This window comes from Sturnira hondurensis, unplaced genomic scaffold (genome assembly GCF_014824575.4).
Source record: "Sturnira hondurensis isolate 20B ecotype Veracruz unplaced genomic scaffold, ASM1482457v3 Scaffold0022910, whole genome shotgun sequence".
In the NCBI taxonomy this organism is placed as follows: Eukaryota; Metazoa; Chordata; class Mammalia; order Chiroptera; family Phyllostomidae; genus Sturnira; species Sturnira hondurensis.
The window spans coordinates 119,092-263,270 of record NW_028095541.1 but is presented as its reverse complement, the minus strand read 5'-3'; the positions used below and the strand labels follow the sequence as shown (position 1 = coordinate 263,270).

The 144,179-nt window shown below is 40.6% G+C and overlaps 2 protein-coding genes across 2 annotated transcripts; one reads left to right on the top strand and one right to left on the bottom strand.

Annotated features, from left to right (window-relative positions):
* Positions 1-39,899: 39,899 nt before the first annotated feature.
* Positions 39,900-50,462, top strand: F3 (coagulation factor III, tissue factor). The gene is made up of 6 exons (XM_037037125.1): positions 39,900-40,163; positions 41,295-41,406; positions 45,259-45,449; positions 47,265-47,443; positions 47,984-48,143; positions 49,478-50,462. Exons 1-6 carry the CDS (start codon positions 40,064-40,066, stop codon positions 49,612-49,614), a joined length of 879 nt encoding a protein of 292 aa, XP_036893020.1. The 5' UTR covers positions 39,900-40,063; the 3' UTR covers positions 49,615-50,462.
* Positions 50,463-67,850: 17,388 nt separating this feature from the next.
* Positions 67,851-132,638, bottom strand: ABCD3 (ATP binding cassette subfamily D member 3). Its single transcript, XM_037037248.1, has 23 exons — positions 132,404-132,638; positions 111,469-111,505; positions 107,911-108,009; positions 104,959-105,047; positions 99,139-99,208; positions 97,772-97,869; positions 97,294-97,417; positions 94,927-94,983; positions 92,837-92,979; positions 90,012-90,081; positions 87,704-87,773; positions 87,519-87,616; positions 86,988-87,079; positions 85,142-85,233; positions 84,989-85,052; positions 84,824-84,887; positions 81,536-81,613; positions 81,367-81,432; positions 81,176-81,265; positions 80,580-80,699; positions 74,254-74,358; positions 71,413-71,469; positions 67,851-69,255 (listed from the first exon to the last, which is right to left on the bottom strand). Exons 1-23 carry the CDS (start codon positions 132,511-132,513, stop codon positions 69,178-69,180), a joined length of 1,971 nt encoding a protein of 656 aa, XP_036893143.1. The 5' UTR covers positions 132,514-132,638; the 3' UTR covers positions 67,851-69,177.
* Between the last annotated feature and the right edge of the window lie 11,541 nt (positions 132,639-144,179).

Genomic DNA, 144,179 nt, shown 5'->3' with positions numbered 1-144,179 from the left:
CTCCTGCCTCCTGACTCTGTCAGGGGTAATGGAGACGGGAACCCCTGCTTCTGACCTGCCTTCAGGGAAGGAACATGGAGGAATGGCTGCTCTTCCCAAGTTCCTCACCTTGATTGCTAACTCGGCCCCAAGGCTACATGACATCCCTCCCCCTGCACCTCTGGGCCTCTGGGCTACACTGTGGCTACCCTATCAGGCAGCCCCTGGAACTTAGGGGGCAGGTGTTAGTAACTCATCTTTTTAACTTATCTGAAACAGGATATGTTTAAAAATTACAAAAGTTAGAATGAAAAGAAGTCAACTAAGAGAAAATATGGAGGGAGCTACAAAATACAAGGCTGTTTTTCTGGAAAAACCAGCCTCTAGCCAGCTGCACATGGCTGGGCTGCTAACACAGCTTCTCATCCGAGCTCCTCATTTTACTGTAATAGCTCCTGTGGGGCCACACCCAAACCCAGTTTTTAGTCCAGAAAGATGGACAGTAGAGTTGCTTGGGAGATAATAGAAATGCGAAGTCTTCTGGGAAGGCAACACTAACCCAAAGACATTGGCTGAGGCATCCCAGGCCCAGGCATCAGTCTCTCAGCTCCTCTCATTTCAGAATAGCATTCATTCATTCTGCAAACACCTCCTGAGCACCTACTGTATGCCAGAGCCTGGGGTAGGCACTGTGGGTTTGGAAACGTTTCAGCGCCTGCTCAGACTCTGAAGGACAAGACAGCCATATACAGAGAAGTTCTAAGGAAGAATGTGGCAGTTGCCACCTGCTCCGGGAAGCAGGCCCTGAGGCAGAGCTGAGCACGCAGGGATCTCTTGGGGTCATCTGTGGAAGGGACGGAAGGAAGCAGGGTGGACAGAAGGAGACAGGGAGCTTCATGACGACGGCCTCAGGGACACATAGGGAGCTCTGGTGCTAGAAATGCCCTTCAGAGTGAGGTGAGATAATGTCGCCTGCTGTGCTGACCAGTCGTGGGGTGAGGGCCATCAGAAGGGGGCATGATTTGAGCAGTGGGGGCCCTTCCTGGGGAGCTGGATGGCACCCCAGCTTGTGGGACAAGTCTTTCAATTAGGGGATCTGGGTGGTGTGCTGCAGTGCCCACACATCACCCAGAGTGCTCTGAGAGCGAGGGGAGAGCAAGGAACTGCCCGGAAGAACCACGAAGGCTTCACTGGAAAGAGTCTGAGAGGATGAGAAGAGATTTCGGACAGCACGTTCCCTTGAGCTACAGCGCCTATGGGTTACTCTTGCCTGGTGGGCTCCGGACAGTGCGCTGCGCGGCTGGCAGAACGTGATTCCCTCCTCACCACCACGAAGGCCGGACTTCATCCCGTGTGTGAAGCCAGGGAGCTCCAGCTCATTCCATAAACATTGTAAGAGCATAAATATGTAGATAAGCAGTAAACTAATGTGGCCAGAAAGAGATCAAATCATGATCAGCTGGTGAGCAATCCAATACAGCCTTTTAATCAGCAAATATTTAGTCTATGAATAAACACCCGCACCTGGCTGCCTCACTTCCTTCCGCACCAGTGAGGCTGCGGTCTGTCAGCTGCAGTGTAGGTAGGGGGACGGCTCGTGTTTTAGACCAGACAGAGCTGAACCCAGCCCCGCCTGAGCTGCTCCTTCTCTGTGTGACCTTAGCCCCGTCACTTCACCTCTCAGAGCTTCAAGTCCACCATCTGGAAGGCAGAGCTAACACCGCCGTCCCAGGACGGTGCGGCCTAGTGAACTAGTGCAGTAAAACCATGCTGTACGTGGTGGGCCCCTGGTATCCCTTTGCTGCCTTGCACAACTCACCGGGGCTGCAGGAAGTGACCCTGCCTGCTCTAAGGCCCTAGCTGATCTCCCTCACTCTTTCATGAAAGACACAGTTACCACTAGAGCAAACCCAAGGTCATTTTTATGTGTTCAGTCTGTTCAGAGAAGGCTGTGACTGGTAATGAACAAGCACTGGGGGATAAGTGGCCTCAGTCTTTTCTCTTCTTGCTAGTCCTGAACTGGGGTGAGAGATGGTTGCTTAGCAATGGTGTTGATTCATCTGGGGAGCCAGGAGGCCCAAGGCCCCCCTTCCCACCCATGAAGGACCACCACCACCACCTCGCTAGTCAGAGCTCTTGTCTTTGAGGATGGTTTGGACGCTTGCCCCTAAAAGAGATTTTAGTCTGAGGTAAACTGGGGACATTCCTCTGATGGGAATTACCACTCAGCTGAAAGAAGAACCTTGAGAGAGGGGGGTTTACAGCAGCAGCAATTTGAGGCTCCTGCCCACTCCTTTCATGGAGTGAATTATTATGGAACAGAGGCAGGATCATGAAAGAGAAGCCTCACAAACAGGCCTCTGTTCCATGCTTGGCAGGAAGAGCCCGGGACTTCTTTTTCTCTTTTCGAGTCTCTCTAAGTCCCAGCCCTTGTGCTGCCCCAGGACAGAGAGCTGGGCTCCTGGGCCTCTCGGAAGTGGGGGTGAGGCGATGAGTCAGAGCTCCTTGAAGAGAGTGACACCTGCAGTGACCTGTGAGTATGGAATTTCTGTTTCTATTGAGCTGGCCTCCCAAACTGTCTGGTCCCCTCCACTCCAAGAAGGGGACACACCATTCATTCCAATTGCTTTTGCAGAGAAGCCTCAACAGTCAGATTTTCCATAAGACCGAAAGGAATAAACTACAACGTTTTCAGAAAGCAGTGTTTTTTCTGGTAAGTAGCTTCAAATGCTTTTCAAGGTGAAAAACAATGAAAGAAGTAGAGCCAGTTGGATCAGCCTGGCCAGTTTTAAATTCATTCACAGTGCAAGTTTACAATTAGATAACTCTTTTTAAGAGCAACTAACAGAAGAAATCAACTTTCGGTGAACTTCTAGGTGCAAAAACAGCATAAAGCATTTGATAGTGTAATAAAGCCCTGCGCTGAAGACAGAGAGATGCAAAGCACCCTGGGAGAGTCGGCCTGGTCCGGCCGCTTTGCTCCCCGGCAGGCACGGGAAGCTGGGTGGTTTACATCCTCCCCACAGAGGACTGTCCCTGACAGACAGACACCAGTCCAATCACTCAGCACCGGGTGAGCTGCAACTGCTGTAAAGGTCACAGTTGCTGCTTGAGCCTTTTTTTCTTTTAATGCCCAGCAGCATGATATACAAAATCAGAGAACAGTCTGTGTCCCAGGGATGATGGGCCTTTTCTAGTTTCCTTCTCCTACAGTACAGAAATCCCAAATGCCTCCTTGTGGAAGTCCCTCCTCCCCTCCTTGGAAAGAAAGCCGTGGGAGCCAAAGACTTCTCCTTTTCTCTCTCTCTCTCTCTCTCTCCCCCTCTCTCTCTCCCTCTCTCAGCCAGGAGAGCCCTGACATCATACTGCTAAGGGAACTAGAAATGAGGAGGGTGAGGTAGAATTATTTAGCCCCCAAATTGAGACACATACCAGTTTGAGGTGTGGAAGGTTTGTAGGGTCACTGTCGAGCTGGCAAACCCTATTAACCCTCAGGATCCATAACAAGAATCATCTGAGATCACCCCTGCACCAGCCCCAATCGCTCAGGGGAGGAAGGGAGGAGTGCGGGCATCTGCTCTGACTCTTCTGGTTTGAGGGTGTAAGAAATGGATATTTACTCAGGTCAGATCAAAAGAATAGAGGTTCAGTATCAAGAGCACAGAAAACCCCAGGAAAAGAAACAGAATATTTAGGAAATATTCCCAGCAACTCTTTTTCGGGTATTCTCCCTCCTATCATGCACTTTTCCTCGGCCCAGTCTTATTTTTGCCCCCATCTAGTGCTTACTTTGGGTTTTATCTCCTGCCACCGTTAATTTTGGATGCCATGACCATGGTCTCTGCATGGTCCCAGCTTCATCTCTTTCTGGATGTGCCCCTTTTGGGTTCAGCTCCTTGTGCTAACTCATCCTCTCAATGTTTTTAGTTGAAAATCCTGGGTGAGCTCATCATTTTGAGCTTGGTCACATCAGACACTGCCAGACTCTACATGACCCTGGGTCAACAGCCCAGCCCAGGCGTTTCCTACGGCAGGATGAGGAAGGAGGGAGAGAAAGCGGATCCTGCCTGGCTAAGGCAGGCCCTTCAGTGGAAGTACCTAAGGGTACGGTGTTTCGTGTAGGTGACCTGTTGGCTTGGGCTGACCGGTCTTTGGCCATCTGGATTGGATAGACAAGCATCCTGATAAATTATTCTATTTTGTATGACACCTGTTTCATGTTCAAGGAGACAGACACGGACAAACTGTGAAGCAATTTCAGTATTCAGTGAATTGCAGGTATTCGTGAGGGACCAAAACTAAGCAATATGCTGGTTTGGGAGATGACACAAAATTAATAGGCTTAGAGAGTTTCAGCTTTTGATACAGGCATCCTGGTCCTATGAGAAAAAAAAATTTCTAGCTTCCCTCTGAATCCAAGGAACTTTGGGTAACTAAGAAGAGCTCTCTCTGGAAAAAGGCACTCTCATATATTGCTGGTAGGAATGTAAACTGGCACAGCCATTGTGGAAAACAATATGGAGGCTTCTCAGAAAATTCAGAATAGGGCTACCACATGGTCCCCCAACCCCTCTTCTGGGTGTCTACCCGAGGAAAGAAAGAGTGAGACTGTTTATTTGTAATGATATAGGTACCCTTATGTTCACTGCAACAGTATTCACAGTGGACAAGACATGGAAACAACCAGTGCCCTTCAATAGATGTTGGATAGAGAAGCTGTGGTACATATATACTATGGAATACTACTCAGCCGTAAGATGAAATACTGCCATTTGCAACAACATGGCTGGATCTTGACAATACCATGCGAAGCGAGATAAGTCCGATGGAAAAAGTCAAGAACCATATGATTTCACTCATATGTGGTATAAAACTGAAAGCAACAAATGAACAAGCAAGACAAACAAGAAAACAAATAAGAATTCATAGACATGGACAACAGCATGGTGCTTGAGGGAGGGAAGGTAGTGGGGAGCTAGAAGAGGGTAAAGGGGGTCAAACATGTGGTGACGGAAGGAGACATGACTTTGGGTGGAGAACGCTCAGTGCAATACACAGATGATGTGTTACAAATGTGCACTGCTGAAACCTATATAATTTTATTAACCGATGTCAGTCCCAACAAATTTAAATTAAAAATAAAGAAAGAAAAGCTGTCTTTTGGCCAGGGTCAAGGGACACAGGTTGTCAAAGCCAGGGCTCCAACACAGACCACTGCTGTGCTGGATGACTGGCAATGGTACCCACCGAGAGGGAACCGGAGGCCCTCTCCACCTTGCCGCTCCTCCCACCCGTGCACGATGCACACCTTCCTCAGGTTACTCCGTCTGATCCTGAAGGAAAGTTTCATTATGACTGTTTGTCCTTTAGAAAAATCACATTTAAGGACTTTCAGTCCCAGTCTCCCTATAAGAATTATACTCACAATTCTCAGCCTGACTCTAGAAAGGATCACTGGGCTTTGTAAAGGAGAAAAACCTTATGCGTTTCTCCTCTCAACCCTCTACTCTCCACTCTTCATTTCCAACACTCAGACACTTCCGTTCTGATGACCAGATGTGTGTGGATTTTTTCCCCCACACAACAAGAAATTCTCAGACACCAGCTGGGTGTCCTACAATTTAACTCAATTCTGATGTGCACTACCTGGAGACAGTGTCAGACCCCACAGGTAGAGCTTCATCTCACATATCAGATGCCAATTTCAAGTCCAGATACCAACCTGAAGACCAATAAACTATAAATCACAAGTTCCCACAATCCCCTTCTCAGGTTCAATCAAGCCACTAGGGTGGCCCACAGGACTCCGGACAATAGTTTACTTAGTTAAGAGTTTACTGGTTTATTATAAAAGGGTATGATGAAGGGTACAGATGGAAGAGATGTGTAAAAGCAAGATGCGTGGGAAGAGACACGCAGCTTCCATAGCCTCTCTGAGCTCACCACTCTCCCGGAACCTCCATGTGTTCAGCAGCCTGGAAGCTCTCCAAACCTCGGACTTTGGGGATTTGCATGAAAGCTTCATCACGTAGGCATGATCGGTCATTAACTGTATTTCCAGCCTGTCTCCCCTCCCTGGAGAAAGCAGGGGTGAGCTAAAGATTCCAAGTTTCCAATCATGGCTGCATCTTTCTAGTGACCAGCACTCATTTAGGAACCTCATTAGAACAAAAAATGCTCCTATCACCCAGGAAATTCCAAAGGACATAGAAACTCTGTGTCAGGAACCAGGGTCAAGGACCAGAAAATAGATTAAAAAAATGCTCCTCGTGCGCTTATCTCTTAGAAGGAAAGTACAAGAGTTTCAGGAACTCTTTTCCAGGAACCCAGGAGAAGAGACCAACATATATTTCTTTCTATTATCTCACGTTGTGCTTCTGACCAACCAGCTGTAAATCAGCAGTTCCCACAGCACTCTCCTTGGGTTCAGTCATTTGCTAGAGCAGCCCGCAGAACTCAGGAAAACCATTTGCTTACTATGTTAACAATTTATTGTAAGAGGATGCATCTCATGAACAGCCAGATGGAAGAAATGCATAGGGCAAAGTATGTGGGATGAGGCAGGGAGCTTCCATGAAGTCTCTAGGTGCATCCCTCCTCCCAGCATCCTCCTGTGCTCACCAACCTGGCAGCTCTCCAAACCCCATCCTTTCGGGGTTTTAGGAGGCTTCATTCCATTGGCATGATGGATACACTCATTAGCCATTGGTGATTAATTCGCCTCCAGGCCCTCCCTAAAATGGGAGGAAAGGGACTGAAAATTCCAACCTTCTAATCACATGATTGGTTCTCTTGACAACCAGCCCCTGCCGTGGTTATCTAGGGGCTTTCCAAAAGTCATCCCACTAACGTAAACGCAGACATAGTCGAAAGGGTTTGTTATGAACCACAAAAGACAACCATTTCCCACTTATCACTCTGAAGCTGCTTCAGAAACTGAGGACAAAACCCAAATATAATGACAAAAAAACACCTTTATTGCTCTAATCAATTAGGAAATTACAAGAGATTTAGGAGCTGTGAGCCAGGAACCGTGGACAAACACCAAAATATATAAATCACAATCACACACACACGTCTTGGCAGAAGAGAGAGATCGACGACCGGAAGGGACTGCCCCTGCACGGGGGCTGAGAGTCCTGACCCCACAGTGGCCACCTGGCTGGGGTGGGGCCGGTGGGTCAGACCCGAGCTGGCCTGGGGGAGGACGGACTGGGCTTCCGCCGGGAGAAGCTGATAACCGGAAGTGCCTCAGGGAGCCAGCTCCTTCTAACTGAAGGGCCTTTCCTTTAGGAGTGGCTCCTATCCATTTTATTATTATTACTGTTTCTATTATTGAAAATAATCACAACAGCACTTAAACCTCCTTTTCAAAACATTCATAACTAAAAGAGCTCGAATGGTACAACCGCCTTATCATCTGGCCTCGGCCAGAGTTACTAACTCTGTCCTGCAGGTTTGGAAACTGAGGCTCAGAGAGCACAAGAGCTAGTCTAAGAGAGGAGGAAGGTTTTATTTGACTCCCTCGGGGTTCCTGGTTGGGCCTGAAAATTAAACTGGCAAAGACAATGAAGGAGAAAAACACGCAACTTTATTCAACGTAAGCTCTAGGTGACATGAAAAATCTGTGAAGAAACGGTTCAACTTCAGTGTCTTGTGCTGGTTTTGGTGAAGAGCAAACCATCGTGGAGCTCCATGACAGCGCAAATAAGTGTAGTAACTGGGGGGAACTTAACAAGGCCTGTTTGTGTGGAATTTTCTTGGTGTCCCTTCATCCTGGAAATGAGGATGCCCCTTTCCTTTTGGGTCAAGTCTCACATGAGGGTTTCACAGCCTGCTTCAGGGGAGGAAAATGGAAGAAAAGTCAGAGAGACTGTCTTTTTATTTCTGCCATTTTCTCAAATTCCTTCAGCTTAGAACAGTCACCATGCCAAGGTACATGGTACCAAAGGCGTTGCGTCGCAGGGCAGTGTGTTCCGAACCCCATCATCTCACACCTAGCTCCCAACAGAATCTCAGAATTTGAATCCTGATTTAAGGTCCAGGGCTATGCGACTATAATCTTCTATCTCCCTTTTATCTGGTTCCTAATAGTTCACTGCAGAAGTTGAAGCTAAAAGCAAAGCTGATAACAGTTTTATTTGAATCTAAAAGGAATACTTCTTTTGACTGTTAACCCATCATTAAATGATGCTATAAAATTTTTTAAAAGTGCATAGAACAGCTCCTTACCTCTTATATATCAAGACATGAGACCTGCTACATGAAGACTGGGTATACTGTGGTATACACAGTCATCTGTTTAAGGAGTTCAGATTAAACTCAAGAAACTTCTTGGCACAAATACAGTGTCTTATTTGAAGGAACTTAAAAAAGATGTTCCTTAAAGTTTTAGTAAGTTTCTTGGACATATAATAGTGCCTCAAATTATATTTTAGTAACTTTCTTTTTAAATTTTTTTATTTACTGATTTTAGAGAGAGATGGGAAAAAACCAGCATTGATTTGTTGCTTCACACATTTATGCACCCATGGGCGGATTCTTGCACGTGCCCTAGCCCGGGATAAAATCCACAACATTGGTGTATCAGGACGATGCTCTGACCAACCGAGCTACCTGGCCAGGGAAGTAACCTTCACTATTACTTATTAAAAACACGTAGATTCAATATTTCCTTAAAAACAATTTTATTCAAGGGAAAGTGCGCAGCTAACTTCATTTGAATATTTTTAAAGACTCAAGCATTTAAAACTGCTTTAATATATTTCTTCGGATGAGCTCAAGATATGTCCAGATTCCCACATCATTACTAGTGTAAAACAACTTTAAAGCCGATTTTGGTTTTTCATTGAATGAATTATCAAAGCAAACCTATTAACATATTTGCTTTCCTTTCTTGTTAAAAGTCATGGAAAATCTTTGATCATTAACCAATCAGTACAAAAATAAAGAAGAAATACAATACTTAAAAACTGCTATGTTTCAGTGTTCAGAAGGGCCTTTGAGGCTCGTGTTTGGCCTCTGAACTATCCCACTCTCTCTCTAAGATCAGAGGACACTGTGGACGCTTAAGAAATCTCATAGTCTCGCATGGCTAAGAAAAATAAACAAAACCCATGCCTGCTGACCATTACCACTGCAACTTGCTGTCAAAGAGCTTGTATATCCCCAAAATTTTTGTCAGCAAAAGAACCGTTTAGCTGACAGCTCACATGACCCCAGCAAGAGGGTGTTTGTAATAATTTGTCTGTCAAAAGTGTCCAGAATCCCTGTTACAGAAAGCCATAAATCATAAGGCTTCCAAAAATCACAAACGCTGACTGTGTTTACCTGGGATGCTATTATGGAAAATTTTGAAAAGTCTTACAGAGCTTTCTCCCTATAACTTATGGCAGTTCCTTCCATAAGTTATAAATGCAGAAAGGGCCAAAACCTAAGTGAGGGAATCAGACTGAAATCAGAGAAGATTTTGGCCAATGGCTTGACTTTCCTGCTTTCCATATATAATGTTTTTAAGTGGGCTATTTTAATGAAATGAAATATACAGAAAGGGTACTTATTATTCTTGGTATACAAGTTAATGAATTTTTACAAAGAATACTGCTGTGTAAGCCACATTTAAAACAAACAAAAACCGAGAATATCACCAGAAGACCCTTTTAAACCCCCTCCTGCAGAGGGAAACTACCGGACTAGTCTGCCTGTTTCTGTGTTTTATTTCTGTGTTTTATTCCATTTAGCTTCCTTCACTCGGCGCGCTTCTGCACGTCACAGTATGGTTTCATTAGCAGTAGGCCATTCCTTCTGTTGCCATGCATCCCCCTGTGGTTAATACAGCTCGGATGATTCGTCCTATTACTGATGGACATTTTGCCTATACATAGTGAACCAAAGGTCATTCCCTGGTTTGGGAAGTTGTTTAAAAAATCACAGATTTGAGAGACACAGAGTATTTTTATGCTAATGTAGATGAAAAGGCAGGGTTATTTCACTCACTTAGATTTCTAACCTTGTTCTGTTCTGCTTCCCCCACCTGCCCCCTAGACTCAGGAAAACATTGTGAGTTATGCTTGTGAGAGTGTAACTGTTACGAGAGTTCCAGAACATGAGGGAGAACCCGGGGTGTGCAGGTGTGGACACCGGAATTTGCACCTGTGTGTAAACTTCAGAAATGCCTCTGGTTATCAGAACATCCTCTGTACATATGTCAGAGCAGCTGGGACACCTCACTGAACCCCAAGTTACTGTGACTTCAGTCTCTAGCAACTCAACAAGTGTGACTCTCCAACCACCTCTCACCCCCACTTCTCAAGAAAACTTATCGGGTCCTAACCAATTTACCTTCCTAATTTCAATAGAGCTGTGATAGAGACCCTCTCTGGCACATAGCCCACCCTTGTTTCCCTTCTCCAAGCACATGGCAACGACCCTGCTAAGATCTCTTTCTCCTACCCTTTGCAACAGCATGAATGAAACTGGAGAGCATTATGCTGAGTGAAATAAGCCAGGCGGTGAAAGACAAATACCATATGATCTCACCTTTAACAGGAACCTAAACAACAAAACAAACAAGCAAGCAAAATATAACCAAAGACACTGAAATAGAGAACAGGCTGACAGTGACCAGAGGGGAGAGGGGAGGGAATTTCAGGGGAAGAGGGGAAGGATTCACAGGAACAAGTATAAAGGACACATAGACAAAAACTAGGGGGGTGGAAATGGGAGGGAGGTGGGGAGCACTGGGGTGGTGAGATGGGAGTAAAAGACAGAAAACTGTACTTGAACAATAATTAAATAAAAAAAATAAATTTAAAAAATATATCTCTTTTTGGAACTCGGAATGTTGACAGCTCACTAAGGTTCCAATAACTCAAGGCAAAGCTGGCTTAGTTCCACACAGTCTCTGTTTATCTGGGTGTAATAGTTTAAAATATTCCTAAGTGCAAAAGGAAACTCTTGAAATGTCACTCTCTGATGACCAGTACATAAATTCAAAGTCCCTTTGGGATCTGAGAAAACAGGAATGCTCACTTGAAGGAGGGAAGCTGGAAAAAGAGAAGAAAATGTAGTGTTTAGACTCATTGATTTGGAAAGACTTTGGAAATATTTCTATCAGTATCAAGAACCAATTTGTGTTTCATTTTTTGGCATGGCTTTGAAGAAATTATATGTATATTCTCAAAGACTTTAGGTATTATTTTATAAAGAATATACTACTGCTAATAAGCACAAATGTACAAGATGATGACTGTAAGCATTTTTTTAAAGAATTGAGGCTTTTAATTATATTTTTTATTTTTTCTGCCTTCACTACAAATATCTTTTTTTCTTACAAAAGCACTCAAATACCACCATACAATAAGAAGGTGGGCCGCTGTCTGTAAGCTAAGGTGGTTTTGTTTCTAAAAGCACATCTGGATAACAAATTAATGACCTGTGTCCAGGTTCAAGAGCATCCTACTCTCCTGATAAATTTCATAAGGAAGCTTAAAGAACAAAAAAATGTAGTAATAACATCTAAAATAATTATAATGTTAAAAATAATTTCAGAAATGTAATAATAATTATAGTGTACTCTATGAATCCTGAAGAAAATGAAAGAAACAGAGAGCTCTCCTTCCTGCCCAAGAGGTTGGTTCTCCAAGCCAACATTTCCAGTTGACTATGTTGCCAGTCACTGCGACTTTAATTAATGCATTTTCAAAATTAATCTTCACAATGGCTCTACGAGGAAGGCAGTAGCATTCTCCCCATTTTACAGATGAGGAAACTGGGCTTAGAGAGGTTAGCACCTTGCCAGAGCTCCAAGGTGGCGAGTGCCAGAGCCAGAACTTGCATCTCGTTGTGGCCTGCAGCCCAGGCCTCGTTCAGGGTGGCTCTTTTCCGCCACCCTCGCCACACAAGCTGCCTATGAAAAGAGAGGCCCACCAAGCCCAGGACAGCCGAAGGGCTAACCTGCTAACTACAAAGGTCAGGACAACTCCCACTGGATTCATTGAAAATAATGTAATCTAGTTCTCCAACAATTCAGTGACAATGTCAGTATTCAAATTTGGATTTGGCTTTGCCTCATTTTTTAAGCGGGTGACGTGAAGATAATTTCACTTACAGAACAGGACTGTTCTGTCCGTGGAAGGTCTACTGCGCGTCTAGGTGCTAGGAAGATAACAAATGTGGTTCCTGCCTCAAAACTCAAAATGACTGCATCTGTGACACAGGGCGGATGGTGGTTTTGCCCCTTGAGTCTGCATTTAAGGTGAACACCTGGTCGATCTCTTTGACTAAAATGCTAAAGTGAGTTCTTTCCTACCACATGTGAGGTGTTCGTGAATAATACCATCAGAGGGCTATGTAAGAATGCATACATTTTTAAAAAAGAATGCAAATATTTGTTTCCTTAAAAGGTTCATTTCCAAGTTTTCGGAGTGAACTGTAGGATTAATTTTTTTCCTAAAACTTCTACCATGTGTATGTACCTCTCTCATCCCATCTTTCCAGCTAGAGCAGTCTGTGCTCTAAAGTCAAGGTTACAAAGATGCTTTGGTACCAGCGCGGGGATTTGAACTCTGGCATCAAGATTAGTCTGGCAGCTCCATGCAGGGCTGCTCTCCCAATGGGCCAGAAGCCACAGAGCCTGTTCTGGGAGGTGCTTACAGAGGGTATATGATGGTACAGGAGCGTAAAGGGCAAGGAGTGGGAATATGCCTATCGTCAATGAAAATGTTTACAAAGAACCTCCTCACTGGGTGTTAGACTCACCAATAGAGCTGGTGTTTCTCTAAGAAGGGGAAGAAGTGACAGGGGCAGGCTTGCATGGAGGAAAAGCCGTGTCAGAACACAACAAGGTGGCCAACTATCTACAAGCCAAGGAGAGAAGCCACAGGAAAAACCAAACCCGCTGGTGTCTTGATCTTGGGCTTCAAACACCAGCACTGTGAGAGAATAAATTTCTTTGATTTAAGCCACCCATTCTGTGGTATTTTGTATGGCAGTCTGAGCTAACAGATATGACAAGGAGGGCCAGCAGTGAGGGGGCTGCTGAAGACCACTTGTACCTCAGTCCCAGCAGCCCCGGGCTTGCCTGGGCTCAGGAAGGACAGTGGGAGCTGACACAGAGTGGAACCTGAACCAGGCATTTTCGCATTAAGCAGGCCCATGCTGAAACAAACGAGCGAAACAAGATAAATAATGAAGAGATAGCCAGTAGATAGCCAGTTTTTTTCTGTGACTTACGTGTTTTAATTGCCGTGTTTCCTTGGTGGTTGGTTTTATATGAACAAACATTTGTCTCAGAAAACTCATTGCTGAAAGCTTATAATCTAAACTATTTGGGGCTTCAGATTGCAATGTTTTGAAAATAATAGCTTATGTCAAGGGAAGGTTAAATTCCACTGAAATGGCAGAGTAAGGACCTCTGAAAACCTTCCCCCTAAAATCAGAACACAGGCAAAACTTGTCAGAGTCAGTTTTTTCAGAATCTGGAGATGGATCAAAGGCTTGTGGCCATCTAAGAAGAGTGTATTCAAGAAAAAAGGCTGAATCCCAGTGAGAGCAGCAAGATGTGTTGTGTCCGTTGGCTCCATCTCCATCTCCCCTCCCCCACTGAGCGGTAGCCTTGGTGACCAATAAGCACAGTGAAATCCCGCAGCCTGGCAGCCACTGGAGGGGGCATGCTGGGGCTGGGGCTTCTTCAAAGCCCTCTTCCCAGGGAACTGTCATTATATGACACATCTGCTGGTTCTTGAACACCCCATTCACAAAGCGATCTTTATTCGAACTGACTTGGTGCTCCCCCACTGCAGAGAACCTTTTCCCAGGACAGGACTCAGAGACACCTGGGCTGTCTGACGAGATGGATCACAGCTGGGTCAACCATCAGGCTAACCAATGAGCCTAAAGGAAAAAGCTGGGAAATGAGGTGTCTATAGGGAGCTTTGAAAACCTTCGACATATTTCTAGGAATCTAGAAAGCTCCATGCCTGCCCAAGGCCATGCAGACGCTCAGGAAAAGCTGCGACCTTGAGGCTCTGCATAAGCAGGAAGGGAAGGGTAAGGCAGCGGGGGAGACCACTGGCCCAGGTGCTGCCCAGGGCCCGCACACGCACACAGAGCTCCGCAGCACGCACTGTGAGGCACGCTGGTACCAAGTTTTAAAGAAATTTCTGTCCATTTACTAGTTGCCCACCAAGCCAAATGAGCAGAGACTTCAGTAGCCACCCATGACAAAGTACGCGTGCTCTACAGAAAATCACTAGATGACAAAGCAACAGCAAATCCTGGGAGTGGAAAGAATCTAACTCTTGGGGTTATCACATTACGTTTTTTAGACATCCAGTTTTCAACAAAAACTTCTGAAACATGCAGGGAAACAAGAAGGTATGGCCCATATTCAGGGGGAGAAAATCAGTCACTAGAAATTGTCCCCGAAGAAGCCCAGATGTGGGACTTACTAGGCAAAAGAAAAATAAATGAGTTATTTTAAATAGGTTTAAAGGACCAGAGAAAATGACATCTAAAACACTAAAGGAAAGTATGAAAAGGCTGTCTTATCAATAAAGAAAAATTACCTTTAAAAAGAACCAAATAGGAATTCTGGAGTTGAAAAGTATAACAACCAAAATGAAAAACGTACCAGAGGAGGAAGTACAGTTCGGGAAGAAAGGAAATCCCTCACTGAGGATGCTGTCTTTGTTAATTCCTTGATGCGCCGCAGCTGGAAGAGCCAGCGAGGCGGCTGTGTTCCCTAGCAGCACGGGCTGCCCTGAGCAGCGCCCAGCAGCTCGCTTCAGACTAATGGATGGCCTGTTGCATGTCAAGCACTGTCTGATGTCACAGAGTAGAGAAACAGAGGTTTGGCTGGATCTGTCTTAATAAAAAGCTGCCCTCGTGGGCCTGTAACTCCCAGCAAGCTCTCTCTTTCAGGCATTTCCATTTCCTAATGACTGAGGTGTCTCTGGACAGTCTCTCCCACTAATCATCTTCACACCTAGCCTGACTTACCTGTTCATTCAGCACCTGTGTGTTGTGCCATGTGTTGGAGACTCAGTGGGGAACACGGTAGAAGCAAGAACGGACATGTAACGTGCAGTGTCACACAGGATAGGTAATGTGATGTCACGGGGCGACTGTCTGAGGAAGAAAAACGAAACCAGCCTAGAGGGCAGGGTGCTCTGAAGAAAGGTATCAGGAAAGAGCTCTGGGAGGGTGTCATGTGAACAGAAACCTAACTAAAATACAAAGGCAGAGAAGGAGAGTTCTGGGAGGAGGGAGCAACTACAAAAGCTGAGGTGGGAATAAGAAGGCCAGTGTGAGTGCAGGCTCTTCTTTCCACATGCACCTTGGATTCACTCTGCCCTTCGATGCCGTCCTCCACATCCCACATCCTTACTTGTAGCCCTCGCATTTATGTTTTTGTAGGAATCTTCTTTGTTCTTCTTGCCCTAAGTCTGTCCCACACGATTCATCCTAAACCCCTAAACCCTAAACCGTTAGAATAATTTGTCCAGAACAGTTTCATCACATCCCCTCACAGCCAGGGAGCTCCGATGGCTCCCTACTGCAGCTGAGTCCTTCGGTTCCTCCTCGAGTGTGTACTGGACTCCTGTTGTGTCTCGGACACTCCCGTGGGCCCTGCGTACACACTAATGTGCAACGAACACCAGGTTCCTGCTCGCACAGAGCCTACATTCTTGAGGAATAAGACAGACACTACACACATGAACAAACCAAGGTCAAGGTAAGTTCACATGATGGCAAGTGCCAAGGAGATAATTTAGAGAACGGGACATAGCCGGGTAAACCTAAGGTGCTCTGAGATGAGAGTGGAAATCTGGACTGGCAGGACCCTCACATGGGGCCCTTCACAGGCTGGCTCCACACAGCCCCTCCTTTGGGAAGTCTCCCCAGCACAGCAGGGAAGCAGGCCACCTCTCCTCTGAGTGACTAAAGCCCAGCGTCCATACTTTTATTTGAGTGCTTGTCAAAGTGTCAAGTTTGTCTTCCTCCGAAAGATTATGAATCCAGACAGTGCAAGAACTGTACAACCTAATTAGGCAGTGCAACCTAATTCACGTTAGGCTCGCTGGAGTGCCGTCAATCAGTGAAAACTCTCTGTGGAACGGAACTGAATGCCTAGTGTCCTGACCTGGCAGGTGGGGTCATCCCCTGCTGCTCAATAACCCAGCCTTCACACGCACTCCTGGATTTGGTTAAGCCGGCGTCACGGCCGCTCCTGCCTGCTTCTGGGTAAAACTGGGCAAAGTGCACAGACTTTCATAAGACAATGTGACATGAATATAAAATCCTGAACACAAATTATTGTTTGCCTAGTTAGAATAACTTTCCTCTCAAGAGTGAACATGTTTTAACTTCTGGATTAAAATTGTCGATAGTTTAAACTTTTGAAGTTGATATTGACATGAAATATCAATATATTGATATTTCATGATACTGACTTGTGAAAAATGCTTCATCTTGATTTAGTAGTAGTATTTAAAGATTGTCCTCAGTATTTTATAAGATTGTCACTGATCTAGCCATTCAATTAATATTATTAATAACTAATATGTTAGACACTTCTGTGTATTAGGTACCATACATATTCCTGGGTATACCAGGGTGAATAAAATATACACATTCGGTTGTCCTCGTGAAGTTTACAGTCTTGTCAGGGATACAGGTAAGAAATAAGAAGACTAATGCATGTATAATTACTGCTTACAATACTTGCTACTGAAGAAACAAACAGCACACAGGAGAACCAATGACAGAGAACTTGGCACAACGTGGTCGGGGAGCACATTTAAACCTTGACTCAGCTGTGCAGAGAAGGAATGGACCTCACAGCCCTTCACACGTTCTAAACAGTTCACTCAATTCCAAAAGGTAGTTTCCAATGTCCTGTGGCCATTCCATTTTTTCTGATAAAAAAGTCTACTATGTCATTGTGGAGTGAGCATGCCATGTTTTCGGACCATAAGGCATACCCCCCTACCCCAACACCAAATTTGGGAGGAATAATGGTTGTTAATGCTGCTGTTAAGTTCTGTTTACATTTACATTGGTGAAATATTATGTTATTTATGTTATTAAATATTTTACCTTATTTTTTGCTTCAAAATTTTTTTCCTATTTTCTTCCTCGAAAACCTAGGTGTGTCTTATGGTCCAAAAAATACAGTACTTCCCAAGGAGATTCTTGCTCATTCATTTAACTGGTTACAAGACAGCATTTGTGGTTGTGTTTACTGATGGCAGTGTTCCCTCCGAGTAGTTCCAAGTGTGCAGCTTTCCGCGGGCTCACTTCGGTCCAGCCCCACAGCCATACATCAGAAGCCCTTCCGTCGGCAGTTCACCCGCTTAGAACACGATGTCTGTGGAATGTCTGGGGGGCGTTCAGGGTAGAGCCTGGGGATGATGTCAGTCCCCCGGCCACAGGCCTCACTCCATCCCCAACCAGAGACTTCACAGATTTGTCCCCTTGCAGTTCCATTGGCCCTGTGGAGGACCATGGGAAAATGTAGATTAATTAAGGCAGATTCTTCACGCCCTCACAGAGGTAGTCACAGGAGTGCTTACGGGTTCAATTAGATGGTTCATTCTGAAACAGCAACCCTAATCCTCTCAGGACCAAGAAAACACATCATCAGCATAAGAAGCACAAAGCAGCTGCTAATGGCTATACCTGTCTGTGCACACCCAGCCCAGCCAGCTGGAGCAGTTGTCGTGAATTCCAGTGACGTACAAACAAATGTGGGGCGTCCCTCCCTGCATTCCTAAAGGATATGTGTAAATAGTAATAAAGAGAATAGCAATCATATAGTCACAGGACAAGAATTTTTTGACACAGATTACTGACCTGGTTTTAAGCAATTTGAGGTACTGAGGCCACTAGCAAAGAAACACATCTAGGATTGTTGGACTACTATTAATTTATGATTTATCAAATAAAATAATGTGTGCCTACTCTGGGCCTGCAACAGGTGAGAAATGATAAGAAAAGCAATGAAGGAGTCAGGCAGGCAGACCCCAAGTGGGGCTGAGTGACTTAGCTGAGTGGCTGTTGAATTTCTGTACAGACAAGTTATTTACCACTGGGGAAAACAATCGCTTGATTCTAAGGTAGAATGCAAACAAGGACCTTAGATATAAATCTACCATTGTCATGAGAGCCTGTAATTCCCATAAGCATTTCGCACCAAGGTTGGATCTTTCCTTTATTCATTCACCAAAATGTGTTGAGCATCTACTATGTGGCAGACACTATTGCTGATGGGTCTCCGGCGCCTCCGAAGGAAACGGAGGAAGTGTCTCATAGACCTCACATTGCATTGGTTGGGGAAGAGGGGTCTGGGGGAGACAGGAAATAAACCAGTAAACAAGCAAGTGCTATGAGAAACACTAAAGCAGGTAATAGGGAGTGAAGGTACAGGGTGATGAGGACGGGGCCTTAAGAGAAACCCTATCTAAGGGCCATTATATACAGTTGTCAAGGAAGGCCACTCTGATAAGTGACCTTAGTGCAGAAAGTGACAGGAGGTGTGGGAGAGAAGGTTATAGGCAGAAGGGGAGAAGTGAGTGCAAAGTCCCTGGGACAAGAGTGTGCTTGTCACTACAAGGAATAGCACCAGGACCACCTGGCTGAGCAAATGCAGAAGAGATTAGAAGGAAATGGGACCAGAGACATAGGCAGAGGCCAGATCCAGGGGGGCCTTGTAGGCTATGAAAGGACTGGGATGGCAGCTGTGAAAAGTCATTGAGCAGAGACGTGATGGTATCTAACTTAGACTTTAAAGAGATTGCTCTGGCTGTGTGTGCAAAACAGAGTGGAAGCTGGAATATCCCAGGGAGGAGACCAGGTGATAGACTAGAAGTATGTTATTAACATGAGCTTCATCAGCCATACCAGGAAGCCCAGACCAAGGCAAGTTAAAAACGAGTTCCTTGCATTACCCTGGCTGGTGTAACTCAGTGGATCGAGTACCAGCCTGCAAACCACAGGGTCGCCAGATTGTTTCCCAGTCAGGACACACACCTGGGTTGCAGGCCAGATCCCCAGTAGGGGATGGGTGAGAGGCAACCACACATTGATGTTTCTCTCCCTCTCTTTCTCACTCCCTTCCCCTCTCTCTAGAAATAAATAAATAAAATCTTTTTTAAAAATATGAGTTTCTTGAGTCAAATTATAAAGCCATAGCATTTCAATTAATCAGAAAGTTTGGGGGTTGACACAATCTTACAACTGCACTGCCCAGTGTATCAGCCACTAGCCACAGGTGTCTCTTGAAAACTTGAAATGAAGCTAATCTGAACTGAGACGTTCTATAAGTACAAATTACATTGAGTTCTGAGGATATAGTACTAAAAGCAAAAACCAGAATGTGAAATATGTCATTAATACTTCTACATGGATTATATATTGAAAGGATAATGTACTGATATATTGGGTTAGGTGAAACAGACTCATTTTCTCTCCTCAGATCTTTTATTACATATAGCATGCATGTGCATTTCATTCAATATTGTATTGTATTCCAGCAAAAGCCTAATTTCAATAAGATGACCAAGGCTTATATTTCTTATCTTATTTCTTTACTGTATCTTTATACACTGCAGGGCCCAGTAGCATGTTAGTCACACTGTGTGTGCTCTGAAAATGCTTGACCTTGTACTGAAAGGAAGATTGTGAATGCTAAGCTGCTGGCAAGCTGCCCGAAGAATTATTAAGAACCAGTTCAGCTTAATACAATCATTCATGGAGAAACTGGTAGACCAGTTGCATTAAAAAGGATAACATGGCTTCTCTTCTCAAAGGAGTTAATTTGGCAACGTAATGATAAAGGAAAGTAATCACACTTTTAAGATAGGACATTTTCCCAATGAAGTCAAAGCCTTTGGTAACAGGCTCTTCCTTTTTCTCCCACTACCTCTGGTCCCCACCACCTGCTGCTCCCGGTCCCTGTGAGAGAGCTCAGTGCTGTCTGTGATGGGGGGCCAGGCTCGCCCTAGGGCTCAGGGGTCCCAGACGTTAGGACTAAGGGGAATCTCCACAACAGGGAGGAGGCAAGTGCTGGTCAGGACCGGAAAAACGTACTTTTGAAATGAATGTCACCTGTTTCTTTTCACCTGTTTTCCTCCATATTTTATATTTTACTAGAACGTGACAGAAGTAGATAGAAAAATTTGTTTACTCTAACTTTTTAAAATGTAGTTGCTAGAAAATTTTAAATCACATATGTAACTCACACTTATGGCTGACACTGTGTTTCTATTGGACAGCACTAGTATCATAAGCTGAATTATACAAAGCAATCCTTTGTTATTTCAAAACTTACTGAAAAGCTTTCTAAAATGTATTGTCCATCTTCAGATTTTAATAAACAGAGTTATGCAAAACATAGTTAGTGTAACTGAATTCAGTTAATACGTGTCAGTGACTGCATCACTAAAGCTTCGTTCTGAACATTTCTCAGTAGCCCCGTGGTCGTGAAGATAGTGAAATGGTTCTTCCATGCTGGTCTTGTCCTTGCAAGGGCCCCTGGCCTGGGGTCCTCAGCTCCACGGGTTCAGATCATGCACTTGGTAAATGTCCTAGCTGGGATCTTAGGGACACTTTCTTCACGACTTGGTATGAGAACAGTGACTTTCCAGAAGAACAGGTTTTTCTGGGTCATTCTGGCTGGTATCTTGCTAATTCATCTTTTCACCTCCCTAACTTGTATATGTCTTGGGTTGGACCCCACACCTGGACAGGCAGGACAGGGAAAGCTCCTGGGTAGACCCACCCCACAGGGTCTGGGAGGCTCAAAAGCCCACAGATCCACACCAGTGAGGCTGTGGTGTGCAAACACGCTGGGAGGCCTCACAGAGACAGCCGCTAATGTGATTATTTCAGGCTGCACCTCTCTGAAGGTGACTTTCCAACATCTCATTTCTCGGGAATAAGCAAACGCTTGGGAAACAAGTTGAATTGTTCAAGTTCACCAGGAATGGCCATACACACTTAAAGGGCAAGTCAGCCTTTTAGGAAGGCTAATTTCTTTCTAATTTATAGGAAGAAACAAATTGTTGGGGATCAGAATGTCTAGGTCACAGAGTCCCTTTGCTCTGCTCCCCATGAGAGAGGCTGCTCTGCTCAATAGAGCAGTCCATCAGAAGTTGGACGTTGCTTGATAGGCAAAGACAGGGACTAAGGGAGATAGAAGGGCATCCCAAACCTCTGTAAAAAGGGAAAAATAGACACCCTCTGAAGAGTTAAACTATCAAGTCAAGTCACCCGTGATCAGAGAGGAGCCATTTGTACAGATAAACTTGGAATGAACACTTAAGATCTATTCATGTTCTGCACGCATATCTAATCTGAGAGTCAGTAACATAGAATGATTCCAGAGTAAGATTTGCTTGAAGTATTGGCACATTTCATGGAGGAATGTGCTAATAACCCAAAGAGGCAGAAAAGAGGTGTCTCTGAAACAAATTTCAGCACATCCCACGACACTAGAGGGTGTCCTGAGTGGAGGTGGTCTGGAAGCCAATGACAGCTTAGAATCCCCAGCGGTGGAAAAGGATGCATCCAGCTGTCAGAGCCTGGGCCACCCGACCCCTGCGCCCTGGAACTGTGTTCCCTGGTTCTGAATCCAGTATCCGTAAGTTGATAATTCAGCCTCCTATGCAACTTTTCATTGGAAAAGACTATGCTAATGAGCTCAGTTTGATTAATTAGTCTGCCAAGTTATATTTTTCCAGCCTGGTAAGTTAATTAGACCTATGGTTGGACATTGTTATCTCTCATGGGATTTTTTAAAGCATGGAATTCATTCACAGAATGAAGCACATAAATGAATTGTGTTTCCAAGGCTATAAGACTTACCCAAATGGCAAATTCACTAAGTCCAGCTAGTATATTCCTTCTGTTGAGAGCCCTCTGTGTTACTAAACTGTACTGCCTTCCAAGGCATTCTTCAACAGTGAGAATCAAGAATCATGTTCTAATCTGGCTAAGATGCCCAACTTGAAATCTGCAAGCCCAATCAGCTAATCACAATCCCACACTTTGGAGAGCTGTGTAGACCACTTGTATGGAGAAGGGAAAAACAGTGAGCTGAAGAAGTTCCACTCAGAAGATCGAGATTGCTGGATGGACAGATTGCAGAACTAAAAAGACTCAGCTGAGTGCTGTCTATTTTATTTCCAGTGTGAGCACAGGTCACAAGAGTAAACAGGTAACCATACATGTTCTACAAGGCTAATCAGTAAAACCTACAGACCAGGGAAGAAAGCTGAAAAGAGCTGCTAAGTATATTGATCACATGTATTCTAAATAAGGGTGATGTTGCTTGGGGCCTCGTGGTATTCTTATTAGGAAGTTCTGTGCCTCTTAATCTCAGAATGTCTCAGTCCTTAAAGCTGCGATAGTTCATTAGAACAGCTGTGCTCCAGATTCTTTCCTGACCGTGCTTTTCAAATCTATGAAACAAGCACTGTCGGGTGGTTTAAGTTCCCCTCCCCACATTCCCTTTTCATGGACCTAGGTTTGCTTTCTAGAAGATCACCTTGGAAATTGACTGGCTTACATTTTTCCTGTTAAGTAGTAAAAGCAATGACTAAAAATATTTAACAGAATGATTCAATAAAACTAAGTTAATGGTATAGTTTTAGTTTGTCCATTCCCCCAAATGGCAGAAATCAGTTCCTTTCATCAGAGCTCATACCACTCTGATGAGAGTTTGTTGAAATGGAGCCCTCCAGCTTAGAGTCCAGTCAGGTGGGAACTTGTCTAGACCCTCAAGGTCAGATATCAGGACCTGTATTCCTGTCAGCACCATCCAATATTTGCCAGGACTGAGCTCAGAGCTATGCAAAGGTAAATATTCCTAACCTCTTCCTTTTCATATCCTACTTTCAAAGACTAAGCCATCAAACATATTTAATAGACAGGCAAGATGAGTCAACAGAAAAGAAGTAAATTAGGGAGGTTGATGCTTTAGCAGAAACATCTGCCCTGACCTGGTGGCTCAGTTGGTTGGAGCATTGTCCCACACAGTGAAAGGATGTGGGTTTGATTTCTGGTCAGGGCACATACCTAGGTTGTGTGTTCCATCCCTGGTCAGGACACATGCGGGATGCAACTGATAGACGCTTCTCTTCTTTTCTCCTCTCTCTCTCTCTTGCATGAGCTCTCTCTCTCATCCCTTCCTTCCCTCACTTTCTCCCCCTTCCTCTCTCTCTCTAAAAGCAATTTAAAAATGTCCCAGGGTGAAGATTTAGAGAAAAAAGAAAACAGAGTTATTGTGTTCCTGCAAATGTCTCATGTTCTGGGTTACTTCTGAACACCCCTGGAACTGGATGGGCATGGGCTTTGAGCTCTTATACACCTCATAGAACAGGAGTCACATTACATGCTAGTGAGCTGAGAGGACAGGAGAAGAGCCAGCTCTCAATAGCCAGATCTTAGATTTGTAAACGCTGGCTGGGGTTTTTCTCTGAGGCAAACCTTTTTCTCTGAGGCAACCATCTCATGTAAAGCCTTATTTTCATTTGATGTCAGAAAAAAATTAAGATTAAAGAAGTGAAATAATTAATTTTCGCAAACTTACACAACTTAGAAGATGCAAAGCTGGGATTCAAATCCAAGGGCCATGCTCTTTCCAACGAGCCTCATAAACCCAAACCTGCAGCCCTGAGTCACCTGCCAGGTGTCTGGGGATACCCATCCTGAACCTGTCTCCGGACACACACGGGCATCCACAGCTGAGGGGGGAAATGGCTTTGGTACAGGTACAAGGGGGCCTGGCATTGAGTGAGTGACAAGTCAGGTACCATAGCTACGTCCAGGCTTAGAAGGCAAGCAAAACCATTGTCGCAGGGGAGATCCAGTCTCTTAAATCAGGACTTCTTAAATAATTGCTCCAAAAGGAGTAGAAATTAAACACTCTTTAGCATGCAAAGAGTATTTGGATGAATGCTAATTAGTGACATAATGCACTTATACCCTACCAGCCATTCCAGGATTTCAGAGATTTTCCACAAAACAACTGATTATGACTTTATCTTATGAGGTAGGTGCTTCATTCCCCAGGGCCATCAGGAGGAAATTGAGGAGCTCACATGAAGTCAGCCGTAGTATTTGCAAGTTGTATCTATTAGAGTCTAGTCAGAAGCCAGAAATCTCTAGGTTTCTCAAACAGAGTGGAATTAATCCAGAGAACTGGTTGTAGAAGGAAGGCAAGAACTGAGAAACCAAAGAGGAACAAAGCAGATATCCACTACTCTTCCCAGGGATGGAGGGGCAACAAGTGATGCTGCCGGGTCCCAGGGTAGGACTGCCTCACTGGGTCCCTGGATGAGGAGAGGCCAGCAGTGGGCATGCTGACCAAAGCGAGGGCTGGAGACTGAGAGAAATACCCTGGCTTCTCCCTTCCTCTTGTCCTCCAGTCTTGTACTATTCCTCTTCCCAATGACTGAACTTAGAAGCTAGAGGGCAAGGGATCCTGGGAAATGCATTTTCCTACCCCATAGGGCTCGACAGAGGAGGGCTAATGTTGAATCTAAGGGCAAATATCCACTATGCACAAATCAACAATGTGGTGAACAGGCTGCAAAGGTGGCGATGGATGGGATGGGTGGAGAAAAGAGAGATGGAAAGTATTTACTGTAGGCCACCGATTAAAGGGGTAGGTAGCATGCAAAGAATTTCTTCTGCTCATCCCCCACAAAAGTGGTTATCAAATACAGTGCTTTTAGGAAAGTGAGGAGGAAGGCCATAATAATGGGCTAAAATCCAGGAAGCATCAACTCCAAGGAAGTATTAAAGAACAACATATGCTTGCTTTGCAAATACTTTACTATAATAAAGCTGGTCTAGAAAGATGCAGATTGAAGGCAGCAGCTGACTCAGGTGGAGCAGTCAGAGCAGGGCAGAGGCAGCCCCAGCTCTAGCAGGTGGGAGGCTGTCCACCGGGACCCCCACACATCTAAGTCCAGGATGGTGGAGGGCACTGCACAGGCTGCCCCTACTCGAGGCCCTCCTGCCCCTGGGATGGGCAGTCATCACTTATTCACTCATTTCCCAGACATTCACTGAACTCCCACCATGCGCCTGTGCAGTGTACCAGGCACTATCCTGAGCACTGCAGACAAAACACAGATAGGAGGAACATCCAACCCCTAGTGTAAAGCAAAGCAGTACAGTCCACCCCGTCTGGAGGAGAGGGAGATAAGGCGGGTGCTGGCAGGGTGTGGGGAGAAGAGAATCCTCCTTCTGTTATTCCTCGTTCTGGGAGGCACATTAATGGCAGTTAGACGTGCAATAGGGACAGACGTATCTGCTGCGTTAATAGAGATATTACTATTAAGAACAATGATATTTCCCCCTAGTTCAACTCAACAAATACTTATTGTGTGACAGTTCAATGCCTAGAACTGGAGCTACAGCAATAAAGATTTTCTTTTAAAAGCACTGGCCCTGCCCTCAGCATCACAGGAATGGCCAATTCATCGAATTTCGAATCTGGAAATTGCTGATAGAGACCCGAGTCCTCCACAGGTTTGTGCAGAGGGTGGAGAGTGGTTCCCCACCAGGGCCCAGGGGTGGGAGTACCGGTCAGGGCCGAGTGAAGGCAACCTGAGGTAGCTGCCACCCTCCAGCGACGAAGAGCCTTTTTGATTTTGCCTGACATAAAGAAGTTTAGCGCTCTCTTCAGCCATATGTACAGTGGAACAGTAGACGGTTAGCATGAAGCATTTTCATATTTTTAAAGGTTTTATTTATTTATTTTTTTAGAGAGGGGAAGGGAGAGAAAAAGAGACAGAGAGAAACATCAGTATGTGATTGCTCTCATATACCCCCTACTGGGGACCTGGACTACAATCTAGGCATCTGCCCTGACTGGGAATCAAACCCCAAATCCTTTGATTCACAGGCCAGCACTCAATCCACTGAGCCACACCAGCCAGGAAATATTTTCATATTTTTGTGAATAGGTGAAGCACAGAGAACTTTTAGGACTCTGTGTGGTACCCTAATAATGGATACACGTCCTTACACATTTGTCCAAACCGACGGAATGTACAACACCCCAAGTGAACCGGAATGTGATGGGGACCAGAGTGCACGTGTGGAATGCAGGAAGCACACAGGAAATCTCTGTACCTTCCACTCAATTTTGCCATAAACCTAAAACTGCTCTTAAAAAAATAAAGTATTAATTTCAAAAGAATGACCAAAAAAAGTACAATGTTTCAGCAAGATAGCAGCGGAGTAAATTCCCTAGCCAGCTGGACAGGATTCAGCCCCACGCCCCCACCCCCAGCGGCTCTGCAGGGGCCTGAGGCCGTTGCACGGGAGGCATCACAGGAGGCATCACAGGAGGCATCACAGTCTCTCTCTCCTCCCACTGAAAGGGGCAGGGACCAGATCCCAGTATCTTTCAGTCTAATTTGCTCCTTTATAATAAAGATTTGCAAAAAACATCTAAGTAATTTAACTAGTCCAGTACTATAATTAACTTTTTGATCTGTTAGTAATTAGAGGGAAAGATACATCTGATCTGAACAAGTTTCTTACATTGTTCATCTTTTTTTTTTAATGTTTCCTCAGGGTTCCTAAAGAAAAATGCATTATTCAAGATACTGTTTCTCTTGCTATTATGCTCAAAACTGAATTCTTGGGAAAGTACTATTGTGTCTTAAAAGTAAGGTAAAATCTGTTTCATAACAGAGACTAAGTCATGACCTTGAGTGTCCTGCCCCTGGGTATCCTTGGAGTAGACAGAATGCCTGCTTCGCAGAATATCTGTTAGCCTTGAAAGTTAAATTTTCAAGCATAATCAGGGCCTTAGTTATCCAAGGGTGGATCTGTTTACTCAGCTACAGAGTATTGGGTATCACGTAACAATTTGAACCCAACTGTCGATCTGTTTTCCAGAAAAGATAAGAGCTGCTCCCACAGGGTTTTCTCCTCCCTCCACAGCCTGCGGCTTGGTGAGACTGCCTAGAATGTGTCTCGTTTATTCTGGCCCATCTTACCCCGTGGCTTCCCCCTGCTTCATTTTAAGTGAGTTTGTCTGCAGAAAAAGTTAACCTACCCTGATCTGCTCTTAATCAGCATTTTGATCATGACATTAACCTAAGGATTTTGGGCACTTCTGTTAAAAAGAAACAACCGGCCTCAAATGGAATTTGAGACTAAGCCCCACGTCAGCAAATAAAGACTTAATACCTAACCTAATCACAGCTTCAGCTTCTCCCAGGAATGTCATTCAAACCGGCCCTGCTGGACTTTCCTGGCTGACGCGAGGCTTCGTGGGGCAACCTGCCCGACAGACCCCTGCTTTCCTCCTAAGCAAGGTGGCCTTGCCTAAAATAATCCTTTGTTTACGACTCACTTGTCCTACCCGCTTTCTGCCTTTAAAACTCTTCTGCAGCATTTTGGAGTCCTCTCTGTTTCCTAGATGGGTTGCTGCCTAGTTCATGAATCACTGAATAAAGCTAATTGAATACTCAAATGTACTCAGTTGAAAATTCAAATTTCAGTTGAATTTTTTTAATGGTTTTAGCACCTAGAGACATCAGTGAGGCTTTAGGGTTTTCCTACAAGATCGAAACAGTGTCATTGTCATTGACCAGGGCAACCAAGTCAGAACATCCCACATAAATCCAGCAATTCTTTGGGGCTGACCTAGAGGGTTGGGTGGATTTGCTTTGTTCGCTTCTTTGGCTTGTTGGTTCAAGCAGCTCGAGCAGTTGAACGGGTATGGGAGGGCAAGCTCAGCTCCGGGACCTTCCCTTCTCAGCGTTAACTTTAAAAGATCTTCTATCAAGGTTCATGCAGAGAGAATTAATAAAGTTAGCTGTCAAAGCAAGCTGGATCCGCCCTTGGAGAGAAGAAGATAATAGACAATACAAGAAAAACCTAAAATGAACGAAGAGCTTCCGAACATTCCTGCCGACCACCTACCATGGAAGACAAATGAGAAAATAGGTTCTGAGAACAGACTGGCGGTTGCCAGAGGGCATCAGGGTCTGGGTGAGCACGGTGAAGGAATGAGCACAAATTGGTAGTTACAGAAGAGACACAGGTAATAGAGTTGATAATACTGTAATGACCGTGTTATGCAATATGTATGGTGCCAGGTGGGTACTTGAAATATGAGGGGAAACACTCCGTAAAGTGTATGATTGTCTAACCACTATGCCACAGGTGGCATCCGGCCCTCCACCTTATGTTTTCAGGCCCGGCACCTTGTTTCTGCCAGCAGCAGCACCAAGCTCCTCACCCCGAGTAGTGGAGCAGTTACATTTACGCAGACCTGAAGTTACACTCGGCCCTTTGAAGGCAACCAGGAGGCTCGTGTGGTCCCGGGTGAGAATGAGTTTGACCCCCCTGCACTATGCTCTACACCTGAAACTAATACAAAATAATACTGAATGTAAATCATGACCAAAAAATAAAATTTTAAAAAATAAAAAGAAAATAGCTCTGGAATTTTATTTAAAGCCATACAACCTTTTTTGTTGTTGTTTCATTTTGTGTTTTGTAAAGACAGTTTTTTTTTTCTAGTTTTCAAAGTCTGGGTTGTCGTTTTAACGTGTTCACAATAATTCAGGTTAGCCAGAGGAGACTTCGAAGATAAAGTAGTTCCCCACCCACAACCAATAACCCCTTTCTCAGGCCTCTGCAGCAGTTTTTGTTTCACTGGAGTCACAGACTTAGCATAGTGTCTCCTGTATTATCACATATTTCTGTCTTTCTTACCTAAAACCCCTTGAGGGCAGTGGGGACATCTTCATCTTTCTGGTGTCCCCACTGTCCCTCACCCTGAGCTGATGCATACCGAGCGCTCAGGGGGAGGTGCGGGCAGTTTGGGTCATGGTCAAGTGCACATGCTCTGGAACCAAATGACCTACTTTGAGCCCCAGCTGTGCCACATCTCAGTGTTTTCTCACAGGGGAAATTATAGTATCTGCTTCCCATGAATGTCATGAGAAGTAAACTAGATAATCTGTGTAGATAGTAAGCACTTAAAATATTTAAGGTGTGCCCTGGTTGGTGTGGCTCAGTGGATTGAGTGCTGGCCTCTGAATCAAAGGGTCACTTGGTTTGATTCCCAGTTGGGGCACTTGTCTGGGTTGCAGGCCAGGTCGCCAGTAGCAGACATGCAATAGGCAAAGACACACTGATGTTTCCCTCCATCTCTTTCTCCCTCCCTTCCCCTTCTCTAAAAATAAATAAATATAGACAGAAATATTTACCAATACTGGGAAAACAGTTTACTGGCCAAGAGAAACCTAGTCATTTAGACTGGCGTGGAGAGGAACTTAGGAAGTGGGAATGTTAGGAAGTGGGTACTGGGGGAGAAACCGCCATTACTTGTCCACCATCGTCAGGAAGGCTTTGAAGAACTGAGGTCTCGGGAGGTCTTAGTTGAAGGGAGAATCCAGTGAATTTACCTGGAAGGGTCTCAGAGGCAAGTAGGAGAATCCCAGAAAATTGCTCTAGGCCTTCCTCTCTGACTTGCCCCCCTCACGTTCTCTCCTTCCCACTGCGCTTGCCAGAACAGCACATCCCTCGTGACCTTGGAAAGGGATAAACACTGAGGAGCAGGTGCAGAGCTCGTCACGCAACCAGCTGCCGCCTAGCCTTCCCCTCCCACATCAACCATCCTGTCCCCTCTGTGAGATGTGCCCTACAGGTGTACCTGCTTCAGTTATTCTGCCCTGAGAGCAGTGCTTTCATTGTGCACCGACTGCACGGCCTGGTCTCGTTAACAAAGGACAGTGACAGGGCCGCAGCAACCACAGTTACTGCCCGTGCTAATGCCGAGCTAAAATAAACACGAGCAAATGACCCTTAACATCCACCCAAATTCCAATGACAAAGAAATGGTAAGTATTCCCTGGCAGGTCTGCTTACTTGGTTAGAGCGTCATCCTGTGCACCAAAACGTTACGAGTTCGATTCCCAGTCAGGCCACAAACCTGGTTGCAGGTTTGGTCCCTGGTCAGGGCATGTACAGGAGGTAACCAATCAATGTTTCTTTCTTACATTGATGTTTCTCTCTCTCTCTCTAAAATCAATAAATACATCCTCAGGTGAGGATTTTTTAAGTATTAAAAAAAAGAAATGGTAGGTCTGAATTTGGTCTTAAACTCCCACAACCAGTTTATATCTAGAAACATGTGATGCTTTGAATTAAGTCAATTTAGACAGTATGTTCACAGAAACTATGAACTGTAATCCTTAGAAGAAGATAACTGCCAATTTAAAAATCTAACAAAAAGTTTGGAAATACTACCTATTCAATACAAGTGTATATCAGCCATGAAAATAAGTGTTGGCCCACACGTTCACGTCTCTCAGACAGCAAAACACAGAAGGTGAGACCTGGACCACGGTTTCCTTGGGACCACCTCACACTGACAGAAACCGAAGACCCGAGAAACCAAATGGCTTACACACGTGGGCACACACACACACACACCACATTCCCACCCCCACTTATAACTGTAAGACTTAGCTGTTCATAAGGCCTCGAAGTCCATTGTACTTTCTGTCTGGGATTAACTGAAGTATTTGAATTAAAGGTTTAACTTCTTAATTTTGTACAGAAATGCTGACTTAGAGGGTAAGCGTCCTGCCCAGCAGGTCACAGGCACAGAAGAAGTAAAGAGTCGCATGCATACTTCCTTAGCAAGAGAAAGTGCTCAGGCCAGAGGTCCAGGGACCAGACCTTCAGAGGGCCGGTGTGAGAGCCGGCACACCCTGGTCAGAGAGCAAAGCAGAGACAGAGGTAAGTGGAGGGTGTCAGGGGAGGCACCAGATGCCCTACGAAAGCGCTCAGTGGCCAGAGCTAAGGCTGCAGTGGAGGAAGCCACTCTCTTGGGTAGTTTAGAATGGGTCGTCTGTGAAAGGGAACCGCGGAGATCACCCCTTGTGCACACCCATTGTTGCTACCATCGCTGTGTGAGGTTGTGGTGAGCATCCCTCCCCCAGCCTAAAAAGCAGCTGGGAATCAGAATCTAAACACTGCAGGTAGAAATGGAGTTACAGTGTGACCTTTTCTGGTCTATGCAGATGGAGGCAAAGTGACTTTCTCACATATGAGCACAAGGTGCTCCCTTCCCTCTCGGGATCTTTGGAGGCAGCCAGTAAGAACTTGTAGTTCGTGTCCATACAGTTAGCTCCAAATTCTTCTCAATTAGAAAAATAAAGTTCTCTCTCCGTCTTCCCCCACAAGTCCCACATCACGCACACTAACTCAACTCCTGCTGCCCCATGGGACTTTCTCTCAGGGCTGCCCTAATGATTACTGGAACTTGATTGCCAACTGATAAAAACGTTTCTGATAGGAAGGTGATTTTCCCTGTGAAAACCTCAGTCAGGAGTTTTCATACACCACCACCATTTCCCAAGCAGCTTTACAGGTGCTGCGGAATGCCCCCGGGCAGGGAGGAACGGCAGCGAGTGTCCAGCACGCTCCGGCTTCTGCCCGGACATTTGCATCGTGACAGCAAACAGTAAGAAAAGGCACGTAGAAGGCTGATGGCTAAGTGGAGGTGATTATGGATTAAACTGACTCATCGGCTTACTTACACCATACACAGAAAGTTGGTCAGAAGGGTCCTTCTAAACCTAAACTCTAGTTTATTCATTGTAATTTGACCCATATTTCTTAGTGAATAACAGGAAGGCTGAGAATTTATTTCATGTTGTGGGGTGGGGACAGGGGGAAGGAGCTACTTTCAGGCAGAATATTTTCCTTTTCTGCTCCAGAGAAGAAAAAAATCTGGGTGTGGAAAAACATTAAACTACATGAGTTGGAAACAAAGCAAAAGCAACAGCCCTTTATTCTCGAATAAGATCAGGTTTGGGCTTAACTTTCTTTTGGAAATTCCCCTTCTTTTGAAGCCAGAAACTTCAGAGAGGACCAGCTTCACAAGGCAAGGAATGTCAGGGAACAGGGGAAAGAGACTGGACTCCGTGTGGAGGCTGCCCCTGGTGGTCAGGGTGGTTCACCTGGAGCTCAGATGTCCACTCTCAAGTTCCCCAGCTTTGCCGCTTCCCAGCCTCGTGACTTCTGGCAAGTCACTTAACCTCTCCAGGCTCTGGGTTGATTCATGCTTATAAAATTCTACTACTTCTCATAGGGGTGTCCTGAGGATTAAATAAGTTACCACTTAGAGTTTGCTAGAATAGTATTTTATGGCCATTTTTTATTGCTACTGAGGGCCGCTGAATATTTCCAAAGGATCATTTGCTTTTTGACTGGCATCATGACATCAGCTGAAAGGAAGTAAAAGAGACTAAATTTTGAGGAGACAAAGTCCCTTTGCAGATTTCCTGGATTCTCTGAAAGTGAAATCACAGCAAGACTGTGTTTCATTTATCATCCATTCATTTGGAAAATATTTGATGGTAAATATTTTCTGGCAGCATCTAAGCATCAGGGGTGCTGGCCTTTGGGGAAGGAACAAGGCAGACACATTCACACCTACGTGGCTGCATGAGACTTAGACCAGAGTAGAGGAGAAGGACATCAAAGCCACCTCAGTAGGGGGCAATGAATGAGGTAAGAGGGTAAGTGTGGGCTTCTGGCTGTTGTTCAAGTGGAAGGCTGCACCCTCAACAGCCCTGTAACCCCCAGGGGCCCAGCACAGATCAGGCACATAGTGGATGTTCGACAAGCATTCATAGAATTAGGGACACAGCATGTGGGCTGTGTTGTATGTTTCATGTTGTTCTTTACCCCATTATCTTTAGAGCAAAAAGACCTCCATTTCTGTGCTCCCCAGCACCTCACATCACGCTTAGCACATAGGGTACAGGGTGGGTAGGGGGTCCATAAATGTTTATCAAAATACCTGAATGACTGATAAAACCTGATGTGTCTCTCCCTATTCAAATGTAGAGACCATTCTTACTTTAACCCAAACAAGTGAGAAACTTACCAAGATCAGTAGCCAAGTTATTTTTAGGAACTGCATGTTTTAGTATCCGTTGAGATTACAGATGTAACTGGTTTTCTAATTAACTGCCAGGACCTCTTCTTTCTCACCAAAATTCTCCTCCTTCAGTGTTAGGGTCCCACCTTCTCTGCCCCCATCTCTCTGGACCTTCCCCTATTTTCCCCCGGGTGGTCTTCCTCATCCAGCAGCCTAACATGGTCACGTCCCAACGGTACCTACTGTTTCTGTCAGACCACTGACTTTATCGACCTGCTTGCTCCAGTAGCTGACCCATCCCCTGGCACCGAAGTGGACACATGACCCAGACCCAGGAGTGGGAAAGTGCCCCAAGCAGGGACAACCAATGTCACTCCCTGACCCCTACGGCTGGACCCTGGTGCCATAAAGCTGAGAGGATGTGGCTCTGGGGCTGGTGGCACCATCCGGCCCTACTACATGGAATTCATTTGCATAAAAAAATGGAAATCAGCAGACATGAGAGGTGGAAGAGAGCAGACAAGAGCGAGAGAGAGAGAGAGAGACCCTGTCTCGGAGGCCCTGCCTTCTGCAGCCCTTCCATTGGGCTATGAGCTTCCCAGCCTCATAAAGCTATACATTCCCCTCTCACGTGAGATAGGCTGAGCAGGTTGCTATACCTTCTAAGGAACTTGTTGTCACTATAGACCCTCCCTTGGAGACACTGTCCACTTTTACATCTTAGACCAAACCTCTAAGCAAATGGCTCCCAACTTCTACCCCCAGCCTCAGTCTCTTCCCAAGCCTGGGTACGCACCCCACTTCCAGCTGCCCATGCTGTGCATTTTCCCTGAAAGTCCACTGCCCTTTGACCTCAACAAGTCCCAGCCTCATCACCATGGAGCTGCCATCCTTCTCTTCCAGGCTCTCTGTTGACCTGTGGGGCCACCTTTCTCTGTCCCAAGACCTAACTCCTCTCTCTCCTTCCTGCCTTCCCCACAATTGGGCACTAAGTCCTACTGGTTCTTCCTTCATACTGTCTCCTACAGCTGTCCTTCCTTTCTGTTCCTTGGCCACCATGTTGGGGAGAGGCCTTGCCCCCTGATGTGTCCCCATGACGCAATTCTTCTGACATACCATGACCAGAAGAGTAAGCTTCTTAAGGTGCCGTCTGAAAAATCAAGTTCAGACTTCTTAGCAGAGCCTACAAACTGGCCACAAGCATCTTTCTAGCTTCCAGCCACATTCTCTCCGGCAAGACCCCCCCTCTCTAAACCCACCATGCATGGTCCCTCGAGGCTCACACCCCAGCCCTTGGCTCGTCCCTCGCCCCCGTGTTCCTCTGGGGTCCCACTCAGACACGACCCCCCTCAGGGGAACCTTCTTTCACGACACCCATGAAGGGTAAACTCCCCCTTCTGAGAGTTTTTAGATCTTTACCTTCCAGATCTTCGAACAGAGCTTTATGGATGGAGAAGACCTGCTGTGTGCTGGGCCCTGAGCCAGACGGTGTCTGCTGGCACAGAGCTCTCACCTGCCAGTGCAGGACACGGCTGCATGTCCTACTTCACTCACACCCCCTTCTCCTCTGGACGCCCCTATATTCGTCTCAGCTTCCTGAGCAGCTTCCAAGGTGCTTTAGAAAAGGGACTGTTCCTGGCAGATTGTCCTACACATAGGAGTCCCTCAGTGAATATTCATTAACCTGTATAAGGCAGGATCTTGGTTAACAAGTCTTATCCATAAAGGACAAGAGCTCTAAAACAAATGTTATTCTTAAAATTAAGGTCCAGGCTTAAGATCAGTCCTTTTGATTTGGTCATTTTAACAGCTGTCCATACAGTTTACGGAATCCTGAAAACCCAGCCACTGTCACAGTGACATACTGTGTCGCAGGGACACGACACACTCTATGGTGCATTTCTTCTCGCTTCCCTTACGATGGGGAGTCTGAGCTATTTCATGGTTTGTTTGTAGCTGACTTAGAACTGTGAGTTGCTATATCATCACTTAGACGGTAATGGTTTTGGATGGCAATTACAACTGGCCAAACATTATTAACATGCCTCTAGCGTGGAAATCACTTTCTTTATCCAGGAATTACTTCCTAGCTTGAAAGTTCTGACAGAAGAATTGGCATAACTGGCTGGAATATTACCCATTAAAGGAAGCAAGTGACTGAACGAGTACCAGGTTAAAATTTTGAAACATCTGTGAATTATGCTACTTTATAAAATATCAACAAATAAACTATCTAAAAAAATAAAGCCTCCTATACAAAGCTTTTACATTGGTTGTTTCACTAATGTTTTAATTCTTTATCCGAGGAGTCCCACGCCTAGTTATCTTTTCTATTAGGCTTGCCTTTTTATAGAGTCTCATTCTATTTGGGGACTTTTTTCCTATGTGTAAAACTTTGAGAGGGCACCAAGGCATTCAGACTGGTGAAGTCCCTGTACTTCAAACTCATAGATTATTTTCTCAGTGAAAGATACCTGCCCGACAGACTGACCATGACCCACCTAAACCTCATTTTTTAATTTGTACGGAACAAAATATATTAGCAGATAACATAGTTATGATTGTATATATCTAATCTACAACACTGACAGAAAATTATTCAAACCATTACCATTGAAACAGAAATTAGAAGTGATGGTGTATTTCATAGGAAACGAGCTCTGCTTATTCTGTATATTTAGAACCCAGCAGAAAACTCAGTCTTGGGTAGATATTCAAACATTAATTGAATGAATAAATTTCTGTTCATCACTTGCTGACAATGCATATATCCGCATGAGGAGTCACAGAAATGGAGAATTAAGAGACACCTACATAAAATGATACTATATAACAGTTTTCAAATCATATGTGTTATATGAAAAAAACATAGGTTAAGTATTTTCATTTTAAATGACTTTCTGTTACTAAAACAATATTCGCAATTACATTTATTTATTTATTTTGTCACTATTGTATGTAAAGAGTAAAATAATACAGACTCTGTTCATCAAAACGAAAGTTGGCAAGTAGTTCGACAAGCCTTAGGTTGACAGATAGTTGTGTGCTGAAAACACCAATCCCTGTCGAAGATCTGAACTGGAAGTTTTTTCTCTAAAACTATACTTTTCAAATTCCTGGTGCTATGTGATCACCTATTTGTCAAAGCTTTCTTTAAATAATTCTAGACAGTTAACTGGATTTTGAATGACTAGGATAACAGATTTCACTGCTTGGGCTTTCAACTCTGTAATCCTGGCTTGAACGTTAGCTGTGGGACTAGCACATAATTACTTTTACAAAATGCACTATCACGACTGCCAAATTCCCATGACTAACCATACCCTGCCGCGTGTGTTTCAGATTCTGCTGAGTCACTTCTTTGCCCTAGAGCTCTGTGTTCCCACCCTTAATTCCCTCTGGTCTTTTTTCATATTTTTTCCTTTCACCTGAATTTTGGGTAAAATGGTCTCATAGCTTTTTTACCATTTCACATACATATCATAGCTTTATATGAACTACTCTCAATTTCACCTGCTATCACAAGCTTAACCTACCTTTTTCCCGGGGAGATACACATTTTGTACAATTCCTTCTGAAAGGTCCATAAGCCTTGCTATTCAAGGACAGCTCTCAATAGCCTCATCACGTGGCTGAAAAGTCTTCTGATTCACCCTAGAATCCAGTCCTTCAGAAAAATGCTCACCGGTTCCTAAACTTCCACATCCGTTTCCTCTTTCAGCTACCTCTCCTCCTGATGAGATTTTCTGGCTGTAGCAGGCAGGGCTGTAGCAAGGATCATAATCACCAGTTAGACAGACAGCGAAGCTGGCTGTCAAGTGATACCTGACAATCCACAGTGGGTTTACATCAATTGGAACATTTCAAAACACACACTGCCCAGCCCTGAGACAGAGAAATTTCATCTCTTGAATACCAATGAAAACATCCGGCTGCATGCATGGTTCCAAAGAGCATTCCTTGATTCAAGTTAATCGTGCAAAAGGGTTGAGAGATGTAAAGGAACAAAACCGTCCTTTTTCCCCCAAGGAGCTAGAGTGGGGAAAACAAACAACAAACTAGTAGTCAAAATCAAGTGAAGCACGCAGTAAAAATCACACCAGTCAGTGAAATTGGTGGGAGTACTAAGAAAGCACAGGGAAGGGCTGCGACATCGTCCCAGTCATGTTCAGGCCCCTCATCGACCACATGTCATCACTGGTCCGCACGGGCAGCACAACCTCTTCTGCATGTCTCCATGCACGCATTTCAGAGCACAACCATCCAGGTATTTCTGCTGGAGAACAGTGAGTTGCCCAAACTGCACGTTTGCTCCATACCAACTGCAGAGCATTGTTAAGCCTACAGATGAATAAATTAATCCAATAAGCCTGGGCTTGGAGATCAATTTTACTTCCATGCATTGGGGGTGGAGGAAAGCATGGCCTCGGAAAGAAACCTCCTGGAGTCAGAAGATCAGATCTGACAGGTGAGGTCAGGCCAGCCGGTTCACTCGGGCCCAGTGGCCGCAGCACTGTCCCCCGTGACATGATGTCTGTGAGGTCGCCCCAGTCCTCTTGACATTCTAATATCTAATCATAAAGGGATTGGGCAGGACAGTCTGATTATCATTATAGTTTAGGAACTTTTCAAACTTCTCAGAGTCTCCAAGATGTATCGTATAGGAGAGAACATAAGTAACTGATGAGCTTGACTTTACGGAAGGGGGTTAAAAAAATTGTGTAAGGTTAGTGAAATTTTTTAACAACCAAATTTGTGTTCCTGTGCAACAAATAGCAACAGTGAAATTTTAGTAATGTACTTTGAACCGTGCTGAGCATCTGGCCACAGTTTGATCAACCGGGAAAAAACTTTGCTGTGAGATATTATTTATCATAGCCAGTTCTCTTCCTCTTCTTCTCGAAAATAGTAATAATTTTTAGTATTAATAAAATCTTGAGCCCTGGCTGGTGTAGCTCAGTGGATTGAGCACAGGCCTGCCAACCACACGATCACAGTTCGATTCCCAGTCAGGGCACATGCCTGGGTTGCAGGCCAGTTCCCAGCAGGGGACTCACGAGAGGCAACCATACATTGATATTTCTCTCCTTCTCTCCTTCCCTTCCCCTCTAAAGATATATAAATAAAATCTTTTTAAAAATCTTGAAGAATGTTGCTCTACTTTTACTCCAAAATCTATGCAAACACCCAAGAAATTCCTCTTTCTGCCTGATCATTTTAGTGACTGTGCACAATACATATTTATGTAATTATCAACCTCTAAGGCAATTTTTGTAATGCAATCTAATGTTAAATACATTTTTATTATCAAATTGCTGGTCTTAACATGACTTAAAGCTCTTCCTGGTTTCAGGAGAGTTGGTGGCTCCAAACGGAATCTGTAGACAGAGCAACAATTCCTTCGGTCTTCTAGCACACCGGACTGAAATGCAACATTTTCTCCTACTTGCCTTCAACTCCACAGTAGAAAAAAATCACACTCCATGTGGGGCCAACAGACTCAGGTCAGAGACTGCAAAAAGGAGGATTGCATGACTAAGTTTTGCAAATATAAACTTTGTGGGTTTTAGAGCTGGAAGAGAGCTCACAGAGGAAATCAGCAAGTTCAGCCCACAGTTTCCAGGACGAAAGGACTACAAGAGCCAAACCTGGATGTACTATTTCAGTTCAGGCAAAGGGAGAAAACAAAACTCTTGCAAAGTTTTCTTTCTTTTAAAAATTAGGGTAATGCTATGCCTCAGCAGGCTATATGGAAATATGTGTACAGTATACATTAAAATGCAAAGCTGATTTCCCTGGGGGTGGGGAGCAGTGGGAAAGAAGGACAGGGAAAAAAAAAGACTACACGCTCCCGCTAAAAACTCCTCCGTATGTTTCATAGGCAACTACAGGGTAATAATGAATGATGGGATGTTAGCCCTGTTCAACACCATTCAGTATAAGAGTAGGCATTCTCTTGCCTGACCATTTTACAGCAAAGTCCTAATTCAGAAAAACCAAACTTAAGATTGGTAGCACGAAAGTCTGATTATGTATTTTAATTTCATTTTTTGTTTCTCTGCTCTTGAGGGGAACTCAGTTGCACGAATGCCTTCTTCAACGTGAGAACAATCCTTTCTGAAACCACAGGCTGCAGACGTCACTCTAGAATTCTCCCAGGGGCAAGATGCCAGGTTTAGGGGCTGCTTTTCCACGGTCACTACCCCGGGTCGCTAAGGACATAACTGACCTTCGGACCTGTCCGCAAACACCTGCATCTCCACCGCCTTTATAGACCTCCGCTAGGGGCCGCGGGGGGGGGGGGGGGGGGNGGGGGGAGGGGGGTAGAAAGGCAGGTATCATTGCCATCAGAGTCGAAGACCAAACCGCAGCTGGCAGAGGGCCCTCCCTGCTCAACGCCCCGCGGTTGCGGCTGCAGACTCCGAGGCTCGGCCCCTTTGTGGGCAAAACGCGGGAGAAACGCCCCCGATGTTCGAGCAGAGGCAGGAGACCAGAGTTGGTACTTGGTGTTAAACTTGGTACATCCTGCCCCTTCCATTGGCTGGGACAACGCTGCACCACCGAGCGGAAGGAGGACTCCCCTGCCCGAGTTCTCCCCGAGAACTCCTTCCAACGCTCCTTCTCTTTCTCCCGCCCACAGACCTGCGGTCCACTCGGGGCGGGGCGGCAGCGGAGTCGCCCGCCTGCGTGGCCTGGGGCCAGCAGGCTGGGGGTCAGGGGACGTGGAGAGGCCGGAGCCCCGGTTCCCCTCCGCACCTGGAGCCTCCAGCGCCCGAGAGGCAACTTGGAGCCCGCCGGCGCGGTTGAATCACGAGTGAATCACACTCTTCGCAGGGTCTCGGAGTTTCCTACCGAGAGGAGGCGGGGCAGCGCTGCGGATTCGCTCGGGCCGCGCCGAGCGCCTGCGGGGACCCGGCGGGGGCGGGAGGGGGGCGGGAGGGGGACGCGGGGCGGGGCTGCGCCCCGGGCTGGAGAGGCGCGGGCGTCCGCGCGGCCCTTTATAGCGCTCCGGGCACCCGCCTCCCCAGACTCAGGGTCCCCGAGCCACTTCCAGCCTTCTACGGCCGCCCAAGGGTGCCTTCGGCCCAACCTCTCCAGCCTCAGGGCGCAAGAGAATCCTTCTGATCTCGCCACTGGCTCACGGACATGGCGACTCCCACCGGATCCTGGTTGCTCGGCACCGAGACCGCTGTCTCTAGAACGCTGCTTCTCGGCTGGGTCCTAGTCCAGGTTGTCGGAGCCTCAGGTGAGTGGCACCCGCCTCTCCGCCGTCCTGGGGCGCTCCACCGGAAGGAGGGTGGACAGTCCTGGCTGACCGCTGACTCTGCTGCCCCAAGGTGCCCCCCCAGCGCCTGCGGAACGCAGCCACGTTCGAGCACCGCCGTTTGAATGAACCTGGGCTGGTGGCGCGCAGGCGGGAGCTGGAGGGAAGGTGGTTCGCGCACGGACAGGGCCTGCGTCTGCTGGAGATGCTTTCGGGGAAGTGCGTTGTTGCCTAAGTGTATTTGTGGCTTCAGCTTTAAAGTTTAGGGAGAGATCTTCCCAGTGACTTTGAAAGTGGTACTTGGGTCCTCACCTGCATGGGTCAGTGGGCAATGGTGTGGATATTATCCGTAAGTGCGAACTTCACTTAATAGAGAGCGGCCCTCAGTATAATCTTGATGGTCTTTGTTTTAGATTGGGTTAGAGACAATCCTGTTGCAAAATGTCGCTTGAACTGAAGCAGTCATTACACTGTGCGTGTCCCAATACGCCTGTTCTATGTGCAAGGCAGACAGAGACTGACCCAGGGACTATTGCAAAGCAAACCATAATAATAAAGCATCGTAACCAGTGTACATCCCCTGGTGCGATAGGCTGCCCATCTGCCTGGGTGTCCGTGGAAGTTTCAGTACAGAGACATCATAGGTAAAAATGAAGAAGGTCAAGATTTGGCTTTATCATTAGATGCAGCCCTAACTCTCACGCATGTGGAATTTGCCCTTTTCCATAACTTGTGGAAGGCCATTTCTAGCCCGCCCTCTGCCCAATCCTAGAGTCCCCCAACTGGGCCACGGACACCCTAGGGCACTGGTGGCTCCCGGGCTGTGCTTCCAGGTCATGTTAACACAGGGAGTCCCCCGTGAATGACTTCAAACAACGGTTTCCAGATCCTTGTCTGTTTCCTTACATTGCAAGAAAGATCTTAGCATAAGGAAATTCTGGGACTGGGAAAAATTTGAAGATTTTTTATTTTGATAATTCATTACTGCGGCTTTTGTGGTTGGGGAAAAATAGTGTTGGGTTTATGGTGATGTTTGGGGCGGAGGTGTTTTATACCCACATGAAATCATGTGCTGAGAAGTTCATGTAATAATAGCTGTTTCTCTGTTTAAAGGCTCTACAGGTGTCGTGGCAGCATATAATTTAACTTGGAAATCAACTAATTTCAAGACAATTTTAGAATGGGAACCCAAACCCATCAATCACATCTACACTGTTCAGATAAGGTAAGCTAAGTGCAAAACAAGAAAAATAAGGTTTTTGATGTTTCCTCTTTCCTGTGCTGAATACAAATACCTGTAAAGCTGATTGATGGATGAGATTACTTAATCGGTGACTTGGTGATTTGCTGACCAGAGCCATACTCGATCAAGCCTACATTTCCAGACTTTGAATTGATAAAACATTGTAATTGTTTTTGGAGATGATGGAAAAATTCCTAAGTGGAGTATGAGCTGGGGGCGGGGGGGGGGGCAGTTAGCCTTCTGGAGCCGGTCATGTTGGCACTGATAGGTGATGTGGTTCTACGTGGACAAGTAATCTTACCGCAGTACACACGTCTGTTTCCAGGATGTCTAGACTGGGAGCCTGCTCTAACATGTTAGGGAAGAGATGAGGGAGAAATCGGATGTATACTTTGCTCTGAAGCAGTGTTTATGCATTCACTTTTGGATTCATGATTCAAAATTCGGTGCTTAGGTGATAGCAGAGGAGGTCAATCTCATGACTCACCACACCGGAAAGACTCCTCTCTGTACCCTCAGCTATCAGGGCTGCTCTGCTTATTTAACTTTGTCTCTGATTGACAGCTCTCCCCCAAGAACCTGTACTTCAGCATATTCAGTCTAAATGTCGACGTGTCTTCCTTCATGGTTTTCAGCATATCTTGCAGGTTTCTGGTTTCTGAAAGGTTCTAGGAGGCTCATTAGAGATCTTATTAACTAGAGGAGAGCAGCTGTGGAGGTTATTTTAAAACTAGTTGTATAAAGGCACAAAAAGTATCACTGGCTAAATTTAAAGCATTTTGCTTTTTGGTTTGGTTTAGCTGGTGTCAAGCCTTTTGTAGCATTGGGAATGCAAGACCTAAGTATCAGGAAGCTCTTTAATGTGGATGTTGTTGTTTTTCAAAACGAACTTAATGACAACTGTTGCCTAACCAGTAGAGAATTTGTGTGTGTGTGCGCGCCTGTACAGATAGAGGGAGAGAAAGGAAATTCATAGCCTGAGATCATAATTATGATTATGGTCAAATTTGTCAATGCAGATTCCATTAGTCCATACAGAGCTGAAGTTTACGTCAGTAGATACTTTTCTTCTGCAGAGTGAAAATAACGTTTTGGGAGGAATGCTTGCCTCCTAAACATATTCAGTCTCACGTTTGGTGGGCATGTGGAAACATAGTTAAGATTTACCTGATTTTTAAACGTGAGCCTTTGTTAGTTCTCAATTCTTGGACTTCCCAAGGCGATTTTAAATGAATGTAGCCTCTAATGTACAAACACCCGTGAAGAGCTGCCGCTTGGGGGCGCTCGCGACACGGGATTCTAGCGAGGCTGGTAGTCCCTCAGCGCTTCTGACTGTGTGCTAGAGAACACGTGAGCAGTCCTTCCTCCCTGCAGGAGACTTCACTCTTCTCCATCCTCCCTGTGGGGTAAACAGGGCTCCCGGGTGAACAGAACCACAGTAATCATTTTATAGAAGAGAGAAACGTTGCCCTGGGGAGGTGAGGGATTTGTTCATGACTACTTTAACGGTGAGCGCCCAGCCAGGTCTGGAACCTTGCAAGGTCTCCCCCGTATTCCTCCGCTGCCTTCTCGGCCGTTCAGTCAGGGTGAAGCCCGCAACTGGCAGGAGGAAGGACGGCTGGTGCCAGAACACGAAGTTTTTCCTTTCTCAGGCTTGTCTGTGAGGCTCCATCTCTTTGGTGGCCACCTTCCCTCTCGGTTTTCCTTCTTCAGAGGAAACATCTTAACCTGCTGGTCCTCTTCACCCACTACTGGCCTCTCCCAGCCGCAGGGCCGCACTGCTGGACCTGAAGTCCCTACTGGGATATCCAGCTGTCGTCTCCCTTTGAGAAAGTTTGTGATCATTGCAAACTGTTGTTGGTTCAAGCACAGAAACATCCATCACCTGTAATGTTGATTCCACGGGAATGTTTGCATTCTGAAACTCCACTTCCAAAGCTTCTAAAAAACATCCCTTTCCTAAATTAGTGATTCTGTTGGGGTTTTTAGTAATTAAGACAGGACTTTTCTTATTTACAAATCGGGAGATTTTGCAATAAATACCTGGTGGACCCTCGAAGGCTGTTAAAGTGTTAATCCTTGTACTAGTGTTCAGAGGAACTGACTACAGAATTGCCCCTTCATTACCTGTTCACACAACTTTACTGATTCTACTAGCTGTGGTGATGTAGGTCCTCGTGCTAAATTTTGCCACTGAGTACTGTGATTTCGACACATAAGTTGGGAGGAGCCAAATACTATCTCTCAGTGGGCATGTGTTTGCAGAGGGTGGCACTCTTTCCCCTGTCCTCTGAATGATCTGTTTGCCACAGTGATGGAGAAGAATCATGTTTTCCTACACTTTTGTAAAATGCATTTTGGTCCCTCGAATTAAGACAGCCTCTCTACTTTTATACAAATAATTAGAGAAATCTAAGAAATCAAAATATTTCTGTATCAATGTTAGTTTGTGAATTTTAGGAGAAAGCATATGTTCACCCATACCCTCACAACCTGATTATTTATTTAGCTCCGATTCTCTAGCACATACATATTTATGGCTCTTATGTGTGTATTCAGACTATTGAATTCAGCTTGTTTTCTCCCTGATTCAACCTGTAAATGCAAATCATCTAGTAGTCAGCAAGGTCTGGCTGTGTATAAGCCCTGCAGATTTGCTACTTAACAGCAAACACAAGGGCACGGGCCCCTGGTACCAAGCTGACCATGTTAAATATGAAGCGCTTTAATGAAGACGCCAGTGCTGGGGAACAGGGAAGGGAGACGTCAGTTCTGGGCAAGGAGATCTGGAAATTCCTGAAGGGAGTGGGGTTGGGACATGGCCTTAAATGATGGCAGGGCCGTGGCAGAGAAGGACGCTGAAGAGAAGGGAAGAGCAGCGTAGCTCTCAGTTTATAGGGGGCAGAAGTACGTGGGTCACATTGCAGCAGCATTGACCTACACGCTGTTTTGGTCCTTTAAAGTAATCTTAAATTTATACAGATTCTTTAAATAATTTCCTCTTCAGGGAGGTCTTACAAAAGGAAGATCTTTAGTCTCTTAGTCCCTCAGACTTTGTCCGAGAGATACTACTCCCTGGACTGTTATTCTGTAATCTTCAATGGGACGTATTTGCCTCTTGTAAAAGCCAGGGGGAAGTGTAGCAGAAGAGGGGAACAGACCCAGTTCTCACCTCCTTAGTTACATGACCTGGTACGAGCTACGTGGCGTTCCTGAACCTCAGTGTCCTTGTGTATAGAAGATCCACTACTACTGTCTTAGAATGATCATATCAAATGAAACGTGTAAAAGGCCTACTACAGCACTACTTGGCATAGAGTAGATTCAGTATATGTTAAATAACCACACCAATAGTTGTTGTGATAGAATGTCATATATAGAATATATTATATAGATTCCATTATTAGTACGTTGACTATATTCTACAGACTATAGAATGTGATAGAATAGAATATGGTACAATATAATAAGTAATAAATAATTGAGTCCTAGTACAAAAAAATTGTCTACATTTTAAGAAAGATATTTAACAAAATGGTTAAAAGCACAGACCCAGTCATCAAACTGCTCTCTGGCTCTCAGTCTAGGTGTGTGACTTGGAGCTGGTCACCTAATCTCACGTTGCCGCACTTACCTCCTCCGTGAAAACGGGTGATTACAGAGCCGTCCCAGGTCACCGTGAGGACTGCAGTGCGCCCGGAGTGCTCAGCGTAGCAAGTGCGTGCTCCCGAGTGGTTGGGGAGGCTATTGTTGTAACAGCGCCGAAGCCAGAAAGCCTTCTGTCTTATTGGGTACGAATCCTAATGTACCATTTCTCTTCCTTCCTTTCTTTAGCCGTAGATTAGGAAATTGGAAAAGCAAATGCTACTTCACAGCAGAGACAGAGTGTGACCTCACTGATGAGATTGTGAAAGACGTGAAGCAGACGTACTCAGCGCGGGTCCTTGTCATGCCGGCGAATGCCACCGGTTACGCTGGGGAGCCAGTGTATACAAAATCCCCAGAGTTCACGCCTTACTTAGACAGTAAGTGTTTGGTTTCCTTCTTGCTAGTATCAGCTTCTGAATCTTTTTGTGACCTTATGACCCTTAGAGGGCCCTAGATAAAAAAGCACTACTCCATGAACACATTTTTTTTCTCAGAAAGTGGGTAGTGCCTCTCGCTCATTCTGATGTGGTCGGGGACTGACAGAGCGTGAACCTGGGAGTCAATAACAGTGTCATTGGGCACCTCTTCCCACTGGGCTGTTCCCAGACTATACCAGTAACAGGCTGAGTGGGGCCAATGGGACTAGGAAACCCACCAGGGCTGGGGTTTCAGCGTTTTTCCACATATATTTCAGGGGTTATATTTACATGTGTATACATTACACAGAAATACCCTAAAAACTCTGTCCCGAATTCTGTCGGACCAGAAGTCCCAGTTGAAGGCTTTTCACGGTCACACATGCACAGGGAAAGTCTCCTTTCCCTCTGCTCTCAACTCGCCGACCTTTTTTAATTAGTTGGCCGTGGTTTGCGCCTGCACTTGCCCAACCAGCTCTCAGCCTGCTCCCTTCATGCTGGTCTTTGCAAGTGCAGAATGCTTTCCTGCCTGGCCTTTGCCCCAGTGTGCTGACCTAGCATCTCCCAGAGGAATGCATGGCATTCCTGCCAAACAGGAGATTGCATTTTCTTGTCATGACTGTGGTTCCGAAGTAGGTGTTTTAAATAAACGTGTAGCACACTGGGAAGAGTGAAAGCTTGTAAGGTCTTTAAATCTTGAAAGGTCTTTGAAGAAGACCTAGAGTGAAAGGTTAAAATGAAAGTGTCATGTGATTGGTGCTTTTATACGTATCCTTCTAATCACCTGGCGAGAGAAAATACTTTCTCAGGCAGAGATGGTGAGAAGGGGCAGAGGGGCCCAGCCTTTCCCCTTGAGTATCTACTTGGAGGGTGGAAATAGAAGGTAGCCTTAGCCCAGGTGAATCTGGCTTCCTTCCCTGAGCCCCTGTTGGCCAGAACCTGTCCTCAGACTCTTGCGGTGTTTTTCCCTTGTGTGCCGGCCACAGCGGGCTCTCGGCCGGCCGGAGCTCACGCACCACGTCCACAGCCCCTCCCGCACCTCGGCCGCCTGGGCTGTCCTGCTCCTTCCCTTGAGGGCATCCTCACCCTTGAGGTTTTTATGAGCCACTTCAAATCCACTTTTGGTGCAAGATAAATATATTATACATATGTATGGCTCATACTTGCATATAATTTGCATTAAATTATTGGGATTGGTTTTACTGTTATTCAGCCAAAGTGCATAAGATGATTAGAGTCCCAGAGGTTAAAACTGGTCCCTTGAGGTACCAAGGACATTTCCAGGTTTCCCCACAGCCCCTAGTTTATTGTACCCACCTAAAAATGGAATCGTATATGGCTGTACTGTTTCATAAAGTAGCCACTAACCACATGTGGCTATTGAGCGCCAGAATTATGCTCTAAGGCTATAAAATACACACTAATTGTGAAAAATATCTCCAAAAGCATTTAGATTGATTATATGTTAAAATGATAGTATTTTTGCCACACTGGGGTAAATAAAATATATTATTGAAGTTCATTTCACCCGTTCCTTTTCACATTGTCTAATGTGACTACAGGGAAAGGCACCATGACCTTGGTGGCTCTGGTTGTATTTCCGACAGGCAGCACGGCCACAGAAGGTCTCGGGGTCGGGCACTGGTACTGCTGAGCTTGCTGTCACTAGGGAGCTGATTCTGTGCAGGTGTTTTATGAGGGGTCACCAGGGTGTCACTAACCATGATAACTAAATGGGATTCTTTGGTTCCAACGAAGTTTATTTTCTATGTTTAGCAAGCCTCGGACAGCCAAGAATTCAGAGTTTTGAACAAGTCGGGACAAAACTGAATGTGGTCGTACAGGACTCACGGACCTTAGTCAAAGCGAACGGCACGTTCCTGAGCCTCCGGGATGTTTTCGGCGAGGACTTGAATTACGTACTTTATTATTGGAAATCTTCAAGTACCGGAAAGGTGAGGATCCTTTCCTTTGATGTTATGCCGTACCTTAAATCGCGAGTCCTTGAGTTTTACAACCCACTCCTCCGACTCAAAGATGGCAGAACTGGGTAGATGAGACTGTGGTGGAGTGGGCGGGGCGCCTGCTGTCCTGTTTGTGCCGGACTTCGAGCGACCTTGTGACTTCGGGCAGGGTCCCCTTGGACACTCGAGTTCTTCGGCCGAGAGGGTGGACCAGATAACCTCTAAGGTTCCTGTCCGGTCTCATATTTCTTTCTCAATTGAAGATCCCAGGAACAAAATTTATTTTTCCGTTCAATAATTAATGTATCCTTTTTTCCTTTACTCCAAGTATCTCCTAAAGGGGCTAAGCTGGCCATTTCTAGGCCTGGGGAAAGTGTCCTCAGCCGCCGTCACCAGGCACTGTCTGGCGCAGTCCCTTTGTCCCTGCACACGCCGGGTGTGCCCACGCAGGCTCTTCCTGCTCAGTGCTAGTGAGGGAGCAAGCGCTCACGTGGAGCCCAGATGAATTATGAACTCTCTCTCTTTTAACAGAAAACAGTCAAGTCAAACACTAATGAGTTTTTGATTGATGTGGATAAAGGAGAAAACTACTGTTTCAATGTTCAAGCAGTGATTCCATCGCGAAAAGTTAACCAGAAGAGTCCAGAAAGTGCCATTGAGTGCACTAGCCAGGAGACAAGTCTGTTCAAAGGTGAGCGGCTCTGTCCAGCAGGCACGGGCACACGGACGGGTGCCTTCCGGAGGACCCCCCTCCCTCAGAACCAGGATGTGCTTTCACTCGGAGAAAAACTGTCTTGATTTTTCTTGTTTCTGTAAGGGTTTGAGGGGGTAACTCATAATGTTAGGCATTGAGAGATGTCTCTGTGTGGTTCCCTTACGGTAGCAGGTCTTCTCTGCTATGGACTAAGCTCTCCGCTGAGCACTGGGCACACAGCCCATGTTGGGAGGTTAGCATCCATCACACATTTCTCTGGACATGTTTTCATACTTAAATTCTAATCTTGGGGGCTTGTGGGGAGCCCCTGAAGCAGCTGTGGGCACCTGCGGTGGGCTGTGGCCACAGAGGATAAACGATCTCACCCACTAAGGGAAGGGATCGAGTCTCTTGCATGTGCCCATGGATGTATGTGTGCCCATGGATGTGTGCCCGTGCCTGCGCACACACTGGGGCCCACATACAGCAGCCGTGGCTCCTGACTGGAGCGGCCGTGGGTGTTCAGACACGTACAAGAGGCCGACAGCCTGGCAGTCTCCCTCCAGGCTTTGTACAGAAAGTGCTCTGAGCTCTTTCAGGGAGTCCGAGTCAAAGGACAGTGATGATGACCGAGCCCCTTGCTGAGAGGAGATGTGGAAATTTAAAAGCACTTTAAAATAGATTCTCCTCCATTTATTGACATTGGTGGAAGGGAAGGGCCCTCCTTCACTCTGGTCCTGCCCCTCCAGCCCATCACACCCACAGCCCTCACGTCCACCCTCCTCAAACCCACTCCGGTTCCGCTGCCTCTGTCTCACGCACACCCCAGTCGCTGCTTTCCAGGCCTCCTCGCTGCTGAAATGTGTCCTTGGGGAACCATTGTAAATGCCACCCCACCAGGAAGCCTTCTTATTGCCCCAACCAGTTACCACCTCCCTGCACCTGAATTCTGGTAGCAGTCTGTGTGTCTGTGCAGATGGCCCATCTTAGACCATCATCATTGCCACCAAACGCAGCATTATTTTTGGCCACTTGTTTCTAACAGCTGCTCTTACTTCAGTCTACGGGTACCTCCTCTAGACTATGAACGTTATTTTTTACCGAATGGCCCATTTAATGCTTTTGGCCATTGTCAATTGCCCTAAGTCATCTAGGGTTTGACAAATTCTTCCCTGACCAAAATGTGTTGTGGCAGAAAGAGTAGAGGAAAGAAATTTCAAATTACGCACAAACAGGGTGATGCGATTTGGGATTAAGCCCTCACTCCCGCACTCTGATAAATGGGATTCGGGCTCTCTTTCCTCGCTGACTTGGTGCCTTTTGTTTTTCAGACAAGTTCTTCATCATCGGAGCAGCGGTGTGTGTGGCCGTTGTCTTCATCACCGCCCTGTCGCTGTGTCTGTGCTACTGCAGGAAGGCCAGAGCAAGACGAAGCAGCAAGAAGAGTGCCCCCTTCTCTGTTGCGTAGAGCACACGACCCTGGAGCTGCCGACGTCGCCAGAGTCTGTGTTGCACTGTGACCAAGAACTTTTAAGAGAACAGAATAGATGGAAACAAAAAGAAGTGTTTTGACGCACAGAGGCACTTGGGCCCAAAGACAGTTCTTTATCTGACTGTTCTCATGACTAACATTCTGGTTTCGACCCCAGCACCTGTCACGCTGGAATGTGGTGAACGGTACGACCAATCCCAAGGCTTTTAAATTTCTTTTTTTTAACACTATGGCACCTTTTGCACATATCATGCTTTAGGCGGAATGTTCTACACTCAGGACAAAACCAGGTCATCTGAGCAAAAACAAATGAACAAATGCCTTAAAAAATCCTGGGTGGACTTTTGGAGAACTTTTCAGAGGCTGACTTTAAACCATGGGGGAAAGTAAAATGGAAATTGGGTGGACTTTTCTAACCTATGTCTGTCTTTTTTTCAATGTGGTGTTTAGGTACTTCTCTTTTTTAAGAGGTGTTTTGGAAGTTCCAAACGACTAGCAAGGTTTTGCATGAATGTATTAAACGCGGAAGACTTCCACTTCGGGCACGTTCCTGACATGCATTACAGTCTGGCACTTTAACTGACATCAGTGCTGTTGACTAAACACTTGACAGCTAACGACAATATATAGACTTTGTATTTTAGAGTTTATGATTTAAGGTACTTAAAGCTTATGTGGGCAATGTCATATATATTTATATAATTTTTGAAAAGGGTTTATATGTGGGGATTTATATTTATAGAGGTGATATTGTTCTGTTTGTATATATTGAGATAATTTATTTAATATACTTTTCTACAAATAAAGGTGACTGGGAATTGTGACCATTGTGTTCTTATATCTTCCATTTATTGTTTGTGATGTTGTCCTTGCTTTAGTTGGCTCAGCTGCGGTGACAAAGGACCCTGAGACCCTCAATGGCCCTGACAACATTATTTTTGTATTATTTTTGCTTCTCATGTACATTAGTTTGCTTGCTGTGGGTTGACTACAGCTGCTTTTAATATCTTCCCATTCTAGGACCCAAACTAAAGTGAAGCCCAAACTCAAGTGAAGCCCATATTCGGGTCAGGGCAGAGGACAGGCGACAAGAAGCTGGTAGAAACAGGCAGCCACGTCTCCAAGCTTTTAAGTTGCCTCTTAAAACTCGTGCTCCATATTGGCCCGCTGTCACTTCAGCTGCTGTGACACTGGCCCAAATGAGACACATGACCAAGCTTGACAATACCCTGCCTCCAGAGAGGCACCAAAAGTCACAGGACAGTGGACAGGACAGTGTCACAGGGAAGGTGGAACTTACACGATCTGCCGCAGGTTAAGAGGGGGAGATTTCTTGCTGTAGACATTATTTTGAGTTGGCAGATGACAGCTGGAGGGGAGAAAGAAAAATTCTTTGGGTTATTGCCTTAAAATTGGATAAAAGGACAATGTAAGACAGAGTAGAGTTGGAGTCTCTAGAACAGGGGTGTCGAACTCACTTCCCCAGGGGCCACATCAGCCTCGCAGCTGCCTTCAAAGGGCTGAAACAATTTTAGGACTGTAGAAATGTAACTACTCCTTAACTGTTAATGAGTTGAAATTACATTTGGCCCTTTGAAGGCAACCGGGAGGCTGATGTGACCCCCAGTGAAAATGAGTTTGACACCCCTGCTGTAGAATTAATTAGAAGCTCTTTGCAGGCGGGACTGAGTCGAGGTCACGTTAACTGCTCTGCCAGGGTGACCGTGCAGATGGGTTCTTATGGTGGAGTCAGGTGCATCACCTCCCACCAGAATGCAAGGACGGTGAGTCCTCCATGCACAGACAAATAAAATACAGCAGAACCGTCCTGTTCTCTCAGCTGTACTGAGAGAAGATTCTAACTCCTGATGAAAGTGAGGTTCCTGGCCCCCACTTGGGCCACAACCCGATCTGCCTCCTGCTGTGGGAGCCTGGGCCCGGACGGTTCGGGAAGAGCATCCAGATGGCACAGCCCCCTGGACGCGGTCCCACAGGGAGACCCCGAGCAAGCGTTGAAACGAGCAAAGACTCAGTTCACCGGTCCAGCCATTCATAACATTGAATCCATTTTGTTCCTTTGCCGAAAATAACTAAGCAGGGGCAACAAAACTCTAAACACGAAATGTTTGATGCAACATTACGTTCTAAGGAAGACTAGACAAAACAAACTTTTTGATGTTCCCTAAAAATGGTAGCCTGAAATGGAAAAAAAAAGGTACACGTTTTGGAGAAATTCAGGAAAACAGACTAGTGGATCGAGCTGGTTTTGTTGGTTGGTTCCCAACAATCAATGTGTTGATACTGAAGAGTGTGTGTGATGTGTTCCTCACACATACCAGTGTGATGAGCCGTACAAGGCGGCAGCGTGTGTTGCGTCAGGAAAAGAGGGGGCGCACGTGCAGCAGAATCAACAGAAGAAAGGTTGGGTGGGACGTGTCCAGAAAGAAGTGTGCTTTGTCCAGTATCTTGATTTCCTGCACACAGGGCCACCCAGGTCAGAGAGCTTAGTTAGCACTGCTCAAGTGTAAAACAAGCCCCTGAAGCCGGTGTCTGGCAGGGCACTTCCATTAGGCTGCCTGTTCCCTGTCAGGAATCATTGCAGCATTATGCAATCCTGTGGCCTCATAATCTAAGGAATTTTAATGGTCCCACTAAAGAAAATACTGGCAAAGTAAAAGCAGGTCTGAGTGGTAAGGAGAGGGTCTGACTGTTCACAGGGAAGGAATCCACTGCAGATTCCAATGAAGCCTCCCTGTGGTGGACAGGAAGCTTCAATGCCACAAATTTTAACCCTGTCTCAGGTTGCCACAGCTCTCCTGATCGCTGAGCCGAAATAGATGCTGCTGCTAACAGCATCCTGAGCACTGGAGCAGAAACCGTACTACCAGTTGTTGGCCGATACCCAGAAGCCATCCCACCCTCCAGTGGGCCAGATTCTACTGCATTACTTACCCTAGCCCTTAGAGAATCCCGTACACCTGTTACTAAACGTAACTTTCATACTTTGAAGAGAGATTTTTTTTTACCATCTTAAGTAATTGACCAAGTTTGACTTACATAGAAGAAGTTTATACTTGTGGAATCCAAAAACAGTTTGCCTTAGAGCCGATGGCCTCCCATCTAAGTACCTGTCTCTTGACTAAATAAACAATCTCTATCCATCAAATAGTAGATAAATGAATTCTCAAACATAATTTTTACCTGTTTTAGCATATGTGTATTTAGCATGTTGTTTTTCTCCCAAGGTTGCCTGAGAAGGTGTATTAGTGTTACAATGGGACCTTCATCGTGATGTATATAGTGACCAGTTCTCTTTTCCCACAGCCCCTGCTTTTCAACTGAGTGTTTGGGTGATTCTGCCTTTGCCATTCAGCATATTCTCATAGCTACAGAAAATTGGTCTAGGAGTCGGCACACGGCCTAACCTAGTCCAGGAAGGGCAAATCTCAGGGTCGTTTGTTTTTTTTTTCTGAAAACACTGGAATACTTCGTTTCTTGATGAACATAGTGGAAAAAACATGTAACCCCAAGATCTACTGGCAATTCTCTTGAGGCCATAAAGGGAGCAGCCTCAGCTGGAGCTGGCACACTGGAGAGCGATGCAGAGTGATGGGAAGAAACTAAGTCACCAAGCTACTGCAGCTACCGGATCCAGCCTTGCCTGAAGTTATCGCCATCTGTGGACTTTTCACAGGATATAAGCCAATTAATTGTTTACGCAAGCTTGATTCTGGTTTTCTTCACTTGATTGACTTGCAGTCAAAAGCACCCTAACTGATGCTGTGTAATTTGACCATGGAATATACACATGAAGGAAGAGGGTGCCTATCATGGGAGCTTATCATACAAAGAGCTTGTCTTGTAAAATAACATTCCATTCTCAACTACTAAACAGCTTTACACTAAAATGATCCCCTCTTCCCGGCAACTTCAGGTTCTTCTTTACTGTTTCATCATTCTTACTGGAACAGAAACATACTGTATTGGGTTTCCTCTTTAAAAAACAATCTTCCTTTGACCTTACAGAAGCCCTCTTCTGAATCTCCTCCTCACTCACTACTGCTTGGAGACCCCCGCCCCCTTCTGACGTCTAAAGATTGGCTTACCGTCCTGCTCCAACCTAGTCTCCATCCCACCAGCACTCTGTGATCATTATCACTCTCTAGGCAACACATCCAAGTGCATGGCTCTGTCATCCGGCCCTGCCGTGCTTCAGGTCCATCGCGTCTGTGTGCTGATGACCCCCAGAGTGCAGCTCAGCCCCCAGCCCCGTCCTTGCACCCAGAGTGGAACTGTGGGTCCAATGATCTACACAGCATTTTACAAGGATGTATAATAGGCATCTCAATTTTGATATGGCCAACCAGAATCTATTTCTCCCAACCGCAAAACCTGTTTCTCCCTTAATCTTTCCCATTTAAGAACTGTTACCATCCTTGGCTCAGGCCAGAGCCCTTGGCATCACCATCGACTTCCTTCTGGGCCACATTCAACCCTTCAGCAGGCCTGTGGGCTCCACCTCTCAAACACACCCCAGTCCCAAAGGTCACCCTCTTCTCCGTCATTCCTCTCCTTCAAGCCCTTCTCATCATCTCCCGGGTTATTGCACTACCGTCCCAGCTGTCCCTGTGTCAACATTTGGTCCCCTGCAGTGTGCTTTCCTCACCACAATCAGAGTAGTCCTTTTAAAATATGTAACTTTGCCCTGACTGGTGTGGCTCAGTGGATTGAGTGCCGGCCTGTGAACCAAAGGGTCGCCAGTTCAATTCCAGTCAGGGCACAGGCCTGGGTTGCTGGCCAGGTCCCCGACAGGGGGTGCTCGAGAGGCAACCACATACTGATGTTTCTCTCCCTCTCTTTCTCCCTCCCTCCCTTCCCCTCTCTCTCAGGGTGAATGAATAAAATATTTTAAAACTGAAATAAAAACAAAATAAAATAGATAAATTGTGCTTTCATGGGTACTGTTCTCGACCCTCCATGAGGATTCTGTGAATGATTTGGTAGTGTGTCAGTTTGGCAAATCTAGAAGAAGCACATTTCCGAGTCTTTCCCTGTACTGTTCTAGATTTGCACTAACCAAATGAGAACCGTGCACAGGATGTGAACAGGGGAAGTGGAGCAGCAGCATTTGTGAAAGGTGCAGGCAGACGCAGAGGCTGAATCCCCAGCCTCCGGCTCAATCCCCAGCCAAGCCCAGGCTGTTCTCACAGCTCGTAATGTAACTGGCTTTTCTTCCTGACTTCCAACCCTGCTGGACCAGATGCAGAAAGAACAATGTTACATAAGGCTTTCTACCAGGTCTTTCTCGGGGAGATCAAGGAGGGAACGACCACATTCTTCTGGGGGGGGGGGGGGGGCAGAAGAGCGGGGTGTGCGCTGACACTGTCTTTTCCTCCCACAGTCTCCCCAGCTTTCAGGGCAGAGCACTCAGTTCTCTGGTGGCCGCCCTGGCCGTGCAAGGACCCAAGGGCTGCTGAGCAGAGGCCAGCTCCGGTGCTGGAGCCTCCCGCCCCACCCCGCACCACCGGGCCCCTCCGCACTCCTGAGCCCTGAGTCCTAGCGCCCTCCAGCACACGAGGCCCCCAGAAAGGTATAAGTATATAGTAATGGGCCTGGGACACAGCAACTGTAACATTCCTCATTTTTCTAACACTTGATTTAGTTTTTTACATGTAGACTCCTGTTCCACTGGAGGGCTGAAACAATTCCAAGCCATTTGCAGAGTACCTCCAACAGCCAGTTTTTCCCTGTAGTTGTGCCAGGTCTACAGCCCCACGCCCACTCTTCCTGCGCTCTAGGCCCCTCCACGCCCCTGCCCTTCCCACCAGCCTCTCCCACCTTTATTATTATTTTATATTTGTTTCGGATGTATAGCATAGTGGTTATACAATCCGTAATTCACGAAGCCATCTCCCTGACAGTTCTAGTTCCCACCTAGCTTCATACATAGTTATTAAAATGTTACTGACTATATTCCCTGTTTTGTACTTTACACCCCGTGAGTGTTTTGTAACTCTAATTTGTACTTCTTTTTTTTAATGAAATGATTGGTGTTTTTTTTAAGATTTTATTTATTTATCTTTATAGGGGAAGGGAAGGAGAGAAGGAGAGAAATATCAATGTATGGTTGTCTCTCCTGCGCCCCCTGCTGGGAACTTGCCTGCAACCCAGGCATGTGCCCTGACTGGGAATTGAACTGTGATTCTTTGGTTCGCAGGCCCACACTCAATCCACTGAGCTACACCAGCCAGGGCCAATTTGTACTTCTTAATTCCTTTGCCTCTTTCACCCAGATCCCCAAACCCCTGCCCTCTGACAACCTTCAGTCTGATCTCTCTATCTATGAGTCTGTTTCCGAGGGGTTTTTTGTTCATTTATTTTGTTCTTTAAATTCCACATATAAATGCAATTATATGGTGTTTGTCTTTCTCTGTCTTACCTCTTTTCCTTAGCATAATGCCCTCTAAGTCCATCTGTGTTGCCGTAAATGGTAAGATCTCATTCTTTTTATGGCCAAGTAATATTCCATTGTGTGTATGTACAAACTTTTCCTCATTCAGTCCTCCACTCCTGGGAACTTTGGCTGCTTCCCTACCTTGGCTGTTGTGAACAATGCTGCAGTGAGCACTCAGGTGTATCTATCTTTTTCCATCAGTGTTTTGGATTTCTCCAGAAATCCAAAAGAGGAATCACTGGGTCATATGGTAGTTCTATTTTTAATTTTTGAGGAATCTCCATGCTGTTTTCCACAGTGACTGTACCAACAGTGCAATCCCACCAACAGTGCTCAAGGCTTTCCTTTTACCCACCCCCTACCAACTCTAGTTTTTTTGTTGATTTATGGAGGATGGCCATTCTGTCAGGTGTGAAGTGTAATCCCATTGTGGTTTTAATTTGTATTTCTCTGATGATTAGTGATGTTGAGCATCTTTTCATATGTTTGTTGCCCATCTGTATGTCCTCTTTGAAAAAATTGTCTACTCAGGTCTTCTGCCAATTTTTTAATTGGATTGTTTGGGGTTTTTTTAGTGTTGAGTAAGTAGTCCGAGTCCTTTATAAATTTTATCAACTGTATCATTGGCAATATGTTCTCCCATTCAGTGGGTTGTCTTTTCCTTTTGTTCATGGTTTCCTTTGTTGTGCAAAAACTTTTTAGTCTGATGTAGGCCCATTTGTTTTTTTTCTTTTGCTTCTCTTGACCAAGGTGGTGTATCAGAAAAAAATATTAGTAAGAATAATGTCAAAGAATTTAGTACCTATTTTTTTCTAGAAGTATTATAGTTTCAAGTCTTACATTTAAGTCTGGTTTCCTTTTCTTCTTTTCTTTTTTTTTCTTTGCATGTACCTGTCCAATTTTCCCAACACTGTCTATTAAATAGACTGTCTTTATCCCATTGTATGTTCTTGCCTCCATGTCATATATTACTTGACCATAGAGGTATGAGTTTAGTTCTGGGCTCTCTATTCTGTACCATTGTCCTGTGTGTCTGTTTTTATACCCAGACCATGCTGTTTTGATTTCTACAGCCTCGGATTATAGTTTGATATCAGGTAGCATGATTCCTCCATCATGCTACCTGGAAAAAGAACTTTGTTCTTTTTCAAGATTGTTGTGGCTATTCAGTCTCTTATGGATCCATATAAATTTTAGAATTATTCGTTCTACTTCTGGGAATAATTTCTTTGATATTCTTTTAGGGATTGCATTGAATCTGTAGATTGCTTTGGGCAATATGGACATTTTAAGGCTGTTAATTCTTCCTATCCATGAACATAGTACCTGCTTCCACTTATTTGTATCTTCAATATTGTTTTTCAATTCATTACAATTTTCCAAGTACAAGCCTTTTACCCCCTTTGTTAAATTTATTTCTAGGAATATTTTTTAATATTTTATTTATTTATTTTTAGAGGGGAAGGGAAGGAGAGAAGGAGAGAAATATCAATGTATGGTTGCTTCTCATGAGTCCCCTGCTGGAAACTGGCCTGCAACCCAAGCATGTGCCCTGACTGGGAATCGAACCGCGATCGTGTGGTTCGCAGGCCTGCGCTCAATCCACTGAGCTACACCAGCCAGGGCTCTAGGATTATTTTTGATGCAGTTGTAAATGGAATTACTTTCTTAATCTTTTTCTGATAGTTCATTACTTGTATATGAAAGTACAGCCTATTTCTGAATATTTATTTTATATCCTGCTACTTTACTGAATTCCTTTAACAGTTCTAATAGTTTCCTGGTGAAATCTTTGGGGTTCTCTCCACATAGTATCATGTCATCTGCAAATGATGACAGTTTTACTTCTTTCTTTCTACTTTGGATGTCTTTTATTTCTTCTTATTTGATCGCCATGGCTAAGATTTTCAATACTATGTTAAATATAAGTAGTGACAGAGGACGACCTTATCTTTTTCCTGATTCTAAGTAAAACTCTTCTAGATTTTGCCTGTTCAGTATAATATTAGCTCTGGGTTTGTCATATATAGACTTTACTATGTTGATATGTTTCCTCTATTCCCACTTTGCTGGGAAGTTTTAATCATAAATGCTAGATTTTATCAAATTCATTTTCTACATCTATTGATATGACCATGATTTTTATCCTTCATTTTGTGTATGCAGTGTATCACTTTAATTGAATTGCAGACATTGAACTGACTAGGCTCCCAAGAAAAAAATTCCACTTGATCTTGGAGTATGATCTACTCATAGACCACACTGTACATAGATCTACTGTACATTCAGAATTGGCTGGTGGGGAGAGTGCCAAACACAGGAGACAATAATCTGCTCTCTGTGTCTATAAGTCTGTTTCCATTTTGTGTGTTCATTAATTTTGTTCTTCAGAAATTCCATGTATAATGAAATTATATGGTATTTGTCTCTCTCCGACTTATTTCCTTTAGGACAATACCCTCTACATCCATGCTGTTGCAAATGGCAAGATTTCATTCTTCTTATGGCTGAGTAATATTCCAACAGTATTCAGGGTTTTCAAATAATTAGAAATGAAACTGTCTTATGTCCCAGCAATTCCACTTCTGGGTATATATTCGAAGAATTCTAAAACACAAATTCAAAAGAACATAAGCACCCTTCTGCTCACTGCAGCATTATTTACAGTAGCCAAGACATGGAAGCTGCCCAAGTTCCCCATGAATAGACAATTGAATAAAAGCATTGCAATACATACATACATATAGATAGATAGATAGATAGATACACACAATGGAATTTTAAAGCCCTATTTTTATGTTTATTAAATTTGGTATATTCAAGATGAATTGTGGATTAAAATTTTTTTAATTCAGAAATTATTTTTCAGTGTTAATTATTGGTGTTCTAAAAATGTATGATTATGTAATTTAGTTTAAAAGGGGTTGAAGAGCTTTGGACCAATAAGCGCACTTGACAAAAGGAAAAAACGGCCTTTTCCATTTTGGCTAAGTCCTCTTGAAGAAGTTCCGGTTGGTTGCCATGGGAATAACCCTAGCAGGCCCTCACTGGACACACCTTTCCCGGGGAGGGTATGTTCTGCAGAGGGGGAATCTTGCCTGTGCTGTGGGCATTGTTAATTTGATGCGACTGCATGGCAGGCTGCGTTCCGACTGTCCAGGGTCTAGGAACGCGACATTTGGGTCTGTAGCTGCTCCCAGCCGCGCTGCGGTAAGTAAGCGATCGAGCCAGTGGCTCTCGGACTTGGTTGTGCGTTAGAATCACTTGAAGGGCTTATCGTTAAACACAGACTGATGACCCCTGTCTTACACCCCTCACAAAAAACTAACTTCACATGGATTAATGACTTAAATGTAAGACTGAAAACCATAAAACTCCTAAAAGAAAACACAGGGAAAAGACCCTTGGCTTGGGTCTTAGTAATGAATTTTTGGAAAGCATACCCAAAGCATGAGTAACAAAATAAAAAGTAAGTGGAACTACATAAAAATGAAAGGCTTCTGTGCAGCAAAGAAACCAACAAAGTGAAAAGACAACATATGCAATGGAAAAAATATTTGCAAACCATATATCAGATAAGGGGTTAATACCCAAAATATATAAAGAACTCATACAACTCAACAGCAACAAAGAAAGAAGAAAACAACAATTAAAAAAAACCCAAACCAAATAATCCAATTTTAAAATGTGCATGTGTAAAGGACCTAAATATATGTTTTTCTAACGAAGATAATACGAATGGCCCAACAGGTACATAAAGAAGTGCTTAACATCACTAGTGATTAGGGAAATGCAAATTAAAATCACATGAGATATCACCTCATGTCTGTTAGAATGGCTGTCATCAAAAGGCAAAAGATATAATATGTTGGCGTGGGTGTGGAGAAAAGGAAATCCTTGTGGTCTGTTGGTGGGACTGTAAATTGGCAAAGCCACTTTAGAAAACAGTGGAGGCTCCTCAGAAAGTTAAAAATAGAACTAGCTTATGATCCAGCAATTCCACTTTTGGGATTATGTCAAAGGAAAATGCAAAAAGTTAACTCAGAGAGATATCTACACACTCATGTTCCTAGCAGCACTATTTACAATAGCCAAGACATGGAAACAATCTAGATGTCCATGGACAGATGAGTGAATAAAGTAGAGGTCATTTTTATATAAATATATATGTTATTGAGGAAATTCTACCATTTTCAAGAACATGGATGGACTTTGAAAGCGCTAAGTGAAATGAGCCAGACACAGAAAGACAAATACTGTATGATCTCACTTATATGTGGGGTATAAAAATGAACAAACAAAAAACCCTGAACTGAGCACACAGAAGACCAAAACATGGTTTCCACTGGCGGGAGGTGGGGAGGCGGGTGCGGTGGAGATTGGAGGAAGATGGTCAAAACGTACAAGCTCCCTGTTTTAAGATAAGTAAGTACCAGGGGTGTGATGTGTGGCATGATGACTACAGATCACACTGCTGCATGATAAACAGGAAAGTGAAGATATAGATAAGAGTGCTCATCAAAGGAGAAATTTTCTTTTCACTGAATCCACCGTGTATGAGATGATGGATGTTAACCAGCCTACTGTAATCATCATTGCACAGCACATGTAAGTCAAACCACCATGCTGCACACTTTAAACTTACACAATGATGTGTGTGAATTATGTCTCAAACAAACAAACAAACAAACAAACAAAGCCACACACAGATTGCTGATTTGGTAACTCTGAGGTTTGCTTTTCTAAGAAGCTCTGAGGTGACGCTAAGGCTGCTGGTCTGGGCACCGCACTTCGAGAACTGTTGGCTTGAGCTAATGATGCAACAAAGTGATGGTTTGGAAGTAACCAGGAAAATGCACAAATTTCTTCAGGGAATCAGATATGTACACAAGATCTAATTGTTGCCACCATACAGACAGCCTCCCTTTAAAAGAAAACAGCACGGCTCAGCTGTTCATAGAGGGAAAATAAGGGGATACGAAAATGTGGACAAGTGGGAACCCAGAAGTGGGGGGAGTCAGGAGGGTGTGGGGATGCCCGACAGCGTGAGGTCAGGGTTAGGAAAGAGGGGGCTCCTTTTCTGGCTTCCCACCAAACCCCCCAATGACTGATGGGTGAAATTCCACAACTGTTTTCTCATTCTTTTTATTTGAAGAGTATGAGTCTTGGTAAAATATTATTATGAGCCATTGAGATCTTGAGGTGAGTGATTTTTAAATCTTTTCTTTGGTTGGAATGGTGGAATGATGTCCTTTGAAATGTCAATCTATACTTTTTTTCCCTGGCATGTTCTTTTATCCCTGACCTTTCTGATTCTGGGTCAGCACAGTTCAGCTACCATTGTCTCAAAAAGAGATGTGTCAGGTGAAAGCTGAGAAAAGTGGAGTCTCTTCTGGTTCAGGACAGGGTTAGAGCACAGATAACAGACTTAAGAGAGAACATGGTGAAAAAATATTTATGGAGGCTCCAGTCCAACTGGTGGGACAGGTGGATGCTGTACTCTCCTCCTTCCGCCAAAATTACAACTAAATTAGAGTACAATCATCCTGGATAACCGTCTGAAGACAAAGTGAACAGAAGTCCTCTAACTAAAGATCTAGAGGAGAAGCCACGTGGAGACTGGTGGGAGGGACGGAGACCTGAAGTGCACTGGCCCTGCACCCACATGCAGAGGTAGAAATTCCAGAGGCACATCTCAGCTGCACAGGTCCCCCCTGAGGAGCGGGGGTCTCAGCCCCATACTGGGCTCCCAGCCTGGAACACCAGTGCCAGGAAGAGGAGCCCACATACACCTGGCTATGGAAACCAGCAGGGACTTCCGGCCAAGATGGAGGCGTAGGTGGAGATACTGTACCTCCTTACACAACCAAATTTAAGAACAACAAAGATTTAGAAACAAAAATACAACCAAAACAGACAGAAAATTGAACTGTACCAAAGTCTGACAACAACGAACTATTCATGCAGACCAGTAAGAGGAACCAATGGTTGCCAGAGGGGAGGGGTCAGGGCGGGGCTGGGTGAAAAGGTGATGGGATTAAGTACAAACTGGTAGTCATGGGGATCAAAGAACAGCATAGGGAATATAGTGAATAATATTGTAATAACTCTGTATGGTGCCAGGTGGGTACTGGAAATATCAGGGTAACACTTTGTAAAGTATACAATTGCCTAACTTCTATGCTGTGCACCTGAACCAATATCAAATAATATTTAATGTAAACTGTAATTGAAAAAATTTTAAGTTCTTTTTAAAAAATAGGATTCTAAAAAAGCTTTAAAAATAGTTTTCTTGACATAACAATCTTATTCTAGCCTAATTTTCAAAAACCACCAAATAACTGTTCCATCTTCAAAGTAATGTGCCTTCTCTAACTAAGCACGTATCTGGCTAGAAAAGAAGAACTGTCCCATTCAGAGGGGCAGGGAAATGCTTTTCCCTGGTGTATTAGCAACCTTAGGAACACTTTGTCTCCCTTATAACTAAGGTTGTGGCGCCATCTTCAGTTCCCAAAGAGGATTGACAACTTGACCGGAATGCTTAGACTGGATTATATAAGTAAAGGAATCAAAACAGCAAAACAACCAACCCCGCCTCTAATTGATTAGGAATGAACATGGAGAAGGAGTGGCCTGAATCACTGAACCAGAGAAACTTCTCCAAGCAGCTGCAGCTCAACCTGGGATGGTGGTCTCTTTAGTCCCCAGCTGGAACTCCCACCCCAGATCCTGCTATTTAACAAGTGTGGTCTGGGAACAGCAGTGGTAGCACCCTGAGAGCTGGTCAGTGATGGAAAATCTCAGGCCCCACCGAGACCTACTGAAGCACAGCCTGCATTTCCCAGCTGATGTGGGTGCCCACTGAGAAGTAGGAGGAGCTCTGCTCTCTGCGCTCTCCCCAACTTCACAAAAGCTGGGCAGGGGATGTGGGGTGGAGAGGGAACACAGACGCCTCACCAATGCCCAGAACTGCACAGCCTTGATGAGAAGGTGCCGCTGATCCAACGAACAGTCAGCAAGTTAAGAATCCATGCCAGAAGTAAACGCAAAGCCACAATCGTTCTGCAAATACTACCTATTTCCCAAAGACAGTACTTGGAACAACCTCCGCCTTAACCCACAGCTCTGTCAAGACCAAAAGCCCCACTGCCTCAGTCCCACTGATACCTGTGCCAGCTTCTACCTGCGCATCCTTCAGGACAGTTCACAGCGTCTCCTGGTTGTGACCGGGAGCCTTCCTCTGGCGGACTCCCCAGGAGCTCTACCTGCCTCTCTCCTGCTCTCCTTCTAGACCCGTGACGTCGTACAGAGCAGCTTTTTATCTGTCGTGGCCCCTTTCCTAGATCATAATTTCCTTGGCAAGAACACTGCTTATGCATTTGAATTCACTTATTCAGTAATTTACTCTAATACTAAGCTTGTACTATGTGCCAGGCATTATGGATTTGATTAAAATACAACAGGCATTATCCCAGCTCTTTCTACAAGCCCGTGTTTTTGTAGGGTAAAACAACAAACAAGTAATGATAATAGAAGATAAACATTATGACAGAGAAAGTATAGGGTGTTTGGGGGCACTCATGTGGGGCCATGTAGCTTGAACCTGGAAGGGCTATCTAAAATCCCAGGTAAAGGACACCAAGTTCACCGGGCAAAGGACGAAAAGGAGAAAGTGAGAGAGTGTTCGGGAGTGGAAACGCTGGCATCGCTGAAATCACACCTCGGGCGCAGGATAACACCCAGAATGTGTGTGTTCGACTTTAAAGTCTGGCGTCTCATGTTCCTCAAGCATCCTGATGTCCATGCCGTTTCACAAAATATCTTTGGATTCAGAGAGAGTTGGACCAATTCACTTTTCTTCTTAAGACAAAGCATTGTTTAAAGTATGGGTTATACCTATTTTTTACTTAGGGTGACTGCTAATTTGACTGCTAATTTTTCTGCTGGACAAAGGGGGGTGGATGATTCAGCGCTGGGTGGCTCGGAGCAGGGTGGTGCCAAACTTTATCACGCGACTGGGTGTTAGGGTGGGCGGGGACAGGAGGAAGCTCCGGCTGGACTTCGTGAAGACAGACATCCTCACAGTCACCTGAGTCCCGGGAAGAGACCACCGATGCTGTACTGCTTCTTTGTTCAGAGGGCACCAATCCCCAGCTCCCACGGGGAGCCAACGAAAATAAAACCCCACTACATTCCCTGCTCGGGCGTGACTTCCACGGCCTATCCTGCAGACTGTGGACTCTCACCCGGGCGCATAAACCCCAATAAAGCTCTTTATTGCCTATTTTATGGCTGATTGGCATTTCTTTCTCCGAGGAGCCTAAGAAAACTTCTCACTCAGAAATGCACACCACTCAAAACTTGTGAGTTGTTTACTTCTGGAATATTCCATTTAATATTGTCGGACTACAGTTGACAGCAGTAACTGAAACTGTAGAAAGCAAAACAGGAGATAAGGGGCGACTACTGTACACTCATCAAAAAGCAAACATTGACTGTTCATTTTAAATGATTTAACTTGAACTTCCCGTTGCATTCTGCTGGTTACAGAAGTACCCTACCCCATAAATGGCCCAGAGGCGGCCCCTCCGTGTCAGCCTACAGCACCCTCCACGTTCACTTCTTCATGGGAGCCAGCGACCCACAGTCTACCAGTGTCAACCCCAAAGCCTCACACCCAACTGCTTTGTAGTCCAAGACACCGTGTTTTTGGACAATTAGAGCCTACCTGCTTTCTATGCCTCACAAAACCGAAGGGAACAGCTAACCCCAGACGAGACAACCCTGGAACGATAAAGACCCTAAACCGTCGCCCTTGGGAACAATCACTGCCGAGCGACATTACCTAGATGCTCGAGCCCCTCAGATTTCCACTCCCCCTGAGNGTTCACTTTAAATGATTTAACTTGAACTTCCGTTGCATTCTGCTGGTTACAGAAGTACCCTACCCCATAAATGGCCCAGAGGCGGCCCCTCCGTGTCAGCCTACAGCACCCCCCACGTTCACTTCTTCATGGGAGCCAGCGACCCACAGTCTACCAGTATCAACCCCAAAGCCTCACACCCAACTGCTTTGTAGTCCAAGACACCGTGTTTTTGGACAATTAGAGCCTACCTGCTTTCTATGCCTCACAAAACCGAAGGGAACAGCTAACCCCAGACGAGACAACCCTGGAACGATAAAGACCCTAAACCGTCGCCCTTGGGAACAATCACTGCCGAGCGACATTACCTAGATGCTCGAGCCCCTCAGATTTCCACTCCCCCTGAGCGTCCCCTTGCCTTCTCCCCCTGATGGGTAGTATTCCAGCCACCATCGCTGGAACTAACTTTCCCTTTGTTCTGTCCGTTTTCGTGTGTTCTGAGCCGAGGTTGCTGGGAGCGACTTGCCCTCTCATGCAATCATTGGCTCCCCAATGAGCTTACCAGAAGATAACAAAAAATCTTTTCGTTTGAATAGCTTACTGGATTTTTTAGACTTTGAATAAGCTTTTACAAATTGGAACTTCAGATTTTTTAATGGAGCAGACTGACAGCTGTGGGAGGGGGTGAGGCAGTGGTGTAAAAGGGGGGAGGGGATCAGACACGTGTGTGAAGGACTCACAGACACGGACAACAGTGTGGGACTGAGTACGGAAGTGAGAGGGCCCGATGGGCGGAGCGGGGTGAAGAGGGGGAAACCGAGACAACTGTAACAGCAGAAACGATAAAACATTGTTAAAAATGTATTGAGTTTAAGGTTTATGAACTTTTCTGCATATGTATTATAGTACAATAAAGTGCTTGCAAATTTTTTAAAATGATATAACTATATGTGGGGGATGAGGCGGAAATATGGGCAGTAGAAATGTCTAAACTGATAAATCAAGAAATAAGCTATACAGCATATTGTTCAAAAATAAAAAAGTAACTACCACAAAATATTTAAGTTAGAAATGGTTGCCCCTAGGGGGTCAGGAGGGGCCCGTTATTCATCAATTGGGGGCACTAGATTTCTTTTTATTCCTCACCTGAGAATATACTGATTGATTTCTGAGAGGGAGAAACATCAACTGGTCGCCTCCCATACACACCCCAACCAAGGATCACGCCTGCAACCTAGGTATGTGCCCTGACTGGGAATTGAACCCACAACCCTTGGTGTGTGGGATGACACTCCAACCACTGCGCAACCCAGCCAGGGCAGTACTGGATATTTTTTAAGTGGCATGTGTATGGTATGTATACAGGTCAAAACATTTCAATTCTTCACAAAGGAAAAATTGCTGATGTGGGTAGAAATGTAAACAGTTTCCTACAACTAGGATGCTAAATAAAGTCTGTCTGATAGAAGAGAAATTCACTCTTGCTTTTAGGAAAATTATAAACATCAAGTTTTAAAAGTTAAAATTATAAAAGGAAATGATAGATAGTATAATGTGACCACAGTTTTAAGCCAAATGCTAATCATTAAGGGGGAAAGAGGTGGAGGGCAGAATATGCCACTTTGGCATAAGGACTCCTCTGAACGAAAGGCACTTGAAGAAAGCGGCAGGGGAAGGAAGAGCACCCTGACTCTCCTTTTTCCTCTGAGCACAGGAGATAAACCCCCCACTGAAGACGTCCTCTCTGTACCAGAAGGAAAGCAACATTCCTCCCAGCAAGGGCAGGGTGCTGAATCTGAGAATTCGATACAAAGCTTATTCAAGGAATTCTAACCTTCCTTTAGCCTCCCCGGCAGTTTACTTTTCCACAATTACCTCTCTTTGTTCAACCCAGTATGAAAGTCTTTAGGTTCTGTCACTTCTTTGGATCTTCATTTCCTTCTGAGGGCTCCTGTGTCCCATGACGCTGAATAAACTTGTATGATTTGCTTCTGTTAACCTGTCTTATGTCAACTTACTTCTCAGGCCCAGCCAAAAACTTGAAGAGAGTAGAAGCAAGATTTTGCCTCCCCGGCAGAAGCAAACCCCAGGTACATTTTATTCTGTTAATGCATAGCAACCAGCCTTAGTTGTTTACATCCATGGTTTCTCATTATATGAAGTGTAGAAGTTTGGTACACAACACAGAATGATACACCTGGGATGTGGGTGCTGCTCATGGACGGAAGTTCTTATTCTTTCGTTTATTCTTTAGACTAAACTTCCATTTCCCAGCGCAACCGATAAAACATGCTAATAGGAACTATGTGGAGGACGCTCCATGGTCAGTGATGTTTTGGAAACACGGGATTTCTTGATGGTGGGCCTTCTTAGAAACATCACTCAGTTACCGCATCATGACTCTCCAGGAGGGTCTTCCACTGTGACTCAAGTGGTGAAGTACTTTAATATTTAAATTTAAAAATAAAGAAAAATTTTAATGGGGAGAATCTATTATAGAAGGAATTGAGAGGCAGCTCTTGGTAAGTTTAGGGCCATCCAGAAATCTGAAAATCTCAAACTTCCCCCATGCCTTAAAAATCTTTCCCAGGACTACTATTTTTAGTGCCCTGGCTATTTGGTAGCATTTATGAGTACACTAAAAATTTTAACTGGCTTTTCTAAAAGAGAAATTTTTTCATTAAAAACACATTTGGCATACTTTTCAAAAAAGACATTGGGTGCAAAAAAGGATTTCTAAATGTTGATTTATTTTTGTTTTTCAGGTCAAGACTGTATGACCATGTATGAGTTGCCCATTATTTAGACACCAGAACAAAAAGAACAAAGAATGTATAGGATATCTGATTTTTTTTAATTTGAACAGAGATTAAGTATACAATTTTGTTAAAGAGAGCGGTAAAAATTGAATGTTACATATATGCAATCAGTCCATCAAATTTTACTTAGGTAGCTGATAATTCTTATAACTAATTCTGCAAAAACCAAAACGAGTTACGCAGAAACCAGAGTAAAAAAATGCCCCTTTCCAAACCCCAGTGTGATCAAACTGATTTCATATCTAGCTTATTGATAATATTCAGTTTTAGTTCTCCCTGTGCAAATAATACATGTGGTCATCAATGGTGGTTTGGTGAGGCAAAACTAATTTCTCTTAGGAAAGTTCAACATAATAACCCATATGTTAATCAGTTATTAAAGATTTACAGACAGAAACCAGTACCCAGGGAACACAATTCACCCATGTGCTAACAGGGTCACAACAGGTTCTGTTAAACACGGAATCACAGACGGTGACAGCAGCGCATACTCAGTGCATTGCTTCATGGAGTGAGTGCGTGTGGCTCATGTGAAGTCGAAGACCATGTGTCCACCACACTTCTAACACATGGGCTTTAATGGACGCAAATCCAATTCTTTTAAAAAACAATTTAAACATCTTGTAAGACCTGGAACTTGACATGTAAGGACAGTGTGTTTTAATATCCCAAACATTGGGAAGATTAGGTGTGAAACACAGTGACGACCTCTTGTAAACAAGACTGCGTATACTTTTGTTGTATGACCACGAAGAGCTCTCAAAACAACTCAATACTTCAGATTGAGACCGGCACCTTTATTATTTGGCCAAAGAAAATTCAGATGGCTTTCCTGGAGTTACACGTACCCCAAGCCGTACACAAGGAATGAGTGTAACTGTGGCACTAACGAAACCTGCCACCACGGAACACAGGCTAGTATGCACCGACGCTGCACGTTTCACTAACACACTATGATCTGTTTGCTTCCCATCACCATGGGGGACAAGAAAACGAAACTCAAGACTATCTTGTTAGGACAGGACAAGTGATGACCCCAGTTTTAAACAGGGTTCTTCATTGAAGGAAAAGATAGAGCCATAAAAGTCAAATTCGCTGACTTCAAATGGTTTACATCCCAGGATGAATCAGGTTACACTGATTGAAGCCCAATTTAATTTAGGCAGTTTTTCAACCACAAGAATAAGGTCATTCTTAGTACATATTAATAATTAAACCAACATATACACAATTAGCAATATCCTATATAATATTAAATGTTTTAACAACTTGTTCTCCATTATTTTATATTTAGTTAATTTGTTGCTTTGTTTAAAGACAAAGCTCCACTTTATTTCACAATGTACTTTGTACTTCTGTTTTCTATAATTATTTCATTGAAGCAGGTACAGCTGTCCAGATTTTATGAGCCGAACTCAACCGTATCGTCTGTTATCTGTTTAAATTCGTAACTGCCTCTGCCGTCCATGTGCAGGTAGTACTGTGGGGAAGAAGGGGGGTCAATGAATACGAGAACTTCCCTCTTGTCAGGAATTGATGCAGAGATTATTACAACAATAAATTATTAGACAGGATTATGTTTAAGCCATAAGAAACTTTAAAGTTTATATACAGAAACGCATACAGCTCTCCAAGGTAAGACTAAATAAAGAAGTCTGCTCTTTTTAAAAATAGCAACTCTGCTTGGAATATAGTACTTTCCCTTTTGGGAATGAAAATACTAGACTTCCTTACACAAAAACCAAATCTATAAGCATCCCACAAATTAGAACGTTTCTATAACTCCATGACCAAGGATCTGATCTACTAGAGGTCAAGCTGAGTCACATGCAGTCTGTTCAAAGAGGCAGCCTTTTTTTTTAATTTTTTAAATTTATTTATCTTTAGAGAGGAAGGGAAGGAGAGAAATATCAATGTATGGCTGCCTCTCATGGAACTGGCCTGCAACCCAGGCATGTGCCCTGACTGGGAATCAAACTGCGATCGTCTGGTTCGCAGGCCCGCCTGCGCTCAATCCACTGAGCTACACCAGCCAGGACCACCAGCCAGGACCACCAGCCAGGACCAAAGAGGCAGCCTTTCACACTCCCTTCACAGTGCTTCCTAGACCAGCCTGGAGCCTAGGAAGAGGCTCTTCTGCTTTTGGAGTGGGCAGAGGGGGGAAAGAGCGATACAGCGTGCCCACCTACCCCATCCCGTGAAGACAACTCGGGAGGGACAGTGGCGAATAAAGACTTCTGTTTAAGTGGCTTTTCATTTACAGAAAGGACTTCTGTCTTCCCAGTTTCATATCGTTATTTCAGAGCTATTCTGGCCTCTAACTTTGCTGTTCCTCCTGCCACCCCTCCTTCCCACGACCACTGGCCTGATGGGTATTTTGCTGGAGGTAACACCCAAGTCCTCTCACTATCCTGCAGCTGTTAGGGTTATGAACGTCTAAAGAAAACAGAGGCTTTGGATATATTTTAAACTGCTCTGATTTCTAGTTACTCGGTTTCTCATCCTTCGTGAAAATATGGGCAAATTATGCCCTAAAATTAAAAAATTCTCTTTACAAGGCACACAGCCATACAGAATTTCACTATATTTTATTAAGTGCTTCCAGATAGGCTATCTCTTTGACCCTTGAGGTAATAATCTATGAGACACGTAGACAAGGACCAATCATGTTATTATATGAAGGAAGCAAAGGATGCCAGAAACAACAGTATCTGAACCCAGGTTTTCTGACTTCAATCCCAAGCTCTTCATTTCGTCATTTGTGCACTGTCATCTAAACTATCAGCTCCTGAGGGTAAAGACAGCTCTCTGTATCCCAGTACTTGGCACGAAAGGTGCTCGATCAGGTGTGTGCTTTATGGGACAAGAAACCCTCGTTCGAACTTTTCCGAAACCCTTTCTTTTACCTAAACTTTCTGTGTCATTTAGGAAGGAAAGAAAAGAAGGAAAGAGGGAAGGGGAAAGGGAAAAAAAGAAGGAAGAAAACCAAAATGAATTAAACTAGGTTTACTTTTTAGGGTCTGATCATTTTACATTAGGAGTTGTAAAGAGCTGACGGCCATCCTGAGAATGGCGCTGCTGGAATGGCAGGAGTAGGGGGCCTGTGCCAGCGCGACCCTCTCTGTGGTGTGCGTCTTTGTAAGTTACGTGACTGCCAGCGAGGTCCACCTCACCGCAGTGCAGTGACAGACACAGCTGACTCAGTTTCCTTCGAGTCCTGATCTCCACCAAAAATGCCTCTAGACATTTTGGGATCTAATCCTTCTGAAGACTCGTTCTCCTCCTGTCAATACCGGATGGTAACAAAAAGTTTACTTAGCCACAGTTGTGACAAAATTTGGCAAATTTTAGTCGGTCATTTACTAATAGTCATTTTTAAAACTGGAGAACCACTAACTGGTTCTCTAATATCTCTCATTTAAAACAAGGGATTATTTATATACATGTAGCTTTTAAAACTGACAACTTCAATAATACTTAAGAAAATCCTATTCCATTTTATACAACTGAATCACCCTTTTTCCTTAAGGTATATGTATATAAGGGAATATACACCAAGAAATCTAAAACCATAATGACCTGAATTCTCATATTTAAACAAACTTTCACAGTATCATTCAGTGTAAAAAATACAAACCTCGTGGTGCTTCCAAAGAGACTTCCTATGCGACACGGTGAAGAGGGTGATGCCAACCTAACACAGAGAAGATGACTGAGAGTTGCAGCAACAGCACAGAGGACAATCTAAGCAATCTATATAGTTTAAGCTACTAAGATAATGGTCTTCAGTAGCTGTAGTTAAAAATCAATGTCAGAGAAAGAATTATAACAGATGCCATATGTTTAAGGTAATACAAAGGATAAGCCATCAACCACATAAAAAAACTAATAGCCATCAATAAAGTTAAGAGAAAAAAAACCTAAACTGACCAGTACTACCAATTGTGTGTTATTGTGTTTGGGGCAGAAAATAAATATCCTAGCACATTTTCTATTTATTGTGAAAAAAAGGTATAAGAACGATAGAGATAGCAAAAGGGTAAAATCAGAAAAATTAATTCAATACAGTACTGTCTATAGTCAATTTGTTTTTCAAATACAGGGTCAACAATCCTTTATTGGAAACCCATTTGGGGATGTGTCTTGGAATTCAAATTTTAGAAAAATAGTTTTTGCCACCCCTCCGGCTTCTGTGGTAGAATTCTATAACTAAACACACTAGTGCATCTACCGCAACACCTGCGGACAATGACAATGAACAGATAAATTAAATATCTTTCGGTAGTTCAGGCCAGGTTTGGCTACCCAATGAGCTTACTAGAAGATAACAAAAAATCTTTTCATTTTAATAGCTTACTGGAGTTTTTAGACTTTGAATAAGCTTTTACAAATTTGAACTTCAGATTTTTTTTAAAAAACATGAATACAGTAACAACTAAATATAACTAGTTGCTCTAGATCCCCGGTTCTCACAACTGGAGGGTGGGGTGTGTGTGACTTTGTCTCTTAGGGGACATTGGGCAATGTCTGTAGACATTTCTGATTGCTACAACTGGGAGTGCTATTGCCATCTAACAGGCCGAGGTCAGAGATGCTGCCAAATGCCCTTGGTGCAGAGGACAGCCCGGAGGGCCAACAGTGGTACGACTGAGAAACCCTCCTCCAGACCCCTGGTTTCGCAACAGACCTCTGCAGGCCAATGGAGACAGATGCTGGTGTCCAGGAGGCCGCCACCAGGAGTTCTATATTGTACTGCCATTTCATCATTTTTTAAAAAGTGGCATTAAGTTCATTCTGGATCACTCTATCACGAGCTAGAAGTGTCCAAGTGTGCATTTAGTTTATTCTGGATCACTCTATCACGAGCTAGAAGTGCCCAAGTGTGCATTTACACTTACGTTGTACAAAGTGATGACAAAGTATCACTTAAAACTTTAAATGCATCACAAATTCAGCTGCTATGTATAGAGGTTCTCAAATTGGTTAGAAGCCGCATGACAAAATAAGTCTATTAAAAGTTAGTCCAACATACATTTCAACAGTACAATTATCTGATTTTTGAAAGCTCATTTCAGATATTATTTCTGTCCATAACTGTACAATAATTGAATTAGATCTTGACTTAGTGAGGCATTCTTTATAACAGAATCACTAAAGTCAAAACACATAGTAGGAGAACTGCATTTTCTGTGGGGACATAGAGGCTCTACATCAAGTCCAAAGGACCAGCAAAGAGCCCAAGTCACTGATCAAACAGAGACTGCACGGTTTACGTGTGAGAGAACAACACAAATGTCTCTAAGACCTCTGAATCAGAAAATCTACTTAGACAAATATATAAAAAGTAACTGACTCAAGAAAACTAATCATCCAAGAAGCAAAATCAGGAGTTAGAATCTTCCTACACAGAGGAATGTAGCAAATGTATTCTTTCATCAGTATGTTCATGATTCTCAAATTTTAATGTGCCCTTGAATCATCTGGAATTTCTGTTAAAACACAGACTCGGGTTTAGAAGGGCCTGCGATTCTGCATTTCCAGCAAGCACATGGGATGTTGATGCTCCTGACCCATGACCACACCTGGATTAGCAGGAATTCATGCTTTTACGTGCAACCTTTTACATGTATTGCAAATTCCCAAAGAACAGTTACAAAATGCTACAAGATTCTGACACTTCATTTACATAAAATCTTTTTGGAGTTTGCTCAACATTTTGAGGAAAATTCAACAAGATTATAGATCCTAGTGACAATTCCTCGCAGGGAAAAAAAACCAAAACTGAGACTACTGACTAATTACTTAAAGAATGGAACCAGTGCAGATACTCAGAAAAGGTTACTAGCCCAAGCCAGAGGAAAAATGGGTAAATTAAAGTTGCCATATGACTATTGCTGAGTTTTCTTGATGAAAAAAACAAATGACATTTAGGTAAAGTTAATGGAACAAATTCAGAAAATACCAGTTAATGAGCTCTGAGAACAGGGAATGAGGTAAAGGGAAATAAGTGTAAATATATTATCTCTTTCATATCTAAGAGGTGGCTAAAGGAACTTACATACACAGTAAATTTATTTTTTCTTTTTTTTAAAGACTTTATTTATTTATTTAGACTGAGAGGAAGGAAAGAAGAAAGAGGGAAAGAAACACCAATGTGTGGTTGCCTCTCGTGCACCCTGCAGTGGGGACCTGGCCCGCAACCCAGGCATGTGCCCTGACTCGGAATCAAACTGGCGACCCTCTGGTTCACAGGCCTGCGCTCCACCGTTGAGCTACACCAGCCAGAATAAATTTACTTTTTCTTTTACTCATATCTTTTATCAGTTTAAAATCTTTGCTAAAGTAAGATATAATCTGTTGATAGTAGTTTTGTTACTTAATAACTTCGAATCTTCTCTTTGGACAGATACCTGGTTGGGCACAGAGTAAACCAGGAACGGGGACATGGACCGTCAACCCGAGAACCTGCCCTGCTTACCTCTCGACAATGACTGTAAATGTAGCCTTCCACATCTACACTCACTGCGCTTGTGCATTCATCCAAAATGGCAAACTGGGGTTTGTGATAAAATAATCTTGCCATCTGAAACATAAAAAATATTTTATATGATCACATTACTGCAGAACTTAACGTATAATGTATTATACAGAATTAACTTCGGTACAATGCAGAATAAGCTGAAATAGATTTACTTAAATTAAGTATGTATTTAAAGTCTTACAAAACAAGCATCAAAATTATTCTAATTCAATAAATTTATTTCCAAGAAGTAAAAACAATATAAATACACTGATTTGTTTTTATTTTCTTCTGGAACAAAGTGAGAAATTCAATGCAGGGGAAATACTGTTCAGAGTAAAAGAGAACTTTTAGGACTGAAATAAGGTGAAATTGAGTTTTAAACTAATATTAAATAAAGTTCTCTATACAAGATTACAGAGTACTTATTTTAACCAAATCTTAGCACTCAGATGTATTAATGGCTCAGGTGCAAAAATGTATCTATCTTTAAATATTCTGTTGCTTAAGTAATGTCCATTAATATTAAGTTGCCAGTTAATATTCCTGCTATTTTTAGTGCACCTTTATAGACTTGCTTGTTTCTTAAAGCCCTTGCTAATTTATAAGGAAAAATCAACGTCAAGATTGTTACAGCTTTCATTTCTTTGATTAGCAGGAATGCTGGACATTTTCTTATGTTTACTTTCCACACGTGGTTTATTTTCCAGGAATGACTTATTCTGATCCTTTGTCTAACAGACATTCCAATTTGTCCCCTGCCCAATGATTTCCATGCTGCAAGACCAATGGACACTTTTCTATCGCAACCCAATTTATCTTCTATGCAAGATTCAACTCAGGTGACCATTCCCTCCTTCTTGAGAAAGTGACAGTAAAATCATGGTCTTAAGTTCCTTCCCACTTCTTAGGCTGCTCCCTCGGCTTCTTTTCCAGCATTTTCTCTTCCACATAACCATTCAATGTTGGGGTTCCTCAGACTAACTCCTAGGTCCTCTTCTCTTTTTCCTATATTGTATCTCTCTAAGTGATCTCATCAAATCTCATGATTTCAAATATTATTTACACTTATAAATTCCCAAAACGTATCTCTCATTTATACTTCTAACGTTCAGACTGATATATAAAAATTCTTATTTGATATTTCTACTTGAATATCTCATAGGACTCTTTAAACATCTTAAAATCCATTCATCCATCATCCCCAATATTAAACACTTCAGAAAGTGACACTATCAGACAGCTGCTCAAGCTAGAAAGCCAGGAGTCCTTCTTGACCTTTCCCAGTCCCTCCTCCCTCTCACCCCGCCTCGCCCCCACTTTGCCTCTGTCTGCCGGAGAGGGTGCTGCTGCACACGCAGTCCACTCACTCTTCCCCATCTCCACAGTCAGGCCCTTGACCTGGAGCACAATCCTCTGCCTGGATGGTCTCAAAGAGGCTCCTACTTCCTCTTTTACTCTTCTCCCATCCACTTTCCATGTCACCGGAGAGGGTCTCAGATATGTAAATCACAGAATTTCATTCTTCTGCTCAAAACCATTTAACAACTTCCCACTTCACTTAAAATAAAACTTCAATTCCTTACCATGGCCTACGAGGCCCTGCGAGATCTTACCCCCCTACCCCTCACTCTCTACCCTCCACATTCTAGCCAACACCGACTCCTCTCGACCACCAGGACACAAGGTCTGGTCTCGAGCTTCAGAGGCTTAATTAGTACTGTCGCTTTCCTTAAGTTGCCAAGTCTACTTTGCTTCTTGTATCCTTCAAATTTCTGCTAAGGTCACCTCCTCAGGCAACCTACCCTGACCCCTCCCCGTCAATCCAAGTGGGTCCCTTCCTCACATCTCTGCAGCATTTCCCATCCTGGGAATTCAACTGCATGTTACCTGTTTCTTTGTCTACTTCCCTAGGCTACATAGGGAAGTAGTTGAATACTCACATGAGCAGAAACCCCATTTTAATCAGTACTGCACACCCAATATTTTATATATGAAAACATTCAACTATCTGATAAATGACTAAAACATACAAAACAGATTTCTCAGGGCTTACAGCTATTTGCACGGGGTGAGGAAGGGGAAACAGCAAGTACAAACACCATCTAGAAGTTCAGCTGTACAAAGGAATGAAGCTTTGGTGAAGGCCAAGTCTGCTTTTTAGATTGGAGAAATCTGAACATTTCTTTTTGGAAGAGACTAGAGAAATTAAATACAGGGTACATCTGTGTGTGTCTGTACCTGTCTGTATAACTGAAGGAAAGAGATGTGATGAAGTCAGAGGAGAAAGGGTCCAAAAACACAAATGAAGACATTTAGCTTTTCTCAAGGCATACCATGGCATACCCTCCACAGGTAGCAGAAGGAGGGAGGTCGGAACAGCCCAGTGCTAAGTTAATTAAGCGGAGTGGTTACTTGAAGGTTTTCCACAAATGCCCCTCCTCTGTGTTCCCACGAACTCTCTGCATTCTTTCATCAGCACACTTCCCACGTTATGTGGAAACATTCTCCTGTGTGTCTCTCCCTTTTCTGCTGTCAGCTACTTGATGCCACAATCTTTGTCAAGTGACTAAGTACAGGATGGGACAAAGGTAGGTTTACAGTTGTGAGTATGCAAGTTTATTCTTGCATTATAATTTATTATCGTATTACTTCCCCTACGAACAACTGTAACCCTAACTCCTGCCCTGCCCTTATGAACACTGCAATCACACTGTTTCCTGAGCTGACAAGCCGTCCCACCAGCTTTAATGTTTATTAGCTGTCTTCGCTTGGCAAACTACTTAACTGTACTATACTTCAATTTCTTCTGTAAAATGGGGCATTTACAGTTCTTGTCTCACAGGACTTATGGGAATTAAATGAGACAGTCTGTGCAAAGTGCCTACCACACTTTCTATCATCTCTCAAGCACCCAGTTAAAATGAGCTGTCCTGTCACTGAACAGCTTCTCCTTTTTTCTGTAAGGAGCAGGAAGCGAGTTGCTTTGCTAAGAGTGGTGGAGGAAGGTAATGGGTAGAAGGCTTGAGGTTGGTAGTTTTTAAACAAGTTTCATGAAAAATGAGAGAGAGAGAAAACCTAAAGAAAAGTACTGCCAAGCCATGCTGTGAGCATCTGCAAAACTGGACACCATAGAAGTGTGGGGACACCAACTGTATCATTCTGATTTTTCAGCTGTGCTCAAAAGCCCATGCACAGAAATGCCAAGGCAAACAACTGCTCTTGGGTTGGGGCTTAGGTAACACAAGGTAACAAAAAGTGAAAAGGGAAGTTAAGGGGAAGAGATCATTTGTTTATTCCTTAGAGAAATACCTCCCGAATCCCTCCTATGTGCCAGGTCCCCTGCAAGGCCCGGGATTACTAAATCTGAACCAGACAGAAAGGAGGCAGAGTCAGAAGACAACTGACCACTCACAAGAAAAGGGAGTGTCAATATTCGAGAACGCTCAGCAAGTTTGAAGGAGGAGGGTAGTTTGCAATTAGGTAAAAGAAGAACTGTTGTAATTACAAGGATTTAAAAAGCACTAAGACTTTTATGACAGAGGCAGCACTGGTAAGGGGGTTTAGGGCCTTCTTTATAATTTTATAAGTGCTCAAACTTCTCTGTCATATAATTCACAAAAAGAGAATACATCACTAAAAAGTAAGAGCAAAAACAGTGAAGTGGGAAAGGTAACTCTCATTCAAAGAAATAAGATATACCAACTTATGATTTTGGGTGGAGCGACCCAAGCTGACGATGGCTGGGGCCAACTAGGCACAACAACTAGGTACAACAAGTGACATCGTTCACTAGGTACAAGTGAACGATATGTCACTTGACTTCAAGGGACAATGAGGGATGAGAGCTGCACCTGCACACTGAAGGCTACGGCGTACTGGTGAGGAGCAAGAGTTCTGCCATCAGAGTCACCTGCACTTCGTCTCGGGTCTGCCACTCAGCAGCTGTGGGCCATTAGTAAGCTGCTTATGCTCACCAAGTCTTTCCCTTGTCTGTACCTCAGTTCACAGGACTGTGGGGAGGGTTGAACAGAACCTGACACTGAAAATCAACTTTTCCTCATCATTGTCCCAGTGCACTTTCTTTGTAGCTATAAGACTGCCTTGCATTACAGCTCCTTGAGAATATTTGGATCTCCTAACTAGGTTATAAGAGTAGACACCTAATACCGAACTCTGTGGAAATTATACTGTAATTGAGTTAGACTTTTTACTGTTAAAATAATGGAATAGTAATCATATTTCTCTACATTTATAGTGAAGGAACTTTCTTTTTTTTAAAGATTTTTATTTATTTATCTTTAGAGGGGAAGGGAAGGAGAGAGGGAGAGAAATATCAATGTATGGTTGCCTATCGTGGGTCCCTGCCGGGAACTGGCCTGCAACCCAGGCATGTGCCCTGACTGGGAATTGAACCGCAATCGTCTGGTTCGAAGGCCCGCGCTCAATCCACTGAGCTACACACCAGCCAGAGCGGAACTTTCATAATTTGTCACCAGAGCTCCCTTTTATTCAACAGTATTATTTCACTTCCTCAGATTCAAATCCTGACGCTCCTTACCCAAAGGTTCCTCTGGTTCATTTCTTTTACACAAACCTTCCCTCTTACAAATTCACTATTTTGGATGGTTAAACTTTTTAAGTGTGTTCTTCCTAAAAGTTGTAACTTTTATAATCTATTCATATAAATTTTTATAATATATAAAAACTGTCCTCTCTTCCCTCAACTTCTTTGAAATGTTTTAATCCTACCAAAAAAATGAAACAGTAAAATGAACACACATACTCTTCACCCAACTTCATCAATACTAGAATTTGCTGTGTTAGCCTTTCTCTGTCCCCACAAACCCTCTGACAGTAGTAGAACAATATGCTGCTTTCAAACTTCACATTTAATTTTCCAAACACTGGCCTGCACAGGACACACCCACCCGGTCAACAGCTTGGTCGTGCAGCAGTGTCCCGGGGCAGTGAGCCTTCTCCACTCCCCCCACCCCCTACTCTTTACATATCCTCTCCCTCCCCTGGTCCTTGAGTTTCTCACCTTCAAATAAAAACTGGCCCCTCTGTACCTTTACACCACATACACAGGGCTATGCACATTAATTTTTCTTTCTCTGAGTGTCCATTGTGTCCATTTATAAATCTTGACTATCCTTCCACTTTTTTTGAAGTCATAGTACCGGAATCTAAATGTTATTTTGACTTGCAGTTATTTTTATAGCCATCCTCTGAATTCATTCAAGAAATGCCCAATTATTTCAAATTCTCCTTATTTCAGCCCAATTTCCACTTTGAAAATGGCTGGCAGCTCTCTCTCCTTTTGTTTATTTTTCACTCTAAATCAATCTCTTTCGAGAGCACCAGCCAAACAAATCACAATATTAGGTTGATATTAAGTTCATATAGAATGGGTATGACTTTGGGAAAAACAACATGCAAAAATCAGGAAGTAGAAGGCAACAAAAAGGTACAATACAACCTGAAAATAATGAATAAGCAATTCTGCAATTAGCCATTTTTTTCTATTGTCTTTCCTTGGCTGCAGTTTCCTTTAATTTCCACAAGATTAACCTTCTGGGAAAAAAAATTCCTCTGGATCTGCTCAAACTATAGTATATACAGTTAGAAAATGACTCTTCAAAAGTTATCCCTCTTAACAGAGAACTCAAAGTATCATTCTTATGTGTAGTGTTTTATAGCCACGTTTGATTAGGGATAAGTTTAGTCAATCATAAAATTAAAATAGTTCCTTCTCAACGCTTTTTTAGGGTAGGAAAACTTTAAAACTCTAAACAATTTTAGGTAGGAGATACTGAGCCCTGAAACAAGGATACATATAATGTCAGAGGGAAAGGGCAAGAACAGAATAAAGAATAAAATGATAATAAAATTAGGGTTCATCATCTCTAATATCTCCAACTACTTGACAGAAAATGTAGCCTGAGTAAGACAAAGAGATGCCTACAGGGAAAAGATACTGAATAAGATCTCATAACCCAACCAGAATTACCATATGTCCCCAGGACCAATATGGTACAGTTTCCTCAACTTTTAAAAAACTGGATGAAAGTTTAATTATATAATTGGATCTAAAACTTTTCCTTTCACAGGAATATTCAAAATTCAGAATTCCAAATTTGCATGCAAAGTTGCTTTCAAGCACCTTGAGTATCACTTAAACTAATCTACAACACCGCTCACTAAATAGATTAAAATAAAACCGTGTGCCTTGATTAATCAGCCAGTTATATCACCACGAAACGTCATCAGAGTATACTCACCGCCATTCTTTGCTTCTCCCCACCACTGAGCACATCCATCCAATCCTGAACACTGTCCCAGCCTCCTTCACGGTCAAGGATATGACCCAACTGGACGTTATCCAAATACTTCTTGAGTACCTTTCAGCAAAATGATTACAGATGAAATCAAGCTTAATACAAACCAACATTCTCTATCTTGCTTTATTTTTTAAACTAAATTGCTATAATTCTGTGGCCAATATCATTTAAAGAGGAACATTTCACAAAAGAATGTGGAACAAAGAAAGCCCTTAAACCCTATACTTCCTAGCTATATTAACTTCAACAAAATATATCTAGCAACTTAATAATAATACTATTGTACATAATTAAATGACAAGGGCAGTGAGAAAACAAACAAGAGTGCAAAGACAAGGTTAAACACTCAAGAAGTCATATTTAAGCAAAGTGGTTAACACCTTTCCCCAACTTGGAAATTACAATTAATGTCAATGATTTAGAAGGCTTTACAGATTAGGATAAACTACCTAGTATTAAAAATACTTAACTGATTATGGAAAAAGTATCTGAAACAGAGTATTTTCAGCAGGTCTAGGACATAAACATTTACTTACTAGGTCAGATACCCCCTTCCTTTTCTGATCTTCTCTTCCATCTGGATATATCACTTGGTCTCGAAGTGTCCCAAGGGTCATATAAGGTCTCTGACAGTAATAGAGCAAAAATTATTAGAAGTGAATTTTTAAACAATAAATAAATATACCTTTAAATCAAAAATTAAAAAATAACTCAAGCAAGGTCTTACCTGAGGAACATAAAATAACTTTCCTCTCTCAGGTTTAGTGAGACGTCCTCCAAAAAGAGGCCATAACTAAAAGAGGAGAGAGGTGGGGAGGAGCCGTTGGAAACGTCACAATGTGGTAGATCACACGGCAAAAGAAAACTGCAGAAGGCTGAGGCCAATTTATACTCACTTCACCGAGAACACGGAAAAGCGAACTCTTTCCACAGCCATTTGGACCACAGATTAGAACATTGGCCCCAGATCGAACCTGAAAGAAAATTATGAATTAATATTTAAATAGATTTAAACTAAATTAATTAATTAGAGTAAATTTATGCACAATAAACATTTCCTTAGAGTTCCTTTGTTCTTTGCTAATGATAAGCTTTTGATAAGTTTTGTCTATAAATGGTAGAAGCAATGAAGGGACCCTTTATTTTTGTTTACTTTCATTTTACTCATTTTTTAATTTAAAAATCATTACTGATATTATCGACTTAATCTCAATCAGAATAGAAAAGGCTAAAGCTTAGAAATTTGAGAATTCTTGAAAACAATATGTATGTGTATGCAGTTTTTAATTTTATTTTTCAATTACCATATAATTTATATTCAATATTATTTTATATTAATTTCAGGTGTACAGCATAGTAGACAACCATATACTTTACAATGTGATGCCCCCCCATACTGATATTTCTACCTGGCATAGTTAGAATTATCCACAGTTATTACAATATTATAGACTATAATTCCTATGCTATAAACCTTTTTTTTAATGGAATCATACTATATGTGTTCTAGTTACTATTTGACAATATATCAAATATATTCTTCCATGTCACTATATTCGGAGTCCTCTCATTCTTTTCTTTGAATGCTTACAAGTGTACTCCACAGCAAGGATGCACCATAATTTATTTAAATATTCCTTTTGTCAAATATTTAGGTTGTCTGCATTTTGTTTTGTTTTCTTACATAACAGTACAATGAACCTGTGTGGCAGTATGCAAATTCACACACTAGTGAGGAATGCTTTTATAATTCAGATGCTCAGAAATAAGTGTTGGATCAAAGTGTATATGAACTACAAATATTTACAAGTGCCACCAAATTGTTCTGCCACAACATAAAGTTAAAGGAAAAAATGTAAAAAAGACCCATTAAGTTCTAAGCTTACAGTTTTGTGTTAACCCTGTAAAGACTGAGAAAATTTGGCTAATAATCTAGTTTACACAGTATACAGCAATGTACACAGCAGAAAGGAAGACAACAAAGGAATACAAATTATCCCAGGTGTGGAACCTACCTTAGACAATTTTTAACTGTTGAGCCTACTTTTAATTCAACGAATATTTATTAAATGCTCAGTGTCAGGCTCTATTCTAGGCAATGGAGCTACATTAAAAGGAGACCCAAAATCCCCCAAAACAAACAAAAAAACTCTAAACCCTCTCCTTACCAGTCTGCACTGTAGTGGGAGAGACTTAAGATAAAGGTACATAGAAATGAGCTAATTAAATGTTAGAAAATAAGTTCTATGGAGGAGGAAAAAGATTAGGGTAAAGAAACGAGTGGTGTGGAGGTTGCATTTTAAGGGGACCAGGCCAGACAACTGGACAAAAGTTGAAAGAAGTAATGAATGAGGAATGTATCTGGAGAAGACTGTTCCAACCTCAACCCTACCGCAAAAAGCTGATTCAAAGGCACTGAGGCAGGAATTGACCTGTTCTAGTCAAAAAGCAGAAGGGAGGCTGATCTGGCTGAAGAAAAATGAGCAGGAGAGAAGAGCAGTGGGAAATGAGTGAAGAGAGGTGAGAGGGGGGGTCTGGGTAGTGGCAGGCAAATCCTACAGGGCATATTAAGACACTGAAAGGATTTTTGAAAGCTTTTGTTGTCATGAAATGGAGAGTTATTTGCATTATTCACAATAGCAAAAAAATGAAAGTGGCTCAAGAGAATGAAGTGATCAGCAAAATGTGGCATAAACATACAACGGAATATTATTTAGCCTTAAAAAGGAATAAAATTCTAAAACATGCTACAACCTGAATGAACCCAAAAGACATGCTAAGTAAATAAATCAGACACAAAAGGATCAATATTGCATAATTCTATTTATATGAAGGACCGAGAGCAGTCCTACTCATAGAGACAGAAAGTAGAACAAAGATTACCAGGGCATGGGGCAGGGAGGAAAATGAGCAGTTACTGATTAATGGGTACACACTCCCTGTGTGGTATGATGAAAAAGTTCTGGAGATGGTGGTGACGACTGCACAACACTGTACATGTACTTAATGCCACAGAGCTGTACGCTAAAAAATGGTTAAAAGAGTTGAATTTTATGTTATGTATATTTTACCACAATAAAACAGAGAAAAAAATGAGCTTCTAAAAATAGGTTGAGAATTACTGGCCTACCATATACTTGACCATATCTTATGCAATCAATGTTAGAGAATAAACTATTCTGAATGACTTTTCCAGATGAATGAACTGAGAAATTATTTTAAAGAATCATTTGGACTCCTTTATATTCAATTACTTATTTCCTTTTCCTGTAAAATGGAATACAATGAATACTCCTAACAGTACAAGATTATTACATAGAATAGCTTTACTCTACTAAAAGAGTGACGTCTTTACAAGCTCCTACAGTTCAGAGGCCTGTTAATTAAAGGATTCCCTACTATTATGTTTTATTTGAGTAATGTTATATATTTTTTCCTGCCCCTCACTGCTCATTACAATTTTCACTGGTACCCAATACTTCTCCACACATTTACATTTGTCTCAATATACCACGAAACCCTAAAACCAAATCAGTAATGATGTATAAAAATAATGAGACTTATGGACATTCTTAGGTACTCTCTTACACCCAGATGTCTTATATTCAACATTAACTTCCTTTTTATTCCTTGGCTTTTGGTAATGTTAGACAAAACATTCCAATTATGGTATCAGTCATGGTAAGCCAGTGATAATTTTTCCATAATAAAGATTTATTAAAATGTATTTTGTTCTAGAATGAATTAAGACTAAAAGTCAAGGGTAACTTTCACTGAAAAGTGAATTCATAACCACACTTTATTATTGAGGTTCCTGGATTGGGTTAATGTAGCAAACAAATACTTTGACCCACCATATTTTTTACCAATTAAAATATTCCCCTATGCTGTCCACTATTCACACACAAATTTATTAAAATTAAATAAAATTTAAAATTCAGTTCCTCGGTTGCACTAGCCATGGTACTTTATTTGCCAAACTTTTTAATACTAATATTTGAAATTTTCAAATCCTGTCAATTAAAAAATTAAGATTTCTCAATTATTTCCAACATTTACTTTTTAAAGCAATTTTGTAGATTCAGAGATTAAGTCTGAAAATTATTTTAAATATTCAGATAACCACCTTTCATTTCACATTTTGAAGATGAGTTAAGCTTTTATACAATCATTTAAAAACTTACTTCAAAATTAAGGTCTTGGATCAAGATATCTCCATTTGGCGTTGCTAAAGGAACATGCTCAAATCTACAGAAGAAATTAATAAAAAAAGGACAATTTTACATTAAACACTAAGTAAAGGTAGCTGAAAGGGTACTATGTAGTTTAACAGATGTTTCTGTACGTACTTTATAATGTTATCAGCATTGATGATTTCTCCAGCACCAGGAATCAAGGGAATGCTTTGCGCTCCTTAAATGGAAAATAAATGTTTAGAGTCATAACATATCATGTATTAAAGCAGAAACTGAAACTATGTGACCTAGTGTATTTATATTTACCCTTCTCTTGTTGCGAGATCATTGTGCGCTCATATTTTCCATTATTTAAATCCTTTAGTACTTGCATTAATTCTGAAATCCGAGCAGTAAAACTGAAATTTAAAATTAAAAAAAAACAAAACTATGATCAAATTTCCATAATGTACCTTTTACATTATTTATTTCTTTACTTTTTTGAGGTAAAAGTGACATATAACATTGTGGAAGCCCCTATCTTTTATTTTATATAGACTTAACTAAAGTTTCTAAAATCATAATTTTGTTTAAACAAAATAACAAGTCTCATCAACATAAAATATTAGTGACAGTATGCTTGTTTCACTATTACTTTTCAGCAAGAGAGCAGAACAATGGGGATAAGGAAGCGGTTTCATAGGATTCCTACCACAACAAATACTTCTTAGTAGGTAAGTCGAGAAGGTGGCTTGCTGCTAGAGTCGTGGGGAAGTTTACAGTAGATACTACAAAAGGACTAATAACAGTACATCCCATATGCCCAGAAAGTATGGACCGTGAGTTCCCACTGGAGAGAGCTATAAAGCCTTGTATAAAGATGGCCTTCTATATAATGAAGGTATTTATTATATATACGCCAAGTGCGTGCTACCTCCCCACAAACGTGGAAGATTTGGAAGATTCCTCTCTTATAGTGAAGAAAGGAAAAAATAGAGTATTCTTAATATTAGATGAAAATCACTGCAGTAATAGAGAAATCAAAACTAATGACAAGAGGTTGAGGCACATAAAAATGACATGATGGTCAAGGAGAAGGCATTCTACACCAGAGACACAAAAAAGGATTTCTCTGTGAAGAACAAGCAGCAATCTCCTAAAGGAACAGAAGCATTCCACATGCCATGAACTGTAAAGGCACAAAAAAGGTACTAACAAGTAGGAAGAATGTCAGCATCTGAAATGAAAGAGACTGCATGGTAGTCTACAACTTCTCTCTTGCTGTGAAGACCTTAAATTAACTGTCACAGGAGTAGAGGAGGAGGAATAAAGACGAGGAAATGTGCAGAAGAATCACAGGCCTGAGAAAGATCTTAAGCCATCAAATTCCTCTAGATGACCTGACACTTACGGTGCTTTTTTACATTATGATATTTTTAAAAGAGTATTTATTTATTTCTAGAGAGAGAAGAGAGGGAGAACATCAATGTGTGGTTGTCTCTCGAGGCATGCAACCCAGGCATGTACCGTGACTGGGAAGTGAACAGGCAACCCTTTGGTTTGCAGGCCAGTGCTCAATCCACTGAACCACACCACCAAGGGAATGCTTTTTTATATCATACCTACCCTTTATATTAGAGCTTGACACACTGAAACATTTCATTGCATTTTACAGGCTAAGAACAATTTTACTAGGCAATATGGCCATATTTGCAACTGTACCTAAAGATACAAGGTAACTTTTCTTTATTTTTCCATTAAAATCAATTTCATCTTCGTTCATTTTTTGCTAGGTTGCCAATATCAAAGATTTAAGAAAAAATGTACAGTAGGAGACAGAAAGTTCAAATTGAGAAGATGCTAGTCATTAACTTAATTTTCTGTGAATTAATAAAAGAATGTCATGATTCAACATTTCCCAACTTACTGAATACTAGTGCCCATAAAGTAGTTTAAGAACCCCTAACGTAGTTGAAAGCTCAAAAAACTTTCTAAAGGAAACTTGAAAAGTTCAGTATTAGAGAAAAATCTTAATTCTTTATCAAAACCAGCTTTCAGAAACAGCAGCTTCAGTTATCACTGATCTTAACCTCAGCTGGGCATAATCATTAAGGATAATGTATTTTTTAAAAATCATTCTCTACAATCGCTCATTATTACTAACCTTACTTACCCAGCCAATCTGGTCATTTCACGGCCAGCCAAAACTATTCGGCCCAGAGCTTGAGACATTCGCAAAAGCATCCTTCCACTTTGGTAGTAATCCTTGAATAGAAATAAGCAATTTCACTTATCATATTTTGCCACATATAATGTGCACTTTCTTGCTCAAATTTTTGAGGGAAAAATAAGGATGCACATTGCACATGGTACTACTAAGTTGCATATCTATATAAATGTTAATTCTTCTATTTATACATATGCATTAAGTATAACTCTAGAAAGCAATAACAACATCTGTATGCAAAATAATACCCTGTAATACAATAATCAGTTTTCTTTCTAAATATAAATAAAAAATTGAATTAAAAAAATTAAAGCAAAAGATATATTTTCCTGGATGTTTGGGCCAAAAACATGGGTGCACATTATACATGGGAGAGCATTATACTTGGCAAAATACAGTCATTTCTTAGGTTAAAAACTAGGTTTTATTTATTTTTATGTTAAAGTTTTCAATTTATTTTCATCACTACTACTTTACCTCTAAAAGTTCTGAATGTGTACTTTTGAGATGTCGAGGATGAGACAAATCTAGGAAAGGACGGCTAACAACTAGGTAACCAACCACAGTGGCAAGATCTAAAACAAAACAATTACAATTAAAATATTCCCATATTCACTTTTCCCACAAATTTCATTCCACCACCTCTTTTAAAGCATACTTACATTTGGCAATTATGCTATCAATGAAGCCCATAGAAAACCGAAAGAAAATGAAATTATGCAGGTGTTCCACCTGACAGAAAGCAAAAACAAAAATAATTATTTTGTTTTTAAAAAATGAACCCACCATGAGAATTTTTTTTAAAACTATGTATTTATCCAACAAATATTTACTGAGTGCATATGATTTCTGATTATACTGTACATCGCATTTGATCAATCACAATGATGACCAGAGAGCAGGTGCCAAACAAACACTTCATGAAACCGTTTCTACACAAACAGAGTGGAAATTACTACACAGAGAATGTTAATGTGGTGTCCCTTGCATGTAATAGTACAATGATATTTATTCACAATACTGGAGATACATAGATGCTTTGTTTTATTTAGCTTATTGATCAATAATAATCTAAACAAACACAAGCAAAAACAGAAGGATGAGTTCATTTAGGTGAAACACTAGCATTTCAGACTGGCACGTAACGCTTTGCTTTAGCTGGAGACACCTGGTCTGTAATGAATTACATTAACTTGTGTAAGTTAACATCACACAGCCTGAGTCCATAGTTTTAATCTGAGCATGCATATGTCAAAATTACAAGTCTAAAGATGTTCTTTATTCTGCTTTTTTAATGTTCTCAAATTTTCCATTTATCAGATTATTCAAGGTCCTGAATGATCTGGCACTGAGCTGTATCTCAAACCCCATCTGCTTCTACTTTGCCCCATCTCACTGACTTCCAGTAGCAAACATGCTCCTGCCTTAAGGCTTTCCTCCTACTGTGCTCTCTGCCAGGAATGCTGTCTAGATATTGATATTTTGTGACTAACACACCCTCGTCAAGTAGGTTTCTGATGAAATGCCACCTCCTCAAGAAAGACCTTTCTGCCATCCCAGCTAAAATAGCTAGGCAACAGCCTCTATCACACTTTCTACCACTCATCCCATTTCATTTTTGGTCATAAGAATTCACTGCCATCTGAAATTGTATCAAACAGCCAGTTGTTTACATGTTTATTGTCTCCTCCACTAAAATGTACAAGGTAGTTAGTTGCTCTTACTTTGGTCTGCAAAAGAACAATGGCTGGAACATTTATTCAATGAATGCTGTGTGTTGCATGCTATGTTCAATACTGAAGATATTTCAAAGTCCCTGAGCTCATGGAGTTTACATTCTAATGAAGACAACAAACTAATAAACAAATAAGATAATTATAAATTACAATGTATCCTTTTAAAGAAACAGATCATTAAAACGGAAAGTATCTGGTAGAAGCCATTTCAGATAGACTAATCAGAGAAGGCAAGGCCTCAATAAAGTATAAATTTGGGGACTGAAATCTACAGGTTAAGTATAACCAAGCCATGTGAAGAGTGGGCTGGTAAACAGCAGGCCCCTGAAAAAATTCCTTAAATGCATTTTAGTGAGCACTACCAAAGTTCAGTCATGTTAAATATAAATAAGGCAAAAATCCAATTTATGAAATAATTTAAAATGATAACCACTTTAGTCTTTCTAAATCACTTCAAATATACATTTAATTTCACCAGTGTCCACTAAAACATAAGCTCCATACGTGCAGACATTTGCCACCATGTTCACCACTGTTAACACACTAGCACCTGGAACAAGCACAAGTACCTAGGTGGCACTCCGTATCTTTGGAATGAATAATAAAGAAAATTACTTGAATTCAAGTTTTCCAAGTGGCAAGTCAATAAAAAGTGAAATATAGTTTCCACCAGACACAATGTTTATATTCTAAATCAAAGGTCAACAAACTGTGGTCCAAACCTAGCCTGCGACTCATTTTTGTTAATAAAAGTTTGAATAGAGCACAGCCACACTGACTCATTCACATCTAGTAGGTAGCTGCATTTGAGTGGCAGAGTGAACACTTGCAACAGAGACCACAACACCTGAAAAGCCTAAACTATGTATTATCATGTCCTTTACAGAAAGTTTGCTGACCTCTGCTCTAAATAATAATCTCCACAGTATTTTCATGAATGCTATGAGAACAAATTTCCCATAGGAATCACTAAATTTATCACTAAGTAAAACTCCTATTCAATCTCTGTAAAAATATACTGACAATTATTTTAATAAATCTATCATTTTATAATTAGACAACTTAAGATATTGATATGAGAGCTTTTATTCTCATATTTTTATGAAAACACATTATAAAAATCCTGTATAGCTTTTAAAATAAATATCTTAAAATTTAAGACATATATGTGTATCTTGGCATAAGCCAAAAAAATCTTTCCAGAAACATATGAGCCTCACGCATGGTATCTTACCAGTTTCCGGAAGACTGTGTGGATTGTCTGCTTTTCTCTTTTATTCCCGTTATAAAAGGCAATTTCTTCACTATTAAAAAAATAATTTAGCAGTTAATTTTAATGTTACCCAAGCCTAAAAATTATTGCAATACAGTATTTTATGACTGAATAGTTTTATTTAAATGGACATTTTATGATGAAGAGCTTATGAGGTACCACTCAAGCCATGGTCTACACTTGGGTCCAGACCTAGCTCCTAGCTCAGCTGATCAGAGCACAGCAATAGAAATACCTATCTGACTAGGTCACAGACTAGACTGTGCCTATGTGTTGCATATGCCACATGTAACCTGGCTAGAAAAAAATGTGCTGGGCTACTTTTCAGAAATCAGAATAATGAAATAAGAAGGAGGCTGCCATGACATGCAGAAAGATATCTGTCTCAGCCATCACAGATTACAGATAGAGTACAGAGCAGGCAGGAAGGAGAGGAGACATCAACAGCTAGGAAAAGACAGGTAGTGATGCCATGACATACAGCCTTGGAAAGACGGAAAAGCAAAGTGAGTAGGCCCTCATGCCTTCCCAGCGCCAGCTCCCAGACCTGGCTGCATAATTGTTCTTATTCTTGTTCATATCCACACAACAACTTCCGTTTTCCTAAGCTGGTCTAAACGGGTCCACAACTGCCCCAAGAATCTTAACTAGAAATGAAAGGGTGTTCTTATAGTTGAAGAAAGGCTCAGTGTAGTTAAGTAAATTTGCTAAAGTCATACAGCTGAGATTATAATTGACCATATCTGACCCTAAAGTCCAGTCTTTCCATTTTATTCAGTATGATATAAATTTTCTTAGTAAATGCCTCTTACAGCAGAAGAAAGGAACGGTTTACACAGAAGTCCTGAAGAAGGCACAGTTAGAACAGCCTTCAACAATACCTACTATTTCTTTAGAGACTCTTTTCTCTTCATAGTTTTTATATTCTATTCCAAAACATACCTGTATTTTCCCTCACAAAAACAAGGTCACTTCCACTTCAACCACTTCAAGTAAAATTTTCTTCCCCTGATCTTCCCATAAAGACCATGTTTAACCTGCTTCATGGTTCCCTTGACACAATGATAGAGAGCTCCAAGGGATCAGAATCCCAGTTTAAGAAACACAATTCTGCACCTACAATTAGTTTTCTTACTTCTATCTCCTCTGCAAATTTAAGTCTATAAAGGAAGATGAGGGAGAATTCTACCTCTCCTGAACTGAGTCATTTTAGCCCTATTCTAAAACCTGAAGAGACAAAACATCCTAGAGCCCTGATAGCTGCCTATCCAACATCTGTTCTCTTCTTCATCCCTTCTCCTAAGAGAACTCAAATTTCTTAAAGTAATCTACCTTTTTCTGTGCATCCAAATGGTTTGGTAATAACTTCAACCCCATATACCGAGGATGAGTTCCAAATAGTCTAAGCCAATCACTTTGCAGTAACTGCTTTAGGTACAAATGAGCAAATAATAATTCTGGCCAATGAGATGTAAAAGAAAGTCCACTGTAGGGCTTCTGGGGAAGTTTCCTTGCTCTCTTACAGCAGAGGAGATGGCCCCACTTTTATTTCTGGACTTTTTGGAGATAAGGAAAATTCATGAGATCTGGAACTGCTTTTGATATCTTGTGATTATAGGAAAAATTAGGCTGAGGAAAGGGGAAATATACAAAGGAGGACAGAACAAGGAGAACACCAAAGAGCCAGAGGAGGGGTCAGGGCTGGTGGAGGTTGGCAAAAGGAGGAAAATGGGGGACATCTGTGATAGTGTCAACAATTACAAAAAGAGGAAGAACCAGAGCCTTGATCCGACTGTGCCTGGAAAACTGCTCTACCTTGAAGTTCTTGTGTGAAGTAGTCAATGTCCTTATTGTTAGGGCCCTCTGAGTCAGGGTTTTCTGTTTCTTCCAACAGCTAGAATCCCAGCTGATACCGTATTTCAATCACTTGGCAAGTCACCTCTCTACTCAACCATCTATTCTTCTGCCGCCCTAGAGCTTAAAACCCTATTTAAAACTGGTATCATTTTAGCACTCCAAAAAGATAAAGTAAAAGGGAACTATTAAAAGAGTAATTTCCTAAGTAATTTTGTAAATGCCTATAGGATAGTAAAAATTAGGACCTAAAAATGACTTGCAGTTGACAGATTAATATATGAGAAAATTTACTGAACAAGTGTTACATATCAAAAACTATGCTGGAAGTTTTATATACATTTCATGTTCATCCTTATAATAACTCTGTTATCTACCTATTATAAACAAGAGGAGGGAATCTATATAAATAACTTGCCAAAAATCATTGATTATGTAACAGATAAATGGAGGAGGCAGATTTTGAAAAGAGTCAGGCTGGTTCTAGAGCACAACACTTTTTCTTCCTAATTTGGATTTTTAAAAATCTGGAAAATAGGCAGAGGCACATGCAGTGAGACCAAATTACTGAGTATTCTGAACAGTCTCAAATAAAAATATTTTGGGACACATTGAGACAAAATTTTTAAAGTATTGTAAGTAAATCTGAATTGTATTTTGACTACGTTTAAGGTGAAATTAACAGAAAATCAGTCAGTAAACAACATGGAGAGGTGAATCAGATACTACATGGTTAAAACTAACTAGAAAAAGATTATAAAACTAGTATCTTTCAAAATGTATATTTTCAAAAATGGTAAATATACCCACACACACATAATTTTAGTAACAGTGTTTGTTACTAGACTTTTTGAAGTCAACTTACATGACCTCAATATCCACAAAAATGAACTTTTAGTACAGATAAATACACTGAATACCTTTCTCCTTACCTGTTTGTGATCAGCCGGGAATTAACGTATCTGTACTCTCCTTCATACTTTTGCTCAGTTATTGTCATCTTACCAATGGGTCGTCTGAGTCGAGTTAGGAATAGCCCAGAAACAAGTAAATAGGCCATCATACTCGCTGGGCCCTATTATTATTGTAAGGCAAAGATAAAGAGTTCAAGTATATCTAATAAATCTGAAAGCAATGTGCACAATTTATACTTAACTCTTGACTTTGAGAGATGTTGATTTTTGATCAATTTTTCTTGTTTCTTCTCTAAAAAAATATACACTGGACCTCTGTGCTTTTACTCCTTATCTACTCCTCCACCCACCACTGATGCTCACCCCCCAGCCCCCGACACCCCCCTAAAACCCCTAATTGCAGCCATCGCTCTTTCTAAAGCAACTGAAACTCTTCTGATTGAACTCTACTTGGTGTTTTCTCAAGACTCCACAATAACTCAGATCTCCCTTTTTAGTTTCTCTTTGAATATGAATATTCTCTGAGGTTTCTTCCTTAGCTATCTTTGCCCAAATTTACCTCTCTAGTCCCATCACTCCTAAAAATCCAAGACACTATTTTCAAATAAGTACTATTCATTTTCACCTCACTGTTCTGTAGAGCCTCAAGCTTAGTCCCCCAAAATAAGCTCCCTCTGCCTTTCCATTCTCATACATTTTGCTTCCAGTGACCTCATCACCCACCAACCATCCCAAGTCATAAGCTTCAAGCTGACCTTTCCAAGCTCATCACAGGCACTTACTTTCCTCATTTCTATATATACCCTATGTTCTGCCATACTAAAACAATTGTTTCCTGAACATGCCCTTCAAGTAAGTTGTTCTCATGTCTGGCAACCCTGGCAAATCTAACAAATGCCTACTCATTCTCCTCAAAGCCCCTCAAATACCACCTCCAATTCTTCCAACACGAAATACTTTATTCAAACTTCTATTATTGGATTTAGCATTCTGCATTATAATTGCTTGAATATCTACCTCTTCTACTAGATTATAACCCCTCTCCAGTAATAACTGTCCTACTCACTTTTTCATTCCTACTACACAGCACAATATGTGTGGAATACAGTGTATATTCAAGATTTTTTAAATTAATTATGATTGAGACATTGCATTTCAACAATTACTGCAAGTATGGGCAAAAAGATAACTAAAACACAGTTTCTACCTTCAAGAAATGCAAAATCAGATAACAGAAATACTTCAATATATGTGGAGACACATATATATTCAACAGACATATGTTGAAGTATTATAAAACTCAAGTAAGTAACATAAAAAAACTGCAACACTGAGAAAAGAGGGATTAGGCCTATTTACATCTTATAACAAAAACATGCTATAATAATGATTAAACCTGGATTATGAGATAGTAAAAAGGAAGGTAGACAATAAACTTCAAATTAAAAACTGCTTTTCCCAGCTTTTTGGAAAGGAACAAAAGAACCACTATATAAACTGTCTTATTAACTACAAAATGTATATACATACACACGTTCACATATTTATACATAAACCAACTACATTATTATATGGCTGTTATAAATGTATACATTACATACTAAATGACTAAAGTTAAATTCCAATAAGAATATACAGACAAAAGGTAAAGGTCATTCTCACCAACACAAATATCAGAGACTGGGTAATAAGGCTCATGGGATAGTCAACCATTTATATTACCACCAAATAGTCTTGAAACTGGTACAGCAGCCATTCTAAAGGTATTCCTGATATTTTAACATTCAAATTTCATATTAAAATGGCTGTCTCCAAATCTGTTTTTAGTCATTACTCTGCAACACTAAGTACATATATGTTCAATGTTAAACACTGCACTTACGGTTATTAACATCACAAAAGTTTTCTAAGCATCTGACTTAAGGAAAACTAAAAAGCCAAATTAAAATAATTTTCAAATCCTCAGCACAGCATTATTTTTAACCAGACTTTATTAGGACATCTTGTAAAAACATGTTCTTGAGATATAAAACAAACTCTTATAAGCCATCTGGCTATTCATAATTAGCATTCTAGCAATTTAAAAGGCAGAACAAAAGTAAACTCACCTGAGCTCCTATTGCACTTGTTAACTTGAAGATATACAAAGCTATGTCTAAAAATGGCTGTAAAATAAGTATTAGAAGGTACAAAATTAGAACGGACTAGATGTAATATAACAGCAAGTAGATTAATGAATCCATAAAAGATACAGTTGTTAATGTCAAGAAACAGGAAATGGAGACTGCCTGACCAATGTCTACTGACAAGTGGGAAAAACATTTATCATTTCCCATCAACTAAGGTAGCTCTACTGTGATAATTAACTACTAGTAACTAAGTAATTTCTAAGGTAGTACAAAGACACTAAATAAAATGACTCAGGTTATAACCCCAAATTTGCTACCAGCTTTTCTGGTTTCTATATATCTTCACCTGTAAAAACAAGAGGTTCTTCCTGCTCTTAATACTGTTTCATTCTATTATTTTATCATAACATCTACATGCTGAGGTACTGAGTAAGCCTACCCATAAATATAATTTTATGATGTAAAACTCACACTTCTAGAACTAAAGCAATACATTAAGGTTCTCACACAGAGACAGCTCAACCAACACACTAAAAGTGGGATTTTTCTTTCACTTTTTATTTAACTTATTGGGGTAACATTTGTTAATAATTGAAGAGTTCTTAAGAAAAATTTAATCCACACCTGAAGATATATTCACTGATTTGGGGGAGACAGATGTGACAGAGAAAAATTAATCAGGTGGCCTCTCTTCTTTTTGATCCCGACTGGGGATCAAACCCTCAATCTGGGTATGTGTCCTGACCAGGGAACCAAACTCACAACCTTCTGTTGTTCAGGACGACTCACCAAACAAATGAGCCACCCAGCCAGGGTGTATTAAAGGAGTTTTTTAAAGTGTTTTTCAAGAAATCCGAATTGTGTTCATTCATTTGAGTTGATAGCCACCACTTACTAATATGTAGACTATGAGGATAGGTGACATGGTTTATTAATTGGCTTGTACTAAGGTAAACCTTTTCTTTTTGCCTTATAAATATTAACTTGTGAAATTCAAGTACATTTAAAAGTTGATAACAATAAAAACATATGTCTGAGTTCAAAAAATTAGGTAATGTTAAAAGTAAATATATTATAGTGCTTAACACCACTCCAATTAATTTGATATTTTATCCTAATGCAGATGTGACAAGCCCTGAGCTTGCTCAACTGCCAAGATGTACAGACTACAAACCTACAGAATTACATGAAAAAGTTTACCTATGCCTATTCTCCCTGCCAATCACATAGGTACAGAGTCAACTTTAAAATGTGGTCATGGGAACAGAAAAGAAAGCTGAATTACTGAACAATGTGTAGTTGTCAGAGTTCCTAGAGTTTGGAATCAGTTAGCAAAGGCTTCTAGAGAGCTGAGTAAAGAACAAAGTTTGGCATGAAGGGAAAAGGTATCTTGGTAGTGGGCCTATCAGAAGGGGTGAAGCTCTTGGACAGGTGTGACTTTTCTAATAATTGATTATCCTCCCTCCATCCCCATGTTTGAAGCAGAGCATTCTTAGTCTTACAATGTAACCCCCTCATATGTGGATATCTGGATCAGTTTTGGCCAAAGGCAAAGATACTATAAATGGTCCAGTCTAAAACAACCTCCTGCCCCAGACCTAGAGCAGTCATGTGGATTGAAGTGGGAGATGAAGCATCATCTAAAATGAAGAGGGAAGGGAGGGAATATGGTGCACAGTCTTATAGGTGCCTCTACATGTCCTAGTCAATACAGACAGTAATGGCAAAAAAGATGGCTTAATGAGAAGACTATAGCAAAAGCTGATAACATGAATGAGATAGATAAGAACTAAAGAAATTATCAGGAAGAAAAGTGGTTAAGGCCCATCACCTGAATCCAGAGCTTTGTCAATATTCTGGGAAGGGGGAGAAACAGTAATTAAACAACTGAAATAAATACCTTATGAAAGATTTTTGACTATTATTTAAAGGATCTAATAGAATTAGATCTACTGAAGGAGAGAAATGGGCAGGAAGAAATGCTAGCCTAATATTTGTTAATGGATGTAGAACGGAAAACATAAATTGAGCACCAATCTCTAACGATTGCTAAAAGTACACAGGTCAAAAGATAAATATTTACATTTACGTTGTTTGACTGAAATCAGCCTGTAATATTCTTATGAAATCTTTAAGAAACACTAAATTCTCAATTTTTAGTTAAAGCATCTCATAAATATTAAAAATTAAATAATTGTTAAAACTGTAACTCTAATTTTCTTATAAAAGCATTAAATATTTATGTAATGATGTTATACCCATCAAATCAATTCTACATAAATTTGTTTACATTCGAAATTCAACAGATTAACAAAAAATTAAAACAAGAAAGAGAGAGAAACTTACCTTACTAAGATTTGAATACAAATCAACTACACTGTTACAAAACTTTTCTACATCTTGTGTAAGCAACTGGTCTGGATTAGCTATTCTGTTGTCCAAATTTCCCATTTTATAATATGTGAAAGCTCTAAAATAGCAATAAGAAAATAAATTTAAAACAAATGATATTTTAAAAAATCACATTATTTTACATAGCTTAAATTAATAGAAACAGAAAAGTCTGGAGCTGGAAGAGGCCCCAGATTGTCCTAATTTATTTTAAAGACGAGGAAGCAATTCTAAAGAAGGATGACTTACTAATTAATGGAAGAGCCAGGATTATCGATTCTAAATACCGAATCTTTTGCTATATGTTTCTGGGTCTAAGGGCAATTTTCTTGAAAAACATAGCCAACAAAAAAGAAAAACTTCTATGTCTCAATATACTAGATATTACTGTTCAATTTAAGTATTTTTAATATAAAAATAGGTTATTACTTACTGGAGATACTCCTCATAGAGGTATTTAGTTAGTCTTACTCGGAAGCACAGTTTGAGCTCATTTAACCCAAACTTCAAGAAGTTATTAACCAGGGAGATCTAAAACAAACAAACACATATTATTGGTTTTGCTTCATTTCTTTACTAAATCATAAATTATTTCTCTGTCATTGGCTATGTCTCCAAATCCTATGATTTTTATAATAGTACAAATTTATACAATTCAGTTCTGTTTTACTTAAAATTTACAGAGAAAAGAAAACATACTAACCCAAAAGCTCTATTACCCTGATACGTTAAACTTTACTTGGAACTTAATTTTAGAATATGTTAATATCATTAATTATAAGAAGCATCTTGCTAGCTACCTTTTTCTGTACACAAAAAACAGCTAAGTCAACTATCTGATACAAAGGACTTGCTTTTAGGAGTACTGACTTTTATATTTTCTGCTTCCTACTAGCAGTGTTACAACCCCAGACAATGGAATTCTATACACAATGCATTTGCATTTGTTGAAAAAAGTAATAAAAGTCTTATATCTACTAATGCCATTTTCCAGATTATTCCTAGAGTCACATTTAGTACTTTTCCATCATTATATCAAAATTAATTCTTCCAAAGTTCCAAAGTCATACTTACATAAAACTTTTCAGAAAACACTGATTTCCTGCTGAATCTCAATTTTTGATATCTAAGCTATTTATCTCAATCTTTTATATTTAAAGGTCTAAAAGCCATGAATGTCCACCTTCAAGTTTTATTAAATCTGATATATAATCTAATTAATTGAATTTTACAATCAAGCTCCTCCTTTTTACTCCCACATTTAAAATACTAAAATTCTTATAGTGCCAATATAATAGAATAAAAAGACAAGCTAAGAAAATCGCTTATAATTAGGCCAAGTGCTCACCTTTATTTTTAATAAATTCAGATAATAAATTCCGATTTAACTTAAAAGACAATTACTATAATACTGTGGTCTAAAACACTAAACATGAACCAGAGTGATTCTGCCCCTATACCCTGACCCCCGGCGCCGTGAGAGCTTTGGCCGTCATGCTGGGGGCAGGCTGGGAACCACTGCCATTTGGTGGGACGTACCAAACACTCAAGAAACCCTGACTTAAAAAAGTCCACATATGTATATATCCACATACACATCACTGAACCAAAGATAAGTTCCTTTTAATTTTTGTATCTAGTGTAAAGGTATACCTTGAAATAGTCCACTATAAATTACAAAACTAAATTCAAAATAGGAAGTAGTATCATAAATCTTTAAAGAACTTAGTAAGTAAATATCCTTAAAGATTTTAGAAGGATGTAGTTTTTCCCTGTGTAAATTTAAAGAATTCCACTTACGAGAGGCATGGCAGCGATGAAGTTGAATAAGTATCTCTTGAAATCTTTTCTGCTACGACCAATGATACCACTGCAAACCACCACATGCAATGCATTAGTTGCAAAAGAAGCAGTATCTAACACTTAGAAAACTTCTGTAAAACTCTAGTTATTCTTGGAAATTTTTAATGAATCAAAAGAATCAATTAAAAAATGTTAAGAAATATTTTCTTACAAAAACATATTTCCAACTTTTGAAACTCTAACACTTTAAATAGCTTGCTTGAAACTCAATCTATATAAATGACAAAATTAAATAAGAAAAACTAGCTATTTCCCTTCTAAAAATGGCAATTTAAAAAAAGGCTCAGGCTGTCACAAAATGGGTTTATATGGCAAAACAATTAACTCTACAGACCCAGGAATGGGTTACTATGGACAAAACAAACTAGTACTTCTTTGTATTTAAAATATTTTAACATTCTGGTTCTCATTTGTATGAACACATTTGTAGAATTAATCTCTTGAGAAACAGACTAATGAGAGATCAAGGGCCAGGAATAAATATTTTAAGCTTTGTGGATCACAGGTTCTCTATGGGCAAATGCCCAATTCTGCTATTGTAGAGCAAAAATACCCCAAAATGAAAAATCTTGTGTCCTAAAAAAATTTTACCAAAACAGAGAGTACTGGTTTGACCTGCAGGTCTACTCTGCCAACCATGGGACTAAACGGTAACTCAAGAAGCAGACCAGCAGGGTTCCTCGGAGCCTCAAGGTCTGTTCACACACTTCAGTTAAACCAGCTCCTCCTTTTTTAATCTGTTTTTAATTTATTTTATATATTTATCTGTTTTTAAAATATCTGTAAAGAACTTTTAAAGTGAGAGTTCCTCTACTTTTTTTAAGGTTTGAAAACCATCATATCATGTAAGTAAAGACTCTTTGAGTCCAGCTCCAGTAAAAAGATATAATTTACTTGATCGCACTCTCTTTTATCAAATAACCTTTATTAATACTCTCATGTATAAATAAATTAAATTTTGAAAAATACTGCACTAAATGATTTAAACCTACTCCATACACACACACAAAAATAATGGGTATAAGATAGAGAAATAATTTGCTTTTTATGAAAGAGTAGGTAATAGTGCCAAGTAATGTTGTTAGTTGGTCTTTTAGAGCAGAAAAAGTTCCATGGTCAAATGAATTTAGGAAAATCTGGGTGAAACAAAGCTAACAAATGTCTCTATTAAAGAGCTTCTCAGTGCTTCACATATAATATGTCCATTGTAACTCTCTGAGGGGGCTGTGTAGCATGTAGCATTTCTTCCACCAGAATTAGCATTCCACACAACGTACTTTGGGAAATGTTACTTTAGACTGATAGAAAAATTAATAGCCCAATTTTGATATAACTGCTAAAAAGAAAAAAATAAGTTGAACTAGAAAAAAATTAAATAGAAACACACAAAAATGCTGTTTATAGCAATAAGAGTATTAGATACAAGAAGCAATTAAGACAGAACAAAACTTTAGAGATTTAAAATTGTTTGAACCAAACTTTACATAAACCCAAGTGCTTTAGTGCTGCCCAAGCTGCGAAACACACAAAACTGTAAAACTTTGGTAAAACATGCTATCATTAAGCAATGGTTTACCACTGGAATAGCAGCTATAAATTTAAAAAATGGTTTCTTGAATAAAGCCTTATTTCTGCTTATTATTCCACTGCAAAAAAAAATAAAGAATAATTTTATAGCACCTCCAATCATTATGATGTTCAATGCACGTAAGAATCTTGTAAAAGATAAAGATGCTGCTTACAGCCAAATAGGTGAAAAATACATATGGATGGTTACATACAGAAGCAATAAGTAGAAGGGCTGTCCTCCATTAAAGATAAGGTCTGTCCTACTAAAATCTGCCCACACCCCAAAGTCACTAGCCACTGCTAACAAGTAAGCCTAAAAGATGTAAAAAATATTAAAATGAAGTACACTAAGGATCATAGCAGAAATAAATGAATCTAGGCCTACTGTGAAAGAGACAAAATGGAAAGGACAGATAAACCCATTCACAATGGAGCTTTACCAGTAAGAGAAATGTGTACATTTTTCAAATAAATTTGTTCCATAGCAACAATTCACAATATTTTAAAACTTTATAATTTGACCAAATAGCAAATATTCTCTATATTTGCTATTCTCTATACTCTCTTCTGCTATTCTCCCTATATAGCAGAAGCTCAAAAATATTTATTAAGGAGAAAGTTAATCAACTTTAAAATGACCATTTCACATTAGTGAATTGGGGTTAAGAGTATAAGAAAGTTCCCTATACTATTCTTACAACTTTTCTATAAGTTTAAATTGTATCAAAATACACTTTAGAAACTCTCAACTTTTTAAATTCTTTTCTATAGCTCATAACTAAAATTCAAAACTCAGTACCCAACAAGTTGATTACTCTAGCAGAATTACAAGCTGGCTCATACTACATAATAACTTTCCTGTGTCCATCATCACCAATTAACGCCACTTACTCTTTGCAAAGCATTTTTTGAAGGACAGCAGGTCTTTGATAAAATATTTATTAGCAGTTACTCAAAGTTGGAAATCTCCAGTTTAGAAAAGTAAATATTATTCTTTTGGATTATGAAAATATGAAATCACAAAATCTGAATAAAAGAGGAAAACTTTTAATCTTCTATACTATACCATATTTACACAGGGTTTTTATACATAATATGTGATAAATTCTACACAGATATTTAATGTGATGTTGCTCACAGTGGATGTAATCTATAGATTTTAGCTACAGGTAATTAACAATGTTATAGTTGGGGAGTCTATTTTTAGTAACAGGTAAAATATTTAAATAATAAAGCCATCAAAGAAAAAAGTATATAATTGTGTAAAAATGTAAAGGAGCATAAATGTCTTCTCTACATTAATTATACAAAGGGCTCAAATACTTGCACACACAGCTCATAAAAACAGAACTTTGCAATAAAATCAATCCTCCTGATATGCTAGCAACAATGAACAAACATTTCATTTACATTTATGCTGAAATTCTTCAAGTTTATTAGACGACTCTTCACTAGGACATAGAGACACAAAACTGACCACACTCCCACCACAAACACCTACAAACCTGGGAGACCAGAGATTCAACAAGCCCTCAACTTGGCTTCTAACAAGATTTTTAGGCCTTCTCTTTTAAATATGGATACACAGCCATGAGTGACAAACTGCTTGAGGACAACTTCTAACAAGAGTGACAAAGGATCATAAAGGAAACAAACAATGCAGGGAATGAAAAAAAAGTCACAGACTTGAAAGAGCAAGTGCTACAAAAACGAACATTCATACAAAAAGATAACTCTTAAAAATGAAATTTTAATAAAATTGACTGGATGATGGAAGAAATTTCCTAGAATATAAAACATCAGTAATAAAAACAGTGCATAAATTATAAAATAATCAGATGATCAATCCAGGAGGCCCAACACTCAACTATTAAGGATTCCAGATAAAGAAAAAGAAAAAGAAAAAGAAAAAAAAAGGAGAGGAAGAATAAAGAATGATTTTCTAGAGTGAAAAGAGCCCACCTCATGTAACGCACAATGGGTAAAACAAGAAATCACATGAACATTCAGTCAAATTCCCAAACACCAGCAGTACATCAGTAACAAATGACCATGAAAGCTTCTGAAGGGAAGGAAAAACAGAGCTGCTGCTGAGGAGGGGCAACAAGCAGGGGAACTGGCCCCACCACCCACGTGGAGCTGCAGTCAGTAAGTACAAAGTTTTTAGCTGCGCTGCACATCAGAATCACCCAGGATGTTTCAAAAAGTAATGTTTCATTGAGTCAGAATACCCAGGGGTGGACCCAGCCATTAATTCTCAGAATTGCCCAGATATTCTAATCATCCTGCAGTCGAGCCTAAGAATCAGTGAGTTCCACGAAAGCAACAGGGTGATATTTTCCAAATTCTGACAAAAAGTAATTCCTAACTTGGAATGTATAAACACAGCTATATTATCAATCAAGTGATAGAGCAGAAGACTTTATCAGATCTAAAAGCTCTCAAAAATGTATTTCCTTCGCACCATTTCTCAAAAAAAAAGACTGCATCTGCCAAAATGAGAGAGTAAACTGAGAGGGAAGCAAAAGATCCAAAAAACAGGTTATTTAATGAGGAAGAGAAACATGAAAGAAATTCCCAAGATCATGATAAAAGCAAATTCAAACATAACTGCTACTTAGTGGGTCTAAAGTACAATCAATCCTGATTAGAGCAGGAAGGCAGGAGACTAACAAGAAGCATGGGTGGGTGGTTATAAATAAAAATCAATAGATTATCACAGTATGTTTGACAATATTATAATATTGAGGAGATTTTACACAGCGTTACCAATAAGCTTGAGACGAATTAGTAAGAAGTAGGCAAAAAACTAAAGCACACAAAACCTTGTAATTTATAAATGTCAGGAAAATCAAAAGGCTGTGTGTAAAAGAAACTACCAAAATACATGCCATGTGGCTCAGCCATAAACAATAGTCAAAAACCATGTAAACTATAAATTCTGATTTAACAAAATACTGCAATATAACAACACAGAAAGGATGAGCATGGGCGTGGGTAAGAGTGTAAAAGAGTTAACTCTCATCTTCCAAAGTAGGCAATAAATACATACTCTCTAAAACTAGAAACAGTAACACAAGTATGTTATACTGAAATGCAAAGATATAGTAAGAGATGAACAGCAAAAAGAACAGAAAGTGACTGGCTCCAGGAATGACAACTATGCATGGGAGAAATGGTGCACAGGACTGATGTGTCTGTGACTAACGCCTGAAAAACTGACATTAAGCTATGTTCACATATTTACTTTCAAAGTTGTTCATATATTACTTTGATTAAAATTAAAAGGCCCAGGCCCAGCCACAGGTTTCAGAGAGACCTGTGTTGAACAGGAGCCTACACAATTTACACATATTCTGAAGCATGTGGTTAGGGCTTCAAGCCTATGCAGATCACCTATATTCTCCTAGACAGGTGAGTCAGAAAACATGTCCATAAAGCATTCTTCCTTGTTCTATAAATCCCATAAGAAGCAAATCAAAGATATGAGGAAAAAGATTCTTTATTTCAAAATCTGGGCACATTTTAAAGCTTTAAGTGCTGTCATTCAAAAGTTACCTTAGATTAAGTATTTGAGACATTTTCTGATAAGATATTGCACACCAGTAAATAAAATTCCAGGAAAAATTTTACTCTGGCATTCATATTGGTATCCTGAGGAATAAATTTTTTATTAACAGATGTTATTTTTGGTTTGGGGTCCAAAATGATCAATTGCAATGATTAATAATTAACATGTAGAAAGACTATAATGAAAAAATTTTATAAACACTAACTTCAGAAACTGAAAGAAATGTCTAAGAATTGTTTCCTTTTAATAAACATTCTCAATGTGATTCCTTAATATGCTTTGATATTTTCCTCCTAATTATCTCATTAATTTTAGTCATCCAATTTGGTGACTTTTTTAAACTCCCAATACAGCACTTATTATACTACATTTCAACTTTCCTCTTTCTAGTCTCTAATCCTCTATAACCCGTCTGCTCTGCAGGACTTCACGCAGGGAGGGTCCCTCCCATCACCAGTACATCCCTATCACAGAGTTCATCTCCAAGTAAACGAACAGAGACATAATCTGACTTAAGTATGTATACCTAATTTAGAATCTTGCTCATTAAGATATTACTTACATATGAGTCAAATTAGTATTTCACACATACGGGAGGAAGGTGAACAGAAAAGTACCTTTCAATGAGTGTCCCATTTTGAATCATCCAAACATCACAATATGTTCGAGACACCAGCATAACAGCGATAAGTATCAAGTAACCTGTCTAAAATAAACCAGGTATGGTTAATTAAATAAATGCATTTTAGAAAATTAAAAAAAAAACACATGACCTTAGCAAACATTTATTTCTAAATTTAAGGCTTTATTCTAGCATTAATACAGTTGGCTGACATTTTACCTATAGGAAAATTTAAAATATACTTTAAAAAACTTTAAATATAACTGGAAAAGGCCTTATAGATTATTTATTCTAACTTTCTTATCCAGAATTCAAAAGTGAATTCCATGCAGGTCAAATGACTTGCCTTCTTACAATTGGTCAATGACAGAAACTAGCAGTATAACTTGGATTACCCGAATCATTGTGTATTGTGATTGTCTTATATTTTTAATATATGACTAATAAAGAAAAATTACAATCAAACTGTCAATATGCAATTAAACAATAAATATGAAGTCTAAAATTTTACCTAAGTAGAATAAATTTGGTTCAGTTTATCAGGAAAATCTCTAAGAGTACCCCTGAACTCACAGGGCTTTCGTTTTAATTATTAAGGCAAGATTTACACTAAAAATATAAGAAAACAGACCAATGTAGGTATATTTGCATTACTTCCTGTGTTAAGTAACAAGAAGGGAGGTCTGGGATGGCAAAAGAGGGTTCTAACATTAGAAATATATTAACTAGATGAGGTAAAACAAAGGAAAGAATGAGGATTATGAGTAAAAAAAGATGAATAATTCAATGGAAATAAGAAATGGATTAAAACCATGTGAATTATAAGTATAGCATATCCAGCAGAGTACAGACCAAATATCGAACTACCAAAAGCTTTTGGGTAGAACAAAATGTTCAAAAGTGTTGTTTAGGGAACATTACTGAAGTCATGCTGTGCAAGACGGATGATCAAGGGGAAAGAGATGAGGTGCTGAGGGGCTGGCTAGAATCAATCATCTTTCTGTGCAAAATGAGAATCTACCCTCCAGTCTCCAACACACATTCAATGCTGACCTCAAACTTTCTAAACTGGAAGAATACGACAGTAACATAGAAGCTAAAGTCAGGGAAGAGGGTGTGTGACAGGAAGGACATTTGGATAATGCGTTTAATTTCAAAGTTACAGAATTGAGGGACAACTGCATCTCATACTTATATAATTTTTACAAAACAAATACTGTTTTATAAAAAGGTGAATGTTTTATCTACACAGCACAGAGTCATTATAACCTTCCAGTCTACAAAAGAATAAAGAATGTGATGAAATAAAAACAATAAAATTAAAAAGTGAAGGTAGTAAAAACACAACCCTTGAAGTGAAAGACAAGGCAGGGAGTCATAACCATAGAGGAAATGAAGCCGTCGAGAGAAGACAGTGTCAAAGACAATCTGTGATTGTGCCGCGACAGCTGCAACCCCCGTGTTTCCTGCCAAGAAACACGCCACCTTCCTGCCCTGCCCCAGCATCTCCGAATCAGGCATTCAACTGACAGCAGAAGGACCTGTTAACTTTAATGAACGCTGTCTCTATGTCACTTTAACAGTAGTATTTATTAACTTTTAATTCAGACCTTACCTTTTAATACAGTCTCAATCCTAAATTAGTCATTTGAGATATAAAGGTAACATTAGACAAAAATAGTTTATTTTTTCCTTCATTTTATGCTCTTGAATTAATTTAACCTTAAAAAAGGTATCAAGTTTACTTGTCTCACTTTAGCAAAATCTGGCAAACTTTTATTACTAACAGTCCTGAAATACCTTTATACAAAAAATGTTGTTAGAATCACCACTATTCCCATTAGTAATGGGTTCATAGACTAGGACAGAAATGAAAGATTTACACTGATTTGGGCTCACCCTCACCTTATGATACATATGAACTTCCATATATTCATTCATATGCAGTATTTTCATTTCTCTATTTCATAAATCAGTTCATCTATCTCTACCTCCAATCCTTTTGTGATTTCCATAGGCATTTATTTCAATTTCTTGAACTGGGGTTAAAATTGAATTTTTATTGCTCAAAAATGGTTCATAATTACTCTGTGGTATTTCACCTAAACAAAACTGGGAGGCTGGCCAAGTTAGTTTCTTCTACCTCCTCACTAACTCCCAGGTATCTATCCAATGTCTCACTTCGTCGCTTTTATGGTCAGCAAATCCCTGCTAGGCATTTAAATAAGCATTACGCACCCTGGCTGGTATAGCTCAGTGGATTAAGCATGGGCCTGTGAAGCAAAGGGTTGCCAGTTCGATTCCCAGTCAGGGCACATGCCTGGGTTACAGGCCAGGTCCCCAGTAGGGGACACATGAGAGGCAACCACACATTGATGTTTCTCTCCCACTCTTTTTCCTTCCCTTCCCCTCTCTCTCTAAAAAATAAATAAATAAATTATTTTTTTTAAAAAAACATCAAATACAGATAAAAGGGCAAAGAAAGAGATAATAAAACTTTATTCCAACAACCAGCTCACTTTTTAAAAATTTTAAATATCATTTTGGTATCTTTACAACATATTCAGTTAAATATGAAGTAGCCCCTAAACATAATCCATATCAATGTGACTTATTAACATCTTAATAAAATAAAAAGATTTCCCTTTATAAATTTACAATTGCTTTCATTATAATAAAGCAACACCACTTACAGTAGCTGCACCAAAGTACTCTAGAATGTCACATAAAATAATAAAATAATATTACATTAAAAAACTATTTAAAAACTGGCACTGAATAACAAGGGTACTTACTTACATAACAGACAATTTAAGACAAAAATTTAGAAATCTTCATTACCTATAGCTGAAAATATTTGACCTGTAGCTTTGCTTTATAATTTTTGTCCTTATTACATGTAACCTTTAAAGTTTAACATTTAACATTATAACTTCATAAGACTTACCTCTTTACAAAATGTTCTAGGGACCATGATTTTAAGAATCCGTGTGAGCCTTGAAAAAAACACCTTATCCACCATAGCTCGTTCTTTTTTTCCCTCTTTCTACATTAAAAAAAGAAAGTTTTTAACAAAAACTTTACTTGTTCTATAACAAATCTAGAACAAATAAAACTAAAGAACCGTGTATCATCTAAGTCAATACAATTATCAAAATGATACCACATTTAGAGAACAAAGACTTGTACTGCTCTTCATTCTCAAACATGTTTTCAACAAAACAGGGTGTTAACAAAACAGTAAGTTCTTTTTTTTGTTTTTTAAATCTTGAACACGAATTACCCTAATAATTACAGGAAACTTTCCAATTCCTAAATTTATCATTAGGATTTCCAATATGCAATCTGCCAATTCATTCTCTCTTCTTGATAAATTTAAAGACAAGTTTTTATAGCATCAATCCACTTTGATGCTATAAAATTAAAATGCAAATGATAGAAAAAGCAAACAAACCATTAGATAAAGACCACTTAAGAAACTGAATAGTGCAACCAGAAAAAAAATGTAGCTAATATTCAGGAGGCAACAACATCAAAGGATATTGACAAGTTCCTATTAAGGTGCCAATCACTTAGGTGAGAAGAACTAGGACTGAAAAAGACAGATGTTTGAAACAGCTAATAAAATAAAAAGACCATATGGTGCTGGTAACGAGTGTAAGCATTCCTTTACGTCATTGGGGAAAATGTAAGCCAATGGATGCAACTATTATGCTACATCTATCAAATGTAAAATGTACACTGACTATAAAATATAAAATGACTCATCACGTTTACTTTTAGGGACTTACTCTACAGGTACTCTTACATATATGCTTAAACACACAAGTGAAAAAATAACCTGCACAATATTTATAGCATAAAATTAAAATCTTACATGTACATCAACAGAAGATACTACAAACATTATGGTAATTTATGTAAAATTCTACATAACTGTATAAAGGAAGCAGCATATATTCAAACAACAGAATACTACAGAGCAGGTAAATTAATTTATAACTATCAACATAGATCTAAAAAACATGCTGGAAAAAAGTAGAATGATACATACAATGACTCAATTTACATAATTTTTCAAAATGCAAAATATTTCTACTTGTTTGTGGAGACATACATACCTATACTCAAAAGTAAAAATACACATGGGAATGCTAAACACTAAACCCAGCACAGTGTTTACCTTTCTGTGTTTTGAATTTGATACCATATATTTACAATAAAATTAAATGAGAAAGTATTTTAAAATCAAGTCAAGTATCTCTTTAATACTATTTTCTAACTGTATTAAACCTTTTTCTCCTTAAATCTCATGTCTTATGAAAACTGTCTCATCCCACCCCATCCTACAACAGATTGTAACAAATTTCCATTGGAAAAAAAATTCCTTCTTAATTGCTTTCCTAAGAAACATATTCACTGAAAAAAAATAGAAAATTCTGATTAGCAAAAATAAGGAGCCTACACCTACCATTTAGAGATATCAACTGTGATAACTGGCATATACCCAACCAGATTTCATGTTAGCATATACGTATAATTGTGCATGTCTGTGTATTTCCCTAATAAATTTTACAGATGTGGTATCATTGTGCATACTGCCTTATAGCCTTTTTTTTTGCCAACCATTTAATCTAACCTAAATTTATCTTGCTCATACATATGATCAGCAAATAAGTATATGCTAAAAACATTGTACAAAAAAATTTAAAAACAAATGAATGAACTTAGGTGTACCAACTAATGTTTCACTAAAACATCAGTTTTACTGATGTCCCGAACTTATAGACATAATATGCAGGCAGGAGATATAGGTCTAAGGTTTGATATTCGGGGGGGGGGGGGGGGGAATTTAAAAAAAAACAGANAACTTCAGTCACCTTCAAAGTACTCTCCATTTGATGCAATACACCTACTGAGATGTTTTTTCCACTGCTCAAAACAGTTTTTGAACTTGTTTTTTTAATGCCTTTTAGTGCTTCTGCCATTTTTTTGTTTCACCTCTTCCACATCAGTTTCCCTTTGAGAACTTTTTTCATCCAGGGAAACATAAAAAAGTCACTCAGGGCATGATCAGGTAAATAGGGAGGGTGGATAAAACTGCTGAACACACGGCTTGTTTTTGGTCAAAAACTGCTGACCCCAGTATGGTGTGGGCTTGTGAATCACCCATCATGAAATGGACAAACATGTTGAGTCTTCAAAAAAAATTCACTGAAGCCAAATACAGCTTCTCACAACAACACTACCTGGTACACTGGTACAGATGGATTCCTAGAACATCACTTACCTAGACGGGGAGAAGGAAGCCTGTACTACAGGAGGCCCATCCTCCAAAAGGTAATTCCAGTTTTGGGGGCCCCCCTTGTAAATCAATGAAGGTTTGATCACTTACATATAATTTAGATATGAGAAATTATGAAAAAAGAAGGAAAGAAATTATGAAGATGGAGATACGCCACACAACTGGAGATAAACACATCTGGTCCCATTTTTAAAGCCTGAGGAAAAGAGTATGGAAACTAAAGAACAGCAATTTTGATATCCATCTCTAGAATATTCAGAAAACGAATATTTATATGGAAGATTTGGGATACTTAAAAAACACTAACCACTATAAGCCAGCATGAGTTTACTGTGAATAAGTTATGTCAAGCTCTTCTAATATTCTTCCTTTTAAGGGTATCGTACTACTGTATAAGCTGGCATGTTCAGTGTAAGCTCCACTTCCTTTTATAACTGCCATAGACCCAGAGCCAAAAACAAGACTAGGCATGTATGAAGAGCTCGATCGATATTTGTTGAAAGATTAATAAGAATTAAAAATTAATCAAGGAATTTGATCTTTCTTACATAATTAGTGGGCCTTAATGGAGAAATAAGGACCAGATTTTGCTACAACTGGACATAGTTACAGCTGGATAAAACATAACCATAAAAAAAGATAAGGAGGTATCAGTTGGGCTTTGTCTGGTCAACTACATTCTGTACTAAATATAACGTCTAGAGAAACTAATGAGTATGGGTCCAGAGGAATAAATACAGAATTGAAAAAGGATCAGAAACTGTCCTGAGAAACAGTTGAAAAAATAAGGGTTGTTTGGCATGGGGAAAAAAACAATTCAGAAGATACAACTATCCTCAAACAGTATGGGAGTCTAACAGAAAACAGAGCAGATTTGTCCTATATTGCAACAAAAGACAAAATTATCAATCACTAAGTGCCCACAGAGGGAAGCTAAACCTCATCGTAGGCTAGAACTAATATAGTTAGTTACCTGCCTCCTGGCTACTCTCCAACAAATGAACAGATGCAAGTAAATATTAGAAGTCACCTACCAAGGGTCCCCATTTCAGAAAGAAGTCCTATAATATCTAGCAGCTTGAAGATGACACTCAAGCCCCCCAAATTCTAAAATTCTATGATTATTATCCTAACTCAAAATTATATAACAAAACAAATAAATGCATAAAATTCCAAAGAGTTAATGATTCGAAATTTTACCTCATTGTTCTGTAATGGTGGTTTTCCACTTTTCTTACTGCAAAGAAAAAAGAAAGCACTTTATTTGCAAACTTTCCCCATCATAAAAATTGTTTTAAGATATCAAAAGAATATACCATATTCTCCAAATATTTCTTCTTTCACATATCATACATACAATATATATTAAGTATAATAGTACAGTTACCTCTTATTAAATAGACATAATTTACTGAAGGGGCTCAATAAATGTTAAATACTACCAGGCATTATGTTGGTAATTTTTCACACTTATTTTTCAAATTCTTCCATAGAGAGGTGGGGTCTATTCCTCCATCCTTGAATCAAGATGTGACTATGTGACCTGCTTTGCCCATGGGACATTAGCCAACTGATGCAAGCAAGGCCTTGAAAATGTCTGCATTGGACCCTCTCTCTTGAGGCTGGGAGTCCTTTCCCAGTGATGTGAGTAATCCCAGGTTAGTTGCCTATATAGAATGAGAGACCATATGCCATTCCCACGTAACAAATGAAAAACTGGCTTGGAAAAGAGGAAGTAGTATGTCCAAGATTCATGCTACTCAAAGTAGTTAGCCTGGCACCAGCCCAAGCCTGACTACTGATCAAGGCCACCACCCTAAACAATATAATGACCAGGCTTAGGCTCTGTTTATAACACACTAACATTACATTGTATGTTATGATCACATTTCAAATCTTTTGTTTAATGTACAAAACAAATCTTTTGTTTAATTTCCTCCCACTAAATCAGTTCCTGAGATTAAAAGCTATTGGCTTCTCCTAAGTATAGGTGATGTGGTGTGTGGAGCACTATATGTTTACTGGACATCAACACCTGTGAGAGGAAGGTAATAAGAGCAAGAGTGGGCAGAATTTAAACTGTGATGCAGGCCCAACAAAATTTCACCCCACCAGGTGGGAAGCTGTGACACACCAAGTACTGTCTATCAGAGTGCTCTGTGATTGGCCAAAATGGTCAGGTCTTTATTCAGTCTCCCTTGCTCAGTATATAAATGCATGCTGCTCCAGGGAAGTCATGACCTTGGGAAGGTAGCTCTGCAGCTGAGGCAGGTCCTAAAGTGTGGGCAGAGGGGTTACCTGGTCTGCACTCCTCACGGCTGGGACTAGACCTTCTTTGAAGGGGAGTCGGGGTAGCATATCTCCGTGCCTAATAGAGGGGTCATATATTACTCAGCCCTCTTTGTTCAACATCTAGTTGAGCTCCAAGAATCTGTAGAATAAACATTTTCAGTAATAAGATACTAGGTCACTGAACAAGGCTAGAAAGCCAGATTTAACTACAATAAGAGTAGATGCTCTTACTTTAAAAAGTGCTTAGGTTTATTATTGTTTCCAATCTCGTTTGTATCACAGGACTATCTGCTTTTAAATTTTTATGAGATTGCAAAACTGTCTCAGAAAATGCCTTTCAGGTATGTATATGCTCACACATGCCCAGTTAATTACAAACCCCCTTTTATAAGGCTTTCTAAAACCCTCTTTTTAAGGAATTCTTTAAATGTTTTCCACAGATGGTCTCAATTTTGAAAATACTTGTTATACAAATATACATAAATCACCTAGGGTAAATTAGAGCAGTATACTAGAATCCCATTTAATGGGTTCTATTCTTTTTCACTTGAAATGTCATGCTAAAGACTAGAGAGAAGTTAATTTAATTGCAGAAACATGATTACTGCCAGGCAGATTCAAGTCTAACAAAAATTCAATACCTTCCTTGATTTTTATCCTATGAAACTAAAAAGACTCTATGAAACAAACATGTCTTCTGCACTCCTCACGGCTGGGACTAGACCTTCTTTGAAGGGGAGTCGGGGTAGCATATCCCCGTGCCTAATAGAGGGGTCATATATTACTCAGCCCTCTTTGTTCAACATCTAGTTGAGCTCCAAGAATCTGTAGAATAAACATTTTGGCTTTTGCTTTTGGCTACCAACAAGATCGATTTTCCAGCTAAATAGATTAAAATAAAGGTATTCAACATATCTGAAATATATTATTGATATGCATATTAATGACAAGGTACCTGTAATATCTGTAACAATCACTAAGTATCAGTTGCCTAGCTATATTTTGTGGTACAACTGAAACAACTTTAAAACCTAATTTTGCGGCTATGTGAAACATGACCATTTATATAACCAGTCTATACCAAATGCAATGTATGTTCAGTCAGGAGCTGCTAATCTATTTTCTTCTTGTTCAGTAAATCACCAGATTTTCCAAAATATAATGGCAGTCCCTGAATCGATATTTTCACTGCCCAACGATTCTGCCTGAGCAAAGGCAAGGAAAAGAGAATCACAGTACTAAGTCAAGATATGGAAAACATGGTTGCTAAAGTATGAAAGAAAGGTACATAGAAAAGATATATATCACCTAGCTGATGTAGCTCAGTGGATTGAACACGGGCCTGCAAACCAAAGGATCGTAGTCCGATTCCCAGTCCGGCACATGCCTGGGTTGCAGGCCAGTTCCCAGCAGGGGACGCACGAGAAACAACCTTACATTGCTATTTCTCTCCTTCTCTCCTTCCCTTCCCTTCTAAAGATACATAAATAAAATCTAATAAATAAATAAAATTATTTCTAAAAAAAGATATACATCAAATACATGTGCTCTTGTAAAGATAGGTAAATTATAAATGTGATGTGGTCAAGAAGCATTCAGATGTTTACTAATTGCTTACTATATGCTAGGCACTATTCTAGATCAGCATCTTCTAAATCCCGTGAGCTCAAGATTCCAAAAAGTTTTTATTTATTTGTATTATACCTATGGATATTCATCATGTGGAAATTCAACCTCAGTATTTTTTAAAGTACTTATTTGCTCATTTAAAGAAAACACAACTGACACATTAAGTAATCTTTTATAAAAATACCTATATTTTTTCTAAATAAAACAACTAGGTAAGAAAAGTAGCATTGTTTTATATGCTACATTGGCAAATCTCATTAATGTCTGGCTTAAGAGAAGACAAATGGATTCTCATATCTGATTCTGCATTCCTTCTAGCTATTGCAATACAAGTAGGTATTGTAAGACAGGAGTATTTTAATAATTGTGGATATTTTTCTGTGACACTAAAATGTTTCAATGCGGTCTGAAACCACATCAATGAACTTTTGTACCTTGATATAATTAAATCCATTGGTCTATGTTACACTTTCAATGGATATTGTACCCATACAAAATTTGGTAACATCATGCATTGGTCAGTTGGAAATACTGGTTCAATGAGTTATGTAGTAGACCTTCCTAATGTAATACATTTTATTATACAATATTTTATAAAATTATATTTGTTAATATTGCCACCAATCTCGCCAGAAAAGTCTTAAGCACTGGGAAGCTATCAAGCTCACAGCAGCAGAGAGTTCCAAATGTTAACTTTCACCTGAAAACTTAAATTGTAACATTAGCAACAAACACTGCCAATTGTTTTTGCTTGAAGTCCTTGCAGGAAATGTCTGCAATATTCAAGGCTCAATAACCAGTTATTCAGTCATTCTTTTCAGTAAAAGTGATGTTCCATAAAAGTAATGGCAGGAATTCAGTTCACAACTCAATCACACAAGTGCTTGCTTCCCTCCAGGTAACCTACGTGGCAAGAACTGCTTTGTGAGAACTTCTCATTTTTCTTTGGCAAAGACATTACAAAAAAAGAAAAGAAAAAAACAATAACCAACTATTTATAAAATGTATAGAAGGGTTTTTACCCAAGATATGGAAGGTCAAGTTAACATTTGAAAAAATCAAGATAATTCATCATATTAACAGCCTAAAAAAGAAAAAATACAATCATATCAATAGATACACAAAAGGCCTTTGATAAAAATCTAGCACCTATTCATCACAAAAACTCTCACCAAATTAGGAATGAAAAGAAACTTCCTCAGTCTGTTAAATAACACCCACAAGAACCCATCACTGCCATACCACTAATTTGAAGACTGAGATTGTAAGATCTGGAACGTGACAAAGATGCCAGCTCTCAACACCTCTATCCAATACTGTTACTGGAGGACACACAGAGTGCAATCAGGTAAGTAAAAGGGAAAAAGGGGCACACAAAATTGAAAGGAAGAAGTAAAACTATCTTTATTGCAGACTTTATAAACATCTACCCGGAAAATCCTAAGGAATCTGCAAAAGAAAAGCTAAGTGAATTCAACCAAGTTCTAGGATATAACATCTACATATAAATATTAATTGTGTTTCTACATACGAGAAAAAGAACAATTGCAAACTGAAGTTTTAAACACACCCTTTACAAAAGCACAAAAAATGTTAAATAGTGGGGATAAATTTGGAGGAAAAAAGATGTGCAAGATCTGCGTGCTGAAAACTAAAACACACTGCAGAGAAATCACAGATTCAGATACAGCGTGCTCATGAACCAGAAGACGCAATATTGCTAATATGTCAATTCTCCCCAAATTTATTTAGAAATTTAATGCATTCCCAATCAAAAGGCTTTTAGGCTTTTTGTCTTGTTTTTTTGTAGAGAGTGACAAGCTGATTCTAAAATCCATATGTGAATGCAAAGGACCTAGAATACCAATAAATTTTGAAAAAGAAGAACAAAGCTGCAGGAATTGTACCTGATTTTAAGGCTTATTATAAAGCTGTAGTCATAATGACTTTGATACTGAAGTATAAATACGGATCAAAGAGACAGAAAAGTCCAGAAGGAGGCCCACATATGTATGGCCAATTGATTTCAGGACAAGGTGCCAAGGCAATTCAATGTGGAAAGGATAATCTTTTCAACAAATGTTAGTGGTCAACTAAATATTCATAAACAAACAAAAAACCCAAACCTAACTGCTCACCATATACTAAAATCAATCTGAAATGCAACACAGACCTAAATACCAGAAAACTGAAGTTTCCAGGAGAAATTCTTAGTAATCCTGCACAAAGATTTGTCTCCAAAGACTATCGATATACTAGAGTGATACAAAAATAATAATAAAAGCAAGATATTTCACAGCTTAGGACTGCAATCCACAAATTATCTCAGGGGTAAAGGCTGCAGCCTCAATGAGTATTCTCATTGAGGCCACCAGTGAGTATTCTCTGGGCCAAAAGGAAATGGGTTAAAATCAAACTATTGTTATGCACAACGTGGATGAATCTCAGAATAATTATGCTGACTGAAAGGAGCCAGACAAAAAGTATACAGAGTACAATTCCTCTCATATAGAAATCTAGAGCAGCCCAAACTAACCTGTAGTTACAGAAAGCAGATCAGTGGTTGCTCCAGCTGGTGGCAGGGAGGGGATTGACTACAAAGGGGCACGAGGGATCTCTGGAGTGGTGGAAATGTTTGTTATTTTAATTACAGTGACGGTCACACAGGTGTTTACATACAAAATTCAAGTTGTACATTTTAAATACAAGCAGTTTATTGTACCTTAATAGTGCTTCGATAAAGTTGTAAAACACATTTTAACCAAAACTTAGGAGACGCTTTTTCCTAAAAACCTAATAATATTGTGTGCTGTTTGTTGTTTACTGTTGGAGGCATGAAGGACAAGGAGATGGAGTTTACTGTTCCTTAACAATACCAACAAAACATGTAAAATCAATAAGGAAGAACTTCCCTACAGATGGGTAGAGAGAAACTATGAGATTAAAAAAAGAAATTGCCAAGGATTAAAATACAGAATTTTTTAGAGTTTTCAGACTACCACAAAATTCTGAAAACTTTCATCAAAATCTAGTTCACCACATACACAGTAACTCTAAGGCCAATGCTTTTCTCAGTTTATTGTTCTAGGCAGTGTTTCCCAGACTCAGGGTAATGCATGGACCTCTTCTGAAGGAAAAAAATTCCTACAGACCCCAGCATTGCCTTAAATTAAATTGGTGCTTTCTTAAATATGTACTGAGTTGGCCAAAAAGTCCATATAGTTTTTTCTGTAAAAATAAAAGACATTTTTTAAATTTTCCCCAATAACTTTATTGATTTGGATATTCTGAGTATACCAGCTATCTTCCACCATTGGCTTCTAGTGGGTAGAGGCCAGGGGTGCTGCTAAACATCTTCCAATGCCTAAGACAGCCCCAAAGCAAAGAATTAATTTGCCAAATGTCAACAGTACCAAGAAACTTTACAAACCACTTTTCACATGTTCAATCAGTCACAGCACAGCACCTTCTCCATACACTGCACAAATTGTTTTTTGCATTTCAGTTGAGTTTTTACCTTTCTTGAAATAATAAAGCATAAACACTAAAAATATTGCATATTTTCTTCCATCTTCACTATTAAAATGGCTACACAAAAATTCACCAATTTTGATAGGTTTTCTTTAAAATGACACTGATATGACAGCTGTCACAATACAATCTAACAAAACTGTTTTAATGAAGATAAAGACAAGTAAGTACTACTACAGCCACTATAAAAAAAACACATAATGGCCTTTTTGGCCAACCCAATATAAGCATAAGACTACGATTACATAACTTTTATTTACAGCTCTTCTATATCGTAAAATAGAACTTATCATTTAAAAACAAGCAAAAATTATAATGCCAATAAAAATGGGATCAACATTCATTTAAAGTGATACATGAGATAATACTGCTGCAACTAATCAGCAATGCTAGATTAAAAAAAAGAATTATGTATTGCATGTTGCAGCTGATGTCCAAGATTTTTTATAATCTTCATTTTTTATAAACGATAAACTGGATTTAAATCACTGCTTTATTAATGTTGATGGGATAATTAAATTTATTAATATATCCCAAAACAAAATCCTAAAAACTCAAATATTCAATGAAAACTGACAGCACTTACTGCTAATAAATGTTAAAAGTTGATATTTACAGAGACAAATGGGGTTCTATGCAATGCAACAGCTCACAAAACTAAGTATTTACTTTTATGTTTGACACATATACACATACACATTACATGCATACACCCGACCACTCATACACAAGTATAAACATACATTCACACACTCCCAAAGGGCTACATGATCAGTCAGCTCTCCCATCAATTTTCACTCTTCAGGCTTCCATGAAGTACTGTGTTCGGTGTACTGTGACTTCTTACAAGGCCTTCTCTTGGCCTGAACTCATAATCTACACATACATTCTATTCTTTTACCACTCTGTGACAATTAAAATGGTACTTTACTGTAGCTCTATGTCACTGTCATGATTTCAAACCAAAGCTTCCTTATAAGATTTCAGTTTCTTACAAATTCTATTAAAACATCTTTAACTGCCCTGGCTGGTGTGCTCAGTGGATTGAGTGCCGGCCTGCGAACCACACGATCGCAGTTTGATTCCCAGTCAGGGCACATGCCTGGGTTGCAGGCCAGTTCCCGGTTCCCAGCAGGGGACGCACGAGAGGCAACCACACATTGATATTTCTCTCCCTCTCTCCTTCCCTTCCTCTCTAAAGATAAATAAATAAAATCTTAAAAAATAAAATAAATTATTTTAAAAAAATCTGCCTCACGATATACCGAGGCATTGTTTTAAAAAAAAAATCTTTAACCTAGATTGCCGGAACAAAAAAAAAGAGGGCAAAATAATTCAGTATAAGTACAAAAACTGAAGATGATTTTCTTAGTTTACATTGCTACACTTCAGCCTAATGCAAGTTCTAATGCAGTAGATTTGTTTATCATACATGTGGCTTTTTAGATGATCACTTAGCAAAAATTCATATGTAAATATAGGCACAAACATCTTCAATAGTATGGTAGTCCTTTAGATGACTCAGAATGTGTTCCTACTAATTTATTTATAATTTACTACTACAATGAAAAGACAAAATTGGAAAATTCTAAGTGAGGACCCTATACAATGCATCATTAGATCCATCATCTCTAGGCCTCTCTAGGCCTTAACGATACCTTCACTAAGTCAAGGCCCATGTTCAGTATAAGAAGTTGTAAAAAAAAAAAGATTTGGAGTAGACAGGTAAATTCAGACAAAGACATGTCCAGTTTAAAATATTTCAGTAGATCCAGATACAGATACCTTACTTTTAAAAAGAGATTTTTAAGTCAGGGACTCTGGAAAAAAGAGAGAACTAGAGATTTGAGGAAGTCATTAGGGTATAGGTCACAACTGGTATCGTGGTTTTGACAAAGTTGGCCTGGAGATCACACAATCCACGTCAATCCGGGCCCAGAGATGATGAAGACCTGCACAAAGGCACTGGCAGCTATGAGAATGAAAAGACTCAGAATTGCTAGAAACCACAGGATGAAGAAATAGGTAAGAGCTGGGAACTAACTGAATGTGAAAATGAAAGAAGAGGAGCAGAGATCTAAAGAACTATACAAGGGTAGAGGAGGTGGTCTTAGAAAACTTCTCATTTCCGACCAAGATGGAGACGTAGGTAAATACAGCTTGCCTCCTTGCACAATCACAGCAAGATGTGTCAGAACTGTCAGAAAATCAAGATGTATGGAAGCCCAACAATCAAGGAATCAAAGAAGTCACATTCACTCAGACAGGCAGGAGGGGAGGAGGCAGAGGCATGGAGAGGCATGGAGAGGCATGGAGACAGAATGGCCATCCCACACCCACAAGTGGTGGATAAAAATCAGGAGGGATACCTAGGGAGCGAGGGATCCCAGTCCCAAAACAGACCACCCAGCCCAGGATTCCAGCACCAGGAAGGTAAGTCCCCATAACTTCTAACTGTAAAAACCAGTGGGGGTTGGGGTGGCAGAAGAAACCAGGATTCTCAGGAGTCACCTCTTAAAGAGCTGGTTCAAATCCCAGTCAGAGTACATGCCTGGATTGCAGGCAGGGTCCCCTGCTGGGGGCATGCAAGAGGCAACAGACTAATGTTTCCCTCCCTTCCCCTCTCTCTAAAAATAATTACATAAAACCTGTTAAAAAATACTTATATGTATGACCCACGGACATGAACTTAAGGGGGGACTGCTGGAGGGAATGGGGTGTATGGGAGGGGTGGGGACAAAGGAAAAAAACTGGGATGACTATTATAGCATAATCAATAAAGTATAGTAAAAAAGGAAAAAGGAAAGAAAGAGACCTTCAGGAAAAAGGAAAGAATGAAACTGATGCCCTGAAAGGCAAAGATCATTTTCCTAAGGTCTCACAAAATAGAATGCACCCTGAGTGACCAGAGGACAGTGAGTCCAACAACCTTAACAAAGAATAACAGTAGAAGAAGCATTCAAGGGATTTTTTAGTGGTCTCATTACAAAAGTGTTAAATTTCAAGTTCCAGTAAAATAAATGTTAAGTGCCAGAAGACAATTTTCAATATAAAGTTCAAGAGCAGACATGTTGATCTGAAAGAGACATTTGATACAACTCCATTGAGAAACAAAAATATGAAATCTGAAATATGAGTCTTGTATAGGTTTATTAAGATGCTATACTAAAAATGTTAGAACGTGCTCTTTGGGAACTTGGTTTAAGTAGTTTCCTGGCTGATATGGCTTCCAGGCACCTTAATAAAAACCTTCCTCTTAAACAGAAAGTATATTTACTATAAGCCTCAAAATCATCCCTACAAACAATTTTAAATAAAATGTCCAGACCATAATCAACTCTAGCAAACTAGACTCCATAACAACAACAAAAAGAAAATAGTACAAGAAAAATTTCCCAACTTTTGGAAATTGTGGTAGATTAAATACAGAAACAAATTGTTTGTGCTGCTCCTAAAAAAGAGGAATCTATTTTCCCATTCTTGAATCTGGGCCAGGCTTGTGACTTGTTCTAATTCAACTGAATGTAGTGAAAGGGTTTCTGCTTTCCCCTTTGCCTCAGAAAATGATGGCCTGAGACTGCCATGTGAGGGACTGGTCTAGCCTGCTGGATGGTAAAAAGTCATGTAGATAAGAACCGAGGAACCCCAGTCACTAACCAGTACCAACCACCAGATACGAACTTTCCAGTGTAGCCAATCCTCTAGCTAAATGCGCCTCATAAACAAACCAGACAAAACCAGCAGAGATACGACCCAGCCATTCATAGAATTAAGGAGGATAATAGCCATTCGGGTGGTTTGTTACACAACTATAAATAACTGACATAAAGAGATATACTGTGAAAAGCCATGGGTCAAAGAAATCAGAATATATGTTGGTATGAATGATATTTATATCAAATGTTATGTTTGTAAAATGATATGGTTTACATACCAAAAAACCCAAGGAATGTAATCAAAGTGCCTAGAGAGAACATTAAAACCTGTAACTCATACATTAGAAAAGAAGGCTGAAAATCTGTAATCTATTACAGAACATTAGAAAAACAACAAAATTAAATGAAGTATAAAGAATAAAAGAATAGAGATAAAAGCAAATAATACTAATGGGAGAAAAGCCATGAAGAAATAAAGTACATTGAAACTTGCAAAAAAAAAAACAAGTTAAAAAAGTCATTAAATTATTTAAGTTTTATTTAGTTGTCTGTATTTGTGGTATAATATACAATAAAAAGGCTTAAAAAATCTAAGAGTATTACACCATGACTATATATTTTAATATTAATTTACTACAATAAAATTGTAACAATTAACTTCACTTTGAATTTAACAAAGACTTTTTTAACCTCTGAAAAATTCTTGACTGTTCTTTTGAATGTAAGTCTATCTGAAGGATTTGATAAAAATGCTTTATTCTGTCTTTTATCTTCTATATGGCTATTTCAAATTCAAGAAGGCTTAGAATTGGGTACCATTTTTATCTTTTTTGATTCCTCACCGGTAAAATTATAAAGATTGGAAAATTGGAAGATTATAAAACAACTATCTCAAAAAACTGTTTTCAGGAATAAATGTAAACTATGTAGAATAATGCCTAAAAAAGAATAAGTGCTCAATAAACAGTTAGTATTATCTCCAGCTTCCTGTCCTTGAAGTCCCTTCTCAAATCGTAACTCCCACAACTCCACATCTTTGCTCATGCTGATTTCCCTACCTAGAATGCCCTTTACTGCGTAACACAACACTATAGATATCTATATCTATATCTATATCTGTATCTGTATCTATCTTAAGGACAAATGCGAATGTGAAAATTCTTCTGGTAACAACCTGAAGAATTAAACATTCCCAATTCAGCACTCCCTCACACAGATTTTTGTTCCCACCATACAGATCTAGTCGTACTGAGTTACACACATTTTCTACGTATTTCAACAGACTTGAGTTCAAAACAATGTTCATTCAATTTGGTATCTCAATGCCTCACCTACTGACATACAACAAACATTCAACAAAAGGTAATGGATAAATATTATGTTTCCTCCCACACTGATATTTTCTCCAGTGGAGGGAAAAAAAGTAGCTATTTTGCTGAATCAGTGATAAAACACATACAGAAATATACTAACTCATCAGTTGTGAAATTGGAAAGGATCTGATATTTGTGTAAAACATGAAATCATACCATGCATTCTTTCTGTCCTATATTTGTTTCCACCACCACCACCACCCCACTCCGTTACTAAGCAAAAAAGATCTTAGACATTATTGGAGGAGAAGCAAATTAATACTATAGTTGAAAACACCTTAAATCCAATTTCTTGATGCAACAAAACTATACTCATAAGTTAATGTTAAAAGATACGATTCTTTCTTTCAATAGTCTGTGAGTTTCTCAACAGCTTAAAAAAAAAAAAAACTTGTTTAAGTTTTAATCTTCCCAAGAGTCCAATAACAAAACTAGCATTAAACAGTTCTGTCTTCTCCCACTGTACAATCCATCTAGAAAAGAGACCTATCTCATTCATCACTGTGTCCTCAGTACCTAGCACTAAATGTTGAACTGAGGTATTATACCCCACAGTTCTTGAGAATAGTTCTTATTCATCTCTGCACTAAACATTTGAAAACCCATCATATGACACACAGAAGGGCACTCAAGTGTTTTCTGAGTTACAGCATGATCTTTGGGTTCCTTTCTTTGAGTGGTTCACTGATTCCCAGGCCAACCTACTTCCTTCAGTCCCTGCTCTGGAATGAGGAAGAATCTGATTCTACCTCAATTTCTTCCCTTTTAGGAACTTAAGTTCACCTTCAAGAGGTACTGAAGCATGACAATAACACTGAATCTTGGAGTGAGAAGACTTATGTAAATTGGCATATAGGATTTTTAAAAGGAAGCTTAAAACATGCCCTAAAAAGGAAATGCAACAATACCCTAATGTCATATTAATCAAAGCTAAAATGCATCAACTGTAAATTACATCCTAATTTCAGAGAAGCTGAATGAAAAATACATATTTCAATGTGAAAAAGGGCATCTTAGAATTAATGAAATATGACAATAACCACAATACAGGTAACAATACAGGTGTTTTGTCCCTTCTTTTTTCTAGTATTCAAATTTTTCAGTGTGTGCTTATTTTGATAATACAAAGATTTAATTTTTAAAACTGAAGCATGAAAGTATTTAATTTTAAAACAAATTAGCCCTACTCACTAAAGATACCTTAGAGGACCATCATTTTCCTTCTGTGGAGACAGCATGTCTCATGTTGCTTACTTCATAGGTTTATGAAAGTATTCAAATATTTTAAACAGTGACAGGCAGTGACACATAAACAAAGCATGATGATTAAATGACTAAATTATAACTTACCAACAGACATTGCCTCTTTCCACACAGCACATCTATTTTCAATGGCCATGGACAACTTCTTAAGCATAGAGTAAATAATCTAATCTATGTTTATGTGCAGTACTGTGGTACCATTACAGTGGTATGTGGCACTGCTATATCTATTCACAAATACCAAATTAGATAATTATAATTTGATGAGGTTTATTTTCAACTTTATAGTTTAATTTAATTGCATTAATTCAGAACTGCTAATCTAGCAAGACGATAACATATGCATGTTTTAAAAAAAAACACCTTTTAACATACTAACTACAGTTTACCTAACAAGGCTTCAAATCATCTTAATATGTGTAGTAGTTTCCCCCAAAGAGCACAGTAAACAGTTATCCAAAGCATTTTATCCTTATGATTATGTAAGGCTATGTTCTTGACAGATACCTAAAACAAAAGTGATTTCCTTATAAAAATAATTTTTGATGAAAGCCATGTTCTTAGGCAAAGACCTGATGCCTAATTTTTTTTGTAGAAATGACTACAATATGCCATTTTTAAACTACTCTAATACTTCATAAAAATCATTCCAAAAGAAATAACAATAGCCCTGGCTGGTGTGGCTGAGTGGATTGAGTGCTGACCTGTGAACCAAAAGGTCCCCGAGCACTTCCAGGTCAGGGCACATGCCTGGGTTGCAGTCCAAGTCCCCAGCTGGAGGCATGTGAGAGGCAAACTATCAATGTATCTCTTGTGCACTGACGTTTCTCTCCTTCCCTTCCCCACTCTCTAAAAAAATAAATAAATAAAATATTCTTTTAAAATGTGCATTCTTGCAAATATATCTTGCAACATTATTTTACACCACTAAATTAGTCAAAAAATTAAAACATCCCTTAATGATGATTAGAGTATTAAACTAGCACTCATTCATAGTACTCTAAGGCACAACTCTTGTGTAATTTGTGTAACTCAGAATGTTCACACTTTCCATAGACCAAGAGAAGTTCATAACCTTCCATTCATTAATCCTATTTCTGATAATTTACTCCAAGGGAGTAATTCAGCAGACACAGAAATGTTCATTTGCAAAAATATATAATATTACCTATAAAAATTACAGATGCTCAACACTTATGATATAGTTGCACAGAGGAATATTTATGTATTCCATTAAAAGTATACTGAAGTTAATGTAGAAACATAGGGAAGATGTCTGTGCTTTAAATGAAAACAGCAAAACATGTACCTTATAAAATATAAATAAGGAATAAAAGTAATAAAGATAAAACAACATGTATTATGGTGATGACATGATAGATATTTTATTTTTTTAAATTGCCTTTAATGTTTCCACTCAACTGTTAAATGTCAAAGCAAGTTACAAAATAATGATACCATTTTTAAAAATTTCTAAGACTTGCTTTACCCATGCATATAAGAGGGGCCCAGCTCTTGAAGAGCTTGAAATACACTTAAGACGAGAATATTTAAGAAAAATGTGTTATTTAAAACAACAGTAACCAGAGCCTTAAAAAAATGAATACCCCATAGTTAAGTCATTGAGCAAACATTTTTTGAGAGCCTACTATATATGCCATCACAGTTCTAGCCACTGGGACAATAACAATGAAAAAAAACGGACAAAAAAACCCTGCCCTCATGAAGCATGCATTCTAACAGTGACATATAATACACAAGACAGACATGTAAAATAAATAGCACACTTGATAGTGAGAAGTGCTAAGGAGAAAAGCAAAGCCAGGAAAGTGTGGAAGATGCTATTTTAAACTGAATGGCAATGGAAGGTCTCACTGTAAGATGTCTAAATTAAAGACTGAAAAGTGGAGGAGTAAGCAGTGTGGATATCTGGACAAAGCACATTCTAGGCAGGCAAACGGCAAGTGCAAAAGCCTTGAAAAAGAATGCCTGGCCAGTGATGCTAATGTGCCCATACCTGAGAAGTGTGAATAATCAAACATTCTGTATCCACTTCCCCCCAATGGTAGACCACACACAGCAACACAGTTCTGAGAACAATGCTGCTGGACCAGAGCTGCCATTAGTTGGTTTCAGTACACAGCTGCTTTTCCTAGCAAACATTCTAAGGCCTTCTTCAGCTATGGTTGCTTAAGCACCTCATTTTTATTCTGAGGATCCAAATGGGGCCAGAGCCCGGCCCTATGAGACCTACTCTCAGTTCACCACCCTAAGGGTTTCATTCACCTACAGCCCCTCACTTGACTCATGCCTGTTCTTGGCAAAACAGTCAGTGGGACTGTGGAATTGAGAAAAGTGAAACCTCCTTTCAGAGCTTGATTTGAAAAGAGATCTCAGGAAGGAAAATCTGTAGGAAAGTCATAGAGAGATCAGAGGAGAGAAAGCACAAGGCACATAAGCTACAGACATGAGAACATCCAAGTACAGAAAAGGCCCAGTAACAGGCCACAGGGCTGACGGACTTGGGGAAAAATAGTTAACAGATTTCCAACAGTGGGAATGTCTAAAGAACTTGTAAATAAAAGACTGTCTCTATTTCCATCTATTCACTCTGCTGAGATACAATCTCTGCCATACTCCCAAATTTTCAATAAACTCTACTACAAATAGCTGCTCTGTGACTGATGCTTTAAAAGAATGAAGACGTATCAAAAAGACATATCAAAAAGACTTGAGACAAAATGTAAGTGGAATCTAAACAGAACAGAAGCAAAGAAGTAAGGTGTGTCTAAGAAAAACACAAGCTCCACATGAACTAAAGGGAGGGAATGGGGGGAAGGGGTGTGCAGAGTGGAGGGGAATGAGGGGGGGAATGGGACAACTGTAATGGCATAATCAATAAAATCTATTTTTTAAAAAAAGAACACAAGCTCCCTGAAACTCCTCTGAAATACTCAGGGGAGGAGACTACGTTCCCATCATCTACAGACTGGAGCTTTGAAAAGGATGAAGGGTCACCCCATAAGCTGGTGGACTTGGCTATACCCTGATGACTGACAGCTAGATAGACCACAACTAGTCAAGCAAGCAATAAATAAAACAAGAAAAGTATCTAAATTCATGCTTCAGAAGGTTAAAAGGGGGGTTATCATCATTCAAGAGTTGTTAAATATTACTACGCGGGAGGGGTGACCCTGACCTAACCCTTAAAGGTTAAGAGTTAAAGAGCAAAGGATTCAGAAAGATATTCCAGGTATCACTAATATCATGAATAAAGCTCCAAAGCCAGAAGTAAGTGTGGCCTGTTCAGAGAACATTGCAAAGCTGGCCTATTTGGAACAGAGACTACCCATTGGCAGGCAGTGACATTAAGATTAGCCAAGTAAGGTGAGAGCAGATGGAGAAAGGATCTGAAATCAAGGATGAGAAATCTGAACTTTGACAAGCATTTTATAAGAAGGAAAAGAACTGCTTTGTTCTCTTTTTAGTTTTTGTTTTGTTTTTTAAGATCATAAAATATTCTGGCAATGTCAACAGGTCCTTTTCCTGCCTTCTAAAATTGGTCCACTGATTTCCCACTACCTAGCTCATATGACATACTCCAGGTACAAAACTATCATGTTTATGAAGATAATGTTTCTACTCATGTCTGTACTGATCCCCCACATCCAACTGCCTATCAGACAAGCACCCTACAAATTTTTCAACTATCCTACATCATTGGTCCATCCTGTGACATGTGCAAACTAGGAATTTAAAAATGACTCAATCTTTACCCTCAAGAAACTCAGAGTCTGGTGTAGGCGGAAGCCATGGAAATGATCTAATACAATACACAGTGGTAGCTTCTAGAGTAGAGGAATGCTTACAGTATCATGAGAACTGAGGGCAACAACATCGGTTTGGAGATCAGGAAAAGGAAAAAAAAACCTAAAAGTGTTGACTGACCTGAGTCTTGAAGGACAAGAAACACCAAAGGGTGGGGATAAGACTGGGGATGACAGTGATTACTATCAGCCTGTAAGGGCTAGGCAGAGACCGCCGTCCTGGTCCTCAGGTCCTCGTCCTCAGAGAGTGTTAATCCCATGCGGCTGGATGAGCAGCAGTAAAGTGCCACATCATAAACACCATTCTCTCATGCTAAGAATTTTTTCAGCTATTTTAGAATAGCTGAAAGATTTTAATGGAAAAAAAATGTGATCATATTTGTGTTTCTTAAAAAATAGAAGATGGATTGAAAGGGCACCATAAAGCTTTTTCCCTTTCTAATAAAAAATATAACAAAAATCTGATAAAGGCTGCTATAACATTCACTTTATCTCTAGTTATCCATTCCTACTCCTTTTCTAAGCTTAGTTCACGTCCTTCATAAAGCCTTGCCTAACTCCTCCCAAACACATTAATCTTTTCCTTTCTCAGAACTTTCTCAGAACTTTTATGTAATACCTGTCTATGCACTGCACTGTGTCACCACCTTACATTTTCACCTAATTTAAATCTCTTCTCCCTAACAAGTATGTAAACTCCCTGAGGGAAAAAATGTCATATTTTTTTAATGTTTGTGTAATACACACATACCCACCTCTTCATCCCATAGCACCTGGCGCAGTAATACAACAATTTGAAACAGGTAATGCCTTTGAACTGAATACCTGGTCTCCTTTATCCATGAATAAAAATACTCTACTAGTTCCCATAAATGAGGAACAAAATAAAATGAATAATTAGGCAAAACTAAGGTGAAATAATTAGCACAGTGTCAGCAAGGAATGAATACAAGGAACTTTCTGGGAAGATGACAATGTTCTAATTTATGAAACATATGTGTTAGAATGTTGTACCCATATATTTAAAATATATATAACTAAGACTATACACAGTTGAATATATAGTCAACTATTTGTATATAGTAGCGTATATACAAATTTTACCTAAAAGCCTATAAAAATAAGGGGTGGGAAACAAGGAGCTATAGATAAAACAAGACTTGCAGATATTAATGGTACTTCTCAGGTAAAGTATAGAGGAATTCATTATATTATTATGTGTCTACTTCTTAAAAAGTAATATGTGAAAAATTCCATAATAAAAAGGCATATATACATGTGTATATATAACTTAACAGGGTGAAAAAACTGCATTAACAAAAAGTAACTCAGAACATTAAGTTACTCTTCTCTTAATGTTTGAAGTAATTGACATTGTAACTTTTAAAGTGGTTTTACTGGCTCTATTGCCTACTTAATTCTAAGAAATATGGCCTAAGGCAGACCTACTGTTGATAGCACAGACTGGAAAAAAAAAAGGCTGAAAAGCCACAGCTTCCTTAATTAAGGACCAGAGAGTAAAATTAATTAGCCTTGTTAACAAATACACCCAAAAATCCAGTAAAAATATTTTTTAATTTTATTCATTTATTTTTAGAGGACAGGGGAAGGAGAGAGGGAGAGAAACATCAATGTATGGTTGCCTCTTGTGTGTCCCCTCCTGGGTACTGACCTGCAACCCAGGCATGTGCCCTGACTGGGAATCGAACCACGATCCTTTGATTTGTAGGCTTGCGCTCAATCCACTGAGCTACACCAGCCAGAGCAGAAAATTCTAACTTTAAATTTTACTGGATGTTGCCCTGGCTGGTGTAGCTCAGTGGACTGCACTACAGTGGAGTGACCAAAGGGTCACTGGTTCGATTCCCACTCAGAACCCATGCCTAGGTTCCCCAGCAGCTTGCAGGTCAGGTCCCCAGTGGCTGGCTGGCTGGCTGGCTGGGGGGACGGGGGCGGGGGGGCGGGGGGGGGTGGTTAGGCGTGAGGGGCAACCACACATTGCTATTTCTCTACCTCTTTTTCTCCCTTTTCTCCCTTCCTTGCGCTCTCTCTGAAAATAAATAAATAAATAAAATCTTTAAGAAAAATAATGAAGTTAGAATTTTCTGATCTTCAAACTGTGATACCAAAGATAGCAATTGAAAAAGCTATTCATAAAATTCTGGAAGTACATCTCTAGGAAGACACACTCAACACCATTCTTAATAGTTTTAAAATAATTCAATAACTTTATCTCAGTCATGTAAACTAAGTTTATCAGCTCATAATCTGCATTCTCCTCCCACAAAACTGTTTCTGAAAGAGATTTCATAACATTTTACATAATGAATAAACATGATTATTTGGTAAGACAAATTCTGTGACACTGTTTTGCTACTAGTTCCCATTTGATTATGTTTAAAACTTCTGTTACTCAATAATATACTTCTGTTACTCAATAATATACAGTCTCAATAATATACAGTAGCTACCTTAGCTGTAACTAGAAGAGACATAAAGAGTTCCTGGGAAGCTGATAATATTCTCAGGTGGATGCAGACCTAAGTGCTTATTAGACAAGTGAAAATTTCTAATTCTATTGGTGAAAATTTTTCAAGCTCTACACTTATGATATGTGTACTTTTCTGGGTATAAGTAATACTCCAATAAAGCAAAGCTTTTTTTTTTTTTAATCATAAAAGTAAGCCAAACTTGCCATGGCTGGTGTAGCTCAGTGGATTAAGCGCGGGCCTGAGAACCACAAGATCGCGGTTCGATTCCCAGTCAGGGCACATGCCTAGGTTGCAGGCCCCAGTTCCCAGCAGGGAACTCACAAGAGGCAACCATACATTGATGTTTCTCTCCTTCTCTTCCTCTCAAAAGATAAATAAATAAAATCTTTAAAAAAAGAAGCATTTAACCCCTGGCTGGTGTAGCTCAGTGGATTGAGCACGGGCCTGCGAACCAAAAGATCGCGGTTCGATTCCCTGTCAGGGCACATGCCTGGGTTGCAGGCCAGATCCCAGTAGGGGCCAGTTCCTAGCAGGGGATGCACCAGAAGCACCCATACATTGATATTTCTCTCTTTCTCTCCTTCCCTTCCCTTCTAAAACTAAAAAAAATAAAATTAAAAAAAAGCAAAGAGCAATAATATTTTTTAAAAAAGAAGCATTTAAAAAAAAAGTAAGCCGAACTTAAAGGGTTGTCCTCAAATTCCCACACCCATACTAAACACCTGTTTTATGTGCTGAAATACTTCTCTGCAAAAATGAAATTCAAAATTATTTTACAGCATTTAACACTTTCTATTGGCATATTATCAGACAACAAATAAATTCCACTTGCAGTTCAGGGCTCTGAAAGTACGCAATCCAACAGAAAAAAAACTTTAGATTTCTCAAAATTAATCCTTTTAAAAGCAAATTAAATAGACGTGAAAATGTACAGTGCTCTTTTGTCCAAAGATGCAAATCATTTTCAACTTTGTTAAGTGGATTTAGGAAGGAAGAGCAAGACCATCGCTTGGCTTTAGTAAGATAAAGAAGACAGCAGAAGGTTAGTAAGAACTTCATGCAAAGGAAGGCCACTTGTCAGTGTTTTAGTCCAAAGTCTATTACTAATCAGATGTTTTAGGCAAACCAAACACTGAAGGCAACAGTACCTGCCCAGAAAGATGAATGAAATAAAATGCATGGAAGGAGTATGCAAAGTTAATATTAAGTATCCAGTGACTAGCAAGAATGCTTGGGAAGTAACCTCATTCATTTGCTAAAAGCAAGTGTTTCCCAGCAAATAAAAAATTGTATGTAATCCCCCAACAGTAACTCAATTCTCCGCCTTTCTCTAATCCTATAATCTCCCTAAATTAAACCTAAACATTAAAATTCTTTCGAGGGGGCAAGAAGAGGAGTATAATCAAAAAGGATCTCGATCCTCGTCTAACACGCCTGCAGAGCCAGGGGAGGGAAACTTGCTTTCCCGATGAAATGTCAGGGCGTTTACCGACCAACTCCAAGACACCATACTTTAGAAAGCAATTCTGCCAAGTGGATCCAGGGTAGTTCAAGGGGACCATTCTCCCGACTTCAAAAGCGACTGCTAGGGAATCGAGCCGAGTGACTTACACAACAGCCTCCAATCCCCATCCTCAAACATGTCCACAAAGCAAAGCCATCGTGTGGCAGGAGACGAAATGGCAAAAACTAGTACACACCCAGAAAGTTAGTAACAGAAACGAAGTGGTTTGGGGACCGAGTGGGGGGCGACAGCCTCGAGACAGGGGCACAGGTTTTCTAGCGGGCGCAGAGGAAATACCCACTCTCCGGCGGCAGAGTAAGGGGCCGGTCAGGCCCGCAAGGGCGCAGGGAGCTCGGAGGACGCCGGCGCCACGGACACACCCGGACACCCGGACACCCGGACACCCGGACACCCTGACATTGGAGCCTGGCAGCAGGCGCGGCCAGCGCTCTCAGCGACTGACCCCGCGGGCAAAGGGACGGGTCCTCCAGCCACCAGGCGGGGCGGGAGAGTGCGCGAGGGGCGCCCGCTCGGGCCCGGGAAAGCGGCGCCCCACGAGCCTTCTTACCCGCGCAGGCCGAGGGTGCGGCGTCGCTTGTGCAGCAGGCAGAGCACCAGGAACGCGGCCCCCGCCAACGAGGAGTTTCGCGCCGTCAGATACTTGCTGAAGGCCGCCATGGCACCGCCAGAGCGAGCGAGCCAAGGAAGGGGTAGCAGCGGTGATTGCCTTATCGTAGGAAGCGCGAGGGTGACTGGGAGGAGAGGAGGGCGCGGAGGGAGGGCGGTGCGGGCCGCGCAGGACCGCCCCCTGACGCGCGCCGCCGCGCCGCCCGCTCGCCGATGCCCACCTCGGGCTCGGGCTGGGCGGGGGCGCGCGCCAGCACCACGGCGGCCGGAACAGTCCCGGGTGCTCTGTGCGCAGGCGCCGACCCCCGCCAGGTCGTTGGACACGGGGGCGCGCAGAAACCAAGTAATTTCTTTCTGTGCGTTTTTAACTCCTCCGAGGCCTGATTGCTTGAGGCAGGAACAGCCTCACCCCTACTCCGGACTCCGGACACACACGCCTAGGCTTTCACAAGAACTCGAAAAGCGGGTCTGGACTGCGCCGGGGGTTTCACAGTACCTGCCACTCCACCCCCGGTAATGGGCCGTTACCACCCTCTTAAAGGATCCTGGAAGAAGGGAATGGCCCCATCACAGAACATTTACATAAAACTGCGGGCTCGGTAATCAAAGATGAAAACAACCGTCGGGAGCTCCGAGGAAGTGTAGGGAGATTTGGGAAGAATAACTACAAATCGAAAACCTTTTTCCAAGCCAGTGTCTTCCAAACCGCGGGTTATAATTTCCAGGGGACTGTGAAATCAGTTTGGCAGGTCCAGAACACCACTTTTTTTTAAAAATGAAATTGGAAAGAATAGAACACGATATAAAATCTCAGAAGGCATCACATGTAAAGGAGTTGTTTTGAAATTTTTATTCCGGTCTTTTGTATCTGCGTGGCCCGAGTAAGTGATATGAAATGTATTTCTTTATGTGGATCTTATCAAAGCAAAAGTTTGAGAAACTGAGAAACTTCTTTGCAAAGAGACATTCAGAAACAATTGTGTATTGTGTTAAAGCTGTCTTTGCTCCCAGGATCTGAAGAGCGGTTACAGATTATAGCATTCTTCTGTCTGGCCCTAACAATGCAGAAATCGTTATTCTTAGCATTTACACTGACATAGGTACAGGAACAGGGAGTTCCTGTCTTCAGCTGAGGACACTGGAGAAAAGCAATGTGTGTCAGTCAATCTGAGCACATAAAACCTTGTATAATATACATGCATATTACAGTAGCCTAGGTGTTAAAGCATAGGTGGCAAACCAAGGCCAGGGGATCCAAATCCGGCCCTCCACATTGTTTTATCCTGCCAGGCCCCTTGTTTCTACCCAGGGCAGCTGGAGCTCTCACTTAACAGGTAAGGAGTAGTTACATTTGTACAGTCCTCAAATTACATTTGGCCCTTTGAAGGCAGCAAGCAGCAAGGCTGATGTGGTCCCTGGTGAAAATGAGTTTGACACCGCTGCTGTAGGAGGTACCACATGTTTATCATTGTTTTAAACCACTAAATTTGGGGGCTTTTTTATGTAGCTAATATGATTTAGGCCATGGCTTGAAAAATTGATGGAAGAAAGGGGCTTTAGGAGAAAATATAGTAACAGCAAAGATAGAGTGATAAGAAGATGTAAAGCAGATGCAGGAAGATGATTAAGTCTGTTGTGGATGGAAATTCAGGAAGGGTGTGAAATGGGAGAAAAGGTTGAAATGTTTAATGGAGGTCAATATTTAGTGGAGGTAAAGGTTTAATATTTAATTCAGGTGTGGGATGAATAGTAACCTCAGCCTTTATTTGAGGAAGACCATTCTAGCGGCAGTGAGTAGGGTGGATAGAAGGAGGAAACATCAAGCAGAGAGACCAGTTTGAACACTCTTGAAATAATCTAAGTAAAAGGTTGGGGGTGAGTTATTTAACGGGGAGAAATTCTCTAAACAACTCTGAGATTTCCCGGTCACCTGCCTGAGAGGATGATAATATTTACCTAAGATTGGGGACAGAAAAGTGGTGTGTGCTTATTGGGAGAGATAATGAGATGCAAATGAATAAAGTCCTCACTAGTTTCTCAGCACCAAGATCAACTCCAAGATCCTTAGTCACTTACACAAAGGCAGTTATGATATAAGCTCTGCCCACCTCTTTGAATTCCTATCTTGGCACTCCTCCCCTCCCATAGATGGTGTATCCTACCTCTGCCCTGGGAGAAAAGCACACTGGTAGTCCCCGCTGCTGTCTTTCCTTGAGTACGCTCTTCCCTCTGCTTGGAATACCAAAGTCTTCCTGCCCTAACAGCCTCCCTCCCGACTCAGTTCGGCCTTTAAAGTGAGGTATTGATGGCCTCATACTACAAACTCTCTTTTCTGACCACTTCCTCCTACCCCCTCCCAACTCCTGCCAAGTTAATCACTTGTGCTAACTTCTTTTGTGCTACTTCTGTATCATATATATTCTATTAATGTGTAGTAGGGAGTCTGGAAAAGTGGGTCTTAACACCTTTTGTTTAAGAGAAACTGCCTTGACAAGGTAAACATGTCAAGTCACCAGGAACAGATCACCTTTGCTTAGAAAAGAGTCAGTTGAGAAGTTCCCCTCGAGATACAAATAGAAGAATAGATAGGTACCCACTGCACCAGGGAAACTATGCAACAAGACATCCTGGCAAGACCAGTCCTCCAATAGCCCTACTTTTAGCCCAAACCTGTGTAGGGAAAGTTTGCACAGGAGAGCCTTCTTAAGAGGAAAGAAATGGTGATCTCAATCTTTCTTTTGGAGTTTAACATTTTTAGGGCCCCTCTGATTGACTGCGATAGTCTTGTCTCACTAGCACAGGGTCCTAAAGAGAAACTTTTCAGGAGGAATAGGAGGTCTGAGCTGCTAAACTAGTTCAACAACAGAGCCTCAAGGCCACCAGTAGAGTAAAGTTATGAAGGCCATCCCAATTCAGTCACATAGGAACTACCCATATTTTGGGGAACATGGTCCCAGCATAGAGAAACTTAGGGAATCCAGGCTTCAGCCTGTGCACTCTACAGCCTGTGCACCCTGCACACTGTGGCCGTGAAGCAAGGGTGCTTGGCACTGAGGAGAACCAACTTGCAATGACAACACCAGCCTGCAGCCAGATTTTTATTAGCCAAAAATTTAGTCAACAGCCCTGACTGGCATGGCTCAATTGGTTGAGCATTTTCCTACCAAAAGGTCACTGGATCAATTTACAGCCAGGGCACATTCCTGGGATTCAGGCCAGTCTCCAGTTAAGGCATGTAAGAGAGGCAACTGATCAGTGATTCTCTCATACACTGATGTTTCCCTCCCCCTCTTTTCCCTTCCCCTCTCTCTAAAAATAAATAAGCAAATAAATATTTTTTTAAAATTTGACCAACAAACTACTTGGAAGTCTCTCTTACCTGGAAACAAGTCTAATAATCTCTTTGTGCTGAGTTAGGTCCCACAGTTTTTGATGAATTAGGTAAGAGAAACAGGAGCAAAATACTGGATTTCCTAATAAGGGAATTAATTGGGAAATTAATTTCAAATTTATATGAAATGTTACGAGACTCTCACCCCAGACTAATAAAGTATGCCTGCTGATTGAAAATGTATGCACACACAGTGGTACCTCTTGTGTCTTTACATGGGCACATATATCCTCAAGTCCTGGGGCATGTTGACACATAGCAGGCACTCAGTAAGTATTTGTTAAACTAAATGAATTGATTTTGAAGTTCTAAGAGGAATGCCCAGTGGAAATGTCCAGTAGGTAAGAAAAGGGACATCTAGGTGTTAGAAAGGAGGATTCATACTAAACATTTATTCAGATGAAAATACTTATTGATGACTTACAATGTGCCAGGAACTGGGGCAGGGGTGAGAAAAAACAGAACAGTCCCCTCCCACAACAGTCCAGTCAGAGAGCAGTTATTAATCAAATAAATATAAAATTCCAAATGTAGTAAGAGCTTTGAATATACATTCAGAAAAATATTGAGAGACTTACAGGTATACAAAATAGATGAATTCTTGGAGCTGAGTGAACTGAATAAGAATTAAAAAGAACATGTAACCTGAAAAGACACCAGCATTCGAGCTGCCTGTCACTACCAAACCCAATAAGCAATGACAGCAATTGAATCTTTATGGACTCTTTATTCAGATGGCTGGTGATCCGAGAAGATGGAGCGTTCATACCCTGCCAGACCATCTTCCCTTCTCTTTCCAGGCCAGACTTTTTATAGCAGGGAATAAACAAGGTGTGGTGAGGGCTTTGAGATTCAGAGAGGATTAGGTGATAGAAGCTGCAACATTCCTATCCTGGTCACTTATCTGTTCCTAGTGGTCATCTGTCTCTCTCTGGAACACAAAGGTCCAGATGCCTCCAGTTGTCTCCAAGTGGTAATCTTTAGCAGTGCCCCAGGAGATCAGCTGTTTTTTCCAGGAGCCAGGATGGGCTTAATTTATAGTTTCTGAACAAAAGCTTTAACATACACATTACTTGCTAGACTTACAACTTTTTACCTTAAGCTAAAATTTTTCAAGTCCCCTGTCAAACAGACAGTTGAGAAGAGGGATGCAACCCTGTGAAACCCCAACATTTGAAGGATGGAAGAAAGAAAAAGAGCCAGGACAGAGAGAAAAGGGTGATGGCTAAAAGGAACCTGGAGCCCTGAGGATCGTGGAAGTGAAGAGGGAAGGGTTTCCAGAAGAGTGTAAGAATCTTAATTTGGATTATCAGTCAATATCAGAGATACCATCCTCCAAGAAACCTTTGCTAGACTCCACTTACCTCTGCTTAGTGTCCCTAGTGTATCTTGTTCAGAGTTTTGTCACAACATCTGTGATGCTTATTTATTTAAGTGTCAGTAACTATCAAAAGGGAAGTGGCTAAATCTTTTTCTTTAATCCCACATTATCTGAAGAGAAAAAAAAGAATTAGATCCATACCTTACACTGTGAATAGAATGAAAAGAATAATTTCTAAATTGCTCAAAAAAAGAATACAAAGAAAAACAAAATTTAAACACCCCATAAAACTATTGGAAGAACACATGAAAGAGTTATTCATCAAATAGTTATCATAATCTTAGCAGGGAGAAGACCTCTACAAATCTTGAAATCCAGAAGCCATAGAAAAAAAACAGTTGATGTTTGGCTTATTAAAAAATAATTTATTCAGCCCTGGCTGGTGTAGCTCAGTGGATTGAGCATGGGCCTGCAAACCAAATGGTCACAGTTCAATTCCCAGTCAGGGCACATGCCTGGGTTGCAGGCCAGTTCCCAGCAGGGGATGCACGAGAGGCAACCATACATTGATATTTCTCTCCCTCTCTCCTTCCCTTCCCCTCTAAAGATAAATAAAATCTTAAAAATATTATTAATAATAATAATTTATTCATGACAAAAATAAAAACACTGTAAACAAAGCAGAATGAAAAAACTATAAGGGAAAATCACACTTCATTTCACAGACAAGTGTTACATTTTCCTAAGAGGGCCTTCAAATCAGTAAAAAAAGTGCATAAACTAAATAGAAAAATAGGTACAGAATATAAAAGAATATGCATAGAATAAAAATCTAAAATGACTCAAACATGTGAAAAGATGCTTTTCATCACACATAATGAAATAGAAAATAAAACTTCACTAAAGTGCAATTTTCATTTATCAGATTTATAACAATTCCAAAGTTAATCATATAATATGTAATATTTTATTAATATATCTGAGAGGCAGGTAAATTAGCACAAACTCTGGAACAATTGATCAGTAGCTTAAAAACACTTGCAAATGTATATACTTTCTGAACCAGTGATTTACTTCAGGGAATTGATTTTGTAGATGTACTTCCCACATAAGTGAAATGTCATTGTAAAAGCAAAGAATTGGGAACATCCTTTAATTCCCTTCAGTGGAGGACTGTTTGTTTAACTAAATTTAATGAAATATTATATATCCATTAAAAGAATGTATATGCTAATATAGAATAGCCTTTGAATATAATGTTAAGCAGAAAAAAGCCAGGAACATATTAGTATGTAAAGTGTTACCATTCATAAAAAGAGAAGAGGGGGAGTAATATATACTTATTTGCTTATAGATGAATATAATATCTTTAGAAGTATAAAGATACTATAAAGATACAATAAGTTGATAATATTTACTGATTGCAGGAAAAGTAACTGAGTAGGGGTAAGAGGCAGAACAAAAACTTTGCACTGAGTAAATGTGTACATTTTAAGTTTTTAACTATGCGAATATATCATCTATTACTTTTAAGAACATTTTTTAGCCCTGGCTGGCATGGCTCAGTTGCTTGGAATGTCGTCCAGTAACCAAAAGTTTGCCATTTCAATGCCGCATCAAGGCACATGCCCAGGTTGCAGGTTCGGTTCTGCCCCAGTTCGGGGAGCGCAACCAGCAGATCAGTGTTTCTTTCTCTGTTGATTGTCTCTCTCTCTCTCTCTCTCTCTTTCTCTCTCTCTCTCTCCCCCTCCCTCTCTCTCTTCTCCTCTCTCTCAAAAGAGAATAAAATAAACCTTTTTTAAAAATTTAATGAAGTAAAAATCGCATGACATAAAATTTTAAAATCAACAATTCAGTGGCATTTAGTAGTCAAATGTTGTCAAACTACCACCTTTACCTAGATCTAAAAATATTTTCATTGCCTCAGAAGAAAACCCTGTATCCATTAAGCAGTTACCCACCACCATCTCCTCCCCCAGCCTCTGGCAACTACTATGGGTTTATCTATTCCAGATTTTTCATATACATGTAACCATACAATATGACATTTTGTGTCTGGCTTCTTTCACACAGGTTCATCTACACTGTAACATTTATCAGTACTTCAAGGTTCGTCTACACTGTAGCAAGGGAATGTAGCATACTTCATTCCTTTTGATAGCTAAGCAATATTACATTGTATGGGTGGACCACATTTTATTTATTCAGTCTTCAGCTATTGGGTTGTTTCCACATTTTGGTTATGAATAGTGCTGCTGTGAACATGTAGGTATGATTATTTGCTTGAGTACCTGTTTTCAGTTCTTCTAGGTGCATACCTATGAGTAGAGTTGTTGAAATACATGGTAATTCTATGTTTAAATGTGGGGGGCTGCCACCAAACTGTTTCCAAAGCAGCTAAACCACTGTATATTCCCACTAGGAATGAAGGTTCCAATTTCTCCACCTTCTCACCAACATCTGTTAGTTTTTGTTTATTTGTTTCCTTGTGTTTTATTGTAAACATCCTCCTGAGTGTGAATTGGTATCTTTTTCTTTTTTGTCTTCACCCAAGGATAGGTTTCCATTGATTTTTAGAAAGAAAGGGAGGGGGAGGAAAGAGAAGGGGAGGGAGAGGGAGTCATCAGTGTGAGGGAGAAACATTGAGCGGTTGCCTCCCATGCTCAGCCCAACTGAGGGAGAAATGGAGACAACTGTAGAAAAGAAAGAAATACATAATGGAGGAAGACAAGAAAGGACTCTGAAGGGGTGGACTGGAATTGGCCATTTCAGGTGTGAAGTTACGATTTCTAACACATGTATAGAGTGTGTGTGCATAAGGTAGATGTATATAAGAATGTATGTATATGTATTTGCAGGTATCGAAAAGGAAGAAACTTTACCCTTCAACATTCTTTTGGCTGGTCTAATAATTAAATCTACATGAGGCAGATTAACAAGGGAAAATTACCAAATTAAACTATATATGTATGTATAAAAGAGTCAGAGGCCCTACATACATGAGAGGTTCAGAGATAAAAAGAAAAACAATGAAGTCTATATAACATTCTGAAGTAAGGTACCTTGGGCTTTAGAGGGGAGGAAGGTCACTTGCAGAACAATAAGAGCAGATGTTCAGTAATTAGTAGTTTTCTCTGCCATAGAGATAGGTCAAAAAGTCTATCTCTGATAATCTCCTATTATATGCAAGGCCTCTAATTTAAATTCTTTAGGTAGTCAAGGTTGGGGAGAGGCAGAGTTTCTTTTGAGCTTATAGTTAGTTACCTTTAACTCAAAAGAATCTATGTACGACAGAGGCACATGTTGGGGTCACTGATTCTGAACCCCAACACAGATGTACATTTATATATATGTGCAATACATTTATGTATTTTTTCATTCTGCCCATTGGAAGAGCCAAGAAGCAAGATACTTTGGTAGCAAAATCACACCTAGTACCTAGATCTTGATCTTTAATACCATTCTTCACTAAGATAAACCAGGGCTAGTCAAAAAAAAAAAAAAAAAAAAAAAACCAGCTAAGGCCCTGGCTGGTGTAGCTCAGTGAATTGAGCACAGGCCTGTGAACAAAAGGATCACAGTTCAATTCCCAGTCAGGGCACATGCCTGGGTTGCAGGCCAGTTCCCAGGAGGGGGCCCACAAGAGGCAACCGTACATTGATATTTCTCTCCTTCTCTCCTTCCCTTCCCCTCTAAAGATAAATAAATAAAATCTTTATTTTTAGAGAGTAGCTGAAAAAAACCCCAGCTAATTCCATGGATGGAACAGGTAAGTATAAGATGAGCCTGGAACATCTAATTATTCCAGAAAATAAGGAAATGATTTTAAAAATTATGGGGATGTGTCACACGAACAAAAGAGCCATCTACATGAGACTCCTTTTGCCCAAATCTGGGATAATTTGTGCACCAAAATAAGTATAGTAATAAATTAAAAACCACTGAAGAAATAGAAATTAATAACTTCATACCTATAACAAATAAGTAATGCAGAGGAGAGGACTCCAGATACAGCTGAATGTCAAGGGCCAACTGGTAAACATGGGAGAATACGCAAATGGAAAATTAGCATTTTGCAGCAATTACAGTAAAGATTGAGTAAGGCAAGAATTACCAATGAATTCCAACTCTAGGAGGAAGTTTTGGTAGGAAAAAAAATATTTTTGTAATCCTAAATTATCTCCCCATAAGCCACCCATTGGTTACAGCAGAAAAAAATAGTAATTTTACAGTGAAGAAAATGGACAACCTCTTGGCTGGGCAGTCCATATTAATATCATATAGGACAGATGGACATCTCATGTCCCTAAATGAGCCACTCAGGGTTGGGAGGGGGGTCAGGGGGCTGGGGGAATGGAGATAACTGTACTTGACCAACAATTTAAAAATGTGAAAATAAAAAATAAAGAAAAACAAAAAACGATACAGTTCTTATGCAGTTCTGACCTAGAAGGCATAATGTGAATGTAATCATGAGGAAACTCACAACCTGTATGAGGAACATTTTTTCTTAAAAGAGAGGGGGTACTGTATTTGTCAAAAATGTCAATGTTATAAAGACAAAGAAAAGCTTTAAAAATATTCTAGATTGAAGAAGGCTAAAGTGAGGTGACAATTAAAAGCAATAGCTAACTCTAAACTGGATTTTTGTATTGGGGGACAGGGGAACTAGGGGACTTTGTTAAGGACATTATTGGGTCCCTAACAATAACTGACAAAATTAGAATATGATTGGTAGATTAGAGCATTATATTGATGATAAATTCACTGAAATATATAACTATACTATGACTATATTAGAGAATATTCATATTCTAGGAAATATACACTGAACTTTAGGAGTAAGGGGCCACATTTTGGAGTAAAAGGCCTTCACATGGTTCGAGGAAACACACACACACAGAGTACATGCACATATGATAAAGCAAAGGTCAAATATTTACACTAGGCAAATCTAGAGAAAGAGTATGAGTGTTCTGTGCTTTTTAATTTTTGCAACTTTCTGTAAGCTTGAAATTCTTTTGCAATAATACATTTTTTAAGAAGAGAAAAATTAAAGATTAACTCAGAAATATCCACAGCAACCTTATTCATAACAGCCCCAAACTGGAAACTTCAGTGTCCATCAGCAAGAGAGTGAGTAGCCCTGGCTGGTGTGGCTCAGTCGGCTGGAGCCTTGTCTCATACACTGAAAAGTCTCCAGTTTGAATCCCAGCCTGGGCACAAACCTAGGTTGTGGGTTTGATCCTTGGTTGGTGTATGTATGGGAGGCAACCAGTGAATGTTTCTCTTTGATGTTAATGTTTCTTTCTTTCTCTCCCCCTTGTTCTCTCTCTAAAAAAATCAATAAACATGTCCTTGAATGAGAAGTAAAAAAGAAAAGAGAGAGTGGAGGATCAGGTTGTAGTATATCCATACAATGGAATACTACTCAGCAATAAACGGGAAGAGCTATTGATAAGCACAGCAATATGGATGAATTTCAGAAACATGGAGCAAAAGATGTGCTTGCACATGCACACACACACACATATAAACATGCTGGATTAAAAGAGGTACAAGAACAGGCCAAATAAGTTTATTATAGGAGTCAGAAGGTGATTGCATTTGAAAGTAGAGTAAAATTGGCTAGAAACTAGCATAAGGGAACTTTTGGGGGCTAATGAAAATGTTTTGTATTTTGTTTTGGTAGTGGTTCATGGGTATTCACTAATGTCAAAACTTGTCAGACTGAATACTAAGATCTATGCTTTTTAGGGAATGAAAGTTATAAATGCAACTAAATGAAAAAATGAACAAGCTAATTACTTTTTTTAAAGGAAGGTTCCTTAAGGTAAATTCAGGTTGAAAAAGAAGTTGCATCTACTTAAACATTCCTGGAATTTTTTTTAATTTATTTATTTAATTGTTGTTCAAGTACAGTTTTCTGTCTTTTGCCCATCCCAGCCCATCCTCACAGTGCTGCCCACCTGGATTTTTTTACAGTGTTAATACTATCAAGAAAGATCTGAGGTATATAAAATTGTGAAAGGGAAATAATTTATTTTAAGAAGACCTAAGATATCTGAAAACATGACAGGAAAATTATTTATCTTAACCTTCCCGCAAACAACCTTTTGAATATTTAGAATGTCTCTGAGATGTACAGTTAATTTCAAAACATAACTAACCAGTTTGTAATCCAGAAAGATGCATATATTGCTGGAAGGATTTCTAAATTTTGCTGCTTGGGGTTTTGTTTCATACATGTAAGGAGTGGCATGTCTTCATAGAATCAGAACCTGTTTGGGCATCATCCTGTTCTGGGCATGTTGTCCTGGTCTGCCATGCTGGGCACCAACCAGGGCTGCGACCACACATGTTAACAAGTTCCACCCAGTTCAGGCATTTCTCTCTCTCTCTTTTCTTAATCCTCACCTGAGAACATTGCTTTTAGAGAGAAAAGGAAACAGAGAAACACCAATGTGAGAGATAAACTTTAATTGGCTGCCTCTTGTACATGCCCCGACCAGGGATTGAATGTGCAACCTAGGTATGTGATCTGACCAGGAATCAAACCTTCAACCCTTTGGTTACAGAACAATGCTCCAACCAACTGAGCTACACAGGCCAGTGCTGTGGGGGCAACTTTGCTCGCAGAGTAGCCCCCATTCGACACGGGTGAAAGTAAACACTACCAAGACATGATCTGCCTGAGGAGGAAAGGTGGCTGATCCCTCACAGGGGAAGGGCCAAGAGCCCCCTGCTCAACAGGCTTTTATTGGATTCTTTTGCACAAGAATACAGGTAAGGATCAAACAGTAAATATCATTCAAAGAACTATGAGGGCTTGTTTTCAGTCAGGGTCAGATAGCTAAAGAGCCATAAAACTTTGAGGAACAAACTTCTTGCTTGGACCCTTATCATTTAAAGGAGAGCATTCTAAACAAAGCAGGTTTCACAGGATTTTACATATTCTTTCTTAAGCCTGATCACTTCGGTAAACCCACCCTTTCCAGCACAGGT

Coding starts and splice junctions, on each gene's coding strand:
- F3 (XM_037037125.1), top strand. CDS start 40,064: ATGGCGACTCCCACCGGATCCTGGTTGCTCGGCACCGAGACCGCTGTC. Junction 41,407..45,258: donor ATCTACACTGTTCAGATAAG/GTAAGCTAAGTG, acceptor TCCTTTCTTTAG/CCGTAGATTAGGAAATTGGA. Junction 48,144..49,477: donor GGAGACAAGTCTGTTCAAAG/GTGAGCGGCTCT, acceptor TTTGTTTTTCAG/ACAAGTTCTTCATCATCGGA.
- ABCD3 (XM_037037248.1), bottom strand. CDS start 132,513: ATGGCGGCCTTCAGCAAGTATCTGACGGCGCGAAACTCCTCGTTGGCG. Junction 87,617..87,703: donor TGATAGCATAATTGCCAAAT/GTAAGTATGCTT, acceptor GTTTTGTTTTAG/ATCTTGCCACTGTGGTTGGT. Junction 80,700..81,175: donor GGAAGGGGGTATCTGACCTA/GTAAGTAAATGT, acceptor TTTTGCTGAAAG/GTACTCAAGAAGTATTTGGA.